This window comes from Monodelphis domestica, chromosome 1 (assembly GCF_027887165.1).
Source record: "Monodelphis domestica isolate mMonDom1 chromosome 1, mMonDom1.pri, whole genome shotgun sequence".
Classification (NCBI taxonomy): Eukaryota; Metazoa; Chordata; class Mammalia; order Didelphimorphia; family Didelphidae; genus Monodelphis; species Monodelphis domestica.
The window spans coordinates 167,213,102-167,354,980 of record NC_077227.1 but is presented as its reverse complement, the minus strand read 5'-3'; the positions used below and the strand labels follow the sequence as shown (position 1 = coordinate 167,354,980).

At 38.5% G+C, this 141,879-nt stretch overlaps 1 long non-coding RNA gene across 1 annotated transcript; it reads right to left on the bottom strand.

The window, feature by feature from the left end:
* Nucleotides 1-43,268: 43,268 nt before the first annotated feature.
* LOC103095266 (uncharacterized) lies at nucleotides 43,269-115,497 on the bottom strand. The gene is made up of 3 exons (XR_460678.2): nucleotides 115,206-115,497; nucleotides 49,920-49,990; nucleotides 43,269-43,357 (listed from the first exon to the last, which is right to left on the bottom strand). It is a non-coding gene; the product is annotated as an uncharacterized LOC103095266 (long non-coding RNA).
* Nucleotides 115,498-141,879: the final 26,382 nt, after the last annotated feature.

Genomic DNA, 141,879 nt, shown 5'->3' with positions numbered 1-141,879 from the left:
CTTGTCTTCTCAGTGCATAGTAGGGGGAATGACTCAGAACTCAAAATTTAAAAAGAAAAGAACATTAAATTATAAAAATTAAGTTAAAAAAGGAAAAGCTAAAAAAAAAACTATGATAACATCTTAATATCAAGTCCACAAAAAATTTTGTGATAATTTTTAATATGAACTAAATTAATACCAGAGTATTGAGTAGGATATTGGAAAGTTATTTTCATTTCTGCAAAACAGAAATAAAAATCTGATAGCTAGTAATCTCTAAACATTAACTATGTTGAAAAATAATAAGGAATGGTAGTGAGAAATTTGGTCTAAGATTCAGGACACCAGGGTTCTCATCTCCACTCTGCAACTAACTGACTTTGTGATCCTGGTAAATCACTTCACCCTTCTTTGCCTTAGTTTCCACATTTGCATAATAAGGAAATTTGACTGGTCTCCATGAGCCATTTGAACTCTAATATTCAGGTATTCCATTGTTCCAGCATTAGAGAAACAAAATAGGGTGACTTCTTATTTGTTTAACCAAAAATTCTACAACACATCGCCACACATGAATTTATCTTTTCAAAGGTACCCCAAAAAGAAACCAAATTTTGTGGGACAGAACACTGAAAAATGTCTATTTCTTCTCATATCCATTCAACAGATATTTATTAAGCACCTACTGCATACAAAGTATTGTTCTCAGTAGTGTTGACCCAACTGGTTAAATATTGTCCTAATCTGTTGTAGATTTAACATTGCTATCCAGACACCACCCACACCATCAGGAAGAATTGAGGATTGAAGAACATTCATCCATTATTAAGCCAGTCATAAATTAGCCCTATCTCAGGAAAAAGAAATATTTCTATCTGCCTCAGGAAATGTTAACACCTGCCTGATGGCTGACTCACTCCTCTGGCTCTTACAGCTTCCTTCTCTATCATTCTCTTTTCTTTCCTTGAATTCTTTTGGGGAAAGGCACACCTTCCTCTCCTAGAGCTGTGTTTCTTCTAGGAGCAAGAGTTTTCCTTGCACTTTCGGCTGGCATAATAGCAGAGGCGGCAAATGGAATATTTTCTCCTACCTACCACCCACCCTGACCTAGTGAGAACCTTACACATGGCTTCTGCTTTCTGTTCCAGGGTGACCATCCCTTAAATGAGCCTGGGAGGCCAACAGGGAGATAGCAGCCCTGTGGAGAGGGCTGGTCACCATTCATTTTTACCCCAAGGGACTTGAATGAGGTCACCCAACAAACAAGGCCTGGCTCTGTTTAGAAAGTCAAAGGTCCATTGTGTTTATGCTGCCTGTTTGCTTTGCAGAACACATGAAAGAAAGAGGTCAAGAGGATGCTTTGTCAAAGGGTGAAGCCTTTAATTGGTTTGAAATATAACTGTTAAGGCTTTGTTCTTGGGGATGGGAGAACCTCTCACTGAATAAGCCCAATTGTCAACATGAGAGAAAATATTTGAGGATTAGCTGCATTATAATTCCTTTCTACTCTCCTAAATTGTACCCCTAATTGCTCACTCTTGACTGCTGAAATTTTATTTAACTGCTTTAACTCCAGATAACACATCATTTCTGAACCTAGAAATTAATGAGAGAGAGAGAGAGAGAGAGAGAGAGAGAGAGAGAGAGAGAGAGAGAGAGAGAAGGAGAGAAGAGAAGAGAGGAGAGAGAGGGAGAGAGAGAGAGAGAGAGAAGGAGAGAAGAGAAGAGAGGAGAGAGAGGGAGAGAGAGAGAGAGAGAGAGAGAGAGAGAGAGAGAGAGAGAGAGAGAGAGAGAGAGAGAGTAAACCTTAAAATTTCTTAGACTTATGAATGTTGGAAATTTCCCCATTGGGAAATTTCATACTTGAAAAATTTCCTACTGATAGTAAGAACTCTATTGGAATATGAAACTCCTTGGCATGGGAGGATCCTTCTCCTCCCTACTTAAGACTACTTTAGGACAGAAACCTTTTGCTAAACAATGGAAAGGGCTTTGACCTATGCTTAAGAACAGGAAGTTCTTTGAGTCATGATTGATTTTAGAATTGATACAATAGAGATACTTGGAATGACAGAACCAGGTCTTGGAAACTACAATCTCCACCCTACTTAGAGTAACAGGATTTAGGAAGGGCTGCAGCAAAGATCAAGATTTAATTATTTGAGAATATGACCTTCAATAGACATGTGCAAAGGGTGGTCCTGGGTTAAGCTAGAGCCACCATTGGCACAGGGGAGACATGGAGAGTGATTGGTAGATGTGAGAACTGAGGGGAGGGAACTTAGATTGTTTCCTTAAAGATAGAGAGGTTGCTCTGAAGGAGGACTGAGGAGGTTAATGCTCTGGAGGAGGTCTGAGAGGAGAGAGGTCCAGGAAGGAGAGCTCCTGGAGAGGTCTTGAGGGAGGCAGTGGAGGAAGAACTCAGGAGGAGTCAGGAGGAGAATTCTCTGGAAGCATTTCTTGGGGGGAGGCTCTCTTGAGGGTGGAGCCTAGGGTTGGCATGGGAAGCCTTACCTAGAGAAATCTTGGGTGAGTGATAAAACCAACTGACTGATTTATCTCTTTGGACTGAGGTCTAGGCCTTATTGGCTTGAGACCCTTCATTCTTATTCCTTTCTTACTTGCTCTCTTTTTCCATTGATTGATCAGTGTATTGTAAATTGGATTTCTCTATAAAACCCAGTTGGCTTGGGCATATTCATAAATTGGGAATATATTCCCTGGCGACCATCTTGTGTTTATATGAACCCAAGACACAGTAGAAAACATGTTTCAGCGGTCATGGTTGATATATATATATTTCCCTTGCTCCCAAACATTTTGGTTATCACAGTTTGTGGCTCCCACTCTCTTGTCTACAACTATTTAATGCTCAAAACTATTTTAAATCTAACAAGAGAGAAGAAGGGAGGGAGACAGATGTAGGACATAGATCACTTTTCTCAGCAGGTTCTCCTTGCCTCAGAGATTGGGGGAAGGGAATGATGGTGAAGGGGAGGAGAGGACATGGGAAGACAGATGATGCCTACAGAATAACTGTTGTTGTTTTTTTTTTAATTTTCTCCTCTGAGCCATTTGCTTATATCTATTATATTCCTCTTAATTTGGGAGGATAAAGTGTGTTCTGAATTTCAGAGCCCACACTTCTGGGAAGAAAAAGTATTTGAAGAGTAACACAAAAGAAGAAAAGGGGGGAGGGTGGGGGATCTAGAATTTAACTTGTCCAGAGCCTGTCTCAATCCTGGACAGGAATGCACCAAAGGGCAGACTTGTTGTCACTTGCTGGGGAGGAAGATAAATGGACAGTGAACCAAAGAGAAAAAAAGGAAAAAGCAGCTTGACCCAGTGGCCAAAGCAAAATCACAATATGACGGAAATGTCAGGCAATCTGAAACAATAGGGCTCTGTTTCTGAGTACATCCCATTACCTTTTGGGTGGCTGAGCACAGACAGAAAGCCAGGCATTCAGCCCTTTGGCCCAAAGTCAATTTCATCTGCAGTAGCCCTATGGAAGAATTTCTGAAGGGAAGTCCTTTTCAAGGGATAAAGAGATATGGGATTGTTATGGGCTTAGAAGGATACCCTTTTGGGGTTCGGGAAGGATACCTTTTGCAAGCATGCAATGACTCCAAACTTAGCTTAAAAACAAAAAGAGATTTATTAATTTAGAAAGTAATGTTGAGAGTGGCCAGGGGGATAGCAAGGTAGAACAGCAAGATGGGGAGCAGTTCCCTGGGAGGACAGCATGAAAGGAAAGGCTGTTCCTCCATGGGGACAGCATGGATGGAGAGGCTGTCCCCCAGTCGACATCAGTTCTGGGGATTATATACTCTTTAGATGCTACGTCCTGGTGTGGACATGACCAGAATGTTAGTCCCTCAGGCATTTGGTGGAGTGGGGTGGTACTGGGGTCTGCCTGGAGGCATAAGGATTCATTTCTTTGTCCACCTTAAATCTAGAGGACAAAAGAGGGTAAACATCTCAGGACCCTGGGTGGGGTCATTGGATGTTTCTAGGTTAAGAGTCACAAGGATGCAAGGGCAAAGGAGTTTTCCCTGATAATAGTTGGCCTGGGTTTTCTGGGGGTACAGTGCCCATGTCAGGATGACCAACCTTGGACAGGACTGGGCTTTCAAGAAAAGTAGGCAGTAGAAAAAAAAATCATCTATATCTGATAAAAGCTCCCTTGCTCCCACCCCTACAAAATTAAGTACCTTTATTATAACTTTCCTGAAAGTCCAATTATAGTCCATTCATCCAGTTTAAGATTTTGGCCAGTTTGAAAATGTAAATTGTTCTGGGGCAGAGATTCCATTATATCCTTATCTGGCATTTATATCTCAATATGAATGAGTTTATCAGATCTTTTCCCAGAAAAAAAAAATTAGGAGGGTGGAATAGGGAGGGAAAGAAAAAAATAAGAAAGAACTGGGTGCATAAAGGGGGAAAGTCTGAGTAAGGAAAAGGAAGCAAAAAAGGGAAGAATCAGTCTAAAAGAACATTTAAGAAAGTAGTTTGTCTTTCTTCTTTGTTCCATCCACTTCCTTTTTCTCAACTCCTCATACTTTCTGGGCCCTTTCTTTGTAACCCCAACTTTGTAACCCCTAAATGTTCAAAGCTTCCACTATGGCACCCAATCAAATCCTAAACTATACTATCAGCACCCAAAACAACAACAAAACTATCTTTCCTTGGTTTCCCACTCCTAAATCAAAACTCCTGTTTTCTTAAGTCACTTGATATTTTGGAATTTTTTTGGTTCATTAGTTATTTTTTTTACATCCACTATTTTTCTCTATATTATGAGATTATAGTGCTCAGAATCTTCCACTATCCTTTTCATTCTCAACCAACAAATAGTCATTAGTTATTAAACTAATATTACCTTCTCTTGATTAGCAAGGAAGTCAAATTAATTTACATCACTCACATCTTATGAAATTGTGAAAATAAGTGTCTATATCCTCTCCTTTATCCTCTTCCCTTTTTTTTTAGTGGCAAAAACTTTTCTAAAACAGGTCAGATCAAAGGTTTTTGAATTGGACACCATTTGTTTTCTTGTTTTTCTTCTTTCTTCTGCTTTATCTAGACTTTTATCTTTGTTTAATAGGTCATTGCTTTTCTCCTACACAAAGAGCTGACTCAGAAACAACTTTCATGTTTTTTACATTCCATTAAAATATGTTTCTTTTCTGTGATGTTATCTTGGGCTCACCAAATCTAGTGCCTTCCAATTTTTTTATGAGGAAAGTGTTCATAATATATAAGTGGGAAGCTTGGGTATAGTCTAAAAATCTTGAACCATATTTTCATACATAGTCTTCTACTTTTCCTCCTACTTTTCCCCAACTTTTCATTTGAGTACAAAATAAATATTAATTTAATTTGGACTGTATTATCAAGTTTTTAGAAGCCCTTTTAGGTTCTGCTGAAGATGCTGGCACACAGGCTATATAAAATATATATATATATATATATATATATATATGTTTTCACAGTGCATTTTTTGCAGATACTTGTCATAACCAGAAGCGGCAGAGTGTTGAACTCAAATAAAAATGGGAGGCCATTAATCCATATGTAAGGATTTTGACTTAGTTTTAAAAGGTAATATTATCTATATTTTATTGTATTTTATTTACTTTATTAAATATTTTCCAATTACATTTTAGTCTGGTTCAGGCACACAAGGGATTATTTTGGGCCACATGGAGCCTGCAACCCACATGTTTGACACTTCTGTTATAGTGGATAGAGAGCTGGTCTCAAAGTCAGGTAGACTTGGGTTCAAATTCTACCTCTGATACACACTTACTGCACCATTCTAGGCAAATCAGGTAATCTTTTAATTCTTTAAGCACTAGACTCAAAGCCTATACATTTCAGAGAAGGAGCTGCCCTACATTGGTAGAAGGACTTTATTGACTTATAAGTTCTCTAACTAATGAAATCATAGGTCTAGTCCCTACCCCTATAATTATAAACCCTTTGATTCAAAAAGACCAAAATGTCACCTGACATAGTATTCCTTTTTGCCTTTGGAAGAATGATAAAACAAATTCTACCAACTCGTATTTTGCCTTTTCCAGAAGAAACTGTGAGCCAGCTTTCTGTTTAGCTTCTCATTCCTTTTGTGTTTATATTCTGTTTAGAGCAAGAATGCCAAGATTGATGTAATTCATTCTCTCCTAAATTATGTCCTTTCATTAGGGCAAGGTTCTCACATTTACAGCAGCAGCTCTTGTGTTGTGCTTAGCAACTTCCATTCTTTCCCACTGTTCCACTACTGTCAGTGTATAGGAGGGGAGGCAGCTGCAGGGGACTCAGAGCCATGTTGCATCTTTCTTTGTTTCACATGTTGCCATGCTCAAAGAGTTCATCACCAAGTATTCAGCCTTTGGTGATAAGGCGCTCTCGCTCTCTCTCTCTCTCTCTGTCTCTCTCTCTCTCTCTCTGTCTCTCTCTCTCTCTCTCTGTCTCTCTCTCTCACTCTCTCTCTCTCTCTCTCTCTCTCTCTGTCTCTCTCTCTCTCTCTCTGTCTCTCTCTCTCTCTCTCTGTGTCTCTCTCTCTCTCTGTCTCTCTGTCTCTGTCTGTCTGTCTCTGTCTGTCTCTGTCTGTCTGTCTCTCTCAGCTAGACTGGTCTTTGGAAAGGAGAAGTAGGCACAATTGTAGGGACTGTGTTCAAAGCTTTCCCAGCACAATAAACCCTACCAGAACTGTACTTTGCTGACAAAATGTTTGAGAACACAAGATCACCACCATGCCTCAGTGAGATATTAAGAGTAGGACTTTATGGAGTTGGCAAAAATAATTAGTTAAAATAGGAAACATCCAGATGGTCATAGCAGCAACCCAGGTGTGCTTCTCCTCAGACTGGCCCTACCTTATTCCTTTCATAATGGCCTTATTGTGTCCTGTACCCCATATCCATGAAGCAAAGTCTCAGGATTTTCCCTCTCAAAAGTCCTTGCCATCTCAAGGTCTAAGTTTCTCCCAAAAGTCTCTTTAAAAAAAAAAAGAAGAAGAAGAAGAAACAACTTTACCTTCTCTCTTAGAATCAATATGGAGTATCAGTTCTAAGGTAGAAGAGTAATAAGAACTGGGTAAAAGGTTTTAAGTGATTTGCCCAGGGTCACACAGCTAGGAAGTGTCTGAGGTCACATTTGAACCCAGGACCTGACAATCCCAGACTTGACATTCTATCTGCTATGCTACCTAGCTGCCCCCCGAGACACCTTTCTGGCTATTTATCCTGAGTATTTTTGGTAGTATTATTCTCCCTTGTTCCAACACAAGAATTTCTAGCTAGATCTTGAAGTCATAGCTTTTCCTTAGAGTTCTACTCTAGACCTTCTTTTTCTGCAATTTCTACTGTAGTGGCCTCATCCACTAACCCCAGCCTGTTATCAACTCTACACAGGTGACTCTCCAATCTTTAACTTCATACCCAAACTCTCCCAAGAGTGCCAGTTCTGGTCTTGCAATTCCCTGCTAGATATTTAATTAGTTTCAACAAATACTTATTCAGCCCCTACTATGTGCCATGCACTGTCTTCCATTCACTATCTTCCTACAGATACCAAGACTAAGTGACAATCCAAGATCCTCAAAAGCAACACACTTAGAATTCAAATCATTATATTCCTCCTGTACCTGCTCCTCCCCCCTAACTTGTCTATTTCTTTTAAAAGCACTAACATCTTCCCAGTAGCCCAGGTGCATATTCTTTGGGGGAGGAACAAAAGGGGGGACTGGGTAAAGTGACTTACCCAAGGTCACATAGCTAGGAAGGAAAGGAAGGAAGGGAGGGAGGAAGGAAGGAAGGAAGGAAGGAAGGAAGGAAGGAAGGAAGGAAGGAAGGAAGGAAGGAAGGAAGGAAGAAAGAAAGAAAGAAAGAAAGAAAGAAAGAAAGAAAGAAAGAAAGAAAGAAAGAAAGAAAGAAAGAAAGAAAGAAAGAAAGAAAGAAAGAAAGAAAGAAAGAAAGAAAGAAAGAAAGAAAGAAAGAAAGAAAGAAAGAAAGAAAGAAAGAAAGAAAGAAAAGAGAGAGAGAGAGAAAGAGAGAAAGAGAGAAAGAGAGAAAGAGAAAGAGAGAAAGAGAGAGAGAGAGAGAGAAAGAGAGGGAGGGAGGGAAGGAAAGATTGATTCTGGATGGATTCTGAAGGCAGATCAAAGCATACTATTTCTCACATTATTGTCTTCATTTTTTAAAATATGTCTTCACAACATGACCAATATGAAAATATGTTTTATATAATCACATATGTATAACTATATCAAATTACTTACTGTCTCAGGAAAAGGTGAAGGGAGAGAGAGAATTTGGAACTCAAATTTTTTAAAAACAAATGTTAAAAATTGCTTTTGCATGTAATTGGGGGAAAAATAAAAAAAATATTTTTAAAAAACTGCTCTTGGCAAAAGAATCATTCTCTAATTCACTTTCTATTTTACCATTCAAGTAATCTTAATGTCCTACTGTGATCATGTTAGCCTACCCCCCCATCCTCAATGCTTCTCCATTACCTATGAAATAAAGCATAAACTCCTAAAATATAACTCTATCTCCTCTCTCCACTCTACCAGCCACTACCCAAGTTCAAGACCTTATCACTTCTCACTTAGACTCTTGTAATAACCTCTTAATTTATTTCCTTTCCTTAAGTCTTCCAGTCCATTCCCCATACCGCTATCAAAGTGATTTTCCTAGATTCCTTTTCCTAAAGGAAAAAATTTCCTAAAGATTTTCCTAAAGACACATCAGGTCACTACCCTATTCAACAAACTCTAGTGGCTTCCTATTACTACTAAAAGCAAATCTAAACTAACATTTAAACCCCTTATAGCCTGGCCCTAACCTATCTTACCAGGCTTATTATGCATTATTTCCCTTCATTCACTCTGTGGTCTGGTCAAATTGCCCTTTTTCCTTATTTTTCATGCCCAACATTGTTTCTCTTTCCATGTCTTTGCATTGACTGTCCCCCTACCTGAAATATACTGCCTCCTTGTCGCTACCCTTATTGTCCTTCAATACTCAATTCTAGTGTCTCCATCTATATGAAACCTTTCCACATCTCATCCATCCCCAATCTGGTAGTTTTTCACATAGATTACCTTGTACTTATTTCCTATCTGTTTATATATCTATATATACACGTCTCCTTCCTCACAGAATATAAGCTCACTGAGGACAAGGATTATTTTACTTTTGTCTTTGTATCCTTATCTCCTAGCACAGTATCTGATGCATAGAAATTGACCGTGATGGATTGTTCCTCAAGGCTCTACATAATTTTGCTCTAACTCACCTGCCCACATGTATGTCATACTATTACCTTTCACATAATTCTACCTTCCAACTCAACTAGACCACTCTGTCTTTTGCTCTCATCTTGTGCTCTCATATCTAAGCTTTTGTTCATGGAATTTCCCAGGGCTTTTCCTTTGCTCTCTTTAAGTCCATCCCTTCTTTCAAGATCCATCTCAGATCATTACTCCTTCAAGAAGCTTCCCCTAACATGCTCCACACACCCAGTCAAGTGATTTCTCTCTCCTTAAATTTCTTACAGTAACTTTCCTTGTACCTGTCTTACTCTCTTACACATACATTTGTACACACACACACACACACATACACACACACACACACCTCTCATACTGGGTACATATTTGTTTACATGTTGTCTTTCCTATTAAACTATAAACTCCTTGAGGGTAGGAACTGTCTTTTGCCTCTTTTGTATCATATTAGACACTTAATAAATATTTATTGAGTTGAATATTCACCTTCAACTCTTGTATCATAGTTGTATGTATACTTAGCCTCCTTTCCCCACTGGTGTGTAAGGTTCTTGAAAGCAAGACGTGCATAATATCTCTCTTTCTTTCTCTGGTCCCTCATCTGGTGCTCATATTTAGTTGGTGCTCAATCCATGCTTGAATTGAATTGTAGAGGAGTCGTCAATCCACTATTTGGTGAGATGGAAAGCAGTGTGACAAAATAAAGAGATGTGTATATCAGTCAGTGCTGGATTGGGGGATCCAGTTGGCTGGTCTTGATTCCCCAGTCTAACATTTCACATCTGAAATTGGAATGAAATGAGACCTTCTCAGCTCATCTAACCATTAACAAAAGTTTTATTTAGCCATAGCATGGAAAGGACACTCTCTTGGGACTCAGCACTGATTGAGTTGAATGCAGCTTACCTGCCTTTCTGTTGGTCATGCTGAACATTTCAGTCAAGTCTCACTAAGAATCACTTCTGGTCCCTCGTGAAATCATTTTTGTACTTAGACTATCAGGAAGCTATGTCAAAGTTCTAAGCCTTGTTCTCCTGAGTCAGATTTGGTCTCAAGGATGGTTTCAATACTTTTTAAGGAAAAAATAGTTCCACCAATATAGAAATATTTCCCCTAATTCTAAGACTTTTGGTGAGGAGGAAAGATTATTCTATGTGGCACAAGACCACTCTAGTCTTAAAGAGTTCTAATTGTTTGGAAGTTGTTCTCCCTATATTTCCTGTTGGGGGAAAAAAATCCAAAATGTTTTTCCTGTGGAGAAATAGAATATTTTACCTTGGTCTCAGAGAAGACTTTTTGCCCTTGGCAGGCGAAAAGAAAATTATGGCTGGATCAGAAAGTACCACATTTGTTTGTGGGAACAATTGGGGTTGGCAGGGTGGGATAGAGTAGAGAGATTCCAGAAGGACCAAGAAGTATACAGTAGATAGCAGCATCCAAAACCATATACCAGAAACTACAGTCAGGGAGAGATGGAGGGCTTGCCCTCCTTGAAGATCTTCAAACAAAAACTGGACAACCATTTGTTGGGAATTATTGAGGAAAGCCATTTCATCTTTGGTCAATTAAATGGCTTGAGAGAGTTCTAACAGCTCTTAAATTTTACAATTCTGTGATTTATATTCAGAATTGTAAATAATTTGTATGAGTAATGATTCATTCAAAGGTTTCTGTTTTGTTTTCCACTTAAAAAAATTATTATGTAGTGTGGAAAGGAAACAAGACTGACAGTTTTTTGGGGAAGGGGCCAACTGGGAGTGGCAGTTGGGTCTTGGGACTAGCACTTCCTTCCTGCCGGGTGTGGCAGTTGGGTCTTGGGACTAGCTCTTCCTGCCTGCCGGCTAGGGACTGGCTTCCTGGGGTTGGAGGGGAGAGGAGCTTGTTCAGCCCAGTCTGGAGTGGCATGCTCTTCTTGGTTCAGCCTGAAGACACAGGCTTCTGAAGGTTAGAATTGTTCTTGTTTGCTTTCTGTGTACTGCTAAGATTCTGAATTAGAACAAGGAGAGTAGACAGGAGTGGGACAAACTCTCCGCCAGCCTCTAGGGTCTGGCGCTATACTCTGAAACTAGGAAAAACTCCAATTCCAACTGGATTATTAAACATTACATTATTTGAATATGCAGTCAGAGAAGTGGACTATCTTTACTAATCATAGAGGGAGCTGAACTTCAGTTTCAGTCATCCAAAGACAAACCATCCTTATTGGACCCCTGCTGTTTCCTCTCAGCAGGGGGCATCTCCCTCCCTTGCCTCACCAAGCAGTGTTCCCTCTCTCCCCTTAACTCCTCCTTACCCCATACAAGCCTCCCATTTATCCCCCTGTTTTCCAATCTTCCTATTTCCTTTCCCAAATAAAATATTACAGTTTTTGGCGAGCCAGCTAGGTTTTCCAACCTATTTTGTTAAGAATTTGGGAAAAAGAAGGCAACTGGAGGTTTCAGAGAAGTTGGGCCTGCATACATTTCAAAAGCCTGTGTGACTGTTAAAAGTAACCATTTTGAGAGTAGTGCTGAGTGCAACTAATCTGCCTAGTGATACCACACCCAAAAGAAACCACTCCTCCTGAAGGGAGGAGGGGACTCTTAAAGGGCCAGACTTAAAAACATTTTTTCTGTTGCAAAAAGCTTTTCAAGATACAAGACGGCAAAGAAACTATTACTTGCCATGGGTACTCTAGCCTGGATTGCATATTTCTTTTATATGTTTTTTGACTTATTGTTTGTCACGATTCCGGATTATATTTATTTTCTGCTTAGCATCTATGAAACTTTGCAATGGCTGAATATATGTATCGCTTGATTTCATTCATTCCACATATGCCGGAGCATTATTCTTCTTAACCAAATTATAATATGCCCTAAAAATAGGTGTGCATCTAATTTTTGGGAAAAAAATAAAAGATAATGAAATGGCTGTGACAATTTTAGCCATGAAGGAGGAGATAATGCAAATAAAGGAAATGATTAAGCAATTGACTGAAGAGAAAAAATGTGGCAAAGGTATTAACACACAACAAGACATATCTAAAAATAACAATGTAGTTCAGCAAGAAAATACAGATGGGACTAAAGGTAGAATACCAATATTGCCACTAAGAGATCAAACAAGCCTACAACCAGATAGCGGCATAATTCATATTAAAACACATAAACCATTTATAACAGCTGACCTTGAAAGTCTAAAAAGACGGATGCCTTCCTGGTTTTCAGAACTGATGAGATGTTTAAAAGAATTTAAAAGAGCAATTAGGCTTTATGATCCAGATTTCCAGGACACTGAAATTCTTCTCTCAGAATTATTTTCAAAAAGGGAAAAACAACAATTCATTGATGAAACAAGAAAAAATCTAAATTTAACATCATGGCCAGAGGAAGGAACAGACTTAGAGTTATCTAATAACGAAAACCTACGTTACCTAAGAAAGGCCAGAGAAGATCTATTAGAAGCAATGAAAAGTTTTTCAAAAAGACCAGATACTTGGGGAAAATTTGAGAGATTGAGACAGGAAAGTGGGGAACATCCATCACAGTTCCTTGATAGAGTTATTGAAGTAGCAGAGGATGTGCTTGGATTTGAAAATTCAACTGAACAAAATCTCCAACACATAAGGAGACAATTTGTGAAAGGCAGTAACACACCTATTAGATTATATTTTAAACTTCAATGCCCAGATTGGGAAACACTAAGTCTGGAAGATTTAAGAAAAACTGCAACTTACATATTTTCAGGTCATAAAGAAATCCTAGAGGAAAAGGATGAAATAATAAAAGACCTTAAAGCCAAGCTCAAAGAGGCAAATAGCTCAAGTAAATGTAAAGAAATTGAAGAAATAAAAAATCTAGCCACTCTGCAATCATACAAACCCACAAGAAATTACACACAAAGTAATCAAAGGAGAAATTTACCCAGATGTTTCCTCTGTGGAAAAATAGGTCACATGGTTCGAGACTGTTATTTAAAGGCACAATAATTCCAAGCTAATAACAAACCGAGGTCTTGGAAAAGCAATATAAAGTATAGCAGCAATAATACACAAACAAATGCAAAATGTTGTGATTGTAATTGCAAGAATTCATTGCAAGCACCAAATTTAGAAATCATGGAGAGATACATCCAACAAGGAGCGAAACCACGTTATTCACAAGTAGTCTCAGGTGCTGCCAAACAAAGTCAGTTATGAAGCCAGGTAACATCAAAAGGGAAAAATGGGAAAGGAAAAAGGAAAAACAAAGAGGAAGGAGACTGCATGCAAATAGAACTTGGTGTTCCAAAAGCACAAAATAAAACTAAGGAACAGATGGAAGAAGAAATCTAATTAGATAATGATGTAACAGAGATTAAAGAGAAAATTTTTGGAACAGTGGAACAATATACAAAGAAAGAAGAAGGAACAAAAGTGGCAACAGTCTGTAATACACAAACTGTAAATGAATTAAGTGAAGCACATGAGCAAACAACAGAAGGGTCCAATGAGGGGGAAAATGCAATAACAGAGAGCATTCAAATTAGCAGACCTCCTGGAGACAATGACTCTGAAAACAAGAATGCTATTACACAAGAAAATACCAATGACATAATAGAAAAGTTAACCTTAAATCCTTATGCAGAAGAATTCCAAGCAATAGTAAGTGCACAAGAAAAAGCAAACACAAACATTGTCATGCCATCCTTAAGTCTCCATGATAATGCAAATCCCTTGCAAACTGATGATGGATTGCAAAATGAATGTTCAGAGAAACAAGAAAAGTCTGTAGCACAAGAACTAAACTGGGATTTGAACAAAATAGAAATAGAGGCACCTATGGTCCAAGTGTGCCAACAAAATGAGAACACAGAACAAAGGGTCATGATAAAAGTAGGTAATGAGATCTACCCAGCTCTAATTGATACAGGAGCAACTAAATCTGTTTTAAAAACATCTCCTGAAGACAGCCAAATCACAAGTTATGTACAAATAATGGGGGCTTCAGGGAAAAAACATGGTAACACTAGGACCCCTAACAACAGAACACACATTCTTGTTAATCCCAGAATGCCCAATCAACCTTCTTGGAAGAGACTTTTTGTGTAAAATTGGAGCAACTATTCAATGTGATAAATTGGGGAAAATCTTTCTACATCTACCCAAAGACTCTTTAAAACATTATCCATTGCTGTTTATGGGGCAAGTGGATGATGAACAAGTTCAGAATGAAGGTACAATATTTGAAATACCAAGTGATATACCCGAAGGATTTTGGGCTACACATTCTTCAGATGTAGGGATTCTAAAGTCAGCAACACCAGTAAAAGTAGAAGTTAAAGAAGGGACACCACTAAGGATACCACAATACAAACTAAGTAAAGAAGCCATCGATGGAATCAACCCAATTATCCAAAGCTTGTTGGATCAGAAAATTTTAATCCCAACAATTTCAGAATAATATACACCAATAATACCTATTTTAAAAAAAAAAGTGACTCTGAAGGAAAAGTTCAGTGGAAACTGCTCCAAGATTTAAGGGCAGTAAATAACTTTGTGAAAAAGTCCCATACAGTCATTCCAAGCCCATCTAAAATAATTTCAGAAATCCCAAGTAACTCTAGATATTATACTGTTGTTGGTCTATGTAGTGCTTATTTTAGAATTCCAATTGCAAAGGAAAGCCAAAAAAATCTTTGCTTTCACTTGGAATGGGACTCAGTTGACATGGGGAAGATTACCAGTGGGATTCTGTGATAGCCCAACTGCATTTTGCCAAATATTGCAACAAGATTTACAGAACATCCGATTCAAGGAAAGCAAAATTGTGCACTATGTGGATGACATTCTTCTTGCATCCCCATCTGCTAAAGTTTGTTACCAGGACAGTAAAAAAACTCTTCCTAGAGCTATATAAGAAAGGTCACAAAGTTTCCAAATCAAAAATACAATGGGTCATGCCTAAAGTGGAATACTTAGGATTTATCTTGGAAAAGGGGACGAGAAAAATTTCCAAGAAAAAAGTAGAAGACATACTGAAGCTCAGTGTGCCAAAGACTAAGAAACAACTGAGAGCCTTTTTCGGAGTGACAGGTTTCTGTAGCCAATGGATCCCAGGCTATAGCCAAATAACAAAATGCCTTATGGACTTAACCAAAAACACAGTCACAGAACCTTTGAAACTAATGAAAGAGCATCTCCAAGCCTTGGCACAGCTCAAAGAAGCAATCATAATAGCTCCAACCTTAGGTATTCCAGACTACAACAAAGAATTCCATCTCTTTGTACATGAAGCAAGAGGCATAGCTTCTGGAGTGTTAGTCCAAACATTTGGACCCAATTTTAGGCCAGTGGCATATTATAGTACACAGCTAGATATAATTGAGAAAGGAATGATTCCCTGTTTGAGAGCAATCGCAGCTATAGCAACCATGATCCAAAAGTCATCTATTTGGTATTAGGATCAAAACTTAATGTCTACTCTATACACCAACTAGAATCCATATTGAAGAAATGTCATTTACAAGCTTTCACACAGCAAAGACTTTCTCAATATGAAATTGTGTTGCTAAGCAACGAAAACATAACTTTGAAACGTTGCCAACCATTGAATCCGGCATCCTTGATTCCAGATCTGCCGTTAGAAGGGGAACCCATACATAATTGCCAAGAAACAATATCAGTAGTAGAAAAGCCAAGAAATGATTTAAAAGACACTCCCCCGGAACAACCCGACACTGAAATGTATACTGATGGTTCGAGCAGGATAGTTAACAGAGAAAGGTATACTGGAGCAGCAGTAGTAACACTAACAGAGACATTATGGTATGTGTCCTTACCAAAGCACGTGAGTGCTCAAGGGGAAGAGCTAGTTGCTTTATTAAATGCTTTGCAAATCAGTAAAGATAAACGGGTCAATATTTACACAGATTCCCAGTATACATTTTCATTAATTCATGCCACTGCAGAACTATGGAAACATAGAGGATTTTTGACAAGTGCAGGTAAAGAGATCGCATATGCCAAACTAATAATGCAACTTCTTGAGGCTGTACAACTTCCCAAGGAAGTGGCAATAATCCACTGTAGATCACACACAGGGGCTAATGATCGTGTGTCTTTAGGAAACCATAGAGCTGACATTACAGCAAAATTTGGAGCTAGACAAGGACCTTTTCATGTATTGAATTTCTCAATAGTTGAGCAGGACAATCTAACTGATGCCTATAATGAGCAGGAAATTCAATCATGGATAAAGAACTTAGGAGCAAAACAAATAAGAGGAATATGGTTTTCGCAACTAGGCAAGCCCATCCTGCCTAAAAATTTATTTTATCACGTGTGCAATGCAATAGATGCACAAGGACACTGTGGAACTGTAAACCTTAAAATTTCTCAGATTTGTGAATGTTAAAAATTTCCCCATTGGACTGAAAACATTCCCCATTTTGATGTGAGAACTCGCCAGGATCAGAAATGGGAGGACCTCTACTCCACCCATACTTAAGACTGCTTTAGGGGAGAAAAATCCTTGTTATGGGAGGACCTCTACTCTACCCGTACTTAAGACTGCTTTAGGGGAGAAAACTCCTTGCTAAACAATGAAAGTACTTGGACCCATGCTTATAATAAGGCAAGGAATTCTTTGAGCCATGCCTGTTTTTTAGAATTGATACAATGAGATGCTAGGTACCTAGAAGGGTCGGGCAAGTTTTCTCTTAATGAGATTAGTTGACTCAACTGTGTTTTCACTGGTTCAGACTTACTGAGGAGATTAGTCGACATAGCAGCATTTTTCTGGTTGAGACTTACTAAGGAGATTTGTCGACTTAGCAGGAATTCAAATAGGCAGTCCTTTGGAAAACATCTACAGTGATTGGTAGATGTAAGGACTTAGGGGAGGTGACATAGGAAAAAAAACCCTATATAAGAAAAAGCAGAATCTCTTGAGAAGAGAATCCTTTTGGAGGATCTCTGATGAGGATCGCTTGGGAAGAATCTCTTGAGAGAGGCTCTGGAGAAGGGAAGCTCTTGGAGGACAATCTCTAAGGAGGTCTTGCTGGAGCTTCTCTGAGGGGACTCTGTCCCTCTGGAGGCTTTGGAGAGGGGCCCTTTGGAACAGTCTCTGGCTGGAAGACTCTTTAAGGAGGACTCTGGCTGGAACTCTCTCTGGTGAAGTCAGCTGAGATGGAGCTGGCCTGGTGTCACTAGAATCCTTGCTTAGACAGACGTTGTGGTGAGTGTTAAAAGACTGACTGACTGATCTCTCTCTCTTAAGACTCAGTTCTAGGCCATGTTGGCTTAAGGCCCTTCATACTTATTTCCTTTTTCTCTCTTTCTCTCTTTTCTTTAATTCCACATTTGTATTAATTAAAATCTCTATAAACCCAGTTGACTTGGGTATTTGAATAATTGGGAATATTTCCCTGGCGACCACCTTATATTTGATTTAAAAACCAAGACACTGTAGTGAAACATATTTCCTGCAGTCACAATTTACTCACCCTCTCTTATATCTATCACAATTTACATCTTCCACTATTTTAATCACTACAGTTTAAGACCTCAACCATTTTAAATCTAACAGTTTTTGGCTGATCACGAAATTGGTGATAAAATCCTCAAAAGGCTTCTTTGAAATCTCTTTCCTTTATCTCTTTGCTTTATTACTTGCCTTTTGTTTTCTGTTTTAACTTGGCTTCAAAAATACAGCTGCAAGAACAGGTGAGTAAAAAACCTTTTTGATTCTCCTTAATTTAAGCTGTTTTAGATCTTAGCAACAGGGCCCTAAAGTCCTGGCTGGGAGAACTATTTCTAAATCCTTTCCTTTAGGGAACAACTGCCTAAATTAAGATCAATACAAACCTGGGGAAAGTTCTGGCCTTGTCCTCCCTACGTGTTTACTTTAGAAATATGTGGTTACAGCCAGTTCACAACATACTTAACAACTGGCTATTTAGCTCCATGACCAACCTTGTAAAATTTGCATTCTTTTTCTCTCTAAAATTTCTCATACCATGGGATTTGTGGCAAAATATAATCAACACAGTACTCCCCCTTGGGATTTTGATTGTTATAGCTGTAATATGGTATTTCTTTACAAAACCCACTTCTCAATCAAACCAACCAAGTGTTCCTTCTACTACTCAACAATATGCAGAACTAAATACTTGGCTTGAGCTTATAGAGGAAGGTCAGGGAGAGATTGTAGCTTTTATGAGAAGCATTAAAAGAGAATTAAGAACATTATCAGAAACTGAACCCAAGCTGTGATCAATTCAGTGAGACAATTTTGGACTGCACCAGGAATATCCTCATATGCCATAAGAATTTGTCAAAAATGTAAAATTTGTATGCAATTCAATCAGGGAGTTTATAAGAACAAAGGCTTTGGAGGTCATCCCTTAGCATATACTCCATTTGAATGCATACAGATAGATTTTATCAATATGCCAAAAGACAAAGGGTTTAAGTATTGCCTTGTCATCATAGACAGACTGACTAGATGGCCAGAAGTTTTTCTTTCCAAAAAGAACAACGCAGAATTTGTGGTCAAAATGCTATTAAAAGAAATCATACCTAGATTTGGGATTCCCTCAAAATTGGACTCAGACCGTGGACATCACTTTACTCAGTCAATATTAAATGAAATTTATAAAAATCTAGGAATACAAGCAACATACCACACACCATATCATCCCCAAAGTTCAGGGCTAGTAGAAAGATTAAATAAAGACATTAAAACATTGATAGGAAAATTTTGTGCAGAAACACACCAAAAATGGACAAACATTCTGCCATTAGTTCTATTCCATCTTAGAACACGGCCTAGTGGAGATTTGCACATCTCTCCATTTGAGATGCTATATGGACACGCAATTTGGCAAGGAAGGACTTGTAAACCAGCTTACATTGCCATGATAGGTGGAGATTGTCAATTAACAAAATATATACAAGCTTTACAGACAAGAATAGCAGAATTGCATGAAATGAGCTTGATACAACAAACAGTACCCCTGGATTACAATTTGCACATCATCAAACCAGGAGACTTAGTATACTTAAAAAATTTCAATAGAAAATTGGCTACAGACATAAAATGGACTGGACCACATGAAGTATTGCTTACTACCCCAACAGCTATAAAAGTTGCAGGGAAAGACTCATGGTTTCACTGTTCCCACGTAAAACCAGAAAAAATTCAACACCACTGTAACAGAAATCAAAGTTAATTAGACGACAGATTGGGCTGAGAAATGGAAACAAAAACTAATTAACATAAAAAGTACAACACAAAGGAATAATAGTGACACATAATGTTCGAGACAACTTTCCAGCCCAGAGGAAAAGCAACCCAGAGGAAAAGCATCCCAGAGGAAAAGCAACCCAGAGGAAAAGCATCCCAGAGGAAAAGCATCCCAGAGGAAAAGATTTTAAACCAGCCCAGAGGAAAAGCATCAAGAAAAGATGCTAGAGAAAAGAAACAAAGAGGAAAAGCTGAAATGGACAGCTAAGATTTTGAACTTTGTAAATGTGTTTATATAAGAAGAGAATAGATTGAAAAAATGAGACTTATATGTAAGACTGAATGTGTTGAAATAATAAAACAAAAGTAATTTCACATATTAGGGAAATAGCATGCATCACTACATAACATGGAAAAAAGAAGAGATCCATCAGTCAACATGAGAAGTGGAAATCTGAAGAAACTTGATAAGTATTAATTCAACATAACACTATTAGACACAAAGCACAAAATCACTGACATATTGAGAGGCCTTGTCTATATAAACAAGTGTCTGAAATTGTATTTATGCAAAATGTAATCATGTATATAGTTAGTTCCATAAGATCTTTGGCAAATAGAAAGATCAATAGATATTTCTATTTGACTGACATCATGATGTGGAACAATGTGTATTGTTGTATTATATGTAAATAATTTCTGTAAGTAAGGTATTAGTTTTAGTTAACTTAGAATAAGTAGTATTGTCACTAAGATTCAAATTTTGTAATAGTTTTCTTCAACATTTATTGTACTGAATTTAATGTAAAACCCCAAAATTACCCTTACCCTTACTTTACCGCAAAGAATCCTTAGAGTAGATTTAGTAAATTGGTAACTATAATATAAATATGTGACCTAGGAAAGGTCACAACAAAAAAAGGGGACAATTGTGGAAAGGAAACAAGACTGACAGTTTTTGGGGGAAGGGGCCAACTGGGAGTGGCAGTTGGGTCTTGGGACTAGCACTTCCTTCCTGCCGGGTGTGGCAGTTGGGTCTTGGGACTAGCTCTTCCTGCCTGCCGGCTAGGGACTGGCTTCCTGGGGTTGGAGGGGAGAGGAGCTTGTTCAGCCCAGTCTGGAGTGGCATGCTCTTCTTGGTTCAGCCTGAAGACACAGGCTTCTGAAGGTTAGAATTGTTCTTGTTTGCTTTCTGTGTACTGCTAAGATTCTGAATTAGAACAAGGAGAGTAGACAGGAGTGGGACAAACTCTCCGCCAGCCTCTAGGGCCTGGTGCTATACTCTGAAACTAGGAAAAACTCCAATTCCAACTGGATTATTAAACATTATATTATTTGAATACGCAGTCAGAGAAGTGGACTATCTTTACTAATCATAGAGGGAGCTGAACTTCAGTTTCAGTCATCCAAAGACAAACCATCCTTATTGGACCCCTGCTGTTACCTCTCAGCAGGGGGCATCTCCCTCCCTTGCCTCACCAAGCAGTGTTCCCTCTCTCCCCTTAACTCCTCCTTACCCCATACAAGCCTCCCATTTATCCCCCTGTTTTCCAATCTTCCTATTTCCTTTCCCAAATAAAATATTACAATAGCACTCAGTTTGCAAGTGAGATTCCAGTATTCCAGAGGAATCATGCCAGGATTTGCCCAGATTCCCTGGTTGATGAGTTTATAAAAAAAGAAAAATGAGAGCCCCCCCCCAAAAAAAAGTGTACCTAAGCCTTTTGTCCATAGGAGTCTCTGACAGAAGCATATGCATAAACAAAGGAAATAATTTCTTGCATCTTTAAAATGAGGAAAATAGTAACTACCTTAAAGAGTTATTGTGAAGATTTAATAAAGTAATATGCATAAAATACTTTGCAAAATTGTATATAAAAGTGAAATATTATTATTCATCTCTCTGGGTCTCAGTTTCTAAGGATTCAATGATTCAAATATTGGTAAAGTGTGTATAAGCATTGTATATAATATGGGGGATCAGAGTTGCAAAGAGAGCTATTATATAGGTCCTATTGTCAAGGACCTTACAATGTAATGGATGGGGTGAAAGAAGACAAAGTATATGTACAATTATACCATGATATAAGAGAGGATGAGAGATATGTGTCTATATATTAAAATATACATAGATAAACATACATGAGAGTAAAAGAGATACAAGGAAAATTATTATACGAGATTTGGAGAGAGAGAGAGAGAGAGAGAGAGAGAGAGAGAGAGAGAGATCATGTTTGACCTGTGTCTTGAAAGAAGGGATAGATTTAACAGATAGAAAAGGGAAAAGATATGGGAAATACCATGAACAAAAGTTTAGAGATATGAGAGGACAAGATGAAAAGGACTATTTGGGCTGAAAAGTAGATAGGGGGATAGTATGATAGTATGAAAATTGTAGAGATTAAGCCTAAGAGAAACAACTCTGTGAGATCCTAAAATTACATTTGTAGTTGGCAAAGGTGATATAGAAATGGGAGCAAAAAAGGAAAGAAGGCCACAACTCAGTCCCTTCCTGAGGTCAGATCTAGAGAAAAAGATGGCATGGAATAGGCCAATTCTTTTAAAAGTCTTCCCAAGGGACAGAGCCTCAGGTCTCATTGGCCAATGACTAGTTATTTTCCAAAAGCGTAGTCCTGTTCAATACTTTGTTATTTCACTAAAAAGGTATCAGTTTAATATAATTAGCAACCTATGGCCAGATAAGCTTGTTAAATCATTAAGTATTTGAATCCCATATGGTGGATCCTTTCTGTGCAAGTCATAGGCTACCCAGAAGCCTCTAGTTTCCTGAATTTTGTACTAGGGATTATAGCTATCCCAACTCTCAAATACCACAATTTTTATTGATATGTGCCTTGGGTCTTTCCGGTAAGGAAATTTGGACCAGATTTGTCACAATTAAAGATTCTAATCCAATTTCCTTTCTTCTTTTCCCTCCACTCTGGTTTTATATAAGTGCTGGGTTTTGATAGTGACTTAACAAAAAAAGCAGGAAACACCTGTTTTCCCTGTACTGAGGCTTTGGAAGAAAAGGACAGCTGGGTGTTTAAATGAAGTCACAGGCATCCTTTTCCAGGGGGAGATTGCTTATCCAAGACTCACAAAACCCTAAGCTGTGTGGGGGAGGGAAAGCTATTCCAATATAAAATCTACTAGAAATTTAGGGGAGAGAGGAAAGAGAATTAATTAATTATTTCTGATTCTAAATATATAGTGAGAGTCTAACATTTGTTGTTTGTTTTTTCATATATAACAGGAGTCCTTCAACTGGGGTCTGTAAACTTATTGATATTTTGGTAACTATACTTCGATGTAATTATTTTCCTTTGAAATCTTTTGTATTTTTATACAGTTAAAATACTATTTTAATTTAAATTTGACACGGGTCAAATTAAAATTTTAATTTAAACTAAAATGTTATTTAGAGAAGGGGCTAGAATAGGTTTTGCCAGTATCCAAGGGATTCATGACTCAAAAAAAAAGTTAAGAATATGTAATCCCCCAACTGCCATATGGCCAAAAGATGATGAAATTAAAACAATTTTTAGTCTTATTAAAAAAATGTTCCAACTATTAATTAGGGAAATGCAAATTAGAACAACTCTGAGGTACCACCTCACACCTGTCACATTTGCTAATATGACAAAAAAAATGATAATGGAGGTGATATGGGAAAATTGGAACAGCAGTACTCTGCTCATAGAACGGTGAGCGATAACAACATTCTGAAGAACAATTTGGAACCATGCCTAAAGGGCTATACAACTGGGCATACCCTTTGACCCAGCAATGCCACAATTAGATCTGTATCTCAAAGAGATCAAAGGTAGGGGGGAAAGATGTACTTGTACAAAAATATTTAGAGCAGCTCCTTTTGTGCTGGCAAAGAACTTGAAATGGAAGGGATGCCCACCCATCGAGGAGCAGCTGCGTAAGTCGTGGTATATGATTGTAATGGAATACGGTTGTGCCACAAGAAATGGCAAACGTGACAATCACAGAAAAAAACAAAAACCTGGAAAGACATGAAATGATGCGGAGTGAAGTGAAAAGAATCAAGAAAGCATCATACCCATATACAGCAGTAATGTATGATGATCAGTAACGAATGACTCAACTGTTATTAGCAATGGAAGGATCCAAGATAACTCCAAGGGACTCATGGCAAAAAGAGACTATCCGTCATCATAGAAAGAACTGCTGAAGACTGAAGGCCGATGGAAGCGGACCATTCTTCCCTTTATTTATAGATCATGAAATTTTCTCTAGGATGTTTAAGTGATATGTGTCTTCTTTCACATGATGAACATAAAAAGTGTACTGCATGATAGTACATATACAACCTGTATCTGTAACTTGCTCTCTGGGGAGGGGAGAATATGGATGGTAAAATGTCAGAAAATGTGTATTAAAATTATATCTACATGAAATCTGGAAAAATAAAAATATATGATTTAGGTTCTAAATAGAAATCATCTAGGATTTTATGCCTTTCTTCAATAAAATGGTCAGTTGGACGTTGGTCATGCTGACTGTTAGAAAGGAAGGCATAGGAATGAGAAGAAACTTTTAAGAGTCATTTAGTTCAGTGGTATCCAACTCAAATAGAAAGAAAGGCCACTGAGGGCAGGTAGGAGGCTCAGTAGATCGAGAACCAGGCCTAAAGATGGGAGGTCCTAGGTTCAAATCTGGCCTCAGCCACTTCCCAGTTGTGTGACCCTGGGCAAGTCACTTAACCCCCATTGCCTAGTCCTTACCACTCTTCTGCCTTGGAGCCAATACAGTATTGACTCTAAGATGGAAGATAAGGGTTTGTAAAAAAAAAAAGAAACAAAGGCCATATATAAGTATATATATATAAGTATCCCTGCAGGCTACATTTCAACTCAGTTTTAATATGTAATGTTATTTATATTGTTTCATTTTATTTATTTTGTTAAATATTTCCTTACTTTCCATCTTAGAATCAGTGTATTGGTTACAAGGCAGAAGAGTGGTAAGGGCTAGGCAATGGAGTTTAGGATTTGCCCAGGGTCACACAGCTAGGAAGAGTTTGAGGTCATATTTGAACCCAGGACCTCCCATCTCTATGCCTGGCTCTCAATGAGCCACTTAGCAGCCCTCCCAGTGACATTCTAATCTGGTTTGGGATACTTTGGAACAGTTATGAGCCAGGGGTCGTCCACAGGCTATGTGTTTATCACCTCTAATCTAGTCTAATCCCTTCACTTTTCAGATAAAGCAATTAAGGCCTTGAAAAATTGAGTAGTCCAAAAACACCAAAATAATAGCACAGTGAGTCATTCAACAAACATTTATTGAGTGTCTACCATTTATCAAGTACTACAATAGTCACTAGAGATGCCAAGAAAAGTAAAAGTCCCTGTTTTCAAGAACTTCTATTCTGACTAAGCACGTAAGTACAGAACAGGAACATAGGAACGTGGATTTAGACCTGAAAGTGACTGTTAGGCATAGTGGATAGGCCTGACACTGACAGGAGAGTGCATCATGGGGGTCTACACTGGCAAATATGCCAGCATTGATTGGGTATATTGGCCATACTGCTCACCCACCCACATGGCAGCAGGTATTGAACGAACCAGGAAAAAAAAAAAAACCATTACTGACTAGTAACTCCAATTCCAGCATCCCCATGTTACCTGAGCCTCAAATTACATTTTCATTGGACACTCCTCCTCAGGGAAGATTGATTATTCAACAATCCATGCCTCTACTAGAGGAGAGATGGTGAGTACTGTGGAGAAAGAAGATCCTGCTCTTTAATCTTCTAGCACTGAGAAAGAGGACATAGTTCAACACTCTCTCCAGGTCCCTAAATGGAAAGAAAGCCTCTGCAAAGAAACCTACAGGTAGAGGAACTGGCACCTCAGTTATGACCCTATCCTGAGCTTACTATATTAGAGAATTCAAAGAATTTCTCCCTGGATATCTAGGATCTAGGTCTCTAGGTCTCCCCCTCTCTCTGTCTCTCTCTGCTTCTTCCTCTCTCCCTCTCTCACTCCCTCTCTCCCTCTCCCTCTCCCTCTCCCTCTCCCTCCCTCTCTCCCTCTCTCCCTCTCTCTCTCTCTCTCTCTCTCTCTCTCTCTCTCTCTCTCTCTCTCTCTCTCTTCCACTCTGACAATTTTATTTCCAATGTAGGAGCATTCATTCATTCTCTGTATTGCCCAATGCATAATTGTCTATATAGACTTTCTATTATTTTTGTTTGCTATCAATTTGAATAAATGGATTTGCTTGTTATTTCCTGTGTGTTCCTTGTGGAGTTGAATTTGGTGGGATGGGAGTCAAGCCTTGGATATATATCATTTGGGACATCCCATTAAAGGATAGTGATTAGGAGCTTAGCTTGAACATAATTTTTCCCTTGACTAATAATATTTAATGGAGTAAATAGATAACATTCTAGTTTAGTATTCCCCCACTCTGGGAAGAACAGTGGCTAGTCTCTGGCTTCAGCCTCTTACTTTCCTTCCTGATAGAAATCAAAGTCTCCACTGGAGAAGGGTAGGAGGATGGATACTCTAGAGATATATATTCTCGCCTCCCTTTGAGTCACATTTGCTCAGACCCATGTGGATACATATAATCTCCTTGGGCAAAACACTATATACACACCCCTATGCCTTTTTTTTTTTAGTTATTAGCAATGTACTGAATTTTCAATTATATTACAAGTGATGAAAAATCACCATATAAATTTTGTTTCATGGTCTCCCTCCTGGCAAAGAATACTCAAGTGCATTATGGAAGACTTCTTACGTCTCTCTCTCATTGCCTCTGCTCTGATAAACTAGGAATTTTTCTGACTATCTGATATTTTTGAATATCTTCCTTTTCAATAAGCACATAAGTTCATGTGGTTGTAAATATGATTATGTTTATTTTCATATTAAGGAAAACAAGTAGAACTCATATCAGAATCCACAGAAAATAATATCCACTAATGAAGAGTCATCCTCTAGAGAACTATAGTTTCAACCCCCTACATTGGGACTTAAACACATGACACCCAGATGTTGTTCCTACAGTGCTATCATCATTCCATATATCAAAACTCTGTCATCTACCCAGAATTGATTTATTGGTCTTTTTTGTTTCCTATTGCTCTACCTCACACCCTTCCTGCAAATGTCCTCAGATCCCAACAGATGGCAGTCATTTTCTTTTCCAGGGAACCAGCACACCATCATTGGAATCATAACTCATAAACAATTCTAGACAGGGTCACCTCTATTTAAAAAGCCGATCGACTTCCGGTTAAGATGGCGGCTTAGAGAAAGCTGAAGTTCAGATCTCCGGAAAACCCTTCCCGACCGATCTCAAACTAGAAGCTCCTAAGGCGCCGAAATTCAAAACGATCAACAGCACAGACCCTGGGAACCCTCCTCCTGGACCTGGACCCGGTTCAAAAGGTACGGCTCCCCTTAAAAGCCAGAACCCGAGATCCCTCGGACCTCAGGGGTAGGAGCGCAGAGTCCAAGGCTCCCGGAAGCGGCAGCCGCGCCGGGCTCAGAGAGCAGGGTCTGAGGAACAACAACCCTCAGGGTCTTCTACCCAAGTCCCAGTCCGGGTGAAAGTTACTGCCTGGGGCTTCCGCTGCAGAGAGGTTGGTCCGGGTGAAAGTTACTGCCTGGGGCCTCCGCTGCAAAGAGCTGGTCGGTCCGGGTGAAAATTACTGCCTGGGGCCTCCGCTGCAGAGAGCTGGTCAAAACAACAGCAACCCTCAGGGCGGGCAAGACAGCCTCACGGGCTGGATCCTGCTATCCAAGTCTCAGTGAAAGTCTGTGCTCTCGGAGCTTGGGGAAGCGGCAGCCCATCCCCCCGCAGGCCTACGAAACAGCCTCACGGCCAGGGATTCTGAAGGCAACTTCCGGAAATCGAGCCAGGGGGAGAGTGTGGCCTCGTGGTCCGACCCTTCCATTCCAGTTCCAGTGAGGCATATTCAGTTTAACCCAGGGAAAACTCATAGAACCAACATCTGCCCAGGACTGCCTCTGAACACCAGACAGAGACAAGAAAAGCCAATCCTCCACGTTCAGAGATGACAAACTCCACAGAAGCACAGAAGCCCCAAAATACCAAGAAAAATAAGAAGAAAGGGGCGACTCTGGACACATTCTATGGAGCCAAAATACAAAATACAGAGCAGATAGAAGAAGATATACAAGAAAATTCTCCAAAATCTTCCAAAGGAAATAGAAACTCTCCACAAACCCATGAAGAATTTGAATCAGAAAGGACAAAAAAGATGGAAGCCCTCTGGGAGGAAAAGTGGGAAATGATGCAAAAGAAATTCACGCATCTACAAAACCAGTTTGACCAAACTGTAAAAGAAAACCAGGCTTTAAAGCAAGAACTAATAAAGCAAAGCCAAAACACCAAGAAATTAGAAGAGAACATAAAATATCTCACCGACAAGGTGATAGATCTGGAAAACAGGGGGAGAAGAGAAAATTTAAGAATAATTGGACTCCCAGAAAAGCCAGAAATAAACACCAAACTGGACATGGTGATACAAGATATAATCAAAGAAAATTGCCCAGAGATTCTAGAACAAGGGGGCAATACAGCCACTGACAGAGCTCACAGAACACCTTCTACACTAAACCCCCAAAAGACAACTCCCAGGAATGTAATTGCCAAATTCCAAAGCTATCAAACAAAAGAAAAAATCCTACAGGAAGCCAGAAAAAGACAATTTAGATATAAAGGAATGCCAATCAGGGTCACACAAGACCTTGCAAGTTCTACGCTGAATGATCGTAAGGCATGGAACATGATCTTCAGAAAGGCAAGAGAGCTGGGTCTCCAACCAAGAATCAGCTACCCAGCAAAACTGACTATATACTTCCAAGGGAAAGTATGGGCATTCAACAAAATAGAAGACTTCCAACTTTTTGCAAAGAAAAGACCAGAGCTCTGTGGAAAGTTTGATACCGAAAATCAAAGAGCAAGGAATACCTGAAAAGGTAAATATTAAGGAAAGGGGAAAAATGTTATCTTCTTTTACTCAAACTCTCTTCTATAAGGACTACATTTATATCAACCTATGTATACTAATATGTGGGGAAAATGTAATGTATAAATAGGGGGTAAAGAAAGACCAAATAGAATAATGGTTCTCACACAAAGATTCACAGGGGAAGGGGAGGGGAAGAAAACTCCTATAAGAAGGAGAGGAAGAGGGGGGGGGGCCTACTTAAACCTCAATCTCAGGGAAATCAACTCTGAGAGGGAAAAACATCCAGATCCATTGGGATCTTGAATTCTATCTTACCCAACAAGGGTAAGGAGAAGGGAAAACCAAGGGGGGGAGGGGGAGAGGGAGAACAAAAAGGGAGGGAAAGAGAGGGGGGAGGGGGAGGGAACAAAAAGGGAGGGACTAAAAAGGGAAACATCAAGGGAGGGGACAAGGGGGACTGATTCAAAGTAAATCACTGGACTAAAAGGTAGAGCCGAAGAAGAAAAGGTTAGAATTAGGGAAGGCAATCAAAATGCCAGGGAGTTCACAAATGACAATCATAACTTTGAACGTGAATGGGATGAACTCACCCATAAAACGTAGACGAATAGCAGAATGGATTAGAATCCAAAACCCTACCATATGTTGTCTTCAAGAAACACACATGAGGCGGGTTGACACCCACAAGGTCAGAATTAAAGGATGGAGTAAGACCTTCTGGGCCTCAACTGATAGAAAGAAGGCAGGAGTGGTAATCATGATATCTGATAAAGCCAATGCAAAAATAGACCTGATCAAAAGGGATAGGGAAGGTAATTATATTTTGTTAAAAGGGACTCTAGACAATGAGGAAATATCATTAATCAACATGTATGCACCAAATAATATAGCACCCAAATTTCTAATGGAGAAACTAGGAGAATTGAAGGAAGAAATAGACAATAAAACCATACTAGTGGGAGACTTAAACCAACCATTATCAAATTTAGATAAATCGAATCAAAAAATAAATAAGAAAGAGGTAAAAGAAGTGAATGAAATCTTAGAAAAATTAGAATTAATAGACATATGGAGAAAAATAAATAGGGATAAAAAGGAATACACCTTCTTCTCAGCACCACATGGCACATTCACAAAAATTGACCATACATTAGGTCACAGAAACATAGCACACAAATGCAAAAAAGCAGAAATAATGAATGCAGCCTTCTCAGATCACAAGGCAATAAAAATAATGATTAGTAATGGTACATGGAAAACCAAATCTAAAACCAATTGGAAATTAAACAATATGATACTCCAAAACCGTTTAGCTAAAGAAGAAATCATAGAAACAATTAATAATTTCATCAAGGAAAATGACAATGGCGAAACATCCTTTCAAACCTTTTGGGATGCAGCCAAAGCGGTAATCAGAGGCAAATTCATATCCCTGAAAGCTCATATTAACAAACAAGGGAGAGCAGAGATCAATCAATTGGAAATGCAATTGAAAAAACTCGAAAGCGATCAAATTAAAAACCCCCAGGAGAAAACCAAATTAGAAATCCTAAAAATTAAGGGAGAAATTAATAAAATCGAAAGTGATAGAACTATTGATTTAATAAATAAGCTGGAGGGGATGTGGCAAAGTAGGGACATTAATTCATTGCTGGTGGAGTTGTGAACTGATCCAACCATTCTGGAGGGCAATTTGGAACTATGCCCAAAGGGCGACAAAAGAATATCTACCCTTTGACCCAGCCATAGCACTGCTGGGTCTGTACCCCAAAGAGATAATGGACACAAAGACTTGTACAAAAATATTCATAGCTGCGCTCTTTGTGGTGGCCCAAAATTGGAAAACGAGGGGATGCCCATCAATTGGGGAATGGCTGAACAAACTGTGGTATATGTTGGTGATGGAATACTATTGTGCTCAAAGGAATAATAAAGTGGAGAAGTTCCATGGAGACTGGAACAACCTCCAGGAAGTGATGCAGAGCGAGAGGAGCAGAACCAGGAGAACATTGTACACAGAGACTAATACACTGTGGTATAATCGAACGTAATGGACTCCTCCATTAGGGGCGGTGTAATGTCCCTGAACAACTTTCAGGGATCCAGGAGAAAAAAAACACCATTCATAAGCAAAGGATAAACTATGGGAGTGGAAACACCGAGAAAAAGCAACTGCCTGAATACAGAGGTTGAGGGGACATGACAGAGGATAGACTTTAAATGAACACTCTAATGCAAATACTATCAACAAAGCAATGGGTTCAAATCAAGAAAACATCTAATGCCCAGTGGACTTACGCGTCGGCTATGGGGGGTGGGGGGGAGGAAAAGAAAATGATCTATGTCTTTAACGAATAATGCTTGGAAATGATCAAATAAAATATATTTAAAAAAAAATAAAATAAAAAAAAAATAAAATAAAAAGCCATCTCTTTTTTATATTATGTTTCCTAAGGCCCACACAGAGTCTTATTGAAGAGTATAGGAACTAATATCCTTTATACGTTATAAGTAAGTCTCTACCAATCCATATTGACTCATAATAATTCCTAAAAAAAGAGAGAAGCAAGAGATTTTGTAAAATGAAATAATCATTCCAGAAGAAAGAATTGGAAAAATAATAAATAGCTTAAGATGGAAAGTAGTAAACCCAACCCAAATAACAGACTCAAAATTAGAAGAGGCTAAAATAGAAATTAGTGACTCCACAAAACAAGAAAAATCAAAACAAAATCATAAGATTGAAAAAAAAAACAAAATGTAATATTTACTTTCAAAAATAGGTCAAGGAGATATAATTTAAGAATCACTGAATCCGACAAAAACTGCTAGGAAAACTGGAAAACAACATGGCAAAAATTGAGCATAAATCACTACCTCATGCCATATGGCAAGGTAAAGTCAAAATGGATATATTATTTAGAAAAAAGGGTGAAACCATAAACAAATTGGTTAATTCAACTATGCATATTATTTGACCCAGTAATACCACTACTATGTCTGTATCCCAAAGATATCAAAGATAGGGGAAAAGGACCTAATTGCACAAAGATATTTATAGCAGCACTATTTGTGGTGACAAAAAAGAAACTGAAGGGATGTCCATCAATTGAACAAGTTGTGGTCTATGATTGTAATGGAATACTATTGTGTCATAAGAACAAGATGATCATGAAAAAACCTGGAAAGACTTATATGAAGTGATGCAAAATGAAATGAGCAGAACCAGGAGAATATTATATACATTAACAGCAATATTATTTAAAGAATGATTTGTGCATGAACCTCCAGAAAAAAGAACTGATAAGTAGAAATAAGTAAGACAGTTTTATATAGACATATATCTTTTTGTTAAATGTTGCCTTCTCTAATGGAGGAAGCTAACTGGGTATTTTAATGTAACAGAAAGAAATAAATGTAAATTTTTCTTAAAAAGACAAGGGTTCTATCATTAAAAATCTGTCCCATAGATTAAAAGATAGGACATATTCCCAGATAGTTATAAAGTACAATATCGTATCTGAGAGTTGCTAAAGGGTTTTTGAAAACAAGAAAGGAGTTATTTATTGAGATCCTACTATGTGCTAGGTACTATGTTAACCCATTTACAAATATTATTTAATCTTCATAACCACCTTGGGAGGTAGGTGCTATTATTATTACCATTTTACTATTGAAAAAAATGAGGCAACAGGTGAAGTGATTTCCTTAGGGTTATACAGCCAGTATCTAAGACGATTTAAATTCAGGTCCTCCTGACTTTAGGACCAGCACTGAGCTAACAGGCTAGCTTTTCTTGGCTTTAAAGGCTTTAAAGAAGGAGGCATTCTAGATAGAGGAAACAATCTGAGAAAATGCACAGAGGTATGACAACCTGTTATCTAATTTGGAATCATAATAAATAAAGGGAATAAAAAGGAAAATACAAGATGGTAGCAACTAGTAAAAAGTCATCAATGCCAGGCAGAAGAATCTGAACTTTATAAAGTAAGCAGCAGGGAGGCATGAAAAAAATTTTAAAACAGAGAAGTGATATCACTTTGTGTATGTGTATACATGTGTATCTGTGTCTGTCCATATCTGTGTGTGGATGTGTATCTGTATTTGGAAGATTAGAAGATTATTCAGATAGCTGTGTGAAAAGTGAACTAGAGAGGAAAGAATGTGTAGTCACAATAATAGTTTTTTCTAGAGTCTATTAACAAAAGTCCACAGCAATGGTAAAGAAGACTAGAATTGGGAAGCTGATAATTTAAATAAAAGAGGGGATGGCTTACCCACCACATCTACAGGACTCAGTAACTGATTAGATGTGAGAGACCAAAGAAAGGGAAATGTCAAAAGTAATCTCAAGGTTACAAACAACATGGCAGACTAAATCAATAGTAATACTGTAGATCAAAACAGTGAATGATTGTGGAATGATCAATTGTGATAGACTTAGCTACTCTCAGCAGTACAAAGATCCAGGACAATTCTGAGGGACTTACAACAAAGAATGCCATCTTCCTCCAAAGAAAGAACTGTTGGAGTCAGAATACAGATGAAATCGTGATTTTTCACTTTTTATTTGGGTTTATTGTTGTGGGAGCTCTTGGAAGTAAAAGCCTGGGTCAGGGAGGATACTCTTGTCAGGAATGGTGGACTCCAATAATTAGCTTAAAAATAAAAGAGAGATTTATTAAATTGAATGTAAATTGGATTATTGAGTTGAGTTGGCCAGGAGGGAGGAGCAGGTAGAATACTGCCTCCCAGAGAAGATAGAGCTTGGGACACTTATACCTTCCTGACAACAGGGTCTATATGACTAGAGATGGGATAATGGTGGGATGGAATGATGTTTTGGAGTCTCTGGGACCTGATATGGGTCATGTGCTTATGTCCTATACTTCAAAGTCAAAAGGGGTGAACTTGTCCGGTTTATGGGGTGATTAGATATCTGAGCCCAAAAGGGATGCTTATCGGAAGCACGCTGAGAGGTGCCTATCTGTGTTCATCAAGAAAATGGGGAGAGGCCAGAGGGGATATTCCTTTCAACTCAAAGTACTACAGGAATGCAAAGGAAAATGAATGGGACACTTTTGGGGTGTCTAGGGGAAGCCCATACCCCAATATCATTTATGTTTTGGAGTTTTTGTTTTATAAGATTACTCACAAAAATAAACAGTATGAAAAAATAAAATTAATTAAAAAAATTTTAAACAATGAAGTCAAGAGAGTTTATGCATACTGAAAAAATTCACTTTTCTAAGTAGATTCTAAGAGCAAAGAGAGATGGGGGGGAGGGGCTTTTTCTTCTCCTAAAAAAGGAACTAAGGAAAAAAAAACACTCTAGAATTCAGTAAGTCTATATATAATCTTTGTTTAAACCTAATGAAAGGTAGTTAATTGACCTGCCTCTGGTGGAAGTAGGAAGAAGAGTTTATTCCAAATAGTTAACACTTTCAATAACATATACTTGTCCATTAATGAGCATGAACTGAGTGCCTACTATGTTATGTACCAGACCCTGTGCTAGGTGCTGTGGATTCAAAGACAAAAAAATAAAACATTTCCTGGCCTCAAGGAACTTATATTCTATTAAAGGGAGACAATATGAGCACATTGTATGGGCACATAAAAGAATATACAAAATTTACACAGAATAAATCCTAGGCCATTTCAGGGGAGAGGCACTGGCAGTTGTGGGATGGGAAGGGAGGAAGGTGTTCAGGAAAGACCTCATGAAGTTGATAGTTATAGGCAATAGTCAGAGCCTTCTAATCAAGACCTGGTGAGGGGAAAACTGCTGATGTGAGAACTCCTTCCAGTGACATAGAAAGAAGTTATAGGTAAAGGGGCTGGCCCGAGCATCAAAAAAAGACCCAAGTCTGAATCTGGATGCCAATACTTTCCAGCTGTGTGACCATGAAGAAATTACTTAACCTCTCAAAGCCTTCCTTAACTCTTCAAGTGAATAAGGTCATAGATTAGTTGAAAGAAATAAGGCTAAAAAAGAAAGAATAATGGTTATAAACCAGTTGTAAGAAAGGTAAGTTTGGGGAACAACTGGGTGGCTCAGTGGATAGAGAGCCAGGCTTGGAGCCAGGATGTCCTGGGTTTAAATATGACCTCAGACACTTCCTAGCTGTGTGACCCTGGGCAAGTCACTTAACCTCCATTGCCTAGTTCTCATCACTTTTCTTAACCAATACACACTTTTGATCCTGAGACTGAAAGTAAAGGTTAAAAAAAAGAGGTTGAAACGGAGAAAAGGAATATCATGGAAAAAGGAAGACAAGTTGGGAAGCAATCATCATGGTAGAGATGGATGCATAGCATTTTTCTTCCTCTGTCTTCAGTACGCACACACACATACACCGTTCCATACCCAGGTATGACTATGGGGATTTGGCTGCCAACTAGGACTGAAAAAAGTAGTGTTAGGTCAAAGAGAGGAGACATTCCAGACAGCAAAGAAAAGGTACCTTGGATAAAATCCAGGATGTAGTTACAAGGAAGGGATTGGATGTAAGATTTGGTTCCCTGGACTGAAGGACTCAAGTTCGGAGACAAACTGAAAACTCAAGGTAAGAGTTGGGGAGGGAAGCAGGGTTTGTGTTAGGAGTGGGTGAGGCTCGAATGTAATGGACTTCTCTACTAGCAGCAATGCAATGACTCAGGACAATTCTGATGGACTTATGAGAAAGAACACTATCCACATCCAGAGAAAGGACTGTGGGAGTAGAAACACGGAAGAAAAACAACTGCTCTATCACAAGGGTCGATGGGGATATGATTGGGGATATAGACTCTAAATGATCACCCTAATGCAAATATTAGTGGTATGGAAATGGGACTTGATCAAAGACACATGTAAAACCCATAGGAATTGTGCATAGGCTATGGGAGGGTGTTAGGGAAGGGAAAGGAAAGAACATAAATCTTGTAACCATAGAAAAACATTCTAAATTAATTATTTAAATAAAAAAATTTTTAAAGGAGGGGGTGAGGGAATATGGCAAATGGACCATAAAAAAATTTCTCTGTTTCTGGTCTGCCTTTCCCCATCCCACTATTCTCTAAGAAATGAGCTAGCAATACTAAGAAATAACTGTAGATCCCTGTGAGAGGGTGAATAGAAAGAGAAGCAACTATCGCATGCCTTAGTTTGTACTAGATCTGGAGAAAATGCCTCATGCCCCAAGGAAGAGGGGCAAAGTCCTGATCCCAGGATCCCCAAGACTTCACCTAATTACCAGGGAAATTATGATGGGGAGTTGCTGTTGAAAGGTGCAAAAATAGAGGAAGGACATGAAAAGATAATGAATGGCCCTGTGTAAATACAATTGCATTCAGTGCAAAGTAGACAGAACTTCACTATTTTCCTATGTGCTATGCAAAATGAAAGTATTTTTCTTGCAGTTACTGCTGACAGCCAAAGTCCAGAAACTTCTGCAGATGTTGACCTGAGGGAACTCTGAGTCAACCCTATCCAAGGTGCTAAAATAGGATCCATCCTGCTGTCCAGTCTGACCTGATACACTCCAGGGCAGATGGGAGGATCCGACCCTTCAAGATGTTTAGGTTGTTGTTTGGTTTTTATTGTTGTTGCCATTTTTAATTTATTACATATAAAGGCAATAATTGATGTTCAGAGCAAAGCTGACTTTGCAGAGATCACTTATGCTTAACCTTGACACTATCAACAATAAGCTTATCTACTTCATTCATTGATTCCCTTTTTCTAATTATGCTTTTTTTGTTTTGTGACTGGTGACCTTAAGGAAGCCAAATTCTCCCTGATTCTGAGACAGATAATTGGGTAGTGAAAGGGGAAAAGCTCTATAATTAAGACAGCATGGCTTGACCCCCAGCCTTCTTAAATTACTAGTAGACCTATATGCTACTAAAAAAAAAATCTGTTTCTTTTAATTAAATTATTCACAAAGGATAACCAGGACCACCTCAAATATACCAAGTGGGCTGATTGCCCAGGATGACAAAACACTGACGGTGTGCATTGCTTATAGTAGGAGCTGAGGGAAGGCTTATTGATTGGTGGCCATCATTCATTTTGAAAGACATCTCCGGGATGACAGCAGCACCCGACTTAGAGTCTGAAAAGGAAGATGACCTTTTTAACCTTCCCATCCAGCATCACCAGAGACCTGCAAATCATTCCCTCCAATTAGAGACCCGGCTGAGTCCCTTCAAGCGATGCTTCCCTCAGCCTGGGAAGTGGCCATCCTGGAAACTCTCCTTAGAGTTCTAGGGTATATCACACTCAGACATCTACTCTGGAGCCTTGTGGGCTTCCAACACACACGCAAACAATGAATCGAATCCATATTACCATCGCTTCTGGGAAGGGCATGACATTTGACAACCCTGTGACTCCACTCACCATTCCTGTGACTCCCCAGACCTATTCTGCCTCCTCCATAGGTCCCTCTTCTCTATATACTGTATACTATAGTATACAGATATACTATCTCCACCAACTAAAATAAAGGAACTTGAAGCCAAGGACTATTTTTCCTTTGTATTGTATCCCCAGTACCTAAAACAATTTCCTTGATGATAATTTTTGGGTTTATATCACCTTCTTTTCTTTTCTTTTTTTTAACCCTTTTAACCCTTTAAACCCTTTCTTCTGTTTAAACCCTTATCTTCTGTTTTAGTTTCAGTTCTAACATAGAGGAGAGGCAAAGGCCAATCAATTGGTGTTCAGTGATTCATCCAGGGTCACCCAGCTAGGAAATAGCTAAGGCCACCTTTGAATGCAGGTCCTGTGACCCTATGCATAACACTTTCTCTATTCACTGTGCTACTTAACTTCCCCATCACCTGTTACTGGAAATTTTAGGGTTGTGACTTAAGCTAAATTTAATTGGTCACCAGGGAAAATCCCAAATAAAATACTCAAGTCAGTTTGGAAATTTATGGTGGTTTAATTAATATAGAGGGAAGGAATTAAGAAGAGAGAGAGATAGAGTATAGGATTTCTCCGGCCTAGTCTGTGCCAGGGGGAGTTCAAAGACCTCCACCACAAGGTCTCTGAAGATTAGTGGCTTCCTAAGAAGATAGTGTTTTGGAAGGTAAAGGAGAAAGGAATCAGCCTAAACTCCGAGAGAGCTCAGAGAAGACGCCTCACCTGAACTAGGTTACTAAGCTTCCCCCAGTATTGTATCAAGGACACTCACCACCAAACCCGGACAATAGCTGCCACCACACCAAGACGCCAAGACACTCAGCATGCTGCCGCCAGCCACCTCTCCGCACAGAGACCTGAAAGAGGAAGTTACACCAAATATATAGACCGTTTTTACATCACTTCCTGTGTCTCACGTGTACCAATGGTAGCTTAAGCTTGACTTAGGACAGCCCAGGGGTCTGCCAGTTGCTTCTGATTTGTCATTTGCTAGCACATGTCTGTCATAGGCCATCCTTCTCAATACTTAATCCTTAAGTGGGGGTGTAGACATTCCTGTTTTGTTAGACTAAGCAGGGTGTAGTAAATCTAAAATTTACATACCTTCATTTCTTTTTTTTATTTTAATTTTTTTCCAGATTACCTGTCTATATATTTTAATATTCATTTTCTGAAATTTTGCAGTTCATGTTCTCTCTCCCTCACTCTTATCACCTTCATTTCTAAATCTATCTGTTCCCACTCCCTACTAAGCAAGCCATCCTTTGCTCAAACAATTTAAAATCAGGAATAAGTATTTATCATTTATAAATGTATAGGCTATGAAGAGGAATACAATATGTACAAAAGAAGAAAGAAATCACTCTCACCTGAGAAGACTAGACTCCTGGAGGAGGTAGACCCTGAGGCAGGGTGGCAACAGACAGAGATGGGAGGAGGAGGAAAAAGGACAGAGGGAAGGCTCCACTTGAGGCATAAGAGATAGCTAAGCCAAGACACTGGATCATAGACTACGGACACTGGCACCAAGAAAAGAGAGATGAAGAAGAGGTAAGGAAAAGCGATTTCGGTTGGCTCTCATAATAGACAATCACAATAGCTTAAAACTGGAAGGGACCTTATAAACCTAGTCTGCTGTCAGCTTCTGTACTAAGACAAAACTTCTCTGTTTTCCTGAAGTCGTAGGAGAAAAAATGTTATGCAAAATGAAAGTATTTTCATTTTTTCAGCCCAAACAAAGTTGATGAATCAGATTACTATTTTATTTACTTGAAATCAGGTATGTATGCCTTTAACTGAATGTCACAAGATTATAAGGATTATGCATTTCATTAACAGGGAACAGTGAAAGTATTAAAAGTTAAACATGCAAAGACTTTATTTTTTAGTTATAGGATGTGTCTTGGTTTCGGATTTTGTTCCTGTAAAAACCCATTTCCAAAATTGTAATGGAAGCTATTGACAAGTCTTCATCCTATTTGTAAATAGTCATTTGAATTTTTCAATCATTCTTATTTTTATATCATCTTCATTTATAAATGTCCTTCCCCACCTCAAACCCAAGTAAGCCATCACTTATAACAAAGAATTTAAAAACAAAGAAATAAAAGCAGTTTAGCAAAATCAACACACACATATATTATGTGTGACTCTAGGCCAGTCCCTTGACTTCCTCAACTATAAAATGAGAGAGTAGGACCTAAGGTTTCTAAGATCCATCTAAGCTCTAGATTTACTATCTTTTAATCCCATATCTTCAAATCCAATATCTAATGCTTACTGCACATGTGACTTTGGACAAGTCACTCTCCTTCATGGGCCTCAGTTTCTTCATTGGTAAAATGAAAAGACTGAACTAGTTGGTCTCAAAGTTCTTTTAAAATCTATGATCTTATGATTAAGTGTGTCTGATAATGTTTGCAGTATTCCACCTCCATAGCTCCCCACCTCTACAAAGAAATAAACATTTCATTTTATACACAGTTCTTACAAAATTTATGTAATTCAGAAATACATGTCAAACCCCACTGGTTTACAGTGTAGTCATCCTCCATTCCTATCAAGTGGTAATTGGTTATTTCTTAATTTAACTTTAGTGTTTTCTAGTTCAATATTATTAAGAATTAGAATCTTAGAACTCAACTTGTTTTTTAGAAGAAACAAGTCTCAGGCAAAAGTACAAAACAAATTATTAACCTAAAACAAAATACAAAAGAAAATTAAATATATATATATATATGTATATATATATTAACCTCCATTTCTTTACCTTCAAAAATTGAGGAATTCTTTGAGCATTGACTTCCTTAAGCTCTATATTATCCCATTGTCACTACACAAAAATATAAGCAATTCGAGTCTTGAATCCAGTGTGAAATTATCAGAATATTGAAATGTGTGTACCTATTAGTATATAAGAAGGAAGATGCTAAACCCTGACCTCAATAAATTCAGAAAGCCTAACTTTTTCCGAGGAATCAATCAAAAGTATGAACTAGATATGAATAAGGTCTAGACATCTTTAATCAATCAATCAAAGGAATGAAACTAGGTTCCCTCAACCTGATTAATCAAGTGGAAAAGGAATAGAATGCTTTCTGCCATTTGGATGTATTGGAGTGACACTTCACAAAAAAAAAAAAATTATTGATTGGAATTGGTTGCAGAAACTCAATCAAATCTTCTGGGTTTTGCATGAAATAACAATCAGTTCAGATTGTGTGTGGCATTCAAATGTCTGGATAGAATAGTCCCACCTAAGTCTTTGAGATTGATTTTTTTTGGGGGGAAAAAGAGTCCCTGTGTCCTTTCCCCTTTGTTAAAAAATGAGGCCATTTGGGATTTCCTTCTAATAATAGCTAATAATAATAGCAAACACTCATATAGCACTTACTACGTACCAAGACAAATTGACATAGCTAGGTGGCACCACGGATAGAGTACCAGGCCTGGAATTGGAAGGACTTGGGCTCATTCTGGCCTCAGATATTTCCTAGCTGTGTGACCCTGGGCAAGTCACTAAACCCCAAATACCTAGCCTTTACTGTTCTTCTGCCTTATTATAGATTCAGAAGGCAGAGATTTTTTTTAAGGTATCACATTTGATCCCTTATTATTCCTATTTTTCAGCTAAGAAAACTAAGGCATACAGAAGTTAAGTAACTTGCCCAGAGTCACACAGCCAGGAAGTGTGTGAAACTAGATTTTAACTCAGATCTTTCAGATTCCAAGGCCAACACTATCCATTGCATCTAGATGCCCTTCTGAAAAATAGTTAATCAAAGGGAACCAACAGATATAAATCCAAATGAATTTTCTTTCTTTTTTTTTTAAACCCTCACCTTCCATCTTAGAATCAATGCTGTGTATTGAGTTTCAAGGTAGAAGAGCAGTCATGGCAAAGCAATGAGGGTCAATGGCCTGCCCAGCATCACAAAGCTAGGACGTGTCTGAGGCTAGATTTAAATCCAAATGAATTATCAAGAAGCCTAATGAGGTTCCAAGACAAAAACTTAAATTGAATCACCATGGAATAGGAATATCAAATCATAATGAATATAGAATACAAGAAACAAAGGATGAGCAGAAACAAACTTCTGTAGCCAGGAAAAGTAAAGCACTCACAGGAGTAAGTGCTAAAAAAACTGCTTTTGCTTAACATTTGTATGAATGATCTAGAAATGGAACTTCGCAGTGAAATCTGCACACCTGCAAATGGCAATCAGTTCTCCAAGAGCATCAAAGGCCAAGTCAGTGGGGATATCCCACATAAAACTGCTGTCAGGAAAGCAGAAACTCGACAAAAATCACACTAATAAGGGATGACTGGCTTTCAATGAGTCTTCAGTCTCTCGTCTTCTTTTCTCACTATTAACCATTTTCCTTGGCCAACCCCATCTTTTGGAACTTTACACAATGTCCATCCATTCTTGACTGCATAGACTGAAATCTCATAGAAGCCCAGAAAACCCCAGCTAAATGCAGACACTGATGTTAAGTCCTGGCTTAAAAAAACCTTCCAAGACATGATTTTCTTTCCCATAGTCATGATAAATACCATTTATGAGCCAGAGGCTGAAAGAACTTAGAGCAAGCCTAAAAGAAATTCAATATTTTCTGCCTTTCCTTTCTAATTCTTTTTGGTTTTGTTCTTAGGAATCTGTTTCCATAGGAAATTCTGTTCCTTTTGCAGAGGAGTTATTCACTTCCCTTTCAGAGATAGGAAACAGAATGGAGAGACGTATATGAGCCTGTGAGGATGGAACAAGAAGGTAGGAAATGATAGATCTAGCCATATCTTGTGGCCTTGAGAGAAGTTTCATCCCTAAATAATTTGAAAACTGTGTATGAAGTTACTCCATTTCTTTAATATCTCCAGGGACAGACTCCTCAATCTTTTTTTGACACTGATCCCCATTTGTCAGCTAAAACATCGAACTTAATAAATTTCACTTGCTAAAATTTAAGGTCGTTTCCTTGTGTTCAAGCTTCCATGGAAATGGAGACCCATTAGCTCCTATTATTTAACAGAAGTGAGACTCTTTCTGACATTTGTGGGCCAGGTCTACGGAGGCTTTCAAGTTCTTTTCTGGTCCCTCCTGCACTGGAATGCGTCAAGTTGGAAAATGGAATTTTCCTGCAATTTGGGTTATGTGGATATCCTTTCTGAATCATCGCCAAGGCTCTCTCTACTCCTTTAGGGGCCTGAACAGGTCTGTCTAATTTCTACAACTCCACATGACAGGGTTTACTCAAAAGGTGAATCAGCCCCAAACCAATGGACATTTTCTTTTCTTCTCGGAGGACTTATAAAAATGATAATGTTGTTCAACCATTTCAGGCGTGTCTGACTCTTTGTGATGCCATTTGGGGTTTTCTTGGCAAAGATGTTGAAATGGTTTGCCTTTTCCTTCTCTAGCACTTTTTCACAGATAAGAAGCAAAAATGGTTGTCACTTGCCCAGAGTCCAGAGCTAGCAAGTATCACAGTCCAGATGTAGACTCAGAAAAATGAGTCTTCCTGACTCCAGGTTCAGCACTCTATCCATTGCACCCCAATTTTAATAACAGCTTTCATTTCTATAGTGCTTGTTATGGGCAAGACATTGTACTAAGTGCTTTATAATTACTATCTCATTTAATTCTCACAACTGCCCTAGAAGTAGGTACCATTATTATCCTCATTTTATTTATTATTGTTTTTTAAACCCTTATATTCCAATTTAGAATTAATACTGGGTATTGGTTCCAAGGCAGGAGATTGGTAAGGGCTAGTCCATGGGGGTCAAGTGACTTGCCCAGGGTCACACAGCTAGGAAGTGTCTGAAGCCAGACTTGAACCTAGACCCTCCCGTCTCTAGACCTGGTTCTCAATCCACTGAGCTACCCAGTTGCCCTCAACTATCCCCATTTTAAAGAGGAGCGAACTGAGACAAATAGCAGTTAAGTGACCTGCTAAGGGACACACAACTAACGTATTTGAGTCCAGATTTGAAATCAGACGTTCTATTCACTGAGTCACCAAAAGCTTTTGGTTATTGTTCCAAATTAGAACCACAGACTTAGAAAATTTTAGAACTCTAATCAACACAGCAAGCAACCCTGACTCCACTGTCCCTGTTATGAAACACATACCCCCTTCCAGAAAGAGGTTTGTCAGACTCGGAGTGCAAACTGAGACATGTACTTCGGGGACATGATCAATGTGGGCATCTATTTTGCTTCACTATGCATATTTGTTACAGAAGTTTTGTTTTTCACTCTCCCCCCCCCCACCCCAGTGGAAACAAGAAGTGGGAAGGATAGAAAAATAGATTTGTGTTCATTGGAAAAAAGTTTAATTTCTTTTTTTTTTAATCTTAGACAATGTATCTCCAAATGGTGGTATTTGGAAAGTGGAGTAGACTAGAGATGATGCTGTCCAGAAGCTGTTTTGGGGATTTTTCTTTTGCTTTGTCTCTTCTTTCCCTATTTTATATGAAGATAAAGCACATAAAATCAACACATCCTATTTATCCATCAGTTAATGGCCTCTGTTGGCTTTCTGCAGAATACCTGGACATAAAATTCTTTCTTCCAGTACTAGGCTAGTGGGACAAACTTATTTGCTTTATTTAATACTTGCTGTAAGTCCTATTATCATAGGATTTACAAAAGAAAGAGACAATCCTATACCACTCTGCCTCACTTAAATCCAATTTATGTGCAAGTTAAGACATCACTCCTAATGTCACTGGTCTTCTTAGAAAATAAGGATGAACCAATAGCAACAGCAACAGTTTTAAAGATGATCAGGTCCAACCCTTTCATTTTACAGATGAGGAAACTGAGGCTTATATGGGTTTTGCAAATGTGCCCCCAAATCACCTAAGAAGGACATAGCAGCTCCAGGATTCATATCTAAGCTCACAGATTTTATACTGCACCACCGATTCTGAACCTAGCTTTAGTCATAAGAATATAGTAAGATTTCATTCACTCAGGTTTATTATATGTTTTCTAAGATTCTTAGATCTTAGCATTGTAGATTTAAAGATGGAAAAGAGATAAAGGGTATAACTCCATTTTGCAAATATAGAAACCGAGGCACAGAAAGATTAAATATATTGTGGTTGTTCAGTCATGTCTGACTTTTCATGAGCCCATGTCGAGTTTTCTTGGCAAAGTTACTAGAGTGGTTTGTCATTTCCTTCTCCAGCTCATTTTACAGATAAGCAAATTGAGTCCAAAAGGGTTTAGATATATAATTGAAAATCTGTTACCCTAAAAAATAACTACATTTCCTGTGAACCCATTGACTTCCTGTCATTACATACTTCCTGTAGACAGGGGATATTAGGCTGGGACATGGAGGGTCCCGCCTCTTTACTTCCTGTCCAAGCTTGGTGGTGGTAAGGTGGGCGTTTGAACTGGCTGATCAGCCATGGGCAAGTGGTCTTTATTTTGTATCTTCTTTATTCCTTATAATGATCATTAATAAATCTCTTAAAATATATTTTTACTATTGAGATTTAATTTCAACTTTTACAGAGACTTGCCCGTGGTTGCATAGCTAGTGTCTGTGGTCAAATTTGACCTCAGACCTTCCTGACTCCAAGCCTAGTGTTCTATCCACTAAACTACCTCACTGTTGATTAAGCAAAAAGAGTTTAAATGATTTAGTTAAGGTCAACACAGCAAGCTGATAGCTAACTCTATTCTACTGAGCCATTTAGCTCTCTACAAATAAATATATTATATATAAATAAATATATGCACAGGGGGAAAAACAGGTAACAGAGATGGATTTCGAACCCAGGTCCTTCTGACTCATCCCGTATGGTCCCTTATCCACTCAACTATGTTGTCTCTATAGGTGAAAGCCCTTCTTGACAAATATCAATTATTATTCTTATCTGACATATGATTCAGATTCTTTCCCTCCCTCCTTTCTCTTGCCTTCCCAAGAGGTTAAATAATATGACTTGGGTTATACCAGGGCTTTCATGGGATCCATATTTCCATATTTCCTATGCATGATCCTATGCTCCTGACAGATATAAACTCTACCCTCAAAGAGTTTATAATCTCACAGGAATTGAGTTGTGTCCTACTGGGGAGTCAGAAAATTCAAAGACTACCGCTGTATGATGGGAGAGACAAGGGGGCTTCCCTAAGCATTGAGTCACTTTTTTATTTCCTTTTTCTCCCTTCTATGTCAGAAGTGAGATGCAAAGAACTCAGATCTCGGGATCTTTCAGGACGCACGACTGGGTGTGTGGGTGTTCTGGGTGCTCTCCATTTACTGTGACACATCTCTCTAGACTTTGAAATACAGCTTTACTCCAGATGTCTATTGTTTCCCAATGAGAATGTAGGTCCGGCAGGCTTTTGTGCATCATTTTGGTATTTTTAGGAATATAACTACTTCAAGCTAAGAATTTTGGTCATTCCCTAAAGTAGCCAATTCTGCTTGAATGGAATACTTCAGTCCACATTAGGTTGGGAAGCCTGGAGTGAATAACAGCATGTAATAAGCCTATTATTATTGTGTATTTGGGATGCCAAAATATAAAAGTGCTACTTTCCAGCCATTTCTACAAAACTTGGCTGCCTGTACTCTGGCCATCTTCCTCATCCCCTTAATGGCACTCCCACTTGAACCTCGGACCCTGGCCCTGGGGTCTCTGATAAGGTAAATGTCACCTCTTCTTCCCTAGAGCCTGGCTTCCATATTACTTCCCAACCATTTCCATGACATGCATATCCTCACATATACCCCTTCTCCCCAGCTCCTTTTTTATCTATTGTCTTCTCATTAGAACTTAAACTCCTTGAGGTCAGAGACTATCTTACTTTTTTGTATTTGTATCCCCTTGGGCTTCCCACAGTACCAGGTACATTGTTTTTGTTACTCAGGCATTTCAGTCATGTCCAACTCTTTGTGATCCCATTTGGGGTTTTCTTGGCAAAGAAACTGGAATGGTTTGCCATTTCCTTTTCTAGCTCATTTTACAGATGAGGAAACTGAGGCAAATTGGCTTAAGTGACTGGTACAGGATTACATAACTAGTCATATTTATTGAGAAAAGTTCCAGTGTACCTCCCATTGCATATGATGCTTGTTTTGGTTTTTAGATGCATTACGACATTTTTTTAGAAGGTCCCTCTACATCTATATTATGTAGGGTTTTTTAGTATAAAAGAGTTGTACTTTGGTGAACTCTTTTTCTGTATTGAGATAATCTATATGATTTTGGATGTTTTGGTTTTATTATGATTGATTTTGCTGTTTCATGTTGAAACATCTTTGTAGCCCTGATAGAAGTCCCACTTGATTGCGATGAATGATTTCTTTTTTTTTTTTAAACCCTTACCTTCCATCTTGTAGTAATACTGTGTATTGGCTCCAAGGCAGAAGATTGGTAAGGGCTAGGCAGTGGGGGTCAAGTGACTTACCCAGGGTCACACAGCTGGGAAGTGGCTGAAGTCAGATTTGAACCTAGGACCTCCCATCTCTAGGCCTGACTCTCAATCCACTGAGATACCCAGGTGCCCCCCCCCCCCATGAATGATTTCTTGATTAAATCCCGATAGTGTATTTGATAGAATTGTATTTAAAATTTTTGAACCATAGTGATATTAGCCTATAGTTTTTCTCTCTTTTCCTGACTTGGGTATTAGAACAATAATTGTTTTTAAAAAGGATTCTGGTAGGGTGCTTTCTTTCTCAATTTTTGAAAGCAATTTGTGAAGTATAGGTTCTGACTTCCCTAAAAGTTTGATAGAATTCTCCTGTGAATCCATAATGACTAGAAGTTTTTTCCTTTGGTATTTCTTTTACTTTTCTGAGACTAGGTTATTTGATCTTGAACTGTTCTGATACTTTAGGCATTATTTTTTAAGGTATTCCTCTATTTCTTTTGCTAGTATATAATACTGTGCGTAATATGTTCTGATTATTTTTTATTTCTTCTGACTTTGCTATGATTTCACCATGTTCATTTACTTTGCATTGACTTGATTTTCTACTCTTTTCCTTTTAATAAGCTGATTAATCAATTTTATTGATCTTTTCAAAGGATTAATCAATTTTATTAAGGGTTTGATTAAAGATTAATCAATTTTATTGGTCCTTTCTAAGAACCAACTTTTAGTTTTATTTACCATTTCTATTGGAATTCCTGTTTCCAATATATTTCTCCTCTAATTCTTGTTAACTCTTCTTTTGTCCTTATTTTAGGTTTGTTTATTTATTCTAATTTAGTTCTATTTGTTTTTAAATGTCTATTCAGCCCATTAATGCCACTTCCTTGAAGAGTTTGCCTCAAGAACTAGAGGAAGACACTTTCTCCTAAGGGACTGCTTTTCACTTTTGGACAACTTGAATTGTTTAGGGAGCTTTTGCTTATGTTGAACTAAATTTGACTTTCCTATTGCTTCAATCCATTGTTCTTTCTTCTGTTTTCTGGGGCCTAGTGAAACCAATCTAATCCTTCATCTATGTAATAATCTTTGGAATATTTGAAGACACACATCATCTTCTTTCATTCCTTCATCCACTCAACAGAGCATTTTAAGCATCTACTATGCACTAGACCCAAGACCTTATAAAGACAAAACAAATAGGCTCTATCCTCAAAGGAAGACTGGAGGGAACTAGATATAGATGATATAGATATAGATATAGATATAGATATAGATATAGATATAGATACATATATAAATTAAATACAAAACATGTACAAATTTCCTTGGGTAGGGCCCTGTATGAACCTCCATGTGGTAAAGTGGTATCCCCCACATATGGCATGGTATGTCTTCTGACTTGAAGCAAGGCAGAATAGACATCTCTAGCCATTTTTCCTATTGTACTCCAAAGGAGACTTTCATTCCTACTAGGAGGTAGAGGCTGGAAGTTTTCCCACTCTGTAATCCTGAAAGCAAAAGAGTAACAGGCTAAAATGATATATTTCTTTTCTCTTAAATATTATTAGTCTAGGGGGTGTGGTTTTCTGGTTCCCACTAACATTTGATTGCTCTTTCATTAACAGAAGAAGCAGGACCCCAAGCTTTTGACCCCTTTCCCTCCAATTATCTGTTCCATAATGAATATGCATGAAAATGACCAAATAAACCCATTTATCTGAGTCCATGGCAAAACCACAGATCAGAGAACATATCCATCTGAGAATGTACACCAGACAATTCAGAATAGGAGCTCTCTCATTGGGAGAGAGGTATGTTAGATTTAAAATAGTTTTGAGTGTTAAATAGTTGTAGATAAGAGAGTGGGAGCCATAAACTGTGATAATTAAAATGTTTGGGAGCAAGGGAAATATATAACAATTATGACCGCTGAAATATGTTTTCTACTGTGTCTTGGTTTTATATAAATATAAGATAGTCGCCAGGGAATATATTCCCAATTTATGAATATGCCCAAGCCAACTGGGTTTTATAGAGAAATTTAATTTATAATACACTGATTAATCAATAGAAAAAGAGAGAAAGTAAGAAAGGAATAAGAATGAAGGGCCTCAAGCCAATAAGGGCTAGACCTCAGTCCTAAGAGATAAATCAGTCAGTTGGTTTTATCGCTCACCCAAGATCTCTCTAGGTAAGGCTTCTCATGCCAACCTCAAGCTCCACCTTCAAGAGAACCTCCTTTCAAGAAATGTTTCCAGAAAATTCTCCTCCTGACTCCTCCTGAGTTCTCCTTCCACAGCCTCCTTCAAGACCTCTCCAGGAGCTCTCCCTCCAGGACCTCTCTCCTCTCAGCCCTCCTCCAGAACATCAACCCTCCAGTCCTCAGACCCTGCTATCTTCAAGCAAACGATCTCAGTTCCCTCCCCTCAGTTCTCACATCTACCAATCACTGTCGATGTCTCCCCTGTGCCAATGGTGGCTCTAGCTTAACCCAGGACCACCCAGAGGTCTGTCCCCTTTGCACATGTCTGTTGAAGGTCATATTCTTAAATAATTAAATCTTGATCTTTGCTGCAGCCCTTCCTAAATCCTGTTACTCTAAGTAGGGTGGAGATTGTATTTTCCAAGACCTGGTTCTGTCATTCCAAGTATCTCTATTGTATCAATTCTAAAATCAATCATGACTCAAAGAACTTCCTGTTCTATGCTTAAGCATAGGTCAAAGCCCTTTCCATTGTTTAGCAAAAGTCCTAAAGTAGTCTTAAGTCTTAATTAGGGAGGAGAAGGATCCTCCCATGCCAAGGAGTTTCATATTCCAATAGAGTTCTTACTATCAGTAGGAAATTTTTCAAGTATGAAATTTCCCAATGGGGAAATTTCCAACATTCATAAGTCTAAGAAATTTTAAGGTTTACAGGTAGCACTTCAATCAAGAGTGAGGGTCCTGGATATTAACCAAGGGAAAGTTCCCCTGAAGACTCTTGCAAACTGGGGATAGTGATATGATGGAAACTGCCAGCTCCTCTCATGTCACCATCTTCCAGAGTCTTTTCTTTAAGCAACCTGAAGAGGGCTTGGCCTCATTCATCTTCTCTCTCAAAGATGGATGCCAAAGGTATCTGAAATGAACTTAAGAGTGTGACTCAAAAAAAGTATGAAGAAACTTGAAAATTCTGAAGTTTTCCTCTCTCTTCTCATCAATTCTATGCTGCTCCTCATGCAGGACCCTGTTCTGATCTCTTCTAATGAGGAGAAAGTCCCATACCACTGGGCTTTAAGACTAGGACAAATTGGCATCTTTTCAAATCCTACTAAACAAGAAATTTGGGGAAGCCCAAATCCCCTGAATCACACATTAAAACTAAAAAAAATGGGAGGCTAGTTGATAATCAAATTTCTGGGGCCCTTTTCCCCAGAAATTTGATTATCAACTAGCCTCCCATTTTCTAGGTACTCCCTCAGCATGAACAAACATCAGTTCCAGAGCATCCACTCCTTCCCTATAATATCTGATCCTACTAGATGAAGAGAATAACCCTATAAAAAGCTATGCATCCAACAGACAGGAGTTCTATCCACTCTAACTGACTCATATATTGTATTTCTCCTTAATATAACTTACCTGCTTTACTTTTTCTACACTGCTTCCCATCTTGGACTGTATTCTGTCTTGTGAGCCACTTGCTGTCAGACCTGAGTCAAATGAGACAGAGAGATTGAGTAATGCAGCAAGGCTTTATTGTGGGAAAAGGATGGGGATGGGGGAAGAGAGGAAAAGTGGGGGGGGAAGCCCACAACCAGTTGATGACTAAGGGTCTCCACCTGCATGGAGAAGGGGGCAATCTTTTATAGGGTGGTAGTCTGGGATGAGGTAACCTGGATTGGCCCTATTGGTCAAAGGGGGATACTTGTATCCAGATGATTGGATAGCCCTAAGGGGACTGGCTTTGGGGGTGGGGGCTTTTGGTTCCCAGGCTTGTATAGTTCTTAGTATGGTAAAAACAGTATAAGTCCAGGACATCAGTCCATCATGGATTGGTCAGGTCCCAGCATGGGAAGTAACAGTACCCAGTGAAGTGGAACCACTTGCTTTGTTCTGGAGTTCCAGCAGGTACCGGGGAATGGGAGCTATTGGTCTCAGTAGGGATTGGGGGAAAGGGGGCTTTGGTCCCATAACCTATCACTTGCTTCCCAGCCACCACAGTGGTCTTATCAGCCAACCTCATTTCCTAAGCCAACTTAGAGATCCCAATCCAGGACCTTCCTGCTTCCCTCCAACTCCAGGGATGTAACTATGTAGGGGCAGTTCTACACTATGTGTCTCTCAGATTCTTCCCCCATCAACATAAATGGTAGAAAAGGGAGATTGCTTTCCCTTCCTTTTACTGAAATTTCACTCCAGCTACTCAAGTCTTTCTGACCCTCTACCACCTAACTGCCTCCTTTCAGTCATTTCCCCAGCTCATTCCCTTACTTTAGAACTAGTAAATCTCTTAGGTCAAAGAATAAGGTAGGGACCTTTGGGATAATCCAACCTCATTTTATACAGATGAGGAAACTGAGGCCCCAACAAGTTTTGTCCAAGGTCATATAAGTTACAAGAGCAGAGCTATCTCTTGAAAATTTAACATAAAAAATGTTGGATTTTCTAAACTATAAACACAAGAGTAAGGTAGTCCATCTCCTTAGTTGTCCATTTAAATAAAAATAAATGTGATTTCTTAAAGAAGCATCTGTCTTTTGCTGGGTTCCATTTCCTCCCAGAGAGGTCAAATCAAGGTTACTTTATCACCTGGATCCTTAATTGAATAGAGTTCCATGCTTATAGCCACGTGGAGCTACCAATTAGCATTTCAAAAGATGCCTAAATGGCTGCCTAGGATTTCGGTTTGTTTTTCTTTTTTTGTTCCTGGAAGTTGTTCTATGCCTTCTGGTAGCTGCAGAATAGCAAGAATAGCAACTACTGGTGGTGCTGGGAGAGGAAGAGAGAAACAAATGCAGCCTGGGGCCCCTGTCAAATCATTACCATGAAGGTCTTTAAAAACACATAGAAGTTGTCCAGCTGCATCCATAAGCAAAAGTCATACAAAAATAAAGACTTCTAAGTGTGAAAATATGTAGATAAACGAAATCCTTAACTAGAAGTGTCTAGACATATATACCAGATTAATTCGATTCATTAAACATGTATTAAGTGCCTACTGTGTGCCATGTACTTGCTAAGCACTGGGGATACAAATTAGAAAAAGAGAGAATTCCCAGCCTTCCAGAAGCTTATTATCTCCTGGGGAAAACAACCTATAAAAGAAAGCTAAACAGGGTGGGCAGGGGGAACAGCATTACTCAGAGTGGAAGCCAGAATTTGTTATAGAAAATTGAGTTCCTGGAGCAGCTGAGTGGCTCTGTGGATAGAGAACAGATTTAGAGATGAGAAGTCCTGGCTCCCAATTTGGCCTCAGACACACTTCCTAGCTGTATGACCCTACACTAGTCTTTTAACTCCAATTGCCTAGCCCTTACTGTTATGGGGCTCAGATGTGTACCCCTGGGGTTCAGGAAGGATACCTTTTGCAAGAATGCAAGACTCCAAAGCTTAGCTTAAAAACAAAAAGAGAAATTTATTAATTTAGGAAAGTAATGTTGAGAATGGCCAGGAGGATAGCAAGGTAGAACAGCAAGATGGAAGGCTGCTCCCAGAACCCATCAATTCTGGGGATTTTATACTCTTGCAACAAATGCTGTGTCATAGTGTGGACGTGACTCTAGAGTGGTCGGCACTCAGGCATTCGGTGGGGTGGGTTGGTCATCTGACTGGGTTCTGCCTGGAGACATAGGGAATGACCCTCATAAAGATTCCTTAGTTTTAGGGAACAGACAGATGTCTGAGACGTAGCCTGACAGGATCGAGGTATAGCCTGGAGATGCATCTCTCTGTCCATCTTAAATCTAAAGGACCATCAAAGGAGGACAATCATGTCAGGGTCCTATAGGGGTCATTGAATGTTTTAGGCTCCGAGTCATGAGGATGTAAGGGAGCAAAGTTTGCCTGAGCTTCTGGGGGTACAGTGCCCATGTCACTTACCACTCTTCAGCCTTGGAACAGATACTTAGTATAAACAGAATACTAAAATAGAAGGCAAAGTCTTTTAAAAAAAGAAAAATTCCAACAGTTCTTCCTGTTAGATAGCATTCTTTGCCAGAAGTCCTTCAGAATAGTTCAGAGCTGTTGGAGTCAGATGGGGATCAAAGCTTACTATCTTTCTCATTAGTTTATTTATGATTTTATTGGGGGTGGGGGTTGTACATGAGTATTCTCTTCCAAAAACACACATAATCCAAATCAAATTGCTTACCATGTCTGAGATGAGGGAAAGGAAGGGAGGGAGGGAGGGAGCCAATTGGGATCTTATAATTTCAGAAAACATACGTTGAAAATTATTACATATAATTGGGAAAATAAAATATCTTTGGGAAAAAGAAAAGAAAATTGAGTCCCTTTGAAGCTTGCGAGTCCTATATGAAAAGAAGGCTCTGGAAAGAGTTTTGCGTTCAGTCCACCAATCATCCAATCAGAGGAGAGAGGCAACTGAGGGTGAGTATGTGCAAGGTAATGAGATTTCAAGCAATCAACTTTTCCGAGAGTGAGGCATGGCGTCCAGTAGAATCTAAGCCGAGCAGAGCAGCTGATGAAAATGGCATAGATCAACCCTTATAATATATTAAGGTGATGCCTTCTAGCAAGACAATAGAGTATGGAAGAGGATTTGATCAAGAAAGGTTAGATTTGTCCTAATGTATCCATTTCCAAGTATGCCTACGGAGTGACTGATGGGAGGGAGGTAGAGTGTTGTCTCCTTCCGGTTCCACTAGGGAGGGGAACATTTCCTAGCAAAATGGGCTGCCTCAAGGCATTGCATTTCCCTTTTAAAGATTAAAGGTCTTCTGGGGAAGGCTGGGCTCCTACTTTTGAGAATATTATAGAGGTGATTTCCTGTATTGCATGGATTTGGGGGCCTCTGAAGTTTCAACTCTTGAGATTTTGTGATTCTATGATTATTAATGAGGGGAGGACGTTCGTGAAGAGACAATTTAGCATAGACTCAATTTTTTGTAGTTCTTACACTTCCCCCAGGCATGGACATCGTACTCCCAGAAACTCAGGCAAACTATCATCAGGGACATTCCTCTGCTCCCTTAAGCCAGGACTCCCAACCCAAAACACCTGACCTTGGAGATTACCCTCCTTTGGTTGCCCAATGAATTGAGAGGGGCAAAGAGACACACCTCATTCATTACTCCAGCAAATCAAGAGAACCACCCCCATTCTCTCAGGCTAACCTTCCCCTAACTCCTTGCTCCAGAGTCACCCTCACTGTTGTAAAGAATATAAAAACCCCAGAATGGAGGCATTCTGAGAGTAATCCCCCAGGTTGCTCCACTCTTGCTTTCCTGCAGGCTGAAAATTCAACATTACTAATAAATCTCTCTCTTTACTTTTAAGCTAAATTTCAGAGTCCTGCGTTCTTGTGAAAGGCATCCTTCCCAAACCCCAGGGGTTCATACTCTGAGCCCCACAACACCCCTGTTATTTATCCTTGAATAGTGTTTGACCTAATTCCTTCCAGAATTTGAGTCAAATAAATGTTGCTAGAGCTTCTGCTGGAAGAATTTAGGCAACCAATCACCAGGCCTGCTGCCCCTCCCAACCCCCCCCCCATTCTGTTCCTTTTGGGGGTGTCAGGATATCAGACTGGGACATTAACCATGGAAACCACTCTATACTAAGAACATTCCACTCGCTGTCTTCATCAACAGAAAGTCTTATACTTTGTCTATATTCTCCAGTAGTTAGCACACTCTCTCCCATTCTTACTCTCCCTCTATGATATTATTATTCCTCTCTTTCTCAGCCAAGTTCCTCAGAAAAGCTGTCCATATTTGATGCCTTTACATCCTCTCCTTTCGTTCTCATCTATACCCTCTGCAATATGGTTTACAACTTCATCCATAAACTGAAAGTACTCTTTCCAAAGTTATCAATGCTCTTTTAATGTCCAAATCTATTGGCCTCGAGTTTTACCCACCTTGACCTCTCTGCTCCCTTTGAAATTTTTGGCCATCCTTTCATGATGGATATCTTCTCTTCCTCAATGGCAAAAGCTGAGTCCAACATCTCTAGGCAAGAGCTATAGTAACCACTTATGGAAATGGGAATTGATGTGGAAGGACTTACCAAAGGTGAACATGAAAGAATTGTTATCTGAACCACACCAAAAAGCTGAGAGATCAGGAATCTACCAGCACTATTCCCATGTGCAAGGGTGATGTCACCTGGGCCTGGAAGGGCATCACCTCACTGATTCCCAAACCAGGACTTAACGAGAGAGATGAAATTTGAAGTTGTATCCGTGCTGTTCTGTTCAACAGACTTGCTCCAAACTCAGCAGCAAGAAAAAGGAAATCTCAAAATTCATAAAATGCCACTCTATTTTTTATCCTCTGCCAGACATCTTCTTTTCACTGTTTTCAAAACCTCCTCCTAGAAATATACCTGCAACTTCCCAAAAATGTCTCCATGCTTCATCTGTTCACATAGCATTATGGCTACTCCCTCTATATTTTAAAGTTTTATTGATGCCTTTTGGTTTTTTTTATACCATTTGTTTCCTGATATCTCCCCTTCTTCACCCCCCTTTTATTTTAATTCTCTCTTTTAACAAAGAAAAAGAAATTGAGAAAACCAATAGGCAGGTAGAGTCCCATTTGAAGGTGTATAAAAAATTGTGTATCCACAGTACCCCGCTTGACTACCAAAAGGAGCAGAGTATGTTTCATCATTGATTTTCTATTTCCCCTCATCTCTGAAATAACATTCCAGATCCTTGGATGGAATAATAGGTTGGAATGGACCTGTCTAGTTTCAGGCAGAATCGATTTAGAATTCAGAGGAACTTCTAGGCTGACAGACTCCATTGTAAACCTTTCCCCTGCATCAGACAATGCCATCTTACTTGGGTCAGCTCTATGTAATATGCTTTTCCCATTTAGAAAGCCATTGGGATACAAAGTCAACGAAACATAAGCCTTAAAAAGTGGTCTCTCTCTGGGACAATAGGGTTCTATAATTCTTATAGCTGCTATTTGCCAAATCAACTGGAATTAGATTTAATTATAGGTCATAAACTCTTTGATAGCAAGGTCAAAGTCTTCACTTCAGTGGTTTTAGTAATCTGCAAGCCCAGGGCTGTGCACACAAAAAAATAAAGGCTCTTTTTGAGAGGAGTAGGGTACTATTTATTTAAAATATTTCACTCCAATTACTAGGAGTCACTTTGAGTTTTGGTCAGCTTCTGTTCTTTGAAAATAATGATAGTGTTCCTGAAGGGGGAGGGAAAAAATATCTCTAAACATTATGTTATGGTTCTGTCATTTCAGCCTTGTCCAATTCCTCGTGACCCTTTTGGGGGTTTTCTTGCTAAAGATACTGGAGTGGCTTGTTACAATAAGTTGGAAAGACCTAAAAACACCTATGCTATATTACCCGACTTCTTAAAGAGAGCTAATGGACTCTTAGGTGCATCCTAAGACATACATTTTCTGACATAACTAATGTAGGGGCTTGGTTTACTTGACCATATATATTTGTTGTAAGCATTTTCTTTCTTTTTAAAATAAGGGTAGCTAGGAGAGAGAGGCACTAGATAGAGGGTAATCCCTCCTCTCAAAAAAAAAAGAAAGAAGGAAAGAAAGGAGGTCATCTTTTAAGAATGCACAAGGGAGAATAGAAGGAAGGTCAGAAAAAATGATAGGCAACCTGGAAAGCTTTGAAAGTTAAATCTTGAATTTATATATGTAAAAAGAAAAGCAAACTATAAATAGCAAGCATTCATTTCATATACAATCTTTTTTTTTCTTTTGTACCCTGTATATATGGAAATACTCATTTGATTTGAAGTTAAAGCTCAAAAACTTTAAAATAACACCTATACTAATGGCTAGTAGTGAATACTATTCTTAAAATGAATCTACATTTATTCCTTCCCTGCCTTGAATGAGGGACTTGTGAAAAGATAGGAACACATTCCCAAAGTTATAATGAAAGTCAGTGGGTAAAGATGACTTAATATATGAACTGACTAAAGGTGAAATAGGAATCTCAATATATAAATTAACTCAATTCGTATCACTACCTACATAAGCTGACTATGGTCAAGATAGAGGAATCCAAGCTGCATGAAGACTTGATTAGGGGAAATAGGTGCATCTTAATAGTAAAAGAGAGAACTTCATTCTCAGTTTCTTAGGAATTCACTAAATTTTTATAACCTTTTAAAAAGTGTAGCATAATAACAATAATACATAATTTAAGGTTTGCAAAAGACTTTTTACAAGTTTTATTTTATCTTCACAACACTGGCAAATAGGTAGATATTATTATCTCTATTTTACAGTTGAGGAAACTGAGGTAATTGGAGGTTAAGTGACTTGCCCAGGGTCATACACTTATAACTAGTAAGTGTCTGAGGTCGGATTTGAACTCAAGTTATGGTTCCATATTTGTTTTAAAACTCCTCTTTTAGGGGCAGCTGGGTGGCTCAGTGAATTGAGAGAGTCAGACCCAGAGATGGGAGGTCCTAGGTTCAAATTTGGCCTCAGACACTTACCAGCTGTGTGACCTTGGACAAATCACTTAACCCTGGTTGCCTAGCCCTTACCACTCAATACCCAGTATTGATTCTAAGGTGGAAAGAAATGGTTTAAAAAATAAAATAAAATAAAATAAAGTAATGATTCTGAAATGGTAGGTAAGGGTTGTTGTTTTTTTTTTAATCCTCTTTTAAGAATCCTTTGTGCAGTGGAATGTAATTTGACGATAATTAAGTTCACAATAGAAAAAAAAGACCTCTCTGGGGAGAAGTTTGATCATCAAAAAGAGGATGAATAATCAATTACTTGGAATGCTAAAGAAAGATTTGCTAAATTTTCTATATCTAACTAAAGAGCTAGATTTGAAGTCAAAAGACCTATGTTCAAATTCTGATTCTGCAACTTGGACAAATCTCTTAAATTTTCTGGTCTCAATTTCCTTATTTGTAAAATGAGAAGGTTAGAATTGACAGCTTCTATCTAAGTCTCTTCTCATTCTAAATCTATGATCCTGCGGTCCTAACCAGGTAAAAGTTAGACTAAACTAACTTGAAACACAGCTTAAAAGGAACCTTACAGGGCATCAAAACCAATCTTGTAACTTTATACAGAAAAAAGCAAAACTTCAGAGGTCAGGTAATGTAAAGGAGAAAGTCTTATACAACTAGATCCTGATTAGTATTCCCCAGAAGTTGGGATATTATTTGAATTCACACGGCAAATTTCCATTGAGTTGGAACCAGTTCACCAAAATTTATGGAGGCAATTAGGTGGCCCAATGAATAGAGCACTGAGCTAAGAGTGAAAGACTCATCCTCACAAGTTCAAATCCAGCCTCAGATACTTACTAGCTATAAGTCACTTATTCCTATTTGACTCAGTTTCCTAATCTATGAAATGAGCTGGAGAAGGAAAAGTGGCAGACAACTCCAGTATCTTTGCCAAGAAAATCACAAGGACAGCATTGTCCTGTTATGGTCCATGGGGTCATGAAGAGTCTGACATGACTGAACAACTCAATAAACTCCATCCCCCCCCAAAAAAAACCCAACTTGAACATATGACAATTCCAAAGGAGTCACCATTCTCACTCCTCAATACCTAGGAAACCCAAATTCTAGTCTTTGATCCATTATCACTAGCATCTCTAAGCCCCTGTCTCCCTGTCTATAAAATATGGGCAATCGTGCCAGCCTCATCTGCTTTGTAACATTGTAATGAGGATCAAGCAAGTGAGATAATATATATCTACATCCTTTGAAAAATAGATAAACTCTATATAAATCTAAAGTGGATTTTTTTCCCTTTAAAATTATTCTTTAGTGTATTGTTACAGTGTTTCTTCTTCCCACAATCCTTGAGGTCTCTATTCTTCTGCTCGTTCAATATCAGTTTTTCTATTATTATGGTTCTATTATTTCTATTATTATTGTTCCCTGTGTGTGTCTTATGAGAGGCAGCAGGGAATAGTGAATGGCGAGAGGGCTGGTGTTCAAGCTGGGAAGACACAGGTCCAAGTTCTGCTTCTGACCCTGGGTCAGTCTTGTAACCTCTTGGTGTCCCAGGTAACTCTCCAAGACTGTTAGTTGGCAGTCTTTCATTGGCAGAGAGTTTCCTCACCTGGGATTTTCCTGTGTGAGTGCAATCACAAGTTAGTCCCTATCTCCATAGAGCAGGGTCCCCAAACTTTTTACACAAGGGGCCAGTTCACTGCCCTCAGACCGTGGGAGGGCCGGACTATTAAAAAAAACTATGAACAAATCTGTTTAGAGCTGTGTGAGATAGAAGAGGCTGCAGAGTTGGCTGTCACACCTTGTACAGAACCCATCACCACCACCATTATACCGGGCAGCAGTATACACAGTGTGGAATCCCCTCCCCCAGATCGCCACTCACCATGCTGAAGTCTTCCATTGTGCAGCCACATAATCCTTTGTGCCACGCCTCATTCTTGTTCAGTTACTCTCAGAAGAAGGCGCCACGCAAAGGATTATGTCACCGGAAGTAATACTGTATGTCAGTGACTGTGCTTTGTGGTGCCACCACATACAGTGCTTTTCTCACTGATCACCAATGAAAGAAGTGCCCCTTCCGGAAGTGTGGTAGGGGCTGGATAAATAGTGGTAAAAATGTGGTAGGGGGCCACATGTGGTCCACAGGCCATAGTTTGAGGACCCCAGCTATAGAGCATTTTATACTAGTCCTGAAGGTAAATGGGCTATTAATCCCTGAATTGATGGCATTAGAGAGAAGCAAGGACCGCTGTTAGGGGGCTCAGCAGAGAAGGTGTTGAAGGTGTCAGGAAGAGTCATCTTCAAGAATTCAAATCTAGTCTCAGATACTTATTAGCCAAGTGACCCTGGGTAAGTCATGTAACCCTGTTTGCCCCAGTTTCTTCATCTGTAAAATGAGCTGGAGAAGGAAATGGCAAACGATTCCAGTATCTCTGCCAAAAAAACAAACACACACATACACAAATGAGGTCACAAAGCGTCAGACATGACTGAAATGTCTGACAACTTAAGAAGGCAGCTAGAATGGTCATTTACTAGATAAATTTTACCAACATCTTTTCCTGACTATTTTATACTTTAGTGACTCTGTTATCTGATCAGTGAGGATGCTCCTATCAATGAGGATTGCAGCATATGCCCACCTCAATCTGTGATTTTTGTTTATATTCATTGCTGTTGTGGTTCGCCATTTCCTTCTTCAGCACATTTTACGGATGAGGAACTGAGACAAACAGAGTTAAGTGACTTGCCCAGGGTCACAGAATATACATCTGAGGCCAGATCTGAACTCACGAAAATGAGTTTTCCTAACTCCAAGTCTGGCACTCTAGGCTCTATAGTGCCACCTAATTTTCTCGTTTTTGTCCATGTCCTTCCACAACTATTTCGCTTGGTGATGAGAAGACCTTCCTCTCAAGCTTATAAAGTTATCTGAATACCTATAACTCTGTCCATATGTGATCCCTTGTTCTATAACTGAATGTGTGTTTAAGCCATTATCGTTTCTATGTTATACATCTTTTTTCCCTTTGAGTCAGCCACATTTTCACTTCTTTGAAGATAATAATAATGGTGGTGATGATAATAATAGTTTAATATTTAGATAGTGCCTTAGGGTTTGCAAAGCATTTCCCAAATATCTCAATTCACCTTTACAACAATCCTGTTGTTATCTCCATTTTACAGATGAAGAAAGTGAGGCAGACAGAGCTTAAGTGACTTGCTCAAGGTCACACAGCTGGTATGTATCTGAGGCTAGATTTGAATTCTGGTCTCCCTGACTCTAGTGTCATCTGGCTGTGTCAGTCTTTAAGTTGAGGCCATATAACTATGTTTTCTTCCCCTGTTAGAATGTAAGCTCATCAAGGATAAGGGCTGTCTTGATTGCTTATATTTGTCATTCTAGCACTTAGCACACTAGCATTGTCATATAGTACCTATGGAATAAATGTTTTCATTCATTTGTGCATCCATACATTCTTTTTTAAAATTCTTTTCTTTTCTTACTTTTTAAATTTTTTAATGTCATGGAAAACATACTTCCATATTGATCACTGTTGTAAGAGTAAAGTCATCCATAACCAAAACCCCCAAATAAAACCATAAATACACTGATGTGAAAGACGACTCCAACCATTCTCTCTCTGGAGGTGGATAGTAGTCCCTGTCATGTCTTTCACAATTGTCTCATTGCTGAGAGTAGCCACGTTTCACAGATAATCATCATCCAGTGTTGCTGTTACTGTGTACAATATTCTCCCAGTTCTGCTTATTTCAGTCTGCATCAGTTCCTGCAGATCTTTCCAGCTTTTTCTGAAATCATCTTGCTTATCATTTCTTATAACACAATAGTATTCCATCACCAACATGTACCACAATTTGTTCAGCCATTCCCCAATGGATGGGCATCCCTTTAATTTCCAATTCTTTGACACTACAAAGAGCTTGGTTATAAACATTTTCCAATCATATTTTTATGGTATCACTAGTAGAGTATTGTTATGCATGATAAATTCTAAATAAATGTTTATTGAATTGATTTAATTTTTTATTTATTTTTTACTTTTGTAAACCCTTACCTTCCATCTTAGATCAATACTGTGTATTGGTTCCAAAGCAGAAGAGCAGTAAAGGCTAGGCAATGAGGGTTAAGTGGCTTGCCAACAGTCACACAGCTAGAAAGTGTCTAAGGTCAAATTTGAACCCAAGATCTCTGAACTCTAAGCCTGTCTCTCAATCCACTGAGACACCTAGCTGTCCCCCATTATGATTTTTCAAAAAGAAATCTCTCAATCCCATCCTATCCCTAGCATTCTCCATTGGATAATGGAGTTATTTTACATTTTTTAATTTCTGAATTAGATTTTCTTTCCTTTAAGCTGTTTCCCCTCCTTGCCGTTCACACCATTGCTTTCCTAGAACCATCCAAGTAGAACATTGGCCAATACTTTGCATAATCGAAGAGAATGGGAATCTGCCAGTCAGCAAATCCCCTATTTTAACTAAAAGCAAAGCTAAGATTCAGGCTTGTATACAGAATGACCCTTCAGCAGAAACAGATACAATAGATAATTCTGACATTCTGACCTACATCTACCTCTAGACCCAAAACTACTTAAGGAACAAACAGTCCTAACCCCCAGATACAAATGAGATCAAGGCAACTCTTTCTCATAAATTCTCTGTTTCTCTCTAATCCAATTAAGTCATTTATGCCTTCCCTTAATCATAACCCCAAATAGTTCTTAATCTAGTTGGACACAAGCAATGCTAAAGGAAACCCTCTGTTATTGGAATAAAATTAAGATACAATTTTTAAAATAAAGGAATCCCTCTTCTGAAAAACTTCTCATTGTCCCCTTATTCAGTGAATCTTTCATCTGTATCATTTTCTATCATCCAAATACTGATAGAATATCTATAATATGCAAGACACTGTGCTAATTGCTTTGGAGGAATGCAGGAAAGAATAAGACTCCATCTGTTCCCTCAAAGACCTTATGGTCCAGTATGAGAGACAACAAGTAATAACAACACAAAGTTGAATGTGAAAATTCAGAGAGAGTGATGAGGAGGGGTGTTGGTGTGGCTAGTCAAAAAAAAAGAAACAATAATTTCAAATGCAGTGGATAGTGGATAGGTGGGCTTGAAGTCAGGGAGACCTGAATTCAAATCTGATGACAGAATAAGTACTTAGATCTATGACCACGGCCAAGTCTTAACCTCTGCCTGCCTTGGTTTCCTCATCTGAAAAGTGGGGATATAGCACCTATTCGGGGTTGTTGTAAGAATCAAATAATATTTGTAAAAAGCACTTAGCATAGTTTCTGGCACATAGGAGGCCCAAAAGATATATTTATGTTCTTCCCCTTTTACCCTGATTAGGAAGGAAATCATGGAGGAAGTAAGGAAGGTTAATTGATCAAGACCTGAAAGGACAAAAAAGAAATAAATGATTCTTTTCCTCCTTTTTTCTTTCTTTTTCTTCCTTTCTCTTTCCTTTTTCTTTGTTTCAATTTTTTTCTCTTCTTACTTTACTTTCTTCCTTCTTCTTTATTTAATCTCCCCCCCCCCTTCTTCTTCAAACCTGTGATTTCATCAATTTAGGAAACTCCTAAAGAGAAAAACTTCCTTTATCATTGTAATTCACTTTGGTGGATTATTTACCTATTTATTTGATCTTTCCACAAATGACTTTACACACAGAAATAAACACATGTGCACATACATCTAATAGAAAAATATACTAACTAGCACATGCTCAGTTATTTTGATATGCAGCTGTACAATTCATTTAAATTCACCCAACATTTATTAATCATCTATTATGTATACAGACCTGGGAAACCTTCCACTTGCATCTTGGACCCCCATAAGAATTACTCCAAGTTAAATATGGTAGGTTCATATCTATTCAAAACCATAAATGGGAAGCACCAAAAGATGTATTTACTTTTACTAGTCAAAGGACATGGTAGTTCAAACAAAAGATATTTAATCAAACAGCACAACAAATAAAGTAGCAAGACAAAAATTCCCCCACGTGCACAAAGGGTGCACTTTCATACAGATTACCTCACTGCCAAAGAACATATGAGCCACGCAAGTGTAGTCAAGGAACAGTGTCACATATCTGTAGTCCTTATAGCCAGAGCAAATCAATGAATCAGTATTTATTTATTAAGTGCCCACTGATCCAGGCCCTGTGCTGGAGGTACAGAAATATGCAAGAGACAGTTCTTGCTCTCTAGGAGTTTACACTCTAAAGGAAAAGACAACACGGAAACAAATGTAGGCAAAGCAATCTATACACAGGACGCAGAGGAAATCGTTACCAGAGAGAAGGCACTAGAATTAAGAGGAATTGGGAAAGACTTGATATAAAAAAATGAGATTTCAGGCAGAGTTAAGGAGGGAGAGTAATCCTGCCATGGGGAACACCAGTGAAAATGCCCAGAGCCAAAGGATGGACAGTCTTGTTTATAGAACAACCAGGAGCTGGTATTATTGGATTAAAGTGTATTTTCTGGGAGTAAATAATAAGAAGATTGGATGGGTAGGAGCGGGGTATGCAGAGAAAGGCTTTAAATGCCAAACACATTCAGAGAGGGCATGTGCATAAAGGGCGCTCAAGTATAGAACATGCTACAGACTTGTTCATGTCTTCAATCAAGTGGCTTTCTAGTGCTCTCTGTGGTCACGTCTGGTCTCCACTGGGCACTTTGGCTCTACTGGTATCCTGTCCACTATTTAGTGAGCTATCTCTGATACACATTGCTCTGCTAGCTGCTGCTGAATCATCCTACGGGTCTTTGGGCTTTTTTTTTTTTTAAACACTTACCTTCTGTCTTATAATCAATACTGGGTATTGGTTCCAAGGCAGAAGAGTGTCAAGGGCTGGGCAATGGGGGTTAAGTGACTTGCCCAGGGTCACACAGCTAGGACATGTCTGAGGCCAGATATGAACCAGGACTTCCCATCTCAATCCACTGAGCTACCCAGCTGCCCTCTGGTCTTCAGATTTCTTGAGTCCCTTTGCTACCAACTTCTAGACTTCATTTCTTAAGGTCCATCCACCATCCATTTTAACCATCTCAGTTCCTCTCTGCTAAGGTTCAATGCCTAGAAAATCTCTTCCTGACAAAGACAGGCTGACTACTCTTTAGTGAGAGCTAGAGGCTATGAACCATCATCCCCATTTAGGGAATGGCTAACAAAAATCAGTCAGTGCCCCATCTGAGGAGAGAGAAATTCTTTTCTCTTAACTCAGGGTGACTGGGGGTGAGGGGCAGTCTTTTATTCCAAAGAATTGTTTGACTTAGAGTTAGAAGTTTCAGATTTCTTCCCTGGTTGGATGAATAAATAATTCTAAACCATAACAAATGTAAACTGAAGGAGGCAAGGTCATTGTTCTTTGTCCACATTTCCCCCAGAGAGAAAGAGGGAGGGAGGGGGAGGGAGAGAGAGAGAGAGAGAGACAGAGAGAGAGAGAGAGACAGAGAGAGAGAGAGAGACAGAGACAGAGACAGAGAGAGACAGAGAGAGAGAGAGAGAGAAGGGGGGGGTGAGACAGGCAGAGAAGACAGAGACATAGAGAGGAGGGAGGGAGAGAGAGACAGAGAGAGAGAGAAGGAGAGGCAAGGAGAGGAAGAGAGGAGAGAGGGGGAGAGATATCTAAAAAAAGACTCTGGACTTGGTGTTGAATTTTTTAAATCCTTTACAATGAAAACACTCAGCATCTCACCATGGTAAGGAACTTGAAATTCTGGCAAATCCTCTTTAAATCCATGAATATACATAATGAATCATATAGATTGTCCTATAACACAACCATAGGTAATCATTCCAGATATGTAATATAATAAAATAGAAGTGGTTGAACCTAGTCAGGAGTACACTACAGCTTGCTCATACTGGTTCAGGAGAGCCAATTGTAAAATTTTCAGTGTGAGCATTTACACCTTAGAAATCAGTAAGTATTACAAATCAATCCCTGGTTTTTGTTTGGGTTTTTTTTTTTTTGGTTGTCTAGATTTAAGAAAGTGATGAAGAAAATGTTGATATGTAAATTAAATATTAAAATGTACCATCCATGATTTCAAGGAGAGTCAGTTGTTAAACATTTGCCAGAACACCCCTTCCTGACTTTAATATTTAAGCCATATTCAACAAATTGTAGTCCATGTGACAAACATAACTCATAATCATAGAATACATGGCATAGCATATATTACATTGACAACAATGTCAGTAGAACAAAAAATATATCACATCACGTAGCACACTTTCATATGGTGACCAAATATAAAGATCACATCAAAAACACATATCAGAAAAATAAAATAATATTGAATAGCAAGTGTATCCTATCCAGGGCATTATAGAATATGTTCCAATTACAAAGCACAAGTGAATTCAATGATGGGCATCAATGGTTTCAGAAGTAACCATTTCTCCTACATACTTATAAGTAAGGTTACTTACTGCACTTCTGCTAGAGCTTATTAAGCTTGAGGATGCTTCGAGCTATCCCCGTCTTCAGACTCTTTGGAAATTCTCTTTTCCCTACATGTCTCCACAACTGGACTATAAGGCAAGAAAGAGACTTCTCCTGGGTTAAGAATACCCTCCTTTGTCTGAATGAACCAGGTCAGGAACCACAATATTTGCAAATGATTTCCCTAACCCTTAAAGGTTCCTATCTCGTCCTTTCTTCTTTGTCTCATTTATCATCTTTTGAGCTCCTGTCTTGCTCTGACAGACTTTCCACAACGAGTGACCCGGCTCCTCCTGGTCACCAGCTGGATAACTTACCATTTCTCTTTCTTTTTGCTCTTAAGGAATTTCAGCCCACTCCCCAATAGATAATAGGTTGCTGTCATATATATATATATATATTTTTTTTTTCCCAGATTCTCAACCATTCTCAGAGTCTATTTTGTAGATTAGCAAATTGCCTCATCTATTAACTATTTGGTATGGGGTGACTTTACATTGGGCAGCTGTTTTATATACTCCCACACATCTTGACTCCTTAGCAGAATGCTGCCACTTTGCTGAAGATCCTGATATCAAATTCAAGTACCATGCTCTTTCATGTTCCTATCAGAGTTTTTCTGAACTCATACCATACTTAAATAATCTGCTACTTTCAGCCAACTGCTCATTCAAATAAATAGTTCAAGAAGAAACACCCAAGAAACATGCTTTCTGTAAATGTCTTCCCCATCTTCCGAAACTCTAAAAGAGCTGGGTGGCTCAGGGGATTGAGAGTCAAGCCCAAAGACAGAAGGTCTTGGGTTCAGACACTTCCCAGCTATGTGACCCTGGGCAAGTCACTTGACTCCCATTGCCTAGCCCTTATTGCTCTTCTGCCTTAGAATCCATACACAGTATTGATTCCCAGATGGAAAAAAAATAAAAGAGGGAAATGTGACCCTCACCCAGGATAGATATGGGGTATCAATAGAAATAGTGTAAAGCCTATGGCATTGTTCTCTGGCAGCACCAGTTGCATAAACTTCAAATGCCACTTGGACTCCCCAGAGACCTCTGCTAACCCAGTTTATTCATGATTGAAGTGGCTGGGCAGCAAGGTGGCATGGTAAGTAAGGTCTTGGACTTCTTGATTCCTACCAAAGCCAACACATTCTTTAGTAATTTGCTTTCAAAGCATCTATTTTGGTCAGAGTAACCCTAGTATGAACCATACATTTCCACATCCCCTTAGCTACTATAAAAGCTTTCGCATTTCTGAATGGGTATACTTGGGTACACTGGGTAAAAAAATAGATCACTGGGGCAGCTCAGTGCATAAAGAGCCAGGTCTAGAGATGGGAGGTCCTGAGTTCAAATGTGGCCTCAGATACTTCCTAGCTGTGTGACCCTGAGCAAGTCACTTAACCCCAATTACCCAGCCCTTATCACTCTTCTGCTTAGTATCAAATCTAAGACAGAAGGTAAGGGTGTGTGTGTCTAAATATATATATTTATGCAGATACCCATAAACTATATAGAGGCATTTGTATGTCTATATATGTTTATTTAAAAAATTATAAAACATTTACTCATTTATATAGACAGAAATAATATGTCTCTATATAAATGAGTAAATATATACATACATGTACATATATATATATGTATATATATATATATATACATATATATATATATATCTTACCACCAGGATATATTATGTTTTTCCTTCCAGATATTAAAAAGTCAATGGACGCAAACTCCAATGGCTTGTCAATGTGCTTATGCTGAAAAGTCGGTAGCACTTTTCTCTGAGCCTGCTAAGCACATCTCATACTTCTTATAAATGAGTCCTGTCATCCTGGGGAAATAGAATCTGTTTTAGATCATCTCTAGAGCTTTCTGTTGACCTGTGTGCAACATTACCTTGTAATTATCGTGGTGATAAAACAAAATGCCTTAGGAAGCACCAACTACGTCCTGCTATCATGTTTGGGATTAAAGACCAGTACAGAATTCTACTCATAACTCCAAATTTTACCACTCCCTCACCAATAAGGTCCCTTCTGAGGAATGAAGCTTAAATCCCCAAGGATTATATTAAAGGTCATTAACACTCCACACTTAATTGTTCTCACCACCAGTCATCAAAGAACAACAAAGGCAAAAAAGGTTTGATTCCATGCAACAAGATTCATATCCATAGGGAGCAGCTGGGTGGCTCAATGGATTGAGAGGCAGGCCCAGAGATGGGAGGTCCTAGGTTCAAATCTGGCCTCAGAAACTATCCAGCTGTGTGACCCTGGGCAAGTCACTTGACCCCCATTGCCAAGCCTCTTCTGTCTTGAAACCAATACACAGTATTGACTCCAAGACAGAAGGTAAGGGTTTAAAAAAAAAAAAAACTTGCCTGGTTCTATATGAGACAACATTGATACACATATGATGAGGCAATTGGCAAAAGGCTTGAAAATCTTATTCATGTTTCTTATCTTAATGGACTTCCAAAAGCTGATTATTAGGTCAGTCCAGATTGACCTTCTTAATCTCTTGTTTTCTGTTTTTCTCAACCATCTATCCACAAGTGAAAGTTTTAAGATGTTTAATGAAAATAGCATAATTTTTCACAATATATTTTTATATTAACCACTAAACCCTATTAAAAACTCTTTAGACTTTGAATATAGTTTGGATATGGCTAGGTAAGGAGTATTAAAATCTTCTCAGTGTCAGTATTCACCATCACTGTTGAAATGCTATGTGGCTAACATATTAGACCAGGGCTCTGCAAAAATGGCAGCTGTTCACTGACAGCTTCAAACAAGCTTCTTTTAAATGATCCAGGGCTCTCACTAGTCTTTCCCCATGTTCCTCGAAACCCTTTCCAAAACCAGTATATTTTCCTGGTACAACAACACTTCTATAAGGCATCAAAACTTGTCCAGTGATCTTGAGCTCCCTTGAGGCACGCAGGTGATCTCATGCACTCCAACTGGACAAATGAAGACTATTCCTTAAGTCTTATGCAGTGGGTATGACAGGATCCAATATTTAAAACTAATGACTACCTAGCAAACCTTCCAAGACATCTTGAATATGTAATTAAATAATTGAGTATTCATTAACAATGGTGCTGCTGCTCTGTGGCTACTAACCTCAACAGATATCCATTTCCTATTCTATACTACCACAAAGGTTAAGACACATGGACTTCAAGACTCAGTAAAAAACACCCTTTTCTAACAGCTCTTTTGATAGCTTCTGTGGTTTGTCATATCTAAGAGAGTGCTCTTTCAACATGACTCTGGAAAAAGTTGAAAATCCTTAGGCACAGCTCACAACCACACATGAAATAAGAACATACCAGAAAGGAAGGAAGGAAGGAAGAAAAGAAGGAAGAAGGAAGGAAGGAAGGAAGGAAGGAAGGAAGGAAGGAAGGAAGGAAGGAAGGAAGGAAGGAAGGAAGGAAGGAAGGAAGGAAGGAAGGAAGGAAGGAAGGAAGGAAGGAAGAAAGAAAGAAAGAAAGAAAGAAAGAAAGAAAGAAAGAAAGAAAGAAAGAAAGAAAGAAAGAAGAAAGAAAGAAAGAAAGAAAGAAAGAAAGAAAGAAAGAAAGAAAGAAGAAAGAAAGAAAGAAGAAAGAAAGAGAAGAGAGAGAGAGGGAGGGAGGGAGGGAGGGAGAGAGAGAGAGGAGGGAGGATGAAGGAAGGAAGGAAGGAAGGAAGGAAGGAAGGAAGGAAGGAAGGAAGGAAGGAAGGAAGGGAGGGAGGGAGGAAGGAAGGAAGGAAGGAAGGAAGGAAGGAAGGAAGGAAGGAAGGAAGGAAGAAGGAAGGAAGGAAGGAAGGAAGGAAGGAAGGAAGGAAGGAAGGAAGGAAGGAAGGAAGGAAGGAAGGAAGGAAGGAAGGAAGGAAGGAAGGAAGGAAGGAAGGAGAATTCTATTAATTGCTCTCTACTAAGTACTGTGCTTAGTTTTGAAGAAACAGTCCTTACCCTCAAAGTTTACAGTGGTGGAAGACAATCGCTATAGGAGAGTACTAGACAGGGAAAGGTATTTTGACCTCCTTAACTTCAGGGTTTGGGGTAGAAAAATAGGGTAGTTAATTGGCATACTATTTCCAGAGCCAATGGTAGTGTTTATTTGATTAAAGATCTTAAAGCAAAAGGTAGAAAGTGAGGTGCAAGGGGTGGGACAGCTTCAATGGCAGGGTAGAAAATGGCTGAATTGAAGAAGCATCCCAAGAATTTTAGAACTGAGCAGCTTTAGTTCTCCCAGACATGGTCTTAGGAGGTACAGATTAGAACCTGGAGCAGCAACAGTGACAAGAAAGAAGTCAGCTTCTTCATAGGAGGTATTGACTATCAGCCTGTCTAAACATTTGGGCCCCAGTTGGCTGATTGCAGCATTCTGCTATTACTTTGAACAGAGTAAACTTGGTCTTAGTCAATGTTTAACCGTATTCACTGGATCTGGACATACCAAAACACAGTATTCACCTTCTTGATAACACCTATAAATTCCTTCAGGAACACTTCTGTAAGCCAAGAAGAGTCCTTCTCATCCACCCTATAGAGACCTAATGGTCTCCTATGCTAAAGAGATGTCTTTGGCAAATGTCTTCTCAGAACAATTAGAATATAATTTTCATTTGGGATTCACTTATCCAATAGACAAGGATATTTTATATCAAAGATTCCTAACTTTTTCTAGTATCTTCACTCCTTGGCTTTTGGTAAGCCTTCATCTATTCCCTATTCAATATGAAAGAAAATAAATCTATAGTTTTACATATATAGATACATGTGTGTGAGTGTATATTATAGAAATACACATATATGTACATAAGAAATGAAATAAAATAGATAATTTTTTCATGAAGAAACCATATTCAGTTCATAACATTTTGGGTATCATAAGGTTGTTAAATATTTATTCAAGGCATACTTTTTTTCACTAAATACTATTTTTGGAATATTTCAATAGGAAAATATAGTAACTTATTAAATATCCCCTGAAGCCCATTGCCAAACTTCTTATATCTCTTGGAGGTACAAGTACTCCAGGTTGAGAACCCTTGCTCTAAATCTTCAGTACTCACCACTACTGTTGCACAATGTCCTGTGAGTCTAGGCAGAAAAGGCCCAAGAAGAGTGCAAAGAATATACAACCAGGTCCTTCAAGGTCAAAGTGGCCCCCATCCTTGACTAATTCAGTGGAATTTGGTTTCTGATCCTGATACTTCTATTACATGCACTCAGCATATCTGTAGCCATTTAGTCTATATTTACAATGAAAGTTATCTCAGTCTTTTAGGTCATACTTTTCTGATGTTATTACTTCAGGCTGCTATTGTTTTTGGTCTCACATCCCATTCCCCCCCCCCACCCCTGGAAGAGGTTGTTTCTGCCCATTAAACCAACCCTGATTTTCCTAAAATAGAGCCCAAATCATCAAGAGTAGCTTCTCACCCCACCTCAAAGGTCCATATCTGGAAAGATGTCTCAGAACACTTCATGACCATTTTCTCAGCATTTCCTCCATGTTCATATGCTCTTCCTTCTGCCAAACCCATGCATTGTGCTATTTCTGTTTAGGTAGGGGCCCAGTTCTTTGGCCCTAACTGTGTCAATGGCAAGACTTCCTACACAATCCCTCTGAGAATGTGTGCCAGTCTAGCATGGTCCATCACTCCCTAGGCAGGATGCCTGTGATCACTACCCTCTTCAGTAGATTCTTCAACCCTGACCCCAAAGTGGAGACCATCTCTTCCTCCTTCTGGGATGTAGTTAAAATCTTGGATGTTATAAACATTCCTTGAACTTCCAAATTGGCTATCAGGACCCCATGGACATTCAAGTGTTGTATTTTCAGTATATGTATGTCATGTCATATTTCTGCAGTAGGGAAAGGTCTAAAAAGTGCTCTAGCACTCAAATCTCCTATTTTACAAATGAAGCAACTAAGGCCTTGAGAGGTTAACATACTAAGGTCATACGAGTATTAAGTCACAGAGCTAATATTTGAACTCCATTCCTCCAGCTCCAAATCCTATTCTCCTAAGAGTCCCAACACTTTTTTTTTAAGTTTATTTAACTAATTAATTTAGAATATTTTTCCCTGGTTACATGAATCATGTTCTTTCCCTCCCCTCTTCCCAGCCAACAAGTAATTTCACTGAGTCCCAACACTCTTAAGGGGGCCACAAGTGGACATTGTTTGTACTCTTTGTGGCTAGTCATTTATCAACTCATAGTCTGTACCCTTGGTAAATATTCCAAAGAGTAAAGAAAGCCCTGAATTTTATTTGCACTTTGTGCTTTTATAGGCCCTGCTAAATATTCATATCCTTGTCATATGGAAGAGGGATTAGTTTGGTTAAACTAAGCTCCAGAAGGTGGAATTAATATCAATATCTGGCAATTTTAGGAAGGCAAATCCTGGATTTTGGCTCAGTCTAAGGAAAGCTCACTGACAACTAAAATTGTACAGAAAGAAAAGTAGAGTCTCCCATCATTGAGAGTCCTTTAAGTGGACTCTGGGAAACCATCTGTTAGCTATCTTACACAAGGGATTACTTGGAGATCACACCTGAACTCCTGTCTGATTCTGAAATTCTGTGATCATCCCCATCTGAGAGATGATGAAATTAACTTCATGAGAGGTTGAGTGACTTACATAAGATTAGAGTTTATCAAGCCCAACACCTTCATTTTACAGATGAGGAAAAGAAGAGAGATAACTTGCCCAAACTGGTACACATTTCAGATCCTAAATACAAATACAGTTCTTCTGACTACTTGGACCCAAAAATGCAGCCAAGACTAGGGATATAGTAGAGGGAGCAAGCAATTATTAAGCACTTACCATATGTGAGGCACTGTACTAAGGACTTTATAAATACCTTCTTTTAATCCTCACAACAACCCTGGGAGGTAGGTGCTATTATTATCCCCATTTTACAGATGAGGAAACTGAGGCATCAAGATGTCAAGTGACTTGTCTAGAGTCACACAGTTAGTAAATGTCTGAGGTAACCTTTGGATTTAAGTCTTCCTGATTCCATTCCATGCCTAATATTCTGTCCATTGCATCCACCAGTTAACTGCCTCTAGAGAGCCAAGGTCTCCTAACTTCCTGCTCCACACCTTTTCTTACCCCCATTTTAGAACATTGATCCATAGGGCCCAAGACAGTGACCTGAGAATGTGTTGCTGTCCTGAGGAGGGCTACCTAAGAGCATCATTCCTTGAGATATAAGCTCAAAATCTTTCTTTTCAGGTCAGGGAAAGCAGTGAGCTCATCCTCTTGTTGATGAGCCTAAAGAAAAAAAATGTTCTCTCCATTGTTTTCATTTCAATTCCACAACTAAATTTACCCTCCCTTCCTCCCTTCCTTCCTTCCTTCCTTCCTTCCTTCCTTCCTTCCTTCCTTCCTTCCTTCCTTCCTTCCTTCCTTCCTTCCTTCCTTCCTTTCTCTCTCTCTCTCTCTCTCTCTCTCTCTCTCTCTCTCTCTCTCTCTCTCTCTCTCTCTCTCTCTCTCTCCCCCTGCCCCCCCTCTCTCTTCCTTCCTTCCTTCCTTCCTTCCTTCCTTCCTTTCTTCCTTCCTTTCTTTTTTCTCTTACCATCTGTCTTGGAATTCATACCAAGGTATTGATTTCAAGGAAGAAGAGTGGTATCAGCTAGGCAAATGGCATTGAGTGACCTGCCCAGCATTACACAGCTAGGAAATGTCTGAGGCCAGAAAACAATTCAATTAACTCAACACACATTTATTTATTAAATGCCTAGTCACTATGCTAGAAATTGGGGATATAAAAGCAAAATTGAAACTCTACTTGTCCTCAGTGAGTTTAAATTCTAATAGGAGGGGAGGGGAGAGAAATATCTTGTACACAGAGAAATAAATATGTGCCCAAAGAAAATACAAAATAATGGAGGTGAGGGATACTGCATGTAGGCTGACTTAGCTAGAATGCTGAGCATGTGAGAAGTAATAGGAAATAAGTGTGAAAAGATAAATTGGATCCAGATGTGAAGACTTTTAAAAGCCAAACAGGAGTTTGTATTTTATCACAGAGGCTGCAGAGGAAGCCATTGAAACTACTGCTATGGATTTTTTTTCTCCTTCTCCTATTTCTTCCAATATTCCATCTCTTACCTGGAAGCAAATATCTATAGTTCATCTAATTCTCTAGAATGCTTCCAATCCTGTCTTACCAACACCTATTCTTTTAAAAAAAAGAACAAAAACAAAAAACCTGATTTTTTTCCCAAACCTTTAACTGTTCTAAATAGCACCATAAATGTTTCCAAAAAATTGTTAATTTTTTCCTTTTTTTAAATTTTTTTAAATTTCATTTAGTCAATTTAGAACATTTTTCCTTGGTTACAACAATCATATTCTTTCCTTCCCCTCCCCCACCCCTTCCCTTAGCCAACATGCAGTTCCACTGGGTGTTCCATGTGTCCTTGATCAGAAGAACCTCTTTCCATGTTGTTGATGTTCGCACTGGGATGTTCATTTAGAGTCTACATCCCCAATCATATCCCCCTTGACCCATGTAATCAAACAGTTGTTTTCTTTGGTGTGTTAATTTTTTCTTGTTTCTTATCTAAGAAAAAAATGTTGAAATATCAGTTTTGTACTCATTGGGAAGATTACTTGATAATATGTCCTTATGCTATTCCACAATTTGTGGAATTAAGTTGCTTGATCCCGGGAACTGCTGAAACTTCTTGAGCAGTGGGCAAACCAGAAATGTACTCCAGGAATATCCCTTTCGCAGCCAAATGGGAGAGGTTGGATGAGCAAGGAGAGGGCCTGGAAACAGGGAGACCAATTAGGAGCCTTTTACAATCATCTAGATGAAATTGTACATCTGCTGAGAATTATGTGTGGAAAGAGTAAAAATGGGAGAAGGATCACCCAGATGAGGAGGGATGTAGCAAATAGGGATAAAGCTAATGTACATTTTCCAGTACAATGATTTTTTTTAACCAAAAGGCTGTCCTTCCCTTCCCTTCAAGGCTGCATCTTGACAATTTAGGGCTGTTAATTTTGGTGCTTGTTGTCATCTGAGAAAGTGTTTGATTTCTCCTTTCTTGGATGATGTATTGGTGTAAGAATCAGTAGACTTGGGTTCTACTCCTGGTTCTGGAGCCCTGGTTGGGCCACTATCTAGCTATGGGACTTGGACAAGTCATGTCAACTCCTGGACCTCAGTTTACTTATCTATGATATGAGGGAGTTGGACTAGATGGTTTCTGAGGAGGTCCCTCTCAGTCTTCACATTCTATCCGCCATCGCTATTTCCCAAACCAGACAAGGGGCCAATAAGAAATGTATATACCATTTTGGCATCACTTTCCTTTGCATTTGCCTTTAATTAAATTTAGAATAAAACATAATCTGTTCCATCTATGACTGAACCAAGCAGGAATGGTCAGCAGAAAATTAAGGGTTCAAGAGACAGGGAATCAGGCCAATAAAAGACAAGCTGTGCTGTCATAATAGAGGTTTTAAGTGTATTAAATGCAGCAAAGTTTTAAGAGGCCCTTCATTTATACAAAGAGGAAGAGAAAATATAGCATATATAGCCAATGAATCCCAGGAGCTTTATGCCAATATCACATGTACTTAACTGACTAGAAACCTTTCAATGTGGGATTCAGTTCCTTAGAATAAGCCAATGATGCCAATAGGAACTTGGCAAGCACCTTTCAGGATTTTAAGCTATATCTCTATACAAACCTCTTTGGGAATAAAATGGAAAAACTGATTTAGGTTACTAATGATGGAGTGAATGTATGCCTGAAAAAAAATGAATGAACAAAAACCATTTATTTAGCACTTACTGTATGTCAAGCATTGTGTTGTGTAGGAAATGTGAATACAAAAATGAGAAAGTGCCTGCCTTCAAGAAGTTTATATTCTAATAGGAGAAATGGAATATATGTGGAAGTAATGGCCAGGCAAGAGTATTCTAAAGAATCTAACAAATGGTGATTTGACCTACAGGGCAGCTATTTGAGAAGACATCTAGGTGATATTGTACATAAAATTCTAGATTTGGAGTTGAGAAGATCTAAGCTCAAATCCTACCTTAGATGTTCACTTACATTAGATTGTAAGCTCCCTGAGGGCAAGAAATGTCATTTGCCTCATTCTGTGTTTCCAGCACTTAACAGTGTCCAGCACATAGTAGGTCCTTGATAAGTATTGATTGATTACTAGTTATGTGATGTTGGGCAAATCACTTAAGCTCTATGAGTTTCAGTTTTCTAACCTATAAAAGTGAGGGTGATTGTAGCAGGTTTGGTTCTCAAAGGGTGGGTGGCTATGGCTGGCAACATTTCAAACTCCTAAGTATATCAAGCACACGAGACCCCAATGTCTACTTTCCATTCACAATTCATTTTTATCAAAGACATTTACTAAGATGCTATAATAAAAACAGTAGCTGCAAAACATTCCTCCCATGTTTCTGGGACATACTCTCCCATACACATTCACAAATTTTCCATGGAAAGAATCAGCATAGAATTAGAATACAATAGCAGTCTGGCAAACATGTAGGAAATGCACGTGGCTGAGACCATTCACTACTCTAGTGCTGCAGGACCTAAAAGCTCTTTTTCTCTTTGAAGAGTCTTCTCTGTGGTCCAGTCATAGTGTTCCCTTCTGACTCAATCAAAGAGATTTTCATAATTTTTATGAAAAGAAGAAGGTTGGTCTAAGATCAGCTTCCTTATGCTTCTGTTTTCATGGCCAGTAATAAAGAGTTGTATTTTGGAAAAGGACAGAATGAAAATGGCTAATAAGGATTTGAAATCCTAGGTCAGTAAGAAGCATTTAATATTATTAAATTTTGCAAGGAACTGATGAGTTATTTCTTAAATACTGAAAGAACTACTAGGTTTGATAGTGAACCATTGTCAATAATCCTTGAAAGACCATGGATAACAGGACAGAAGGCAGGAAATATTTCTCCAGGGTTATAAAAGGGAGTACAAGTTGAGGGTGTATTCCACCTATAGAAGCAAAATCAAAGCTTCACAGATCTGATCATTCTAAGTCATGGATTGTCATCATCCCATTTGCCCTGCTCAGTGGTTCTATTCTTGCTCTGAACTTCCTTTTCTTGTACTACAGCTTTAAAAAATCTTTTTAATGTCCTTAGTTTCCTTTGATAGCCTCAACTCATCCAGAGCTTTTGTGCCCCTGGTACATTCTTAGAGAACTGTGACATTGTTATCCTATATTACCTGCCCTTGCTTCCATCTTTTAAAAATCCAGAGTACCCTGTGTACCCAAATCAAATTCTTTACACAACTCCTCCTCTTCTCCATCACAATTATTTCTCTTCATATCTTCATATGTTTAGTCTCCATTCCAATTTGCTTCTTAGACCCCTAAAGTAACCATTAATGGATTGCTATCAATTTAGAAGAGGTCTTTTCTAACTCTGAATGTCTGAGGATATATAGCCTTGATCCATCCCAATTTTTTATAATTTTTCATATGTGAAGGGAAAAAAATTTTTTTCATAGACAGTGAGAAAAAGCATAAGAGCAGAAAACTCCAACAAGGCAGGTCTTTGGTTAAAAAAAGAGATGTTCTGTTAAGGCAAGGATTTCCAAGAGATGCTTTCCCAGGCCCATGGGAGATCATCATGTAGCCATTTCCTCACTAGATTAATGGTCAGCTAGTGTTTTTACAGGATTCAGTATTTCTTGATTTCCTTTTCACTCATTTGACTTTGTCTTGGTGCTACTGTGCCACTGAAGAGAAAAAGAGACAGGCAAACGGGGATGCTTATTTGAAACGTGTGGAACAATTAGGTTTTAAGAATGAAAAATCATCAGACATCTGTAAGTTGGCCCATAAAAAATGGAAAAACGTAGATCTTAAGGTTAAGACCATGTTTCCTACTTAACACCTTATTAGTATGCAGTTTCTAGACAAACTCTATTGCATGTGACATGATTAAATATTTGAGAAATACCACTTTATTACTAACTCAGTAGTCATCTCTTAGTTTTAAAGACAGCAGGTGGGGGCAATGGGATAGAGAGAGAAGGATAGAGACATAGATTATACATACACATACAGAATTAAATTGGAAATCATCTCAGAGGAAAAACACTGAGCCTTGCTATCTATGCCTAAGGAGGGCTGGTTGGAAAAGGCTTCTTGAAGAAGCTAGAGATTGAACTGAGACATGAAGAAAGCCAGAAGAAAGAAGTGAGAAGACAAAGAATTCCAGGTGTGGGGGACAGCTGGTGAAAATACACAGCATGGAAATAGAGAATCTTTTAACAGGAACAGCAAAGAGGACAGTGTTGCTGGACCACAAAGTAGGAAGAGGAGAGTCAGGTATAAGAAGAAAGAAAAGTTTAGAGGGGCCAGGTTCTACAGAACTTTCAAAGTCAGAGGATTTTATATTTGATCCTGGAGGTGATAGGGACCTCCAGAATTTATTGACTAAGGACTGATATGCTGAGATGTATATGAGGAAGATCACTTTGATACATGAGTGAAGGACAGAAAGGAGTAAGGCAACATTTGAGGCAATAGAAGCTATTGCACTAGAACAAAGAACTGTGTCTAAAATATGCCTGACAAGTCATCATCTGGCCTTTGCTCAAAGACCTCTATTAAGGGACAATCTCCTACCTCCTGAGGTAGCCTGTTTCTTTTTTTGACAGTTTTCATTGTTAAGAAGTTGAGGTATTTTCCCCCATACATCAAGTTTAAATGTGCATTTTTGCAACTTTCACCTTTTGATGCCAATTCTGTTCTCTTAAACTAAATAGCAAATAATCTAATCTCTCTTTTATGTGACAGTCCTTCAAATACTTCAAGACTGTCATCATGGCATCCCCACATCTTCACTTCCAAATTTCCCTAATTCTTTCAATCAGTCCTTATATGGCATGAATAGGCTCCTTCATAATTCTTTTTCCCTCTCTTGGACCCTCCAACAAATCTCTATTCTTCCTAAAATGTGGTGCACAGAAAATAGAATATAATACTCTGATTGTAGTCTATCCATTACTGAACACAATGGAGCTATCATCTTCTTATTCCCAGAAAACAGGTCTTTTTTAATGTAGTCCAAGACAACATTAGCTTCTTTAGCTGCCGTATCACACCATTGACTCATATTGGGCTTACGGTCCTCTAACACCCCTACTTAGTCAAAATGCTCTTTTACTGTGTCTTCTCAGACCTTATGATAGTGGCTATTTTAACCCAAGTGCAAGACTTTATATTTGTCCTTATTAGATTTCATTTTATCACATTAAGTTCTTTGTTTGGTTTTGTTTTAATCTTGCCTCTATCACATAATGGGGCAGATCTTTTTTTCTCAGCTTTGTGGCATCTACAAATTTAATATGCTTGTAATCTGTGCCTTTAATCAAGTTGATGATAAAAATTAAACATCACAGGGCAAAACACAAATCCCTAGAGCACTCCCTTGGAGACTCCCTTCCAAGCTGACACTGAACCTTAATAAATATTCTTTGGGTCTCATTGTTCAACCAATTCTCATTCTACTGAACTAGACTATCATCTAGCTCACATTTCTCCACATTTTCCACAAAGAGAAGAGAAAACATTATAAAATGTTTTGCTAAAATATAAATACATTATACCTACATTATTCCTATGAACTACCAGCTTAGTTTTTTTTAAAAAGGGAAAGGAAAGAAGAAAGTTTCATCTAGCATAACCTATTCTTGAGAAAACTTTCTGATCTCATCATTTCTTTTTGTAGATGGTTATTATTTATTTCTTTGACAATATGACCTAAAATTTTGCCAGAAGCTGAAGTCAAGGTACTGTTTGCTTTTTAAGATTTGGAGAGCAGAGGCAGCTAGATGGCTCAGTGGATTGAGATCCAGACACAGAAATGGGAAGTCCTAGATTCAAATTTGGACTCAGACACTTCCTAGCTGTGCAAGTCATTTAACCCCCATTGCCTAGCCCTTACCACTCTTCTGCCTTGAAACCAATACACAGAATTGACTCCAAGGTGGAAGGTAAGGGTTTTTTTTAAGGTTTGGGGAACATTTGTCTTTTACATCTCTAGTTTCCTATCAGCGCTAATGTAAGCATGATTAATCTTTATGAATAAAAGAAAATCATTTATTAAACACTTAGTATGTGCCAAGCAGTGTGCTAAGTGCTGTGAATATGTATGCAAAAAAGGAGATAATCCTTTCCCTCAAGGAGCTAATTTTCTAATACAACATATATTAGAGAAGTGGTAGCTGGGAAGGGAGTAATTTTCTGGGAAGCCACAAAGAGAGTGAATGGAACAATAGAATACCCTTTCTAGAATCAATGGCAATGATTACAGTTCTCAGAGAAAGAATCAGAAAGAACAATAGGGGAACATACCTGCTCCACAGCAGAAAAGAAAATGACTAGAATGAAGATAAAGACCCAGAGTCTGAAAGTGAAGAGCTGAAGGTTTAGCTCCTCTCAGGCATGGCCCCTGGTGATCTGATTTGAAGGATGAAACAACATAAGAGCAAGAGTATCAGGGCAAAAAAGGTAAAGAAGTTGCATGAGCCCAGAGAATGAAAAGCAGAATAAAAAACTCACTCATTCTTCTGTCACTACTTATTTTCACAACATTAATTATTATGACTGGGTCCTTAAAACATGTCTGTTGGTAATGGGAGCAGAGTCTCAGAAATGTGACTAAAGCTGTCTGTCTCTGAAAGTTCTGCTCATCCTAGCTTCAGTCCCTATTGGAACCCGGATATCTTGCCATGTGGGCACAGTACCAGACTCTGTCATGAGATGCCACACCTCTGGCAGGGCCACAAAGACACACATTTCCCTGGATACTTTCCTGTCCGTGCATTAAGGAATAGGCACAGAAATATGTATGAGGAATCTTTTTCCCCTAGGGAAGCCCAGGTGCTGTAGTAGCATCTTTCCCCAACTCTCAAGGTTCACCTGGGTCTTAACATTATTTTGTGAATTATCTAAAACACAGCAAGACACAGAAGCTGGCCAGGGTAGTTCAATCTACAAGCAACAAACTGTCATTTCTCCTCCTTGAACATCTGGGTTAAGACTGCAGTCAGCTAAAATGGCATTAAAAGGCAGCTTAGCCCTCCAACACTCAACTGCTCCTCCCCAGATTTCCTCCTAAGAGCAGGAGTTGCTATCCCAGGCTATGGTGCTGACCTCTTCTGCAACAATAATTACATTAGGAGTGATAGGAGACTTTTCTTTCTCTTCGCTTCTCAACAATCTACTGCACTATCATTTATTTAATCATGAAGGGTGAAGGTTAATCTTCGACCTAGTGAATGTGAACATCTCAGGAGAATTCAGAAACAAAGTGTCTGATCTCTCGAACCATCTTAATGAACCCTGGTGAATTGGACCAAACAAATCTTCCAGCAAGTCCAATTTATGTTATAGTCAGTAGAGGAGAGTCTCCTCTTTCATCAGTTACCATGATCTCCCTGAACAGGAAAATCTGGAAATGCAAGACTGATAATAAAGATTCTTCTTTCCCTTAGCCTTTTATCCATTTGTTGTGCTATCTTTCATTTTTATTAATGATCGTGAACTAATCCAGTAATACTGCAGCCTACTGAATGCGTGTGTCACGAGAGTGGAGTGATAACGTATGTTTGGATTGCATGGAGAGAGCGTGGGATGGCAGGGAGGGTGCCACGAAGCCTTCCTTGAATAGCAAAAGTACTGGTAGACAACTATAGACATCATCGAAAATCAACACCTTTAATTTGAATCAGTGAAGCTGAGGAAGCCAAACCAAGTAGCAAGGGACAGAAGCAGCGGGATTGAAGTGAAACATGAAATTCTCCTATGTTAATTCAGCTGAGCTTGGTAACTTCCAGAGCACAAATCCAACTGCATTCGGCAGTATTCTTCTGCATAGAAAACATTCTATTTCTGCACTCCCTAATTTAGCTTTGTTTCTTTCTTAGCATCTTTTTTGCACAAATGTGCAATCTTACGTTCAGTGAATATTGAATTGCTATTGACGATCACATTCAAACCCAGTTTAGCTTTCAGTGCATTATGTCTTCCCAGCAGGCTCAAGGCAGTGCACATTGCTGCTGGCCAAATCATCGGAGTTTTAGGATGTGTGTGTGTGTGTGTGTGTGTGTGTGTGTGTGTGTGTGTGTGTACTAGTGAATTAAACAAAATTTTCATCGAGCAACTGGCAATGAGCAATTCTCTAGTTTGAGAGAAAAATGTTGAAACACTATCTGTTATGAATATAAACTACTGATAATCAATCACAGCAGCTACGAGTGCATTCATTTCTTATGTCCGTAACAAAAACATTATGGGAAAAGACTGAAGGATGGCTGCTTTTAATCGAATATCCCCAGAATCCTGCTATTAAGTGCTTCTAGCAGAAGGTTATTCATTTCAGAACAATCATTTAATTCTTCAAAAATATCAAGGCTCAAGTAGTATTTGAAAGATGTATTTGCCAGGGGATTTATTATCCACTAGCTAAAGGTAGCCAGTGTTGAGCTAAAAGATTTCTCTTTATTTCCTCCCACATCCCTTCATTAACAAATCCTTCCACACTTCAAATGTAATAACTTTTTAAGGATTTCCACTTATCTAGAACAGCCAGGGTAGAAGACAACAATGTTTTCTGGTCAATATTCCACATGGTTCTCATGAGCATATCCTCTTTTTCTCATGAATATAAGAGGATTAAAATATTGTTTCCCTCTTCCAAAAAAGAAGAAAAATAACAGACTTTTAGCTATGAATAATAAGCATTTGATGAATAAAATTTCAGTTTGTTCTTTAATTGCCTCCTTGTTGTTTTAGGTGTTTTTGTCTTTTAAGCAAACAGCACAAAGAAGCCAGAACAAGATCTTATACTTCTTTTGAGTATTTCATAATACCTTTTATAATAGAAAATGTTCTAGACACATAGTCAGAAGACCTGTCACAGCTCCATAGCTTACTAGCTGTATGACCTGGAAAGCATGATAGGGCAAAGGAAAGGACACTGTTTCTAGAGTCTGAAGTTTATGGTTGAGTCATTTTTCATTCATACACATCCAACTCTTCATGACCCCATTTGGGGTTTCTCTTGGCAAAGATACTGGAGTGGTTGGCCATTTACTTCTCAAGCTCATTTTACAGATGAGGAAACTGAGGCAAACAGGGTTAAGTGACTAGCTCAGGGTCACGTAGGAGCTAGTAAGTGTCGGAGGACATATTTGAGGTCAGAAAGATGAGATTCTGAATAACTGTGTTCATATTCTATCTCTCATATTTTATTTTTATGCAGCCTTGGGTGAGTCTCTGATTCTCAGTTTGTTTATTCATAAAATGAGGGGCTAGATTAAATGGCCTCCATATTCCCTTACAGCTCTAAATCTATGAATTCAGACTTTGGCCAAGTTATATCTAAGCTTCAGTTTCCTCATCTATGAAATGGAGATGATAATAATATCTATCCTGTTCTTTCCTTGTGGCATTGATATAAAGATTATACCATCATATATGTGGATTGTTATTATTATTACTTATTGGCTTAGTAAATGTAAGATAGCATATAGGCAAATGTTCAACTATACAGTATAAACTAAAAATGCCATAGTTTAGAGAAGATAGAAATCAATGTAAGCAAAAGCAGTCAGAGAAGGCTTAATGGAGGAAAATGGCTTTCTGTTCAACTTTTTAGACTTTTTGCTTTTTCACTTTTTGTGGGAAGATATTCCTCCAAGAGTTGAGGGTAGAGGAAAGGCATAATTCTCTCTTTCCCCAAACAAAAACAATCAATGGTGACTTGTAGCTAAAGATCATGGTAGACATAAATATGTGCTTTCCTGAATGGAAATTTCCTAAGGGTAAATTCTTCTGGCCTAAAAGAAGGGCCAGCACCATAGAGTTCCTGCAGAAGTAAATGGCAAATCCAAACATTTTCTTGCACACTCAGCCCCAGAGAGTAGTCTATGAAAAATGTTGTTGTTGTCGTTCAGTCATTTTCAATCACTCTCAACTCTTCATGATCCCACTTGGGGTTTTCTTAGCACAGATACTGCAGTGGTTTGTCAATTTGTTCTCCAGTTCATTTTACAAATGAGGAAACTAAGGCAACATTATGACACCAGAAGCTAGCCTTCAAGCTAGAAAAGGGTAATTTCTTTGTCAATAACAGCACTTGGGGCTGTTTTGTGGATAACCTCACCTTCTAGAATTCTAGAATCTTGCATACTAGCCAGAAAAGGCAGAGGGAGATGGTTTTTGAGTCAGAAAATGGAGATTTGGGTGGCAATGTTAGCCATAATATTGCCTCAAGAGTAACCCCTAAGAATGAGAGTTCATATATTAGAGAGTTCAAAAAGCTGACTTTCAGTTTACAGAACTAATTCATTAGTGATCACTGAATAGTGGTGGTATTTTGTCACTTTAAAAAAAAATCTCTCATGTTTCTTGCAGCTGCAAGTGGTGGGAAAAAGGTTGGTACCTTGTCAAATCCTACTATTGCTATTCATTATTAGAATAGTACAGATCTAATATGAGGAAAATTGCCTATCTAGCAGTCCCAAAATGTGTTTCCTTCCAGGTGGCAGAGGATCTAAATTGCAGGAGTCACAATAAGTCCAGGAGGTTCTAAGCAGGATTCTGGGAGAGCTAGCTATCCATAGGAATACCAATGGACTATGCTAATGGAATTCTCATTTTCTTCCAAAGGGATCTATTTTAAGTATTATCTGTATTTTCAATATCTGTTTCCAGATTCCTATGAGTCCCTTGGTTCTTCTATATTTACTATAGGATGAAATCAAGTTTGTTTCAAACTACTGCCATTTTTTTCCCCAATGGAAAGAAGAAAAGAAAGACTACCAAAGGGAGGTTTTACTTTATGAAAGGAATTTCTTTTTTTTCTAGGTTCTACATGTATTATTATGCAAAACATTTTCACATTGGTCATTTATGTTGGCAAATATTATAAAAACCAACCCCCAAAAAACATATCCCCAAATAAGCAAGTGAAAAAATCTTATAATTTCATCTGCATTCTGACTTCAACAGTTCTTTAAGAGAAGAATTTCTTAATAATTTTTCAAAAAAGGAAATCTGGATATTCTAAATCTCCAAAAACTGTGCAAGAGACACTAGATACCTTGTTTGCTAAATTATTTGCAATATTAACTTAGTATTAAGAATGGCTTATTCTCAGCTATTTTTGAGAAGTCTAAGTGAAGTTATTGCAAAACAATATTTTCTTTTACTTGGTTTTAATTTTCTTTTTCTATGTTCTTTGCTTTGTTATATTTCTCTATAGGTTACAAATGAGAATGAGAGATGAGTTAGATAGCCTACATGCTACACTTGTATCTACAAACTATCAAAAGGCCAAAAGAATGGTCTCCAGCACATTGGGTAGATCCTTTATGGAGAATATAGATAAAAATCATAGATGAAAGATTTAGATCTAGAAGGGACCTCAGAGACCATCAAATCTGACCCTTGATGTTATAGATAAGAGTGAAACTGGAATCCTAGAAGTTTGTTACTTGCCAAGTTCACACAGGTAGTAAACATCAAAGATAGGACTTCAACCTAAGTTCTCTGACTCCAGGGCCAGGGTCTTTCCACTGCACCATGCTGTCTCCCAACAAACAGGCATGGATGGAATATAATTTGCACCAGGAGAGATTATATCCACATTGAGATTATTGGTCTACCAAAATATCAAATCATGGCTAACAAAATGAATTAGTTTTATTATTGCAAAAATTTTTTTTATTTTTATATAACACCAGAGTGGTGTTTCTTAGTAGTTTCTTAGGTTTTCTTAGTTTTTCCATGCTGAGAAATGAATCCAAATTATTGTGTTGACAACTCTATCCTAACAACCACCATCAATTCATCAGATGTCAGTAAAATTGGAGAAGACATAGTTCAAAGGCAAGATTAACAAAGCCCTTTGACAGAAGAGCCACAATGCCCTTTCATATTTCCCTCAAATATGAGTGACATCAAATGAATGAAGATAATTTTATCCTGTGACCTTCTTAGTCAACCTAGAAGTTCAGAAAAATAAGGAGTAAAAGGCAGAATGAATCACCAGCTAAGATGTGATCTCCCTAAAGCTGGATACTTCTGGGAGAAATGCACACAAAGATACTGGTGTGTTGGCATTCATTATTTATCAGAAAGCTTCATTTCAGAGAACTCTCAGCACTAAAATGCATGATGATGGAGAATGAATTTAATTCAATCAACAATGATCATAGTCTATATGTGAGATACCACAGTAGACAATGGGAACACAAAGATGAAATTAGACAAAGACCTGTCATTAATCAGTCAATAAACATTTGTTAATCACTTACTATGTGTCAGGCACTGGAGACACACACAAAAAAGCAAAATACAGTTCCTGCCCTAGGAGATTGCATTTTAATGGGGGAAATCATATGTAAACAAATATATACAAAGCAAGCTAAATGTAGGATCAATAGAAAATAATTAATAGAGAGAAAGCATTGGAATTAAGAGGGACTGGGAAGGCTCCCTGCTTTTGGAGTCATGCATGCCACAAGGATAATATTTATTCCTGATTTTGTACAAACTCTGTCTCTCCTCCACTCCCAATCCCAGCCAGATTTCAAAATGGTGGTGGTGATCAGGATGGGTGCTAATGAACCTCATTTCCTATAGGGTTGGACATGAAGAGGCAAGATTACAAAGGAGCAGATGCAAAGGGAGTCTGATATTGAGGTTTAGGGGAGTCCTATAGTTACAAAGGATGTGGTTGGTGGGGCAGCAGAGAAAGAGGTGATCCCTCATGATGTGAGTGGCCAGATCCCTATGGAATGAAGCTCCCCTACAAGTTTTGAGAGAAAGATAGGGGATTGGCAGGTAGAAACTACACCCTTCCCCAGCTTGCTGGTGATTCCAGGAAGTAGGAGAAGGCAGCCTGTCCTAACCTCAGGATTCCTTGACCCAGGAGTTGTAGCCCCAGCCTCTGGGCCCTGTAGATCGATGCTTCTTAAGACAGTACCTTTTGGAGAATCCCTCTCCAAGCTGAGCAGCAGAAGGGCTGGCTGCCCTGGTGGGCAATCAGGTGCTTTTGGAAGTATCCAGGGTTCATGAAGAGAAGGTAGGACTTTAGTTGGGACTTAAAGGAAGCCAGAGAGGTCAGTAGTCAAAGCAGAGGAAGGAAAGTACTCCAGGCATGTGAGATAAACAGAGAAATGCTTAGAATGGGGTGTGTGGAGGTAACATGATCAGGTCTGTGTTTTAGGAAAATCACTTTAGTGTCTGAATGGAGAATGGATTGGAATAGAGAAAAATTTGAGGTAGGCAGACCCATGAGCAGACTATTGAACCAGCAGACAATAACAAGGCATAAAGTGATGAGAAACTTCTGGAATGGAGGGAGGAGCAGGAAGAGCATATATGAAAATAATAAAAATAGTTTTTTAGTAGGTGTGAAGTGCATAGGAGAGGTTAAAAGAAAGAAAGAAAAAGAATCAAGAGAGGTTCAAAGTAGTAGAGCTTACAATTTTTAGTGGGAAAGAGAAGAAAAAGTATTGTAGAAGTGGCACCTGAGCTAGACCTTGGAAGATAAGAAAAGCTTCAGCCTATCTAAAGAAAAATATGTCTAGGAAGTCTGTTCCAGGAATGGAGGGAGATGAGGGGGAAGAATCTGACTTGAATCTGGATACTAGTTCAGTTAGACTAAAACATAAAGTATGGGGGAGAAAATAGTATCAAATCAGTCTAGTAAAGTCAGGTTAAAGTTCAATAATGGAGAGGCTTGAATTCAGGTCAACAAGCTTATATTTTATCATGTAAATCATGGGAAGCCACTGAAAATTTTTTGTGCAAAAGAGTGGCATGATCAGTTAGATGTGTTCATAATATTATTTTAACAGCTTTGAGGAGATTTTGGAGAGGAAGAGACTAGAGGTAGGGAAGCCAATTGAGGGGCAAGACAAAATAATGCTTGGAAATAGGCAATATGAGTGGAGAGAAAAGAATGGATGAAAAAGCTATTATAAAGGTAGAACTGACAGTACTTGGCAATTAATTAATGGAGTGAAGGATGAGGAAGTATCAGAAATAATTCTGAAGTATCTAACTTTGAGTAACTGGAAGGATAGATGATGGTACCAGCAACGGAAATGGAAGCATTAGAAAGAAGGACATTTAAGGAAACACAATCACAATTCCTGCATTTGGTAAGTTCTTACTAAGTACTTAATTGTTTAATACGTTGAATTTGAAGTTCCGGTTGTACATCTTTGTACAGAGATCCACTGGATAACTTAAATTGTGGGGTTTGGATCCAAAAAAGTGATTGGTCGAAGATAGAATGTCAGGAAACTCAGCACTGAGGTACAGAAGATCTCCAATAAAGAAAATGTAGAGAGAAAATATAAGGACACATCATCCAAAGAAAGCCATCTTTGAGTGTCCAGGGGGGAAAGACCCAGCAAAGGAGGTTGGTAAAGAGATCAGGAAAGTAGAAAAATCAAAACATAGCAATGCCATAGACACCAAAAGAGGAGAGAGTGACAAGAAGATGGAAGTGGACAATAGTACCAAATGCTACAGAAAAATAGTGCTGAGTTCATCCAAAGACTCCTGGAACTGGGAATTGGGAAGTCATTGGTAACCATGGACAGAATTCACAAACTTGTGGGCACAGAAATCAGATTGCATAGTGGTGAGGAGTAGGTATGCATGATGATTAATGGAGGAAGGAAGTAAATACAGACTCCTCTTCTGAAAGTTTGTGAAGTAATACAGATAGCTTTAAACAGCTTGAAAAAGTAGTGGGGTTAAGGGAAAGGTTTTTGTTGTTAGTTATTGTCATTTTTAGGTTAAGAGACAACTAAGTATATTTTCTTCCCCAACTATCTTGTATTTAAGGATAGAAACTGAACCTGTGATTTCAATGGTCGAGGGAACAACCAGGTGAGGGAGCTCTCACCATCGATATAAGAGAGCAGTTTTTCTGCAATTTATAGCTTCAGAGACTTGCTGAGACCACAGAGAAATTAAGTGACTGACCAAAGGTCACACAGCCAGTATGACTTGAGCTCAGATCTCCATGGCTCCCAGGCCAATTTTCTATCTACTGAGCTATTTTGCCTTTCTACTTTTATTCATTGGTATTTGTTCTCCTTATTTGTGTTTTATATTCACTTCTGAAGAGTATGGGTTTATATCTTCCATTAGAATATGAGCTCTTTGAGAGTAGGGATTATTTCATTTTGGTATTTGAATAGCAGGGTACCTGGGGCATAGAAAGCTCTTAATAAATATTTTTTGATTGGTGGTTGGTTGGCTATATCGTCCTTCATACAAGAAGACTAAAAATGATATCATTGGTAATGTCTTTTGACTTGTGCATAAATAGGATTTAAGTGTGGCAGAGCTTCACAACATTGTCAGTCTCACTCTCTCTTCTAGCCATTAAAGTAAGGTGGCAAGAAAAGATTCAGAATGACTGGTATTGGCCAAGGATGCAGTGGGTGACCTTGGTATCTTTGATGTCAGACTAAGCTCTAGATACTCCATTGTGCCTGTTTCCTCCACCTTCATAGCTATGGGAGCAAATTGTTCTCATCTGCCTATTCTGCCTGTCGAAATCTTCACATGCTTGGGACGATAACCCCTTAATCACTAATAGAGTTGTGACAAATCAGTTACCCTCAATCTGGTTTAGCCCATCTCTCAAGATGGTTTTACCAAGGTATGGCCACCACAGATGCTGTAGCTTCTTGGAGCCACAGGTAAGAACTGGAGGGCAACTGGACACCAACGGAGAAGAGCAGCTCTGAAAAGGGCTCAGCAGGCTCTCATAGTAGAGGTACTAGTCTTCCCTGAACACTTATAGTAGAACCACTGGAAAGAGAGAGGATGAAATAGGATCATGGGAGCAAGTTCAAGAGTTAGCCTTCACAAGGAGGAAAGCAACATGACCTTATGAGGCTACAAGAAGAAGAGGTTGACAGAAGACAGATTGTTCAAGTATACAGAATAAAGAGTCAGCCAAAGAAAGCAGGTAGCCCACAAAGCAGCAGCATAGAAAAATGGTATGAAAACTGGTTTTGAATCCAGAGCTACTTGTATAACATTGGGCAATTTACATGCCACTTTGGGACTTGATATTCTCAACTGCTGATCATCTGTTAAATGATCTCTGAGATTCTTCTTGCTCTAGATCTAGGATCTTCCCTACACTCCTGTGGTCCTATACCTTGGGAGAAACACTAACAATCAAGATAATCAGGGAATGGATCTTTCTGTTGGAAGTGGCAGGTAAGCTGAATCCTGGTTGGAACTAGAGATCCTAAGGAGCTGAGCTGAGGAGGGAATGTATTCCATGCATGGAAGGCTAATTGTGGGGAGGAAAAAAAGAAATGAATGATGAATGTCTATGCTACTCCAGATCCTAGAACAGTGCCTTGCCTGTAGTGAGCTCACTGAATTCTAAATATCTAATCTTTGTCCTACTTCTTAGTCATATCCCCCATTAGAATAGAAAATCCTTGAGGGCAGGGATTGAATCACTTATGACTTTGTGTCCCTTGTGCTTAGAGATCTGACACATAGTACTTCATAAATGTTTATTGACTCACTGACTGACTGCAAGAATATATGAAGGCAGCTAGGTAGCTCTGTGGATAGAGAGCCAGGACTAGAGTTGGAATTTCTGGATTCAAATTTGGCTTCAGATTTTTTTTTAAACCCTCACCTTCCATCTTAGAATCTATACTGGTTATTGGTTCCAAGGCAGAAGAGTGGTAAGGACTAGACAATGAGGGTTAAGTAACTTGCCCAGGGTCACACAGCTAGGAAGTATCTGAGGCTAGATTTGAACCCAGGACTTTCAGTCTCTAGGCCTGGCTCTCAATCCACTGAGCCACCCAGCTACCCCCGTTTTGTTGTTGTTGTTGTTGTTGTTGTTGTTGTTATTGTTGTTGTTTAAACCCATACCTTCCATCTTGGAATCAATACTGTGTATTGGTTCCAAGGCAGAAGAGTGGTAAGAGCTAGGCAATGGGGGTTAAGTGACTTGCCCAGGGTCACACAGCTGGGAAGCGTCTGAGGCCATATTTGAACATAGGACCTCCCATCTCTAGGCCTGGCTCTCAATCCACTGGGCTACCCTGGGCAAGTCACTTCACTCAAATTGCCTAGCGCTTACTGCTCTGTCTTGGAATAAATGCTTAATATCTATCTAATCTAGGATAGAAGGTAAGGGTTAAAAAAAAAGAATATATACAGGCTTATGATAGTCTTTGAAAATCCATTGCCATTGTCTTGGGGTTGCTGGATATGGCCTATCTTGAGCTGTATTTTTATCTTTTTGAGAAGAGTTTTTTCCCAACCTGACAAAACTGCCATTGTAAAATGTGAGTGTGTTTTGAAACTTCTTATTTTGAAGGAGACATTCTGGAACAGATTACAGTAGAATTACTCAAACAGGATCAGTAGCAAGGAGCAGCTCTGTGATTCTGAGCATATGACTGCTTTTCATCCACGAGAAAGGTGAATAACAGCTTGGATAAGCTTATAGTCAGGATTAAAGCTGGAAGTCCCTCGTGAGCTTGCAAAGGGCATTGAGAAAGAAAGGAACAACCCCTGGGAAATGTAAAAATGCCTTTGCACGCTGACTTATCTAACGCTCAGAAAAAGCAGTCTTGTATGAAAGCCGTGTTGTTTGTATGATCCTTACAAGCTTCCACTCTATTTACTTTTATGGCAAGCGATGGAAAGCATTTCTTCCCATGTTCATAAAATAAACTGATGGATGATACAGATGTGCAAAGCCTTTTACTAGATCGTGGGAGCTGAGTTCTACACCTGGATCTAACTGTCTGGGCAACGTTGGCTAAATCACTCAAGATCCTTTCTCTTCTAAACTTCTGCGATCTATTCTTCTTAGATGCCCTTTTCTCCTCAACAGTAACTGTAACAGTTAAAATTTAGGAATATGGGGAGACTGAGGCATCTGAAATTAGTTTCTCTCTGCAAGGAGTATTATATTTTTTAAAGGTTTATTAAGGATTAAAGAATATACAAGTAAGAAACATGTGCCTAGGCCAGAGGCCTAGACAAAATAATCTCACATCATGGAAGAGACGCCTCTGCTCCAAAACGGAAGTCCAAAAAAAAAAAAGAAAAGAGCCCCAAAAACCTTTGCCACCAGCTTAAATCCTTCCTCGATCTCAGCCCACCTCAGAATTCCCATGAGATTACAAAGCATTTTGGGGAAGTGGAGCAAAGGCTTGTGGGGATTGTAGTCCTGTATTCGAGTCTATTTTTTACATAACAAACATGTTAAGCATCTTCCATGTGGAAGGCACTGGGCACTCTATGAAGCGGAGTAGATAAACAGTCAGCCTTGTAAAGAGTCAGCCTTGTATTCAAAAAGGCATTGTTATTTTTGACAATTTGATATGTTCCCTTCCAACCTCTAACACCTGAAGCTGTGACATCATTTAATATGTCAGTGCCTGGATTCCTAACCTTTGGTCTGTGAACTCTGTGTGTGTGTGTGAGTGTGTGAATTCAGCATCCATTGTCCACATATATATGTGTGTGCGGTTGTTCATTTGTTTCACTCATGTCTGACTCGTCATGACCCCATTTGGGTATTTGGGGGGGGGGGCAAAGATCCTGGAGCAGTTTGGTATTTCCTGCTCTAGCTCATTTTGCAGATGAGGAAACTGAGGCAAACAGGGTTATGTGCCTTGCTTAGGGTCACATAGCTAGGAAGTGTCTGAGGTCAGATTTTAATTCAGGTACAGTACTCTAACCACTGCACCACATAAATAATCCCTCTGGTACATAGTAAGTACCTAATAAATGTTTATCTTTTCCAACTTCTGCCCATTGCAAAGGCACTTGCAGACAGCGGAGAAGCAGCTGGAGAGAACTGGAGAGGGCCTGAGTGGCCCAGCCTTCCAGGAGTCTTCAGAGCCTCAGAGCTTCATACCACATACAGCCCATAAATTGAACTCAATCCAATCAAAAGCCTCCAGAGGACAGGGAAGCTAACATTCCTCCCCTAGAGACTGTACCAAGAGATCTGACAAAGCTCCAAGAGGGGAGACTGACAGCCCCAAAACCAAAACAAAATGAGAGGAGCAAGAGCACAGCCAAATACGGGGAGCAAAGAAGGGGTAAACTCAAGCAAACAACAGAAAAAGAAGAAAGAAATTACAATAGACAGCTTCTGCACAGGTAATGAGCAAAGAGCGAATGAAACAGAGGAAGAGGACCCAGCAAAGGAAAAATCAGAAATCCCAGCAAATTGGATACAGGCTTTGGAAGAACTCAAAATGCAATTCAAAACACAATTAAGAGAGGCTGAAGACAATTGGGAAAAGAACTTAAAAACTAAGATAAGTCATCTGGAAACAGAAAATAGTGTCTTGAAAGCCAAAATCAACCAGCTGTAAAATGAGGCAAAGGAGATGAAAGATGAGGCAAAGCAGATGAAAGATAAGGTGAAGAAGATGAAAGATGACCTCCAAAGAAATTCCGACCAAAAGGAAAAGGACGACCAAAAAACTAAGGATGAAATCCAGTCTTTAAGAACCAGAATACAACAACTAGAATCGAGTAACCTCACAAGGCAGCAGGACACTATAAAACAAAACAAAAAGAATGAAAAAATTGAGGAAGACATGAAGCATCTCATTCACAAAACAGAGGATTTAGAAAATCGTTCAAGGAGAGACAATTTAAGAATTATTGGCCTACCAGAAGACCATGACAAAAGAAAAAGCCTGGACATTATATTACAGGAAATTATTAAAGAAAACTGCCCTGAAATCCTTGAACAAGAGGGAAAAGTGGAGATTGATAGAATCCACAGATCACCTCCTGTACTTAATCCCCAAATGACAACACCCAGGAATGTTATAGCCAAATTCAAGAACTATCAGACCAAAGAAAAGATATTACAAGCTGCCAAGAAGAAGTCATTCAGATACCAAGGAACCACAGTGAGGATAACTCAGGATCTGACTGCATCCACACTGAAAAAAAAGAAAGGCATGGAATACGATATTCAGGAAAGCAAGGGAACTAGGTCTACAACCAAGAATCAACTACTTAGCAAAACTGACTATATTCTTATAGGGGAAAGTATGGTCATTCAACAAAATAGAAGAATTTCAAGAATTCATAAAGAAAAGACCAGACCTGAACAGAAAATTTGATGTCCAAGCCAACTTCTGCCCATTGTTTTTTGTTCTACACTGGTGGACAAAACCAAACCAAACTAAACCAAAACAAGATGAATCCCCACCTAACTTCACACAGTGGAAACAGTTGACCCATTAGGTCTCAGGATCATAAGGGTATCCTTCCATTTTCAAATGGGTTGGGACCCTTTCAGTACAGAAATATGGCTCCCAAAGAGTCATGTGGGTTGAGGGAGATGGCTCTCTGTTCATAGAAATGGAGTCAGATTCCCTTTGTTGCAAATTAACTTCTTCCTTTGATCCATGACCAACGTAGACTGTCATGCTTGGAAGTGGAGCTAACATAGTCTTAACCTAGTTTGACAGAAAGCAGTAGTCAGGACTTCTGGATTTGAGCTGTTCACTTAAACAGACTTTCCACCTTCCACCTCTCTCTCTTCCCTGGTGACTGGCTGACAAGAAGGTAGCATCAGACTTTTTCCTGGGTAGCCAGTAGGGAGTAGGACATCAAAACCTCTTCTACTTTCTTTCTTGTCTCCTGCCTCATCTGGGAGTGGGATGTTAGCAGATTAGCTTCTACTTGTTTTCATTCCTCACTACAGAAGACGTTGGCCACCCTTAGTAGGATCTGGGTCCTTCCCATCCTTTCTCTTTCTTCCTGGTATCCCAAAAGAGCTCTGGACCTCTGTCCCTCCTAGCCTCTCTTGCCCTCCTGGATTTATTTATTCCCTGTAGCTGAGATGAATGGCAGAGAAAGGCCTGGCCTTACATCTTTTTCTCTTTCTTTCCCTGACTGAAGGTGAGAAGTTCATGTGCTCACATTCAGCCAGGACCTTGGGTTTTGGATTGGTGCCCATTAAAAAGCATCGTGTACCTTTTAAGCTGAGGATAGTGTTAAAGAACTCTATTTTCATTAAATGAATCCCTTTTGGATTTTGGTATACTCATTTCTAAGCTAAGAATTCCTTAATAATCTATATAATAATGAACCCTACTTCCCTTCTTTCTAGCACAAAACAGTGCCATTTTTAATAGAGTTCAGTTTTGCAGTTGTGCTTAGGCAAAAACCCAAAGATCCCAGGAGTCCCACCACCACAACAGATTTGGAAGAAATCAGTAGCCAGTAGAAGTTGAGGGTTTCCCCCCTTTCTGTAGGCCTAATAATAATAAATTCAAGATAATTTGAGGAAGAAGAAAACACTAACTAGAGGGATCAGAAGAGGCTTCCAAGAGATGTCACCTGAGCTGAACCTTGAAAGAAGCAAGGGATTCTAAAAGGTGGCAATAAGGAAGAAATGTATTCCAGACACGAGAAACAACTTTTATAAAGATAGGGTGATAAGAGATGACATTCCCTCTCCACCCAGTATCCTCGTCTCTATCTCCCTTCTTCCCATTAAAACTTGCTAGGATAAAAGCTTAATGTGTTAAAGCAGTAACAAAGGAATGGGATTCTTCCAAACTGTACCAAGAGGTTTTTGTTTAACTCACATCTTTGATATGTAATGAGCAAAAGATGAAATGAATAAGGAAACAACGGTTTGCTCTTTGGGGCATATTGGTTTATTAAGTCGTGTATGGCAATTGACTAACAATTTGGGGCAAGGGCCCTTCTTCAGCTTAGGGCTAGATCCCAAATACAGTTGGAAACAGATATCTATACATTAAAAATAATTAAGAAACAATACAACATTAGGTAATCTGATTTCTAATTGGTTGAAAGATTAGGGATTTTCCAAATTGGGATGGGGAGAGTAAACAGGTACAATTCCCTGAATTCCGGGGGGGTGGGGAAGGCCTCCCACTTCTCCCCAAGTTTTTGTAAACAATTATAAAGGAACATGGGAACTCTAACCGACTGATCTCTATGGGGCCAGCTTTCAGTTAAAATATGCATTGCTTAAGATGTACAATTATGAGAAAACTCCTTACATAAATCTTAGAATCTGACTACATTCCTGGTCAATATAGCCTAGGTCCTTGGTCAGAGGTCCCTAAATATCAGGTACAGGTGGTCAAGTTTCCTAGTCATGATATAAAGACATGGCTGGAAGCAAAAATAAAGGGACAGATAAGAGATATGAGGGGTCTATAGACCTAAATAGGACAATTATAAGGCTACCACTACCTAATAAGCACTCCTATTGCTATTCTTTGACAACAGATAAGTCTTCTTCCACTTAGATATTTACCGTTGTTGTCACCCATCAGTCTATCTTTCACTTTCAAAGGGGGCCAATAACATCAAGGGGTGATGATGTCTTAACTTACTCATAAATTGATTTAAGAGAGGAATAGTTACACAGAGCTGTCAGCCTCACTCTCTCTTCCAGTCATTAAAGTTCAGTGCCAAAACAAAAGTCAGAACAACTGATGATGGGCCCAGGATGTAGAGGATGATTTTGGAGGCTTTGATGTCTGACTAAACTCTAAGTCTGCTTCAGCTGCCTTCATGGCTATTGGAAGAAATTTTTCTATCCACCCATTACATATGTGTGTGTGTGTGTGTGTGTGTGTATTTATTTATTTATTTATAGAAACATCTTGACAAAGATCCTTCCCAGGATTATTATGTATGTTATTTCATAAGGGGATAAAGGAAAGCTGCTCTTACTGAGGGTTAAGCCAGATGAGACTAAAGACTATTAGCCATGAGAAGCTCATCCCACTAAAAATACCAGTTAATTTGAAATGCTAGAAATGAATGGTATTGTGATGATATTCATTTATATGGTGAGAGGTTGATAGCTCCCTAGGGACAAATCAGTAAATATTCCCCCACCTTAAAAGGCAGTAGGTAAGCATTTTCATAGAGAAATGTTTTCTCAGTTGATAAGTGATAGGCTTTTAACTATAATGGAGAATTTGGTGTATGGGGAAGAAAGTTCTTTGGGATAGTTCAAGTAATCTGTGTTCATAGGGAAGTTGAGAAAGATTTTAGCCATTCCCTTTAAAAGAAGAGATTGGCTAAGGATTAGAAAAGGAAACTTGAATGAGGGGGTTCAGCTTGGCCAGAGACACCTGTGCTTTTGTTAGGCACAATGCTCTATAATATGAATACCCAAGTGGCACAGAATCTGAGAGACAAGAGTCTGAAGAGGGCTTGTAGTCCAATCCATACCACCAAGAAGGAGAACCCCACTGCCTCATACAGTATCCCATTTTCTTTGTGGAACAATGATGATACTTAGGAAGTTCTTTTCTTCTGAGGATCCCAAAATACCATTCTATGCTCAATTTTAACATCTTCCCAACTTCTCCTCATTCTTAGTCACCCTTCATCTTACTATAACTAAAGTCCTCCCCTCTTCCCATTTTGGAAATGTGCCCCACCTACCCTAGTCCCTACAGAATCTCTCTCGTGAATCTTTCCTCCTCCATCCTACAGTATATTCATTCTGGAGGGCCTTCTCCTCTCTCTTCCATACTTCTTCCTCTAAATCTTAGGGACCACCTCCTTGTTTGTCACAAAATCCAAACATTCTTCCTTCATAATCTTGAGCACTCCTTTCTACCACTATCAAAGCCTTTATCTCTCCATTCAAGGAGAAACCTTCCAATTTCCTTATATGGGATAGGTTACTGACTCACAATCCCAGTCTCATTCCCATAAACATCCACTTGCCTTTAACTGCATGGAAATGCCTTGTCTCAAATCTATTTTTCTCTTCCTAAGAATCCCACACCCCCGTCTAGGGAGTCATCCTTACAGAGATGGTGGCAAAAGAAGGTGTTATGGGTCTTTAACTAAAGTATAGAAAAGTGGTTCTATGGGGCCATGTGGTACAGTGGAAAGAATTCAGTATCACACAACTAGTAAGTGTCTAAAAGAAAATTTGAACTTGGGTCTTCCTGACTCCAAGCCAAATATTTAATTTACCATGCCACCTAAATACGACAGAAGTTCATGAATGGGTTGTTCATAATAAACATTAAAAAAAAGAATATTCCAACTACTGTATACTAATAGACATCATGGCATACTAGATGGAGCCCCAGACTTGGAGTCCAAACATATGGGTTACAATCCTGGCTTGTGTGCTTTGCTGAGGTATTTAATCTCCCTGAGTCTATTTCCTCATCTGTAAAATAGGACCAACAAAGTCTGTCTTGTCTATATGACAAGATTGTTAAGATGATCCAATAAGAATGCATAGAAGGCACTTTCTAACAGCCACATTCTACATAAATATGTCAGCAGATATTATGCTGCAATGGATCCAAGCAATGGATCGTGCTGAGTCATCCAGAGCAAGAAAAAGAATCAGCCTGAGCAAATAGAAAAGAACTATTTCATGTTTTATTAATAGTAAAGCTCTTTGAGGGAAAATGAATCAAGAAGATACTTTGTTGGACTGGTGATTTCATTGGCACAATCTTACACTACAGAATAAAATAGTTCTTACACCCTAAATAGCTGGCTGAGCATGTCATGGAGTAGGCAGAGAATACATTTTGGAGCATTAAAGAAAAGTAAAGGGAAAGACTCCAGGAATGTAAAAAAGAGAAAATCCCCTTTGGTGGGGTCATTGCCTCTTGGTAGTTCTGGGGTACTTTCATATGGGGCTGATCTGAGCCTGGTTTCTCATACCAAGGTTGTTACTTTTAGAGTTTGTATGAATAATGATGGCTGGTGAGGGGCAAAGGAGGGGATAGACAAGGACCCGTCCAAAACTAAATTTCTATGAATATCATCAGACCATCCCTGAAGCATTAAGCTATGGCTCAAATTTTAGTTATTCTCCCCCCCCCCTTTTACCTGTAATAGTTCTACATTCAATAATTCTCCCCTATTCCCTGTAATAATTATACAATACCACACTCACCACCCAACAATGCTTATTTTGTATCTTTTAAATCTGTTGCTGTTCAATCATTTTTCAGTCAACCTCTGCTTTGTGACCCACTTTAGGGTTTTCTTGGCAAAGATACTGAAGTAGTTTGCCATTTTCTTCTCTCGCTCATTTGACAGATGAGGAGACTGAGGCAAATAAAATAGATGCCCGTGGTCACATAACTAGTATCTGTGGCCAGATTTGAATTCAGGAAGACTAATCCTATCTGTAAAAGAGGAATTGGGATTGGATAGCGTTTGTCACCTCATTGAGGATCCCATGATCCTAGCCACCCTGGTTAGCTCACCAGCCCTAGAGGGACAGGCAGAAGAGACTACAATATCACTGCTTTGGGAACTCACAGATGAGAAAATTCTCCTTACACATGAAGCTTCAAGACTAAATTGGCTATGATTTATAGTCTTAGAGAGCTGCCCAGAGCACTGGATAAAGTGGTTATGGGTTAAGTGTCTTGAGTCTCAGAGGCAAGATTTGAATTCATGTCTTCCTGGTCCTGAGGCTAACGCTCTATCCAGTATGCCAAGCTGTGTCTTATTCTTATGAGTTTATCTTCTAGCCTACCATTAGTATTTGCTCTATGGATGTATAAATAAAATTTTTTTTAATTTAATCTTTTAATTCCCCCCAGTACCTAACACAATAGTACTTTTATGAGTCACAGAAATGTTTGTCTGAAATACATACTCAATAAATATTGGTTTGAATAAATTAATTCATTAATCTCAGATGCCACATGTTAAGAGCCCTGATAGTTTGGAGTGCATTCAAATGAAGCTAGCCATGATGGCTAGGATCATAGGATCATCACTGTAGTGTGGGAAGGGTCAGCAGAGGCAATCTAATCCAAATTCCTCTTTTACAGATGAAGAACATAAGGACTAGAGAAAAGCAATTTGCCCAAAGTAGAATGGCTATAAAGTAGCAGGGCTGGGATTTGAATTCAGCTCCTCTTAACTTCAGATCTATGGAACAGCTGGGTGAAGCAGTGGATAGAGAACTGGGCCTGGAGTCAGGAAGATTCTTCTTCATGAGTTCAAATCTAGCCTCAGCCACTTACTAGCTGTGTGGCTTAACCCTATTTGCCTCAGTTTCCTCACCTGCCAAACAAGCTGGAAAAGGAAATTGAAAACCACTTCAGTAGCTTTGCCAAGAAATCCTCAAATGAGATTAAGAAGAGTTGGATATGACAGAAATGAATGAGCAACAACAAAAACTCCAGATCAAGGGCTCTTACCATAATACCACATTGCCTTGGAAAAGGTATCTTAGGAGAAAACGTTAAAGAAAATGAAGGTGCTTAGCCTGGAGAAGAGAAGCCCAAGGGAAAAATTGAAAGGTAGTTTGAAGAAGGGAATGGTATGGGAGAGAAGGATAATTTGTTTTGTATTGTGCCAGCAGGAAGAGCTCAGTTTGAATAGCTAGACAGATTTTAACTTTCCTGAAGGAAGAACTTTTTAATAATTTTTACCTCTACAATAATGCAATAAATCACCTCATGAGGTGGTAAGTTCCCTGTCATTAGAGGAAGGTTGAAAGACCACTTGTCTGGGATGCTATAGAAAGCATTTCCAGGATGGGAAGAAAAATGAGTTAAATGACCTCTAAGGTCCTTTCTGACTTCAAAGTTCTATCATTCTAAAACAAAATGAAGTTTAATATGTGGTCCAGAGGAGATTCTACTAGGAATTCAGCCTGATTTTCCACTTCATATAAGCCTAGCTTGCAAATTTACCAGCTCAAAAAGAATTTGTCCATCCTCCTTTTGGTAAGTCCATAAATACAGTCAACATGAATTTTAAACAAAATTATGGCAAAAGTCTAACAAAGGACATTCCTTTTATAAGTTTTATTAAAAGGATATTTATTATTAAAAACTTTTCTCTTAAAATCAGGACTGCCATATAAAATCTGTGTCCTTATTGTTTCCTTATTTGTATGAAACAGGGGTCCAGCCAGTGGACCTACATTCTCATCCAGCATGTTTCCAACAAATTTAGCCTGCTTCCATCCACGTAAAAGCATCTAGGGAGCCTGCTCCTGGAAAATCATAATTTTATGATGGAAGAGTCCTCTTATAGATTCCAATTATCTAACTATATGGTAAAGTGACAAACTTTTGACAAACTGTGAAGTCACACCTAGGTTGATTTCAGAAGGTACTAATTGGACAAAGTGACTCTTTTTTTCGTTTTCCTGCCTGGTTGTGTTCAAGTTAGAGAGACATGATATAAGCTTCTTTATAGGAAAAGATCTCCAGCTTCCCCACCTGCTACTAAGTATGGCATGTGTTCTTTGCCTTTTTGAACCATTTCTCTTTTGCTTTTAGGGAAAGGAATAAAGGAGATGGCTGTGACTTTGTGAGATTTGAAAAGTTGCAGTATTGAGTACCAGTGATCTGAGAATTAGAATCTCTGCCAGAGTTTTCAGCCAACTCAGCCCACACTGGCCAGTCTTGGATTGACTTCTGAAGCCAAGACACTGAGCACTATCAACAAGGGAGCAACACTGTCCTTTGGCTATGCCAACTCTAGAGTTGAAATTGATGGGACCATTTTTTAAACCAGGGCTTAAAGTTTGAGGACACTCTTCCCCAAGAACCATGGTGGTACAGGGGAGAATATCCCCAGACTTTGGGGGAAGGATAGATGCTTTGTAAATTCTGTTCTTCCTGTATCATCAAAATTGATGCCAATTGGATAAATGGAATTGAGGTACTAATTACTGGGAGGTTAACATTGTGCAGAATACATTGGAATGGAGCCTTGAACCAATAGCATTAGAGAAGAAACCCTCAATCCCTGTACGTATCCTAGAATCCTAAGAGGGGATTTTGCTTTGCTCTGGGAGATCTGATTCATCAATGTGAGTTGGGGTGAGGATGCCATCCATGAGAAGTGAAAATGAGGCAAATGTCATATTTTTCATGTATGATCTCATCTGCTTCTCTCAATAGCCTCCCAATTAGTCTCTACTGCTAATGAATGGAAGTTATAGGGAGTAAGTTATCAGTGGACTATGTGAAAGAACTTATCTATACAATATTACCTCCATTTGTAAACTGGTAAGAAAAGATAAGGAAGAAAGGTGAGGGAAGAAAGGTAAAATAAGGAAACTAGTGCTTAAGGAGATTAAACAGATTACCCAGGGTCACAGAGCTAGTTAGTGTTGGAAATGGAATTAACCTAGATTTCTCCTAGTTCCTACACTCCTTCCTCCATACTGTACTTCCTCTTCCATGCTAGCTTGGTGTCTGACTGTGTGAATTGTCCCTATCACTGTGACTATGACTAGCCTCTTGTAGGGGAGTAGCCTTTAGGACCACGTAAACATAATCTATGATTAGACAAAACTCACCAGGGAGAAGGAGGAGGAGGAGGAGAACATGAAGGAGGAGAAAAGAAGATCAGTAAAAAAAAAATTTAAGTATGCAAAAGGGAGTATAAAAAACTTATAGCTGGACAGTTTTGTTATTATCTATGTTAAGTTAATATATACTTTTAAAAAATCTACATAAAAATTTTATTGGCAATCCTTTTTGCTGTCCTTTGTATATTGAACCATTTATGTGTGTTGGTGTTCATATGATGTTCATATGTTTCATTATGAAGTTCATAATGAAAAAAGAAAAAAATTTAAACTTAAAACTTTTAAATGGTATAAACGGAGCTGTCTCCAGGTTTAAGAAGGATTAAAAGACCAAGCTCAGCAGTGATACACAGGATTGGTCTGTTTACAATATTTGACAGGATGTGAGTCACAGAATGTCTTTTTCCCTTCCAGAGTAAGTTCTGGCTAACCTGCCCATATCAAAAAGAAAAACAAAGCTGGATACTAATTATATGCAATATAGCCAGATAAACCAAAAGCTTTAAGAGTTAAGTGAGTGAGTGATTGAAATATGGGAATATTTTGCAAAACCTAACAAGAACAGGTCAGGGGGCCTGGAAAATCTAAGAAAACAATGCAGAGTACATATGCAACCCACCCATGAGAAAGCAGAAGGGCCATCTAGTGAGGAAATAGAACTCATGGTTTGAAGTAGCTTTAGCAAAAGTAAATTGACTAAAAATCCCACATAAAATACTAGTTAAAATACTACAGCAAATTATTACAAGGATTATTCACTCTGACAGGTGGGATTTATACCAGGAATGCAAGGAGGGTTTAATATTAGGAAAACCATCCACATACTTGACCATTTTAATAATCAAACTAACAAATCACATGATTATCTCAATAGATGCATAAAAAGCCTTTAACAAAATATAACACTCATTCCTATTGAAAAGACTAGAAAGTATAGGAATAGAAGGGCCTTTCCTAAAAATAATGAACAGTATGTATTTAAAACCATCAGTAAGTATCCCCTGCAATGGGGATAAGTTGGAAGCCTTCTCAATAAGATCAGGAGTGAAGCAAGGATTATTATTATTATTATTATTATTATTATCACCTCTGTTATTTAATATTGTTCTAGAAATGCTAGCTATAGCAATTAGAGAAGAAAAAGAAGTTGAGGGAATCAAAATAGGCAATGAGGAGACTAAACTATCACTCTTTGCAGATGATATGATGGTCTATTTAGGGAATCCTCAAAAATCAACTAAAAAGCTAGTGGAAATAATCAACAACTTTAGCAAAGTTATGAGGTACAAAACAAACCCACATAAATCATCAGCATTTCTGTATATTTCCAACACGTCTCAGGGGCAAGAATTAGAAAGAGAAATTCCATTTAAAATCATTCTAGACAATATAAAATATTTGGGAATCTATTTGCCAAGACAAACACAGGAATTGCATGAACACAACTACAAAACACTTTTCACACAATTAAAACTAGATCTAAATAATGGGAAAAAACCATTAATTGCTCATGGGTAGAATGAGCTAATATAATAAAAATGACAGTCCTACCTAAATTAAACTACTTATTCAGTGCCATAGCAAACAAACTTCAAAGAAGTTGTTTTTTTATATAGAATTAGAAATTATATATATGCATATATATGTATAGAAATAGAAAATTAGACAAATATATAACAAAGTTCATCTGGAAGAAGAAACGATCAAGAATATCAAGGGAAATAATGAAAAAAATGTGAAGAATGGGGGCTTAGCAGTACCAGATCTTAAATTGTACTATAAAGCAGTGGTCACAGAAGGGTAGATCAATGGAATAGACTAGAGGGAAATGACCACAGCAAGCTAGTCTTCAATAAACCCAAAGATCCCAGACTTTGGGACAAGAACTCACTGTTTGACAAAAACTGCTGGGAAAATTGGAAAACAGTATGGGAATAATTAGGTTTAGATCAACATCCTACAATCCAATGTAATAGACTTTGCTACTAGTAGCAATGCAATAAGCCTGAAGGACTAATGGGAAAGAATGCTAACCACATTGAGAGAAAGAACTATGGGAGTAGAAATGCAAAAGAAAAACATATGACATCACTTATCACATGTATATATGGGTATGTGATTTGGAATTTAGGCTTTAAAAGATTGTTCTATAGCAAAAATGAATAATATGGAAATAGGTATCAAATGATAACATTTATACAACCCAGTGGAATTGCTTGCTGGCTCTGGGAGAGGGGAGGGAAGAGGGGAGGAAAAGAAAATTAATCATGTCAACATGGAAAAATATTTTAAAATTAAAAAAAATTTTAAATAAAAACAATATGGTACTGGCTAAGAGACAGAAGAGTCGATCAGTGGAATAAACTAGGGGAAAATAACCATAGCAAGCTAGTGTTCAATGATCTAAAATATCCCAGTTTTTAGGACAAGTACTCATCATTTTACAAAAACAAAAAGGCAGTTTTCAGATGAAGAAATCAAAACTATCAATAGTACATAAAAAAGTGTTCTAAATCCCTCCTGATTAGAAAAGTGCAAATGAAAACAACTCAGAGGCAACACCTCACACCTAACAGCTGGGCCTATATAAATGCAAAGGAAAATAATCCGTATGGGAGGGAATGTGGCAAAATTGGGACACTAATGCATTGTTGGTAGAGTTGTGAATTAATCCAGCCATTCTGGAAGGCAATTTGGAATTATGCCCAAAGGGCTTTAAAAGAATGCATGTCCTTTGATCTAGCAATACCACTACTACGTTTGTACCCCAAAGAGATAATAATGAAAAATGTTTGTACAAAAATATTTATAGCCATGCTTTTTGTAGTGATAAAAAATTGGAAAATAAGGGAGTGTCCCTCAATTAGGGAATGGCTGAACAAATTGTGGTGTCTGATGGTGATAGAATACTATTGTGCTGTAAGAAATGATGAAATGGAGAATTTCTACAAGAACCAGAAATATTTCCATGAATTGATGCAGAGAGAAATGAGCAGAACCAAGAGAACATTGTACACAGAAACTGAAACATTTTGTTACAATCAAATGTAATAGATTTTGCTACTAATAGCAATGCAATGATATAGGACAGTTCCAAGGGACTTATGAGAAAGAACGCTATCCACCTCCAGAGAAAGAACTATAGGAGTAGAAATGGAGAAGAAAAACATATAATTGATCATGTGGTTTCAATGGATAAATCATTGAGGTTTGGGCTTTAAAAGATCACTCTATAGCAAATGTGAATAATATGGAAATAGGTTTTGAACAATCAAATTTGTATAATCCAGTGGAATTGCTTGTCAGTTCCAGAGGGGAGAGGTAAGAAGGTAGGGAAAGATCATGAATCATGTAACCATAGAAAAATATTATAAATAAATAAATAAAATTTTAAAAATTTAAATAGACTATTTCCACTGGCACTTCTATTCATTCTGACTAAAAGTGAATCTGAGACAAGAGGTGGAGGATAGGTGACTTGTTCTGGTTCGCATAGCTAGTAAGTGTCTAAAACAGGATTCAAACGCATCTCTGTGACTTCAAGCCCAGTGTTCTATCCACCATGCCACCTAGTTGCCTATTGATTAAAGGGTTCTAAGATGCATTTTCTCCATATATAATGCCAAACAGAACTAGAAGAAAGAAATTCTAGCAGATATAAAAGGAGGACCAAGCAATGAACTGAACCCTAACTCTGCGACTTTCTGGCTGTGTGATGGTAACTTCTAGGACATCAAAGCCTTGCTTGCAAGCTAAAAAGGCTGGAGCAGATAACTTTAAGTTCCCATCTTTGTCTAAATCCTATGATCAGTTCTCTTTTCCCCTTCAGATTGGATGGGTGCTACAATGTCCTCTCCATAGCCATTAAAGGGGAGGAGAGTCTTTCTTCTGCTCCCCTAATGACAAAATGAATCCTCTCAACTCTGAAGGAGAGACAGACAGCATAATGTAATAATGGTCCTAGGTTTGGTGCTGGGAAAACCTAGACTTGATTCCTATCTTGGACCCTTGGCTAAGAAACAATATTTTATTGGCTTTAAAATTTTTAATGGATATAGATTGAGATTCTGCCCAACTCAAGCAAAGGCAACAAGAAGAAAATCTCAAAAAATAAAATAAAATCGATTACAATAATAAATGTGTTCTGAATAAATGGTCTGAATTTCCTCATTAAACAAAAAACATTACAGAAAAGGTCCAAGAACAAAGGATGCCAATCATTATGGCCTTTACAGGAAGCACATTTAATTCAGAGTTACATATAGGTGGGATGAGTTAGATGCAACTAACTTTTCTCCACAGTACAAATTTTGGGTTGTTACTATAGATACTTGAGATTATCCAAGTAGAGTTTTACTTGGACTGAACCTTAGGAGATGAGGAAAATGAGGCTGAGAAAAGAAGAAAGTGGAAAAACCAGAATTCTATTTCAGGGCCTCTGATTCCAGAGCTGTCACTTTTCTAATTAGCAGTGTAACCCTGGGCAAATTGTTTAACCTCCCTGAGCCTTTATCTGTAAATGGGAATAATAATAGCACCTATTTCATAGGGCTTTTTGTGCAAATTAAGTAAGAGATATCATATGCAGAAAATGTTTTGCAAACCTTAAAGCACTTAGGGCAGTTAGCACAGTGGATAGAGCACCAGTACTGGAGTCAGGAAGGACTCAAATGCAGCCTCAGACACTTCCCAGCTGTATGACCCTGAACAAGTCACTTAACTCTGATTGCCTCACCTTTGACAATTTGTCTTAGAATTGATATTAAGACAGAAGGCAAGGATTAAAAAAAAAAAACACCTCAAAGCACTAAATAAATTTGAATTCCAATGACTGTGTATAAAATTTGGGAAGACTTCACCCTGAAGGCTTATTCTGGTCCAAGTGCTCCAATCTATGGCCCTAGAATCAGTTGGTTTCTTTATTGCTTTTCTCCATTGAGGTTTCTTATTCTGGTCGTTTCTTTATTTCTTGTCCAATGACAGCAAATATAGCCTAATGCTTCTTTATATTAGCAGTTTGGCTTGAGATGATTCAACTATCAGAAGGAAAATGTACTTTTCTGGACCAAAATTTCTCTGACCTAATGAGTGGGGAATTTGAGAGTAAGACTCAGCATTGCAAAAAAGAAATGTGATGAATTGGAAAGGAAGTCATCGCCACAGTCAAGTTCACCCATGTATTGGCTGCCCTTGTAGATCAAAGTGATGTTAATGCGGTCTGGGGAAACTTTCCTATTTCTCAGCCTCTAGTTCCCTGGCTGTGTGCTTTCAGCATGCATATCACTTGCTTTTATGTCATAAAATAACATGAAAAGAGAAAACCCCTGGCTTTGTATCAACCTCCTGAGGTGGAAAGTCCCAGAGATGTAAAGGCTCACACAGCTTCTTCCCACTTCGTTATATTAGATAAAAGGACATCTGCCAACCTTGCCTGACACCAGATAATAGTCCTTCTGTCAGGCCACTGCTTTGGGAAAGGGCATCTCATCTTAAAGGGAACAGTTTCTATGGCACTTTGTGGCCATTTAATATATGTCTGCAACATCCGAGGCTTAAAATCAGTTAAATGGTGCCATGAGACACAACTGGCTGACGTTGGAGAAAGCATGAAGAACTTAGTTTCCAGAACATGTGGAAATTCACCAACATCATTGATTTCACCCTTTACCTCACGCTCTCTCCAGTGAACTGTCCCCAAGTTTGTCCAAAATGGTTATGGAGCCCAAGTCTCTATGCTAGGCAAAGGAAAAGACAATTTTCTCAGACTTATTTTGAAGGATACCCTCAATGGCTTCCTGAGGCTTTCTGCAATGTGTTGGGAAGAGAAAAGAAAGATCTTCACCCACCATGAATGGATGGAATAGAATGGATGGAACTGCTCTGCCTATGGGCTTTCCATGCCAGGTGTCCTAGAAGAAATAAATTATATGGATGGCCATTTCTTGGATCAGAGCTGCTGGCCCTGGAAGAACAAAAGCTCTTCCTCTTCCCCAGGCCCTCCAGATTCATTGCCTTTCAGAAACTTGGCTACTTCATTTTTCTTCTTGATGCCCAAGAAGGTAGAACACATTCCTGGCCAAAAGAAAAGTGAGTCCAAGAGCTATGACCATTGGCCTGACCAAGAAGAGGTACCTTGCTAGATGAGGAAGGAACTTGGAACTGGACTAGACTTGGAACCTGTCCTTTTTAGACCAGCTCTAGCACTTAACTAGTTGTCTGACCCTGGGTAGATTACTTCACCTTTGTTTCCTCATCTGTAAAAACCTATAACATTTGCACTACTAACTCCATAGGGTTATGAGGAAGAAAACACGTTAGAAGGAAATAAAATGTGAGAGATTCATTTTCATTGTCATTGCTATTAATAATACCACTGAAACTCTATTCATAGATACTAATAATAGCTGTAACTCATAAAGTACTTTTAACATTTTCCAAGAGCTTTGCCTATTATCTCATTTGATCCTTACAACCCCATGATACAAGTGCTTGTCTTATCCCTATTTTACAGATGAAGAAAATGAAGATGAGAAAAACTAAGTGACTTGTTCAGGGTCACACAGCTAGTTTGTGTCTAATACAAGACTTAAACCCAGGTCTTCCTGACTACAAGTCCAATATGCTCTCTCCTATATCTCCTAACTACCTCTCCTTTAAGCATTAGTAGAAGAGTAATCAATTTATAATCACTGGAAATCTTTAAGACCTCTACTTGGTTGTAGAGGAAACTAAGATCAATCAACAAGCATTTTTAAATGCATACAGTGTGCTGAGAGACAGCAAGGCATCATAGATAGAGAACCATTGTTGGAGCCAGGAAGACCTGAATTCAAGTCTGATATATATAGACTGTGTGACTTTGCTCAAGTCACTCAACCTCTGTGCTCCAAGCAACTCTCTAAGACTGTTGCAGATGAGGTACTAACCTACATATTGTAGAAGAAGTTGCCTCACCTGGGAATTTCCCATTCCATTTTGAACACAGGATCCTTACTCTTTGTCCTACTATGTGCCAGGCATTGTGCGGAGCAAATACAAAGGATAAAAATCCTTGATATATTGAAGTAGGCTGTACTTGGGACACAGTATGCAGGGAGAAGTGCCTGGGGTCTATAACAGGGCTCAGTACATAGTAGGTATACAAACAATACAGATTTGCTTTTTAAACTAGGTCTTCAGAAAATGGACTGAAAATTGTATTGTGAACATTTTTGGATGGGAGGTGGGAGGAAGAGAAGAAGCCAGAAAGGAGGAAAGTGTGCCTTTATTTTTGTAGCACAACATTCCTGATTTCACATGTAAAGGAATACTCCCTCCTGTCCCCTCATCCCTATTCTAACCAGCCTGACTCCACTCCAGATCCACTCCACAAAATGTGGCTCATTTACCCACACTCCATTTGTTACATAACTCCTGTGAGTCTTCTGCTTGAGTCTTTCCACTCTAGCTTGTACACTTCCCATCTCATTCCTCACACGTGTGTTCCAAGCCTCTTCCCCTCACTACCTCCTCCATTTCTCTCTTTCTCTTCCCCACTCCCAGCAGATGATCCAGCCTCCTACTTCAAGAAGATTGGGGCCATCTGGTGTGAGCTCCCTTTCCCTCTGCAACTCTTGTTCCTTAATAATTCTCATCATTTCATCATTCTTCTCCTTTCCTTCCTTCCTTCCTTCCTTTCTTCCTTCCTTCCTTCCTTCCTTCCTTCCTTCCTTCCTTCCTTCCTTCCTTCCTTCCTTCCTTCCATCACCAGAAGAGATCATTATAATCCTTTCTACCTGTACCCCTGATCTCATTTCTTCCAGAAGTGTGTGTCTCTCTCCTCTCCCTGGCATGAATTTTTTTTAAAAAACTCTTACCATCCATCTTAGAATCAATACTGTGTATTGGTTCCAAGGTAGAAGAGAGGGAAGGGCTAGGCAATGGGATTTATGGGACTAATTCAGGGTCAAACAGCTAGGAAGTATCTGGATCCAAATTTGAACCCAGGACCTCCTGTCTCTAAGCCTGGCTCTCATACCACTCTCCATGAATTTTCATTCTCTCCTGTTCTTCTGGATCTTTCCTATCTATTCAAGATCTCTCTAAATGTAGATACATGCTCATGGCTCTCCAGTTCTTAAAAAAAAATCCTCACTAAAAAAAGCCCTGTCCCATCCATATATCTGCTCTTTGAGAAATCTCTTCTTCCCTTCACTATTTTTTAAAACCCTTACCTCATGTCTTAAAATCAATACTGTGTATTGGTTCCAATGCAGAAGAGTGGTAACGGCTAGGGAATGGGGGTTAAGTGACTTGCCCAGGGTCACACAGCTAGGAAGTGTCTGAGGTCAGATTTGAACCCAGGACCTCCAATCTCTAGACCTGTCTATCCATTTAGCCACTTAACTGTATCCCCACCCACCTTCTGTAAAAACAAAAGCAAAGTGAAGTGAGGAGGACCAGGAGAGTAATTTATTCAGTAACATCAATACTGTGAAGACAACTTTGGGACACAATAGGCACTTAATGGATATTTATTGACTGATTGATTAATTGATCCAAAGACTAGCTCAGCTAAGTTCAGTGAGGTTCATCACTAAAAGGTTTGCTACCAACTTGTGAATTTTCCATAAGTCCAATTTAAGAAAGATAATCTATAAATAAATATATATATATATATATAAGTTCCAGTCTAGAAACTGCCCAGAATTATCCTATACAGATGAAATCATGGATCCTTGAGTAGTGAAATTCAGTGGTAGCCCCACTCATCACAGAACTTATCATGTTAGAAAGCTAAGTGACATGGTGGAGAAAGCAATGAATGGACCTGGAATCAAACCGATTCATCTTCCTGATTTTAAATCTAGCCTCAAATACTTACTAGCTATGTGACCCTAATCAAATCACTTAACCCCATCTGCCTCAGTCTCCTTATCTGTAAATGAACTGGAGAAAGAAATGGCAAACCATTCCAGTATCTTTGTCAAGAAAACCACAAATGCCGTCACAAAGAGTCAGACACAACCGAAACAACTCAGCAACAATTTTGATGCTTTGAACTGTGATTAAAGATGGATCCCAGAGTGCTAAAGAACAAATCTGCCTTCAGTGCTGTGCAATTCCAGTGAGCAAGCTTGACCCCAAAGAAGAGATAAGGAAAAGCACCTCCCTGCCTTCATTACAGAATTAGATCACTAGGGCTGCTTTCATATCGCCTATGCTGTCAGACTTGGATTTGCTGAACTACATCTTTTTCTTTCTTTTAAAACGTTTTATAATCAAGGATAGCTCACTGAGTAGGGGAGTAAGGAGGGATATATTTGGAAATGAAGCCCACATAAAAATAAAAGATAGTCAAAGTCAATATTTTAAATAAAAATGCTTTAGGATCATTTTTCTTCCTAGCAGCTTTCTAATTCCACTTGAGCTAACCCTTACCATTCTTTGCCACATCAATAAAAAATCATCTGCCAACACACAGGTGAGGGCAAGAGGCCCAGGAAGAAACTGAGGAGATAAGCCTCTACATGCCTATGACAGAAAACTGAGAATGAGACAGTTTCTGAATGTGGTTATTTTGGGGTATCTAGGGACTTCTCTGTGTCTTCATTATCACCTCTCATGGGGGTCAGGATAGGGGGACCTCAGTGTGCTGTAAAATGGAAGCTATTTTGGAGTATAAGGAACAAAGGGGGGCTACTTCTGAAAGTCGACCTATAATGCTTTGGCCAGCCATAATAGTGACTAGGAAAAGCTTCCCAAAATGCTCTCAAAGCAAGCAATCGGTGGACAAGAAAGATACTAGAACTCCAGACACAACGTTTCATGGGGAACATATCCCAGAAAACCACCTCTTATGGAGGCAGTGACTCAAGGTAAAAACAATGGTACTTTTGGTCATGGGGCAAGTAGAGGCCATAATCAGGAACAAAGCAGGTTGGGCTGTTCCCATAGTGGGAGCAGTGTCCTTACCTCGATTGGCCATTTCATCAGCCCTTCCAGAATGCTGCTATAATTCTAGTTGCCTCAAAGCTCCCCTGCCCCTGAAACGTTGTGAGTCCCTTTTTGTATGCTCCACATCCTGAGAAGGTCTAGCCTTACTACTCACTCTCCACTATCATCTCCAGCCTGCCACATTTCCACATCAATTGTATGGCCCCCTGAGTTCTATGATAACTTCCCTATTGACTTATATTCCTTTATTCCCATCCCTCTCAGATCAGCCTCTCTATTAGTCCACTCAAGATTTACCTACTCCTTTCTCTATGCTCTCTGGAATTCCTGCTCCTTGGGCAACAGATATACTTTCATCTAAAACCTTTTCCTTTCCTGTTCCCTCCATCTTCTTGCATGCACCAAGATGTGGCTCCCCTCTGGTGATATAGCTTCCCTGACTACCATTTCCAGCACTGGGCACAATTTCACCCTTGTTCTTCATTTGTCATAGTGGAAAAGTTGTACTATGCCTTGCTTCCCATTGCCACTTCCCAGCTCTCCCTTCCCCATCATCACTTGGTAACAGATCCTCTTTTGAGGGTCATTCAGTCCATATTTATCACTCAATCTCCAGGGCATGATCCTTCCTTTCTCAATGTGTTTGATACTAAATTTAGCCTTTCTTTCTTCCCCAACTTCTGCCTTTATAATAGGAAACTTCAATACATATATTGATACTCTCCTAAGTACCCTAACTTCCCAGTTCCTCAACTTACTCATAGCCCTTGGCCTACTCTTTCATCCTTTCTCAGCTACACACAGGTGACTCTAGCATTACCCATACATGCTCTACTTTTCTGTTCATAAACTCTGAAATTCCTTTAGCTGATCATAATCTTTATTTGTCTTTCTGTCTGCCAACCCTGTTCTTTCTTACTATAACCTCCCATCTCTCCATTTCTCAGTACTTTCCCAAGCCATTAGCCATTCACTAGGTACACTCTATGCCCTTCTCCATATTGATCCCTGCAATGTGGGATTGTTCAATCTCTACATTGTCCTCTTCTATCTAGTCCCTTTCCCCCCTATCCTATTGCTGAAGTTGCCTTGCCAAGTCACAACCTTAGCTTACCCCTACCATTTGCCATCTTCGCTCCTACTCACATGCTATGGAATAAAACTAGAAAAAAATCATGAAACAATGCTGACTAGATCCATGAAAAATGTATGTTCTATATAACCTGAACTGAGCCTTTACTATGGAAAGGCAACTCTTTTACACTTTCCTAATGGATTCACTATACTGCTTACCACAAAATCTTTTTAAAACCTTTTTTATCCTTCCTCAAATGTGCCATGATCCCCCTTCCCCCCTACCCTCTCAGCTGAGAATTTTGCTTTATATTTTACTGAAAAAATTAATGCTATTTGATTAAAACTCAATCTTCTCCCTCCTCCTCACTCTTCTTCCTTCTTCCTTCACTCTTATCTCTCATGAAGAGGTGTCTCTTCTCTTTGCCATAGTATAAATGATCTCATTCCATCTTGACTACACCCATTTTGCTATCTCTATCATCCCCACTCTCACTAATTTTTTTAATTTTTCCCTGTCTTCTTGTTCCTTTCCTGCTGTCTCTAAATATTCCTGTGTCTCAAATATCCCAGAAGTTTGAAGTGGTGGGGACCTCCACTAGATCTATTCCTATAGACATGGGCTTGTGTAGGAGAAAAGAGGAAGAACATCATCCAGCCAGGTAAAAGGGGGAGAATTGGCAAGAAGATTGGGGCAAAGGGTACCTAGTTCTTGCTGGACCCATGATGGGATCTGAGCCACAGGGATGGAGAGGTGGGAATTGCTAAAGAAAAGTTACTAAACTACCCATACTTTTTTTACTCAAGGATGCCTTTATTAAGTATATACTCTTAGAAAGTCAAAGATAGAAACAAAAATCCAATATATGCCAAAATATTCATAGCAGCCCTCTCTCGAGTAGCAAAAAGTTGAAAATAAAATGAGTGCCCATCAATTGAAGCATGGCTGACCCAAAAAGAAACAAAATGAAACAAAAAAAAACCACTGTTGCATGTGATAATAATGGAATATGAATGTGCAATAAGAAAGGATCAATAAATTTTAAATTTCTAGTTCATACTCATCAGACTGGCAGATGTTAGAACTCTGGAGGGAAAGGCACTGTTTGATTAACTGTGAATTGATCCAGCCATTCTGAAAATCAGTTTGGAATTAGTTTCCAAAAATTACTAAATTATATATACTCTTTGGTGTACCTGTACCCATGTTGATGAACCTATGACAGGTGGGCTGGAGCTTACTGGAGAGGGCTGCTTCCTCCCCCCTCTCCATGCATACCTGAGGACATTTCTCTCGTCATCTACACCTCTGCCCAACAGCCCAATGGAAGCACTTCCTCCCTCCCCTGTCTGGGGTAAGGGAGTGGGGGTCTCTCATGCAACATAAGGGTTGAAGTTTGGGTACTCATTGTCTAGGGTCTGTAAAAGGTTCACCATCACTGACCTATACCAATATTAAGCATATGCCCTAAAGAGACCAAATAAAAAAGCAAAGAACCCACGTATACATATACTTAAAATAATTTTTTCATAGAAGCCAAAAATGGGAAACCAAGAGTGTATCCTCCAAATAGGAAATAACTAAACAAATTATGGCATGTGCTATTTTAAAAATTACACAATAGGCAGTTTCCAAAGAAACGGGGAAGACCTCTATAAACTGATGAAGAGAGAATTTAGCAACTGGGAAAACAATTTATACAATGGCAGCTGTATTAGAGAGAAAAACAACTTTAAAAAACTTTAGAACTCTTATCAATGCAAGAAGAAACCATGAATCTAGAAGACTAAAGATAAAACACACTGTACTGGCTAAAAGACAGAAGGGAGGATCAGTGGAATAGACTTGGGGTAAGTGACCTCAGCAAGGCAGTCTATAATAAACCCAAAGATTCCAGCTTTTGGGACAAAACCCCACTATTTGACAAAAACTGCTGGGAAAATTGGAAAATAGTATGGAAGAGATTAGGTTTAGATCAACATCTCATACCCTATACCAAGATAAACTCATAATGGGTAAATGACTTGAATATAAAGAAGGAAACTATAAGTAAATTAGGTGAACATAGAATAGTATATTTATCAGATCTATAGGAAAGGAAAGATTTTAAGACTGTTAAACATATCTATAATTTGGATAGGGGGAAGGAAAGTAATACAGAGGGGAAAACATAAATATTGAATATATTTTAACATAGAAGGGATGAAGGAAAGGGAAAGGGGGAAATCTGAATTCTTTAACCCACTAACTAAACAATTATCTGACTTAAACTAGACTAAACCCTAAGTTATCTAAAAACAAGTCCAACAAGGTCAACATCTCACAAAGAGTCCTTGGTGAGCCAGAAATAGGAATCCAGCTGATGTCCTCAGATGTCCCAGAAGGGTAGTGATCTTTTCTCCAGTCTGGCTGTCCACCCGGAAGACTGGAGTTATTCTTTCACCACAGCTAGAAAATCCTCAAGGCCAGTTGTTTGATGGATGGGTTCAAGATGATTCATACATACACCTGTCCCCTCCTTCTCTCAGGTCCAGAGAGCTGTTGGAGAAATTGTCTGTTCAACAGTTTGGAATCTTGACAGCCCTGGGAAAATTCTGAGTCTTGAGGGCTTGTCACTCAAACTCTTTGCACCCAGTAATTTCCCTTGCTACAAGACCAGGCAAGAGTTGGGGAAAAATTATAAAGTGTAAAAGAAATAATTTTGATTACACTAAATTAAAAAGATTTTTGTACAAACAAAACCAATGCAACCAAAATTAGAAGGGAAGCAACAAATTGGGGGGGAAAATCTTTATACAAAAACCTATGACAAAGGTCTAATTACTCAAAATTATAAGAAGCTAAATCAATTGTACAAAAAATCAAACCATTCCCCAATTGATAAATGGGCAAGTGACATGAATAGTCAATTTTCAGATAAAGAAATCAAAACTATCAATAAGTACATGAAAAAGTATTCTAAATCTCTTATAATTAGAGAAATGCAAATCAAAACAAGTCTGAGGTACCATCTCACATCTAGGGTATTGGCCAACACGACAGCAAAGGAAAGTAATAAATGTTGGAGGGGATGTGGCAAAATTGGGACATTAATTCATTCTGGATGGAACTTTGGAACTATCCTAAAAGGGTGCTAACAGAGTGCCTGCCCTTTGATCCAGCCATACCACTGCTGGGTTTATACCCCAAAGAGATCATAAGGAAAAAAGACTTGTACAAAAATATTTATAGCCATACTCTTTGTGGTAGCAAAAAATTGGAAAATGAGGGGATGCCCTCCAATTGGAGAATGGCTAAACAAATTGTGGTATCAATAGGTGATGAAATACTATTGTGCCCAAAGGAACAATGAACTGGAGGAATTCCATGTGAACTGGAACAACCTACAGGAACTGACACAGAGTGAAAGGAGCAGAACCAGGAGAACATTATACATAGACTGAGAGACTGTGGTACAATCAAATGGATTTCTCTACTAGCAGTAATACAATGATCCAGGACAATTCTGAGGAACTTATGAGAAAGAACACTATCCACATTCAGAGGAAGAACTGTGGGAATAGAAACACAGGAGAAAAACAACTGCTTGATCACATGGGTTGATGGGGATATGATTGGGGATGTAGACTAAATGACCATCCTAGTACAAATATCAATAATATGGAGATAGGTCTTGATCAATGACACATGTAAAACCCAGTGGAAATGCATGTTGTCTATGGGGGCAAGGGTTGGGGGAGGACGGGAAAGAACATGAATCTTGTAACCATGGGGAAATATTCTAAATTAATTAATTATATAAAATTTGCCAAATTAAAAAAAAAAACAAAAAGATAAAACACACTGCTCTTCTCTTGAGAGAAACATACATTTGGGGGCATGGGCAATGTGGGATTTGTTTCACTGGTCCATGTATTTTATAATAAGTTTTATTTTTTGGATTTATTTTCAATGGGGTATGCCTTCACACAAAAGAAAGTAAGATAGAATGAGATCACTGTTGCATATGGAGGGATTTGCCTTGGCAAGACAATGCATCTCTTCATATGAGATGAGGTAAAGGAAAGTCATCTTTTTTTTCAAAGGATATAACCTGCCTTTGGAGTAAAGAGATTAAGAATCTAAACTACTAAAAGGAGAGCACCCAAACTCCTGAGTTAATTTCCTCCTCTTTTATTAAGAGATTTGTGGGTAGGGTAATTTAGAAGCTGTGACATAATTATATAAGGTATTAATAAAACATTACTGATTGGAAGAAGATTTCAACTCCTTGGATCAAAGTCCAAAGCACCCAGTCCTAGTATGGCAAGCATTGAATGCATGACCACCATAATTAATGGGAGTCAAAAGACAGAGACAAATTACATAGGTAGGTTTTCTTGCTGGAGAGATCAAGAACAGTTAGAAGATCAAAAGTTAACATCAGACTAGACTCAGATGAAAAAGTTGAAGAGTTAAGAAGAAAATGAGTTAGCTACATACCTCCAATGAAGAAAACAAGGATAAGCTAGTAAATGCAAACAAAGTAAGCAATGGGAGGGAAAGAGGGAGGGAGGGTATAGATATAGATATATAGATATAGATACAGATATAGATGATATAGATATAGATATGTCAGGAAGTTATTATACCACCCAACAGGCTTCCAGAGCTAGAAGTTACTTATCAGTATGATTCACTAGAAGATTTCAATGTATAATGGGGGTGAATGAGTAAGATAATCCTGTGGCACCAAGTAAGGGTAGAGATTTATAGGCAATGGGGAACTAAATCATGCTCCCATTGGATCTTCCCTTCTGTAAAAGACAGCAGCCTAACTGGACAGTGATGAAACTTGCTGACAAAATGATTAAAGAGGTTAAAACCAGAGCTGATAAGCAATTTGAGAGACTTGGTTTTGGGCCTCTTCCAGTCACTTTCTTGGGTCTAAATAAGGTAAGAAATACTAAGAAGATTCTGCCTTCAGGTACTGGTTGTAAACAGAAGACTGTAAGATAACCTTTATCCCTTAGATGTGTGTTCTACTTTATTCCAAAAATTTTAGAGATGTCAGCTTTATAATTTCATTAACGTGTAATCCCCATTGTTGTAGGGAAAGGATTCATTCCCATTGTAGAGATGGAGAAAACTGCGCTATATAGAACTTAAATTAATTGCCTAACATCTCAAAGATAATTACTTGTTTTTTTTAAAACATTAACTTCCATATTAGAATCAATACTATATAATTGTTCTAAGACAGAAGAGAGGTAAGGGCTAGGTAATAGAGGTTGTGATTTGCCCAGAGTCACACAGCTACAAAGTATCTGAGGCCAGATTTGAACCTAGGATTTCCCATCTCTATACCTTGCTCTTAATCCACTGAGTCACCTAGCTGTTCACTCAAAGATAATTAGTGATGGAGCAGATTAGAACCCATGCATGGTTCTTGATTTGTAGTGTATAACCCTAACTATTAAACCAGCATTCTAACATAAAAAGACTATTGACCCAATTTCCCCTTGCCTGAATTCTAGCTTTGTATAAAGACCCTTCTTCTTTATTTAAAAAAAAAAAGGATTGAAAACAAAGCCAAATCCTGAATAATTGTAATTCTTCATTTTAGCCCCCGAGATAAGGAGGCACCTCTTTCCTTTTGGTAAAAGGTTGGGAGACAATGGGTGCAAAATATTACATATACTCTCACATGTGAACAATATTGTTTATTTTTGCTTAGGTAGTTTTCTTTGTTACAAGGTAGGGCACGTGGCTGGGGTGTGTTGAGGAATGATATAGAAATGTCTGGGAAAAAAACAGATACTGAACCAAAAGGCATTAATAATACTTACTTGAACATTTTTAAAAAATAATATCATTTCTTGAGTTTTTGAAACTCAGGTGCATCAAACATCAGATTTTATAAGTCTAAATCATAGAAGGTGCTGAAATATGTACTGAATGAATAAATTTTGACTTGAAAATTGGCCGAAAATAGGCAATTCGATAGGTCAATGTGTGTAAAATATATTCAAATCCACCTTTATCCTTTTATGCATTTCACATGATGAATTCTGGTCCCCTGGGAAAACTATCCTGGAAGTTATTGATGAGAATGACTATAAAAATCCCTCCAAATAAAGGATCAAGCTAAAATAGCATAAGGGGACATTTTTCTGGGGAAGGAGAGGGATTAACATTCTAGGTACTATCCATCAGAAAATGGCCCTGGCTTTAGCTATGGGATAAATTGACCACATCCTAAGCATATACACAACGGTCACTTTGTTCTGAGAATCCTTCTTCTTAAAGAGAATGGTTCAGTTCTGACCAATGTTGTCTCCTTAACCTAGATGTTCATGGAAGAGGAACTGACCCACATGGCTTAGTGGCTGAGTTCCATTGCCACGTTGCAAAAACAATTCCAAAGGATTGGAATGAGAAGGCAAGGTTCTTCTATTCTTAGGAACCCTATAATTAAGATGCCCTTCCTTGCCTTACCACTCCCAGTAAATTAGATCTGTCAATCACACAACACTCCTTGCCAATAAGTCCAAGGTTAAACGAATGGGTCTCAGAGAGCTATGGAAGGAAATCTGATCTCATCTTCCCTGTTTCTACTCTGTATCACAGAATCTCAGAATTGGAAAAAGTCTCAAAAGTCATCTGGCACAGCCCAAACCTAAACAAAAATCCCTTTCTTTGATATTCCTAACAAGGGGCTATCCAGTCTCTGAAGATCACTAGTACTAGGAAAGGCTACCACTTGAAGGAATTCATTCTGTTTTCAGACAGGTCCAGTTGTTAGGAATTCTTCCCTTCAATAGAGTCAAAATCTGCTTCTAAATACCTTCTACACATTGCTCCCTAATCCAGGCATTTAGCTATTAGGTTACATCTAATTAATGTAGATCAATACAGTCATACCAACCCCTTGGATCTAAAGATGAGTTATTGCTAAGCCTTGGATCTATGTTTTGACTATCACTAGGTGGGTTAGCCCCCGTATCTTCAGCCAATAAAATCCCTAGCTCAGATCCTGCCTGAATTAGGGAAAATGTAAGAAAGAGTCAGAATCAAAGTTATGGGATCAGAGATTTATAGTTGGAAGGGACTTTAGAGATGCTCATACCTTACCAAGGAAATTGAAGCCCATAGAAGTTAAGTGATTTACCCAAGGTCACATAGCTAGTGAGATGTCTGAGAAAAAGATCTTGAACCTAGTTTTCCTGACTCCAAATCTAGTGCCCCAAGTACCATTCTCTAAGTATAGTAAGTGACTGCCAACTCTGCCTTCAGAAAGAATTCCTACTCTTAGGATGCTGGTAGGGAAAATAGTGTCAGCAAAAAAGTGTACTCCAAAATCTACTACTGAGATTTCTTTCTTTTCTTTCTTTTTTTGTTCTCGACAAATGGAATTTTATATAGTGCTTTAGAGTTTATGAAGAATTTTTACATAATCCCAGTTGACCTTCATGACAATACGATGAGGTAAACATTGTACAAATTATTGTCTCTGTCTTATAAATGAAGAAACTAATACCAAGAGATGTTTAGTTTTGTTTAAAAATTCTAGGAAGCTAGAGGCTCCTGAGTAACTATACTTCTATACTATATGAACTATTCTTATGAACTATTCTTCTATACTATAGAAGAGCTTCTCTCTCTTTGTCTCTTTTTTACAAAGTTCATACCAACAGGTTAGCAGAATAGAAGCAGAGGACTACCCAGGGTTTTATGGGCAGGGAATTTTTAAGACAGGTAGCAAATAAGGTAGGTAAGATATACCTTTTGGCCCAAGAACCCTTATCAAAAAAAAAAGTGAAATGATGTCCTTGCTTTGACAAGGTGCCTGGTAACTATCAACCTTTATTGCATTTAGAAGAATTTTGTGGGAAGGGAGAGGAAGAACTGCACTGTGAATTACAAGTTGAGATATTCCTTTAAATCTCACTCTTCTCCTTCCTTCTCAGTTTGCCTGGCACATGATTGATCAAGCCATCCTCAGAAAGAGCACACCTGACTCATGGATGCAAAGTTGGTGTGGGATAAAAACATTCCCACCTGGACGGAACTGATCCCAATTCATATAAAGGGACCAGATGGGGAAGTCCTGGCAATTGAGGTAAAAAACCTACAGGAAATGGAATATGATGGGGAAAGTACTGGTTCTGGAGCCAGTGGACCTGGGTTCAAATTGTGATTCTGACTTGGGCAAATGGGCAAATGACTTGGGTTTCAGTTACTTCATCTACAAAATGAGAAACTTAGACTGCTATGCCTCCAAAGGAGTTTCTGGCCCTAAATCTATGACTAATATTATGGTTGCTTGACCCAAGGACTATCCCCAAGAGTATATTGTATGGCTTGCATTTTTCTTTTGTCCTAGAATCAAGTCTATTGATCTCTGGAGCTGTGGCACATGTATACATGAGCCATCTGTCAAAATATCATTTGAGGGATGCTGCACAGCAAGGTATTACCTGGGATATAAAGATCTTGTCTCCTGCCTCCTTTTATCCCTTTGCATCTGAGACTGATTCATTCAGATAATCTAGATTCAAATCCTTGGTCTCTACTTACTACCTTTTCAAATCTGGATGTCACTTCAGTTTCCAGGGTCTCAGTTTCTTCATCTATAAAAAGGCCAAGTTGAATTAGATGATTACTAAGTTGCCTCCTGGCTCTCAATCTATGATCTTATTTTCTTAATTTTCTCACACTGAAGCAGACAGCACTATCCACTAAATACAAGGCCTCTCGGGGTTTTAAAAAAGGTGGGGGTAAAGAATCAGAAAAGCTATTTCTACAATAGAAACAACATTAAAAAAGAAAAAAAATAACTTTGAAAGACTTGAGAACTCTGATCAACACAATGGCCAACCGCATTTTAAGAGGAAAGAAGATGAAGGATGCTAACTACCCATTAACTAGCAGAGGAAGACTAGAGACGATGACCTATACAAGCTTGGACACTATTTGGGAGTTTATTTTGATTGGGTATATTTGTTGCAAGGGCTTTGTTTTTCTTTTTTTCTTTTTCCCTAGTAGATGAATGGGTGAATTAGAAGGCAGGTAGGGTAAGGGGGGGAAAGAAGAGGGAAAAAACACCCATTGAAGCATCTTTTTTTAATAGAGAGAAAAAAAAGAAGGAAAGACAAAAAGAAGTACAGACAAGCAGGAGAACTTTGAAAGCTACAAGATGATCTTATTTTATACTTCAAAAGGAAAGCAAACTATACTGTACATAAGACCTGCAATTTCATGTACAATCCTCTTTTCACTTGTACTATAGCCACCTAGGTTCTGATTCGTGTGAATGATGAAATGACCCCCATATTCAAATTTGCACTACATATTTCTATTGGAACCCATGACCATATTTTTCATAATAATAACTTCAAATAATGTGAATTCAAATACATACAACACTTGAGAGGATTCACTATTTGCATTAATCAGGACCTGGCTGTACCTGCAAATGCCCATTCTATTTAGGGTGTGAGAATAACTTGAAAAAAACAATGAAAAGCAGGGTGAGCGAGGCTGAGTCTTCCCTGTGCACTTAATTTCTCCTTGCTTTTTCCATTAGGAGCCTACATAGAGACGTTCACCCCACCACCCTTACCACCAAGAACATGCAAATTCTCTAAAGGCTCTAGAGCATTGTAAGGTCCATTTAACATGAGAAACACTGAGAAAGAAGAGCTTTTCTTCGTAATTAATCCTATCAGAAATAACACATCCACAAAGCTTGATGGGAGAGAAGGTGCTAAATAAGAGTGTTCATCAAAGCTAGAAAACTGCCCATTGAAAGTGCTGAATTTTACTTTCACGTTTGGAAGATGATCTGAAACCAAGTCAGGAAAGTGGCAGGTAACCGAATGGGCTGTTTGATGTACAGGTGAGGAAAAGCAACGAGAAGAGAAGAAAAGAGAACAGTGTGACCGCGGACTGGTACCCCCATCTGCAAAGGGAAGAAATGCATTTAGGCTACGGGACAGTCGTGGCCAAAGGGGAAGGCACTAACGGGAGAAGAGTGGCTGTCAGAAGTGCCCATGGAAGCCTCAGGTAGCTGGAGAGATAGAAGCCTCTGCCACCTGCAGCAGTGCAGCAGACAGCAGGCAGCAGACAGCATCTGCTGGGGACCCATCCATATCCTGTAAAAACCTGCCAGGCACGTCTGTTCTCTGAAACATAAAACATCCCCTGGCAGAGGGAGAAGCTGTAAATTTTCAAAGCAGCTGGAGGCACCTTCTTCCTCCACAGCAGGGCTGGGGGAAGGGTAGATGTTGGGGTCATCTTAAGCCAAAAGGAGGAAATTTCAGCTTGGGAAATTCCATTCTCCAAAGCCAAAATTCCTCCGTCCACAGAGAGGAAATGTGGCACGTCTTGTAAAGTTAACCATTCACTCCTTGCCCCCATCCTCAATCAGGCAATGTTTTCGAATCCTTGCTTGAGGAATTAATGAAGCTAGTGGTCAAGCTAAGACCACTAGGCAGTGGACATGGGGGTACCAACGGCCGTGGCTCCTGCTGCAGGGTTGGGTATGGTAGCCGGGATTCCTAGTGGCCTCTCTTTGATGCCTACGAAGGGCTATTGCTCCAGAGTGATGCCCTCTGGATAAAGCATAGGACAAGTTCACTAGATGAGAGGCAAAATGTAGGATAGATGGAAATCCTGCTTACTTTTCCTGAACCAGAAAGCAGAAATGGCCCTTTGGTAAGGAACATTTACAGATGCAGTTCTTTGCACCTATTATAACACCAATACCACTTACCTAATGCTTGCTTTAAGTATATATATATATAAACATGGCCCGTGACCTCAGGAGCTCATAGTCTAGTGAAGAGGGAAAACATATAAAGATGGGCAGCTAAATGTTGCAATGGATAGAATGCCAGGCCTGGAGTCAAGAAGACTCATCTTCCTGAGTTCAAATGTAGCCTCAGACACTTACTAGACATGTGACCCTGGGCAAGTCACTAAACCCTGTTTGCCTCAGTTTCCTCATCTGTCAAATGAGCTAAAGATGGAAATAGCAAACCGCTCCAGTATCTTTGCCAAGACAACCTCAAATGAGGTCATGAAGAGCTGGACCAGACAGAAACAATTAAATGATAGCATACAAAAAACGAAATCTGAGCTTTTTAAACAAAGGTCTGGATTACCTTTTTGATTCTGCTGAGTTTAAGGAAGTATATATATTCAGTTCAGAGACACAGATATTTCCAGTAATCTTCTTTACTGGCACTTCAGGTCAAAGCAATGAAAAAAGGTCAAAGACTGTAAGGAACTTATGTATCTTTTCTAAAAGTCATAACATAGTTAACCACCATTTAGCATTCCTGGCTTCCACTGGTAGTGATAGGTAAATATTATTTGTCTGCATTTCTCTCTGGTTGTCCCCTTTACATCAGTAGGGACACATTTGTTCCTCTCTCTGCTTTTGTGAAGAGTTCTCATCACTCTGACCCACACAGACAGAGCTATAACTAGGGACTTTTGCATCATGGGAAAATGGCAAAAATTTATTGGGAAAGGGAGAAGATACGAGAATATGACGTGAGAAACAGTGGAAAACTTCAACCCCAGGCATTCTCTGATGAGAGCCATTGGAAAGGGGTATCCAGGGATCCCTCACCTATGGTGGGAGATACATTCCAGAGACCCCCATCTTAGGTGGAAATCCAGAAGTAGCAGGAGAGCAAACAGACCAATGCTACAGCCACTGAGCCAATCAGCACCCAGGATACAGAACACAATGCTGTGGTTGGTCACCTTTTATTCCATCAGCTAATAGTGTACAATCTCCCATTGGCAAATGCACAAGCGGTAGTGGCGAACTGCATTTCCATTGTTGTCACAACAATATTCATCCACAAATTCCCCCAATACAGAGAAAACTCTGTGATACAGAATTAGATTTGTTTTTAAACCAGAGATACTGTGAAGCCATGAAAAGTGAACTGCAGTGTAGCAAGGGATGACTGTATCTCAACTAGCTATCCGACCACTTCCTATTTTTACTCCTTTTTGCTAACTAGAAACTAAACTCTAGTGTTTCTACACTGATAATAGACTGCGATAATGTACTGCATATGTTATCCACACCCTCTTAAAAAAAGAAGTCCAGATCACCTAGTCAAAATTAGTCTACTCATTAGGCTTGCTGTTTCAAAGTTTTTTTATTTGTTTTCAGTTAATTCAGTTAATAATATATTATAGGCTCTTCGTTTTATTTCTTTTCCTATAAGGAGATTAGTGGTTTGGGGAAAAGGTTATTGTGAGAATTCATGAATTTATAAAAGACCAGAACAGTACACTCTGGAGGAAGGAGAGGACTTCCATGGACTGTCAACCAGATCCACAAAAAACAAAACAATAGCAGTAACAACAAAAAATCCACAAGCTTATACATAATTGTTTTCCTGGGTCTTGACTCTTTTGGTCCTTTTAAAAATTCTAAGTTATCTTTCTCAATATTTCTCACTCAAATAGGACATCTACATACTAATCCCCTACTTGTCAGTTCAAGCTACACATATTGGGCCAGTGTAAGGCAGACTGTAGTCATATAAATAAATAACATGAAATAATGAGCTTAGGCAAGAAAGGCATCAATATTTAGTGACTAAAGGGCTGACTTTGAATTTAGAAGATGAGAATTCAAATCATGCCTCTGATAACATACTGGCTATGGGATCTTGGCAAGCCATTTCCACTTTTCACTGCCATAGTCAATTTCTCAAAGGTTATGAGTTTTAGACCAATCTTCATTGGTGGAGGGATTTTCCCTACTGGGAATCACCCATTCCAGTGAAATCATAGGTCTGAACCCCCCCAAAAAAAAGCTCAAGCAAGTGATTTTACCTTCTGTTTCTCTACTTCCCCCAATCATTAAAATGAGAAAGTTGCACTAGGTGATGTCTAAGATTCCTTTGAGCCCTAATTTTCTGTCATCCTATAAACTTAGTAATTAGTATTCAAATAGTGAATATCTTCTGCAAGCTTAGAGGGTTTAGCTGAAGTGAGCATTTTATGCAAATTTACCAAGCCTTAAAAAGTTTCTCTAGCCTTAGAGACCTCCAGTAACTCACTGTTAAATAAATGGAACGTTCAAGAAATAAGAGTTTAGTCTTTTAGGGCTCATTCAGTCTCTGAGTTAAAGATGAAGAAAGGAAAGCTCAAGTCAGAGCTAAGGAACAAGGCTCTGCCACTATCTGCTTGCTTGTTCTCTCAGGCACAAATGTCATCCAAACAGCTAACATAGTAATGGGTTGGAAAGTTCTTTTATTTTGTGATGAAGAAATATTGCCCAAGGGACCAAAGCATTTTATCTTTGCTTGTGGGAGCAGAGAGATGCAGCCTAGGGTTTGCAATGGGTTTAAATAAGAGAGATACTGTACTCTGATTTCTCTGAGAATAAATAAACCTATAACTTTAGAATGTTAGCATTAGAGGGGGCCTTAGATGAGGAAAAACTTGAATTACAAGTGAGAAGAGAAAGGGGGAAGAGAACAAGTATTTATTAAATGCCTACTATGCGCCAGACACTGTACTATGCATTGAATAAATATTATCTTGTCTAATCTTTATAACCCTGGGAAAGAAGTAGTATTATCATCCCCATTTTTACAACTGAGGAAATTAAGGGAGATGATGGTTAAGTGATTCACCCAGGGTCACACAACTAGTAATTATCTGAGTTTGGATTTGAATTCAGGTATTCCTGACTTATAGCCCAGTGCTCTATCTACTGAACCAGAGAACTAAAGTAGAAAGAATGATAGGGCTGGAATCAGAAGACCGACACATGAATTCCAACTTTGCTACCTACTAGATCTATGACCTTAAGCATGTTAATCACTCGACTCCAGCTTCATCTGTAAAATAAAGGAAATGAACTAAATAACTTTTTTTATCTCTTCTAGCTTTAAATCTATGATCTTATGATTCTATGAAGTGATTTGATAAAGATCAGAGTTTGTTAGTGGCAAAGACAAATTTAAGATCCAGATCTCCAGTCTCATGAGGTCCAAGGCAGAGTTCATTTGACTGAATGACACTAATTCCCATATATAACAACAAAAAAGGCTCTCATGAATTTTAGGATTATACAAGATTCTTTGACACATACAACCACCAAGATGAGATCTCATCACTCAAATGAAACTGCTCCTTTCAAGGTTACCTAAGACATCCTAACTGACAAATATTATGGCCTCTTCTCAGTTCTCATCCTTCTTAACCTGTCTGCAGTGTTTGACACTGTGGACTGTCCCCTCCTCCTAGATACTCTCTCCTCCCTGAGTTTTCATAGCATTTCTCTCTCCTGGTTCTCATCATAGCTGTCTGGCTGAGCCTTCTGAGTCTCCTTTCCTGAATCATTATCCATCTCCCACAACTATCCCCCTATATGTGAGTAAACTTCAGGGCTCTTGTCCTGGATTCTCACTGTATCTGTCTCTTTTTCTCTCTCCCCCCTCCCTCCTTCTCTCTTTCTTCTTCCTTCTTCTTCTTTTCTCTCTCTCTCTCTCTCTCCCTCCCTCCCTCCCTTTCCCCTTCCTTCCTCTCTCCCTCTCTCTCTCCCTCTCCCACCCTTCCTCTCTCTCTCTCTTCTCTTCTTCTTTCTCTTTGTTTCTCCATCTCTCCTCTCTCTGTCTCTGTCTCCTTTCGCCATCTCTGTCTCTCCTCTCTTGCTCTCTCTCTCTCTGTCTCTTTCATTAAAGCTTTTGTTTAGATAGGTTAAATCTTTCTACATTTGCCAATGTAGATGGCATTAAAAATGAAATGAATTTATTAGAAGTGAAAACATTTATTGTAAAAAACGGTTTTGACCTTATAGACTTTTAAATGGTGTCAGGGACCATGTGGGTTGTAGGCTTTGAGAACTGTTGGTTTAGACTATGCTCTAAAACTTGTACCATTCTTTTGATGACAATAATTAAATCTTTCACTAGCCACTTCAGTTAAGAAGGTTTGGTGTGGAATTTCTTATTCATTGTCTTTCTTTTGCTATTCTAACATGATCCTGATCATGAAGTTCAGTTGTTCATACTTTAAACACCACCTACTTTGTCAACTATGGATACATTAATGTCCCCACCAGGATCTTCAAGGCCTTAGAAGGAAATCTAAAAATTGAGGATATAGTCTCCTTCAAACTTAATTAGGAATCAATTCTCTTACTTTGTTGAGGAATTCTTTAGGATCAAAAGCCCTTCAAAGCAAAGTCTCTGGGTTAGCTCCTCCTTCCTGGTCTCTGGCTACAGGTCAAAAGCAAAGAATATTATAGAGTTCTTGGATAAAAACAAGGAGGCTGTTGACTTTGATTGCATTACTGTAACTCAAAAAATGGCTTTGACAAATAGCAAAGGGGCCATCAAAGTGTTTTGGAATGAACAGAGGTATTGTCCAAAATCAACAATGTGTTGAATACAAGGTTATTTCCCTGGCAATACTTTGCTGTAGGTAGATCAAAATAATTTGAAATACCAGTCTTCAAAACAAGATATAGTAACCCAACTTTCAAGACTGAATTTAGATCCACTGGAAATTTGCTCTTCCCAAAGCCTTTCAGTGCCTTGGGATATTCAGAATGATAGACTTGCCTAGACTTCTGTTTGAAATCACCAACAGCATTAGAACTTAACAGCTTTTAAGTCCATCCTTAGCAGTCTTAAATCCAAGTATTGATTTCTCTTCCTTGGCAATCCCCTTTGAGGACATTTTTTCTCCTCGAAATAGCCATTTCTTGTCAACATTTAAAAAAAATACTTAGCACATTCTCCTACATTCACCAGCTAATTTATTAGGGAAATTACTAACTGTATGTTCATTATCGGTTGCTATTTCACTTGTTCCCTTGTGATTTGGGAATTAAATCTTGTCTTGGAACAACTGAAGCAATACCTCCCCCTCCTTAATAGAATGTCTTATCCTGGGGGTCTCACCCTTTCTTGTTTTAGGTTCTTGAAAAGACTTATGTGTCTGCCTGAAAGCTAGGAAGGCTCAGGGAGACACGGTGGGTTCAGTTTGTCAATCCAAACAAGGAGGAGCATCTTCACTATTGGTGGCACTTCCTCATCGCTGTGATTTCCTCAAGGACTCTGGTCATGTCTTTCATATGATCACCAAAGTGATACGAGGCAGCTTAGATTTATGAACACACCGGTTTTTATTAATATCACCATCCATCAGTTTTATCATTTGGGATTTGAGATGAAAAAGAAAATAGCAGATTTCCTAATGTAAGCATTCCTTCTAGCAAAATACCCACCATCCCTTTTTCTATTGTGTGACCTAAGTAAAGGCTAGAAATAGGAAAGGTTCTCCCTATAGGATCAAGCAATGATTACTTTAATGTACAGGGTATCTCAGATCTCTACCAACTCTGATACTCTGTGCTATAGAACCTAGTGATGGCCTTTGATTTCTTTTTCTGTGTATAAATCTTCTCTATCGTGGGAGAATTTTTTTTTTCATTTACTTTGCATGAATTTTATCTTTACCTACTTTCATGTATGTTGTAGAATTTAAACTCCTTGAGGATGGGGAGTTTATAAGTTTTATGTTTGTATCCTCAGCATTTATCACAGAACCTAGCACATGTATGCAGATAGTACCCAGGAAAAAAGGGATTATTGTCAAAGACCTAGGGCTAAAGTCAAAAGGTTTAGTTACTGACCTCTAGGGATAATAATACAGACCTAATGGTTAAGGTAATTACTTTGTTTCCCTTTAGCTTTCATTCTGAATTGAAATGAATTACAGGCAGAGGAAGAAGAGGAAAAGGAGAAGGAAGAGACAGAAAAGAAGAAGAAGAGAGGGAGGAGGAAAAGGAGAAGAGAGGGAAAGGAGAAGAGAAAAAAGGGAGGAAGAGAAAAAAGAGGAAGAGAAAGAAGAAATATGGAAGATGACTTCTGTCACCTTGGAATTGAGCAAATGCTGACCTGTGTATTTTTATACATTTTATTTCATCCTACAGCCATGCTTAGCAGCTTAAAAACTTTCTATTTACATCAGAAAGAACTAGGTGAAAACCAACCATACCTATGCATCATGAAATTAAGGTATATTGAAACTGATAAGCACACATTTCAAAGTTATGAAGAGATATGTCATTGTGAATGGATTGCAAATGTTATTCCATGTAATTTGGAGAGTGGTGTTTCTATTAGGAAGTTCCTGAAAGCTCTCGATCTATACAACCAAATAGCAGGACACATTTGTGAAATATATCTAGATCATCAGTAGTTAGCACACATCAGGACAAAAATTTGGTGGCTGAGAAAGTAAAAAAATAAATAAATGCCAGATAAACTTCTAAGACATGTTTAAATGGATGACCACTGCCCACTTCTAGTGAGTCTCATGAGCAAAAATGATCTATCTAGAAGAATTCTAGGAAGCATTGCTAAATATTATGAAATCTAGAGCAAAAATTTGAAGACCTTAGGAGAACAGATGGTATTTTCATTAATTTTGCACATCAAAGGTAAGTATTCAGAAGCAGTTTTTAGAAGTAAATAGCTCATTAAAAAGATGGTATCTGAAAAGTGAATTTGGATTTCTGGATAATGGTCTAAAATATAAAAATGGCAGGTCCTTGGTCAGGGAGAGAGTTAATTTAATAAAATCTGGTAGGAATGCTTATGCATTCCAGTTTTGCAAATGTTATCATGAAAAGGTTTTTTGGTAGGCAGAATACATCACCAAAGTCAGAGCTTTGTTGCTGGCAGATTATATACTACATATATGTTATCATATAATATATGCTATATAATAAAAACAGAAAAATAAAAACTTTTTAAAAAAATAAATAATAAAACAGAAAAGTAAACCAGAAAATCAAGGATTATTGCTTTGCTTTCACCATTTAACTGGTTCTTTTCCAATTTCACTTGAACTCTCAACTTACCTCAATTTTTTTTTTACATGCAATGCACCAAAGATGAATTGAATTGCCTTTCCCTCCACATTGATTCTGTCACTTTGGGGGAGATAGAGGTTCTTTTCACACAAATTTTAAATATTTCTGAATCCTAAATCAGTTATATGAGAATGTGGACTTTGGTTCAACAGTAGGTTAAAATGAGGATAGGACAATAATACTATATTAAGGCATTTTGCTCATGTGATAAAATCAAAGGGATGGAGGAAAATATGGTGGAGAGAATTTGGATGGAGAATGGTTGAGTAACTTGTTCTGTTTGACCCCAGAGGATGAAAGTAGGAACAAAGACGTGAAGTCATAAGCTGAGAGACTTGGGCTCAATGTCAGTACATACAATGTCATACAATACATGCAGCAAATGGGTTGGAGGTAGTTAGAATCACAGATAAATCAGTTATGACCTCTTTAGTGAGCCCCCAACTTCAGAATGTGAACAAAGCATTCTTCCCCAACTTAGCCAGCCTCAAAAGGTGTGCCTTTCCTGTGGAGTCAGCATGATGGCCTACTGGTAAATGTTTAACAATTGGCTCTCTGAGAGAAAGAAAGAGAAAGGAAGGAAGGAAGGAAGGAAAGAAGGAAGGAAGGAAGGAAGGAAGGAAGGAAGGAAGGAAGGAAGGAAGGAAGGAAGGAAGGAAGGAAGGAAGGAAGGAAGGAAGGAAGGAAGGAAGGAAGGAAGGAAGGAAGGAAAGGAGAAGGAAGGAAGACAGACAAGTTCCATCCCACCTTCACTCAATAACAGACTAGAAACAGAAAGAATAAAAAGTGGAATTTACTCAGTTTCTTGAACATGACTTTAATCTATTTACATGAGTAGGCCTCAGATTTTTTTCAAGGATAATAGGGGAGGAAGGGTCCAATACCATTTTGCCTGCTTCAGAAGTTTATAAAAAATAATAAATCAAAACCATAGGCTTCTTTATCATTTCAATCAAGCCAGGATAAAGTGGCATTTTGGATCAAGGTTCCAACTTTCACCTTTTTTTTTTAATCTCATCATGCCATCAGTCAATCAGTCATTCACTACTTCCCCTTTACCAATAATGAATCACAAAATCAGGTACTATTAGGATTGATTTTTTTTATTATCTAGAGTAAGTTGGCTTTAAGGTACTAATTAAATTAGAAAATAAACAACTATAAGACCAGATAAGATTTGAATTTGAATTTTACATTCCCTATCTCAGGTAAGAAAGTGAGGAAAGTCAAGAAAATGGCACAGACTGCCTAAGTCCTCTTGCTGGGACAAATTTGATAGATTCACCTCTACTTAATACATCACAAGGCTGCGTCACTATCAATGACAGACAGGAGCAGCTGCTTCGGAGGTCCCAGTAGCAGTTCAATGCCAACTTTTGCCTTCCACAACTCACTCCCAGTTTCTAGTCTCTTGCTCCAAACTCAAATCCAACTCCAAATCCAATCATTCACACAAAGCAACCTCTCTTTCTACCCTGAATCATCTTGCACATCTCCCATGAAAATCTTCCCTTTTCCTTCAGGGTGTGAAGAAAACAACACTGTCTCTTGGAGTCTACATTTCCCAGAAGCTTGTGCATCTAATTTCTGAGAGACTTCTCTCTGCCAGCAGAGGAATGAAACCCTTCCCCCCCCAACCCCTCCCAAAAAAATGCTACATGTGGGAGAACCAGTTTTTCCAAACAATTCAAGCTAGTCAATAGTGGAATAGGTTGTGTTTGAGTAGTGGCTCCCCCTTTTTACACCCCAAGCATAAGTTAAGTAATTGTTTGTCAAGTGTGTTTTAGAGGAGATTTAGTTCAAAAATAGATTAGACCAGAAGCTTAACTACTTTGGTTGGATAATGAGAAGACTGGATTCATTGGAAAACAAAAACAAAAACAAAAAACCTTGATGTTGGGAAAGATTGAAAGCAAAAGAAGAGGACAAAGAGAATGAGATGAATAGATAATGTCACAAAAGCAATGAACCCAAACTTGGACAGACTTGAGAGACAGTAGAGAATAGAAGAGCCTGGCTATGGTTCATGTGGTCATAAAGAATCAGACATGACAAAATGACAACTGCTGAGGTCCCTTCCACCTCTGAAATTCTGTGACTCAGGAAGAATGATGTCTTTTCCAGGGTCATACAACTAGAAACTAAGTCAAAAGAGAATCTAAGTCTCCTGGAACTGGATTTAGTCCAAAGTTATTCCAACTAAACTGAAATAATAACTCCATCAATATGTTTCCTAAAATGAAAAACTATATTTCATATCTATAGAGTCATAATGATCATTCATTGGACCATTTAGAGCAATGGGAGTTTAACGGAGTTCTGGTGCATGCCTAGACCACCTAAAATGGCATTATCCATGTGGAAAATTCTAGGGAGCAGCTTGGGAGAAACTAGAGTACTGGATAATGTATGGATATTCTCTGTTGGCCTACCATGTGATTAGGACTAACTTTTTCCCATTGGCTTCACAGCCTAACAATTGGCATTTTTTAAAAGGCCTGACTCAATAATAACTATATTCAGTGTCTAAGGGTGAAAGTGACTTTATTTATTTATTTTTACTATTCTTCATTTTCTTCTTCTTTTTTCTTTAAGTATTTTTCCATGGTTACATGATTCATGTTCTTTCCCTCCTCTGTTTCCTACCTCCTCCCAGAGCCAACAAACAATTTCACTGGGTCATGTATTATGACTCAATGCCCATTTCCATATTATTCATTTTTATAATAGAGTAATCTTTTAAAACCAAAACCCCTTATCCAATACCCATATAAACAAGTGTGAAAGGAAATTCTTGGTTCTCTTTTGTCTATTCTGAGTTTTCACTTATAAAAAGGGAATCCTTTATTCTCTTTGCTTAGTTGGAGTTAACACTTTGGTTAATAAAAATTTAAGTACCCCTACTTAGTACCTCACTCAATTGTGAAGACAGGATTCAATCTCCTTTGTTTACCTTTGACTGAATCAACACAAGCTTCAACTAGGTGGAGGAGCTTGCAAACCACATAGAGGATTCATACCCTCAGAAAATCAGTCAGGAAACTGTGAACCCTTTTGATGAGAATTCACACCTCTAGAAGGTGAGAAGTGGATCCCATAGACACTGCCCTCTTCTTGGCAGTGCTGGGCAATTTGGAAGCTGTGATTGGCCCTTGTGAAGAGGGAAAGGATCATGAAGGCCACTATAAAAGGCCCTGAATTTCTGGAGTGAGAGAGGTCAACTTCAAGAAGAAAGTTGACTCCAGGAAGAAAGCTGGCTTCAGGAGTCACCTTCAGCTTGAGTTATCATCTTGACCTGCTTCTTCAAGGGAACTTGGGTGAGTGGATAGCTGACTTTCCCTTCCTGTCTTCTGGGGAGAGTTTAATTCCAGTTGAAGGCTAACAAGTCCTGGCTGAGTTGTGCACCAGAGTAATATTTAGTTAAATAAGCTAATGTCTTTTCTACCCTTTTGTATTTCTCCACTTTCACTCTTTCCACCTCTTTTGTAAATAAAAACTATTAAAGTCATTTCAACTTTGAGCAATAATACTTTAAATCAGTGACCACCATTATTATTTATAATTTTCATATATTTTAGTCACACCATCAATTTTACTCCCACAGGTCTTTCTCTTGATATGAACAGCATTCTTTCTCATAAATCCCTCAGGATTATCCTGGATCATTGCATTGCTATTAGTAGCAAAGTAGATTACATATGATCGTCTCACAATGTTTCAGTTTCTGTGTACAGTGTTCTCCTGATTCTGCTCATTTCTCTCTGTATCAGTTATTCAGCCATTCCCCAATCAAGGGATACCCCCTCGTTTTCCAATTTTTTACCACCACAAAGAAAATGGCTATGAATATTTTTGTACAAATATTTTTCATTATTTTCTCTTTGGGGTACAAAACTAGTAGTGGCATTGCTGGATCAAAGGATAGGCATTCTTTTAAAACCCTTTGGGCATAATTCCAAATTGCCTTCCATAATGGTTGGATTAATTCACAACTCTACCAGCAATGTATTAGTGTCCTAATTTTGCCACTTCCCTCCAAAATTTATTATTCTCCTTTATTGTCATTTTGGCCAATCTGCTTGGTGTGAGGTGGTATCTCAGAGTTGTTTTGATTTGCATTTCTCTAATCAGGAGTGATTTAAATTTTTTTTTCATGTGCTTAATGATAGTTTTGATTTCTTCATCTAAAAATGCCTATTTGTATCCTTTGAGCTTTTGTAAACTGGGGAATGGCTTGATTTCTTGTACATTTGACTTAGTTCCTTACATATTTTGGAAATTAGATCTTTGTCAGAAAATTTCTCTATCTCTTACTTACTCTTAAATTATTTTCTTTCCCATTGATCTGACAGGTATAACCTAATTTATTTGTGATTTCACTCATTATATTTAAGTCATTTACCCATTTTGAATTTATCTTGGTATAGGGTGTAAGATGTTGATCTAAATCTAATTTTTCCCATACTATTTTCTAATTTTCCCAGCAGTTTTTGTTAAATGAGTTCTTGTTCCAAAAGCTGGGATCTTTGGATTTATCAAACACTAGCTTACAGAGGTCATTTACCCCTAGTCTATTCCACTGATCCATCCTTCTATCACTTAGCCAGTACCATATTGTTTTGATGACCACTGCTTTACAGTACAGTTTAAGATCTGTTAACTGCTAGGCCATCATCATTAACATTTTTTTTCATTAGTTCCCTTGATATTCTTGATTTTTTGTTCTTCCAAATGAACTTTGTTATAATTTTTTCTAATTCTATTTAAAAAGCCAACCTGTTCATAGTTTGATAGGTATGGCATAGAATAAATAAATTAGTTTAGGTAGAATGTCATTTTTATTGTATTAGCTCATCCTGCCCATAAATAATTAATGTTTTCCATCTAGTTTGATTTGTGTGAAAATTGTTTTGTAGTTGTATTCATACAATTCCTGAGTTTGTCTTGGCAGATAGATCCCCAAATAGTTTATATTGTCTAGAGTGATTTTTAAATGGAGTTTCTTTCTAACTCTTTCTGCTGATTTTTGTTGGAAGAATATAGAAATGCTGATGATTTGTTGAGTTTATTTTGTATCCTGCAACTTTGCTAGAATTATTCTTTCTACTAGCTTTTTAGCTAATTTTCTAGGATTCTCTAAGTAGACCATCATATCATCTGCAAAGAGTGATAGTTTAGTTTCCTCATTGACTACTTTAATCCCTTCAATTTCTTTTTCTTCTCTAATTACTATCCCTGGCATTTCTAATACAATGTTAAATAATAAAGGTGATAAAGGGCATCCTTGCTCCACTCCTGATTTTATTGGGAAGGCTTCTGATTTATCCCCATTGCAGATGATACTTACTAATAGTTTTAAATATATACTGTTTATTATTTTGAGGGAAGGCCTTTCTATTCCTATACTTTCTAGTGTTTTCAATAGGAATGGATGTTGTATTTTGTCAAAGGCTTTTTCTGTATCTATTGAGACAATTGTGTGATTTGTTAGTTTGGTAATTTATATGGTCAATTATATGGATGGTTTTCCTAATATTAAATCATCCTTGCATTCCTGGTATAAATCTTACCTTGTCAGAGTGAATAATCCTTATGATAATTTGCTGTAGTCTTTTTACTAGTATTTTATTTAAGATTGTTACATCTATGTTCATTAAGGAGATTAGTCTGTAATTTTTTTCCCTCTGTTTTTGATCTTCCTGGCTTGGGAATCCATACCATATTTGTATCATAAAAAGAATTTGGTAAGACTCTTTTGCTTATTTTGTCAAATAGTTTGTATAGTATTGGCCTTAGTTATTCTTTACATGTTTGATAGAATTCACTTGTGAATCCATCTGGCCCTCAGGATTTTTCCTTAAGGAGTTCCTTGATGGCTTATTCAATTTCTTTTTCTGAGATGGGATTGTTTAAGTATTCTATTTCCTCTTTTGTTAATCTGGACAATTTATATTTTTGTAAATATTCTCCCATATCACCTTGATTGTCATATTTATTGCCATATAATTGGGCAAAGTAGCTCTTAATGATTGTCTTAATTTCCTCTTCATTAGAGGTGAGATTGACCTTTTCGTTTTTGATACTATTAATTTGATTCTCTCCTTTCTTTTATTTTTATTAGATTTACCAGTACTTTATCTATTTACCTTTCATTTTAGAAACAATATTGTGTATTGGTTCTAAGATGGAAGGGTGTTAAGGACTAGGTAATGGGGGTTAAGTGACTTGCCCAAGGTCACACAGGTAGGAAGTATCTGAAGCCGTATTTGAACCCAGGACCTTCTGTCTCTAGGCTTGCTTCTCAATTCACTAAGCCACCTAGTTGTCCCCTCTTGATAAATCTTAGAAGTAAATATCCCTTTGCAAAAGCTAATTCATTGTTAAATGGGACTGGGTTGCTAGTCACTGGACCCCTAAAAAGAAGGGATATGGCCCCAAAATGGGAGAGTGAGGCTTGAGTCAAAGGCAGAGAAAAGAGAAATCCCAATTTCTCATTGCATAAGAATCCTTAAGGAGTTAAAATGTGAGAGGTTGGGTCCTGAGACAGCAGCATATCAGAAATCTGCTTCCTACCCTTAGGAGTCTTCTCATGTAATTTAAAACAATCTGTCATCAATTTTTCATTCATTCATTCGCCACTGACAGTGGTTAGCTCAGGGAGTAGCAGTAATCACAGCTGATAGTTCTTATTAGATCTTCACAACAATTGTAGGAGACGGTGCTCCATTATCCTCATTTTATAAATAAGAAAACTGAGATGCAGGGAATATAGGAGACAAGGAGAATCTGTAACAGGATTTGAATCCAGGGCTTCTTGCCTTCAGGTCCAGAACTCTTATTACTACATCAAACTGTTCCTCACTCACAGCCTACATAGTGTGAAATGTTTCATTTGGACGAAATCTGAAGAGACAAAAGAAACAGGCCTCGGACTTAAGGGAACAGGCAGTCTAATGAGAGTATGCTATTTGCTCCAAGGATTGAATTCCTGGTGATTTTTTTCCCTTCCAATCAGAAGCCAGTTACCTCGGTAACCACTGCAGTCAGTCACTCATTCATCTCTGCCTTTGAAGCTCTCCTTGTCAAAGTTATTTTGCCTTGAAGACTGCTTCTTTGCTGAGCCTCCGCGTTTTCCAGCAGGGTTGTTACTAAAGATTCTACTTTAACTGGGTTTTAAATTCCACAATTGATTTTTTTAAAATAGTTCTTCAAGAGCTTTGCCTTTTCCCCTCTGAACCTTTTAAGCATCATTTGTATGTAACAGACACATTTGTAAACATGCTTCCTTTTCTTTGATTTCCTTCCCGGAGAAAATTGAACAGGGATCGCCTGGTAGTCAAGTTGATATTTGTAGCTCGTCAAAAATGATGATGCCTAGCACCGGCTGCCCCCTTTTTTGCCACTCTCATTGCAGAAGCAGGCCCACAGGCCATCTTGGGTTTGTTTTTGCTTCAAGAGTTTCCATGGTCAAAAAATTCATTACCTAAAGCAATCAATGAAAATGATATGTAATTCTGTGTTTAGGACCACAGCGCAAAATTAGATCAAGTTTTGGGCTTGGGGGAGGGTCCTGATTTTTCAGATTAATGAATTATCGACCAGTGCTTACCAACAAGCAGAAGAACGTTTGTCTGTAGTATCCTTTAGACAGCTAGGTGGTGAAATGGATAGAGTGCCAAGCTTGGAGGCAAGAAGACTCCTTTTCCTGAGGGGGTCAAATCTGGCCTCAGACACTTACCAGATGTGAAATCCCAGGCAAGCCACTGAATCCTGTTTGTCTCAATTTCCTCATCTGTGAAATGAGCACAAGAAAGAAATGACAAATTACCCACTATCTATGTCAAGAAAACAGCACCATGATCCTGAAAGAAGTACAGATGTGTACATCTAGAAGAGAACTTGGGAGTCATCTGGTTCAACTCTCTCACTTTACTTTTTTTTACTTGAAATTTTTTATTTAATTAATTAATTTAGAATTTTTTCCAGGGTTACAAGATTCATGTTCTTTCCCTTCCCTCCTCCCTCCCACCCCTCATAACCGACTCGCAATTCCACTGGGTTTTATATGTGTCGTTGATCAAGACCTATTTCCATATTATTAGTATTTGCACTAGGGTGATCATTTAGAGTCTACATCCCCAATTACATTCCCATTGACCCATGTGATCAAGCAGTTGTTTTTCTTCAGTGTTTCTACTCCCACAGTTCTTCCTCGGAATGTCCCACTTTACTTTTTAAAAAACCCTTACCTTCTATCTTAAAATCAATACTAAGTGTCATGATCTGGGGGTCCCAAATGGGGACCAAAGGGTAGGATAGTGCGAAGGAAGGAGAGACTCTCACTCTGACAGGCTTATAACAATCTAGATTTATTCCACCATGTTCCTCTATCAACGGGCTTTAGGCTTTCACCTAAGCTGAAAGCAGTCCCTATTTATCTCTTTTACTGTAGGAACCAAGCATAACTTAATACTTGGAATCAAACAGTCAATAAACCTAATTTTGACTAGAGCCTGGCCTCTGGAGCCAAGGAGGAGATTTCTCTGCCTTCCATATCTTTATCAAGGTTATGGGGTTCTTTTCTCTGTACCTGTGTCCTCTTTGTGAATTTACCAGATAGAAGAGGGAGAGTTTGGGGGAATTTAACCCCTTGGACCCCCACAACTAAGTACTGGTTCCAAGGCAGAAGAATGGTAAGGGATAGACAATGGGGGTTTAATTACTTACCCAAGCTCACCCAATAAGGAAGTATCTGAGACCAGATTTGAACCCAGGACCTCTCATCTCCAGGTCTGGCTCTCTTTCCACCCTTTAACTCTCCCATTTTAAAAGAAAGATTTGAAGCCCAAAATTATGGAAATGAGACCCAAATTCAGTTCTTCTGACTCCAAGTTCAATATTCCATTCAATAAACCAATAATAGGAAATTACATTTATATAATTCTATTGACTTAAACCTCATTAATAGTTTTCCTCATACTAACCCTGTCCATATAGGCATGGGAAAAGGTTGTATGACTTACTCAAGGGTTGATCAGATGGTGTCAGAGCCAGAATGCATAATTCAAATGCTTCAACTCCAAAGTCTAGGGCAGTTTTGACTTTACAACTCTCCCTTATACTATGCTAGAAGTTCAATAATTTTCTCATTCATTCTTTGAAAAATTTTTGAGTGACATAATGGATAGTGTGGATAAAGTACTAGAATCAAGAAAATCTATGTTCATGTCCAGTCTCAGACACTTACTGGTGACTCTGGACAAATTGCCTGTGTTTCCTAATCAGTAAAGTGAAGACAATAATAGTACCTTTAAGGATCAAATCAGATAATAATTTCTCCTTCCCTCATTTATTTCCAAGAGGATTATTAGGCATGAACTTATATCGATCCTCTCAAGCACTAAGTCTAAGGCTATGAGTCTTGTTCAGAACTAAAACCATTTCCTAGGTACTAGGCCTTTGCTTACACTTGATGGCTGAACTCCTTCCTAAATACCCGTCACACAAAAGAACATCACAAATGGCAAACAGCAAGTCAACTAAGTTTTCAAATTAAATAGCAAATTGAAATTGGAGAAGCTCTAAAATAAAAAGTTACCAGAAAATATTCAAGTGAATACACCAAACCATAAGAAAGATCCATTTCATTCAAGACTAAAATCCAAGAGAGGTAAGTTGAAAATTAGAGACATGGGCTGGGTTCCCCTTTATATCTGCAGCTTCTAAGTCAAGCCAGCAAGCATTTATTAAGTACCTACTATGTGTAGTGCTGGGGATCCAAAAAAAAAAAAAAAGCAAGAGACAGTCCATACTTTCAAGGAACTCCACCAAAGAATGTAGAAAACCATAATTCCCCCAGAAGCTCTTTTTTATTTTTTTATGAGTGTCATTTATTTTTTTTAGTCTTAAATTTTTTTACTTAATTAATCAATTAGAATATTTTTCCATGGTTCCATGATTCATGTTCTTTCTCTCACCTCCTCCCACCCCCATCCTGTAGCCAATGAACAATTCCACTGGGTTTTACATGTGTCATTGATTAAGATCTATTTCTATATTATTAATATATGAATTCTCCTAGAAACTCTTGAAAAACACAGGATCATCTGTTGTATTCTCTCCAGCAATTGGGGTTCCCATCTCTTTCCATATGGAGCATACAGCACAGGGATGATCTTCCCCTGCCCACCCAAGAGTAACATTCATATGCTTACTGGGGAACAGAAGGAAGCCAGTGGTGAAACATTGATTAATGATGCATTAGAGAGAAATGATGATTGCTGGAGCAAGATGTTGAAGGAAATAGGAAAGAATGGGAACAAGGGCACAGGAAGAAGGATTAACCTTTCTGATGAGGAGGGAAACCTCTCCTATGACAAGAAGAAAGAGAAAGAAGATGAAACTACTAAAAGAAATATGAAATGAGGAGGCCGGAACCTAAGAAATCACACACTGAACAGTCTCTAGTCTTCTCAGATCCAGGATTCTAACCCAGACCGTCTCTCTGTGAATACAAAAATTTTTCCACTGTACCACAAGGGGGACTGGTGTGATGCCATTATATGAGGCATTCCTAACTTGGAGTCCATGGAGATAATTATCCTAAGAGCCAGGCCAGCTCACCCAAAATCCACCAGTAATTTATCCAGTGAGATGTGTCTTATGATAGAAAGTCCAGCTGTTGGCTTCTTACTATGGGCATGGTCAGGCTAACAGTTAAGTTGTATGGGTTTGATATGCTTGAAAGCCTACTAAATAAATATAAAGAAAGCATACTTTTTATTGTGTGTTGTGCCATTACACAATAAGGTAATTAGAATTAGGAGTTCTCAGTCACTTTCAGTGAATAAACATAGTAGTTAAAACTTTAGGGGTCTGCTTTTTTGCTGTTTAGATCAAGGTTTTTTCTGATTCTTCTGTCTTTGTTGTAAACATAACCATGTAGTTGAAAGGGTCAAACTTATTTTTGTAATGTATGTTATTGGTTGATACAGGTTTTTGTTTCTGTCTCCAATATTAAACTGTTTTCCTAATATTAAAAAAATTGACCCCCGATTTTTCCTTCTATCTATCATGTTTTACCTTTT